The sequence below is a fragment of the Carcharodon carcharias genome, chromosome 12 (genome assembly GCF_017639515.1).
Source record: "Carcharodon carcharias isolate sCarCar2 chromosome 12, sCarCar2.pri, whole genome shotgun sequence".
NCBI lineage: Eukaryota > Metazoa > Chordata > Chondrichthyes > Lamniformes > Lamnidae > Carcharodon > Carcharodon carcharias.
This window is the reverse complement of record NC_054478.1, coordinates 55,040,472-55,184,650: the sequence shown is the minus strand read 5'-3', so window position 1 is coordinate 55,184,650 and position 144,179 is coordinate 55,040,472. Positions and strand designations below refer to the sequence as shown.

At 43.9% G+C, this 144,179-nt stretch overlaps 1 long non-coding RNA gene across 1 annotated transcript; it reads right to left on the bottom strand.

Annotated features, from left to right (window-relative positions):
- Positions 1-38,301: 38,301 nt before the first annotated feature.
- Positions 38,302-141,335, bottom strand: LOC121284652. The gene is made up of 3 exons (XR_005944529.1): positions 141,298-141,335; positions 88,989-89,130; positions 38,302-38,323 (listed from the first exon to the last, which is right to left on the bottom strand). It is a non-coding gene; the product is annotated as an uncharacterized LOC121284652 (long non-coding RNA).
- Between the last annotated feature and the right edge of the window lie 2,844 nt (positions 141,336-144,179).

Here is a 144,179-nt window from a genome sequence, read left to right as displayed (position 1 = left end):
GGTGCTATGTAAATATAATTTATTGTTGCGGTTCCATCACTACAATAAAACTAACTAGATTGATTCTGTAAAGTTTAATGTGCAGCGTCTACTGCAATACAGAAATTCTATTTTATCCTGATGTGAATTTGTAAGTTTTTCAACTCCGTTGTGAACTCTGAAAGCCGTGAAGCTTTGCAGGCCTAAATGGTCCACTAGGGATGGCTTTCTGTGGGGGTTTTCTGCTTGTCTGCCGTAACTCAGACGGAAATATGGTGAAAACCTGGGAAAAGCGGTGTAAATGTAAATTCACTCCATTGCTTTGACATGTAAAAAAATGCTTGTACATTTTCATATATTTCTTCACAGTGTCACAATTTTTCCAGATGAGATGCTTTAATGTTTGTTTTGATTGAGTATCTGTTATTTATTCATAGAATCATAGAATGGCCCAGCACAGTAGGAAGCAATTTGGCCCATTGTCCCTATGCACTTACTTACTACTGTAAAATAGCTGCAGGACCCACAACATCATTTCACAATTATTATCTATTACCTGCTATCAATGTTCTTCTTGAAACATTTCCGTTGTATGTGACAGCCTAGATTAAATTTAATTATATGACTGTCATTTACAAACATTTTAAAATAGTTTTGCAGTCTCTCATTAATAAATCTTATCTTTATTTAAACTGTTACCTTTTATAAATAAAGGGCTGAAATTTCAGCTCCGGAGTCTAGCAGCAGAATTTTCCCGTTGGAGTGTGGGGGTGGGCACGGCACGTCCGTGCGTAAAATGATGCGTTGTGATGTTGGTTGAGCGTCCTGATGTCACTGTGCACCATCGCGATATTTTGTTGGGCGAGCGCACAATGATATCCGCTGTGCGCCCGCCATTCATTAACGGGTCACTTAAGGCCCTTGACTCACAAATTGACGCCGATTTTTCAGCAATCTTGTAGGCGGCTAGGATGCATTTGTATAAACCTCATCCACGGGTGGGGTATGAGGGCTCACTGAGGTCGCGAGTGTGCTCTCTTAAGTACTGATTTTTCAGAGTTTTTGAAACTTGCCTGTGTGATCTGCAATACTTCAAAAGTCATACCAGCTGCTTTGTCTGGACTCTTAACCCTCAGATCAGCACTCTGTAGTGAGGATCTTTTTTGGGCCTGCAGGTTTCTGGAAGCATTCCCATTGCCAAGGAATGGGAGTTGAACTCTCCACTGGAGGCTCCTCCTCTGAGGAAGAACGGAGGGCTAGAAAGGGGAGGAGGCCAGGAGTGCACATTCAGCCTCCAGGGGAGCCACCTTTGGGAGGATAGGTGCAGGCACAAGGGGCACATGGCCAAGAAGTAGACCAAGGCGGAAGGCGTCGCAGACTATCTTTCTGCCAGGGTATACAGGCGGCGAAGCAGCTACCTCAATATGTCTGAGGTACAGTGCCGAAGGAGGCTCCATCTCTCAAGGGAGACAGTCAATTATATCTGTCAGATGATTGGACCTGAGATCTCTGCTAACTATGTGGGTGGACACCCCATGCCAGTGGCTCTGAAGGTCACTGCCCTCCACTTCTATGCCTTTGGCTTCTTCCAGGGGTCGGTGGGTGATCTTTGCGGTGTCTCCCAATCAGCTGTTCACACTTGTGTCAAGCAGGCATGCATTGACCTTCATCCACTACCGTTGGAACCTGGCAAGCCAGACACAGTGAGCCAGAGGCTTCACAGCCATTGCTGGCTTCCCCCGCATCCAGGGTGCAATAGACTGTATACATGTGGCCATCAAAGCACCAGCAGGTGAGTCCGGTCCCTTTGTCAACAGGAAGGGCTTCCACTCCATGAACGTGCAGATAGTGTGTGATCACAGAATACAGATTCTACAAGTCTGTGTCAGATACCCACGATGCCTACATCCTCAGACACTCCCAGATGCAGGGGCTCTTCAGTGTTCCAGCCCGGCTTGATGGATGGTTGCTGGGTGACAAGGGCTATCCCCTCGGAAGGTGGTTCATGATGCTTCTCCGCCATCCAAGAGCAGAGGCTGAGCAGCGGGACAATAGGAGCCACGCCTCCACAAGGGCTGTGGTGGAGAGAAGCATTGGTCTTCTCAAGATGTGCTTCCGATGCCTGGACCGCTCAGGGGCGCACCCTAGTACCCCCCCGATTGTGTGTCACTGATAGTGGTTGCATGCTGCGCTCTCCACAATCTTGCACTGGAAAGGGGGATGCTGTGGATGATGAAGACGTTGATGCAGTGTCTGCAGCTACACACAATAAGTCCAGTAATGAGTCCGAGGATGAGCACACACAGGGAAATGCTGAGGGGGTAGACGCTGACCTGGGCATACTCCAGGGAGGCAGGGAAACCCAGGAGGCGTTAATCCAATGAACCTTCAGTTAGCACACCGCAGGTAGACCTCCAGGATAAGCCTGGGCTGTAGGCTCCATACTCGATACCTAAGTGCCAAATCTTCCAGGTTAGGAACAGTAGCTAAGGGCCATGTTAATAAAGCTGAATGTCCCACAAAGCACTCATAACATTTTTGGAAACCATACACATGCACCGTCAGCCATGGTCACATGTCTGAATTTAAAATCACAGGTAAAGAAACTTAATGAAACAAAATGACAAGGATGTGCTAATTCAAAGCAAATCATAAAGACCTCATCTCGGGCCAACACAAAAGCACCAGTGATAAACGCATGGTGTGCCTAAGGTGCCTTATGTTTACGTTTCCGGGTGCTACGTCTGGGTGATGTCCCATCGCTGGGAGTGGCATCTGAGACAGCCTGCTGACTCTGCTGTCCTGTTAGCCTTGATGACCTTGGCAGTCGTCCTTTGACCTGTGGAGCCTGTGCTGGCCCTGCCTGGGAGGGAGCTGCCAGATCCACAGCTGGCATCTCCTCAGTCGTCACAACCTTACTGGATACTACGGTCACTGGGAGGGTGGAGGTGGGGTGGGGGTGTGGAGTGGGGGCGGGGGGTGGGGGGGGGGCGGGGGGGAGGAGCTGCTGCTGCCCTCATCCAGAGCACACTGAGAGGAGCTCACAGAGATGACAGGCAGCTGCTGCGCTGACATGAGGTTGCTTTGGACCTCCCTGCTCAGTGTGGATGGATAGGCAGCGAGCAGGGAAACCTGGTGCCCACACCATGTCCCACACTGGCACTGACCAGCTGAGATCAATGTTAATGTGAGGGCTTGCTGGTCCAAGCGCATCCCCAGGAAGCCTTGATGGGTCTCCTGGAGGAGCCTCTCCACGAGAGTTGCCACTCTCTCCATGGAGGACGCATGGGGCTCAGACATGTGGCGTATTGCTTTGGCGATCATCCACATAGACTTCACCGCCATGGACACCAAGTCAAGCATAGTCTCATGTATCTCCACCAGATGCTCCCACACACCCAGCTGCATTTCCTGCACCTGTTGTGTCGCGGACGACTCAGGAGGCACATCATCAGGCACCGACTGAGCATGTGCCTGGTCCCCTGCCCTCCTCCAACTGCTGGCACCATGGGCACTCTCTGTCTCTGCCAGCTCCCCCAACAACTGTGAAGTGCCCTCACCGCTGTGCCCTGGGACACTAGCCGATGTTCTAATTCCCACCAAGGTGTTAGTATCTGCGCTGGTGCCTGCCTGGCAGAGATGGTGTGAAACTGGTAGGACTTCAGCACCCTCCTCCCAGCCCTGCTCCGCTGATGCTGAAAGGAAGAACAAGGACATTGGATGGAAACAATGTCAATGTGCACCCCTGTCCCCCGGATCATTATGCACTCATCCTTCCATTAGCAATGGTCAAGCCATGTTGCAAACATCAATCACTGAACGTTCAGCAGTGCTATGGCTGTTGGGAGAACAACAGTGACCTCATTGCTGGGTATACATACCTGCCCGTGGCACCTCAGCCTCACCAACACCAGTGGGCCTGGGTGTTTGGCGCCTCTCCAAATCCAGGGCCTCCTGCTCAAACCGGCTGAATGGCTAACTGCACCTGGCCACCACCATTCCTCAAATGCTCTGCAGCATTCTTCTCCTGAAAATGAGAGAAGAGCATTGATATGTGCAAATTCTACATGGACTCTCTTCGCGCACGGCCCACCCCAACCAGAGTGGGACATATCCAGAGCCTCCTCATCCCGCTGCTGCCGAACACTCAATGTTCCCCACTGCCACCCACGCCCCCCCCCCCCCACCAACCCCATGGCCACATGCTGCTTACATCACATTAGCCACCACATGGTATATCCTTCCATAGTAAGGAGGCGCAAGCACGTGGACCGCAGCAGATGGTTCGTTGCTACGCCACCTTGAAGCTCCCCTCCTAGCATCTTATCACACTGACTTGGATGTGTCCTGGAGTTTAAACACAGCACCCAGGCACAGCTCCTCTAGGTTGTCCCCAAAACAGTAATGTGGGTCTCAGTGTACCACATGCTGCAGGTGCAGAACCCATCTCTTCACCAGGGTGACCTTGGCTTGGGCAATATCTGCTGGCCCACCCAGCGAAGGACACATACCATCAATGATTCAATGCAGTCACTACACTCAGGCTTGGGTGGTAGGAGGCACTCGGAGGGAAAGCCGACCTGCTAGGTTAAGTGACCAATGGCAACATGATACTCACCCTCCCGAGTGCAACAAACCATTGAAGTGCTTGTGACACTGGATCCAGGTGTGCCGCACCATGTCGCGGGAGCTCCCAGGCACATTTGGTCATTTGGGGAGTCCTCCTACCATCCTGGGAAACCAGCCCTTCCTGCCGAGCTGCCACCTCCTCGAGGAGGGCAGCAAGGCAGTCATCGGAAAAACGAGAGGCACACTGGACCCCGCCCTACCCTCTGGCCTGGCCTGCCCCGATGGCCTACCCTCTGGACTTGCGTCACCTCCATTGCCCCTATGCAGAGTCCTTCGCCCAGCCATCGTGAGCAGCGTTTCCAAAGCTGCCAGGCCTTCCTTTATACAGGCCGCTGGGTTGCCACTGGACCTGGTGGGCTGAGCGCGCCCGTTGCCACCTGCCCACTCCGGCTAGGCACGGGAGCCATGAAGTACGCCTTAATTGGCCCACCTGCATAAAATAGCAGCACGGACCCGATCATGAGCGGCAATCAGGTCAGCACCCACCCGCTCCCACTCTGCCCCCCACCGCCATCCATAAAATTCTGCCCTAGATGGGATTAAAGGAGAGTATCCCACTGATTGGCGGGTCGGGTTCACACACCTGATCTTCCACGTGAAAACCTCATTAATTATGCATTGGTGAGCTGCTTTGCCGAAGCACGTGGCAGGGCAGGCACTGATTCGTCTGTCTGCTGTCACCTCATAGGATCAAAGTTTCTGGCGCCATAATTAAATGCCATCTGAACACATACATTACTCTCTGAAGCCCAGTTGTGTGGTTGGAAGTTCCAGAGATGGTCCCAAGGAACAAGAAGAGTGTGCCAAGGCCCTGGGAGGCTTTAATTGGAAGAGTCCGCCAGCACCAGGTGGTCCACAAACCTCATCTCGCTGGCCTCAGAGGTGGTTGTGAAGGAGGTCAGCTCCACAAACAAGCACCAGAGAAATGCCGTCCAATGCAGGAAGAAGATGAATGATCTGCTCCACACCGCCAGGGTAAGTCAACCTTCAGCTCACTCCAAACTCTCAGTCTCACAATGGCATCATTCACTCGAAGCGTCACACAGCTCAGGAATCTCACACAATATTAATGGGGGAGAATATCAACATTGAAAGCCTATTCACCAGCATCTCATCTATCATCCTGCACAAGCAGTATCTTCACCCCTTACTGGGGAGGCCTCAGAACGCACAGCAGTCATGCATGCTTCCCAACCTCTGCCCCATCCCTTCTCGTCACATTCCATCCCTTTGCCTTCATGCAGGCCAAGTTTGCCCATAACAAGAGGGAGAGTTTCTAGACGGGAGGAAGGACAGCCAAAATTCGGGGGCTCTCCAAATGCGAGGATGTTGCCATCGAGTTGGCGGGCATGGACAGAGATCGCTCCTGTGGGGAAGGTGAGATCCGCCTCTCCCAGAAAACCAGTACGGTTGATCCCTGAATAAGTTGATCACATTCTCACATTCACAATGAGTGACTTGCAATATTGTATTTAGCCTGTTCATGAACTAAATCTACCTTGTCTCTCTTACAGGCAGCAACAGGTCCAGACAGACCAGCACAGACAACATAAGCTCCAGGCCCTAGGCCAGCTCAAAGGAAGATGATGAGGATCCACTTGAAGAAGACCCAAAACTGCATTCACCTGCAGCCTGTACCAGTGCAGTGACACACATCCTGGTGGGTCACACATCTAGATTAGGCTTGGGGTCACATTCTGGCGAGTACCTCACTGACAGGTCTCCACAGCAGTCAGAGGCAGTGACAGCCCAGGTCTCTGGCACTCAGAGGACTGCTGCTTAGGAATGAAACCGGACGCACCACCCGCCATCGACCTAGGCACCAGAAATGACATCAGCAAACTCAGCCCTGTCGACCTGCAAAGTCCTTTTTACTAACATCTGGGGGCTAGTGCCAAAATTGGGAGAGCTGTCCCACAGACTAGTCAAGCAACAGCCTGGCATAGTCATACTCACAGAATCATACCTTACTGACAATGTCACCGACACCACCATCACCATCACCATCCCTGGATATGTCCTGCCCCACTGGCAGGATAGACCCAGCAGAGGTGGCGGCACAGTGGTATACAGTCGGGAAGGAGTTGCCTAGGAGTTCTCAACATTGACTCCGGCCCCTATGGAGTCTCATGGCATCAGGTTGAACATGGGCAAGGAAACCTCTTGCTGATTACCATGTACCGCCCTCCTGATGAATCAGTGCTCCTCCATGTTGAACATCACTTGGAGAAGCACTGAGGGTGATAAGGGCACAGAATGTACTCTGGGTGAGGAACTAAATGTCCATCACCAAGAGTGGCTTGGTAGCGCAACTACTGACCAAGCTGGCCAAGTCCTAAAGGACATAGCTGCTAGACTGGGTCTGTGTCAGTGGTGAGGGAACCAACAAGAGGGAAAAACATACTTCACCTCACCCTCACCAACCCACCTGCCACAGATGCATCTGCCCATGCCAGTGTTGGTAGGGGTGACCGCTGCACAGTTGTTGTGGAGACGAAGTCCTGCCTTCATAATGAGGATACCCTCCATCGTGTTGTGTGGCACTACCAAAGTTCTAAATGGTATAGATTTTGAACAGATCTAGCAACTCAAGACTGGGCATCTATGAGGTGCTATGGGCCACCAGCAGCAGCAGAATTGTACTCGAACATAATCTGTAACCTCCTGGCCCGGCATTTCCCTCACTCTACCGATACCATCAAGCCAGGTGATCAACCCTGGTTCAATGAAGAGTGCAGGAGGGCATGCCAGGAGCAGCACCAGGCATACCTAAAAATGAGGTGTCAACCCGGTGAAGATATAACACAGGACTACTTGTGTGCTGAGGAGCATATGCAATAAGTGATATAGACAGAGCTAGGCGATCCCACAATGAACCGATCAGATCTAAGTTCCGCAGTCTTGTCACATCCAGCTGTGAATTATGGTGGGCAATTAAACAACTCATTGGAGGAGGCTCCACAAATATCCCCATTCTTAATGATGGATGAGCCCAGCACATCAGTGCAAAAGATAAGGCTGAAGCATTTGCTGCAGTATTCAGCCAGAAGTGCTGAGTGGGTAATCCATCTTGGCCTCCTCTGGAGGTCCCCAGCATCACAGGTGCCAGTTTTCAGCCAATTCAATTCACTCCACATGATATCAAGAAATGGCTGAAGGCACTGGATATGGGCTATGGGCACTGACAATATTCCAGCAATAGTACTGAAGACTTGTGCTCGAGGACTTGCCGTGCCCCTAGCCAAGCTGTTCCAGTACAGTTACAACACTGGCATCTATCTGGCCATGTGGAAAATTGCCCAGGTATGTCCTGCACACAAATAGCGGGACAAATCCAATCTGACCAATTACTGCCTCATCAGTCTACTCTCAATCTACAGAAAGAGTCATGAACAGAGCTATCAAGTGGCACTTGCTTAGCAATAACCCAGTCACTAATGCCCAGTTTGACCTCATTACAGCCTTTGTTCAAACATGTACAAAAGAGCTGAACTCTAGAGGTGAGGTGAAAGTGACTGCCCTTCACATCAAGGCTGTATTTGACCTAGTGTGGCATCAAGGAGCCCTAGCAAAACTGGAGTAAATGGGAATCAGGGGGAAAACTCTCCACTGGTTAGAGTCATTCCGAGCACAAAGGAAGATGATTGAGCTTGTTGGAGGTCAGTCATCTCAGCTCCAGGACATCATTGCAGGAGTTCCTCAGGGTAGTGTCCTAGGCCCAGCAACCTTCAGCTGCTTCATCAATGATCTTCCTTCCATCATAAGGGCAGAAGTGGGGATGTTCGCTGATGATTGCACAATGGTCAACACCATTCATGACTCCTCAGATACTGAAGCAGTCCATGTCCAAATGCAGCAAGACCTGAACAATATCCAGGCTTGGGCTAACAAGTGGCAAGGAACATTCGCGCCACACAAGTGCCAGGCAATGACCATCTCCAACAAGAGATAATCTAACCATCATCCCATGATGTTCAATAGCATTACCATCACTGAATCCCCCACTATCAACATCCTGGGGGTTACAATTGACCAGAAACTGAACTGAACTAATCACTTAAATACTACAAAGCAGTCTACTTGATTGGCACCACATCAACAAACATTCACTCCCTCCATCACCAACGCACAGTAGCAGCAGTGTGTACCATCTAGAAGATGCATTGCAGGAATTCACCAAGGCTCATAAGACATCACCATCCAAATTCACGATTGCTACCATCTAGAAGGACAAAGGCAGCAGAAAGATGGCAACACCACCACATGGAAGTTCCCCTTCAAGTCACTCACCATTCTGACTTGGAAATATATCGCCGTTCCTTCACTGTCGCTGGGTCAAAGCCCTGGAGCTCCCTCCCTAACAGCACTGTGGGTGTACCTACACCACAGGGACTGCAGCGGTTCAAGAAGGCAGCTCACCACCACCTTCTCAAGGGCAACTAAATGTGGACAATAAATGCTGGCCCAGCCAACAAAGCCCACATCCCATGAATGAATAAAAAACAGTTACCTGCTGAGCCTGAGTCAGATGATGAGCCTGTGGAAATGGCTGCCGCAAACCTGCTAGAGATACAAAGACGAGCAGTGGATCACCAGGCAGAGTTGTGAGAGGCAGTCAACAGACTACAGTGAAGGGTGGAGGTGTCGGTACGCATTCTGTCTGATGTGTGGCTTTGACATGCGAGCGCCTCAAGGTCTCCATGGGAAGGGTGGTGGCTGCCTTGGAGACCTAGGTCCAGCAGGTTCTGCCGGATTTGTGCTCAGACCTGCACTCCATCGCAATAGGATCAGGTGGGATCCATCAGTGGCTAGGCAAGAGAGGAGCTGGGCACCTCGATCTCATTCCCAGTGCCTCTTCTCCTCAAGGTGTCAGGCAGGAACTTCAGGCACTCACTTGGGGAAGGACCATGAGCTGGGTACCTCAGGGTCACCCACCCAGGTGACTCCAGAGTGTCTAGCCGATCCCAATGCCCTATACCTGTGACCCCATCACCTCCAGCTCCACAGGCCGAGGAGGGTGCACCTGCCTCACAGCAGGAGAACCAAAGCAGGCCAGAGTCCTCCAGGCATCGGCATTCCAGAGGATGCCTGTTAAAGTCATCACAGACAACAGGGCATCACAGTCAGCAGCCTGCCTCTATCTCTGTTTCAGATGCCAGGGATGAACCAAGACATAACGGAGGGTTTAGAAAAATTAAGAAATGTTGATCACACTATATGGGCTTGGGTGTTCACTCACTGTATATATAATGCATCTTTGTAAATATCTTTGCTGCTCATGACAATAATCTCATCATTTGAATGTGTTATGCATATGCGTCTATGTGCCCTCCTATTGCGAGGGTGACCCAAGCTCCCACTCCGTGTATGGCTGCCTTTCTGTGCCTCAGATTCATGTGATGTTTCATTGGCTCATGTTCGTTACTCACCCCTTATGTAACGTGAGGGAGATGAGTCCAACTCTTTCCTGAAAGTGTCTGCACTTCGAGTGTGAAACTTTCATTCCTCACAAGACACCATGGAGGTATGCGTGCTCATGTGCCTTGGACTGTAACCAGTAATGGTGTCTCATCAACAATGAGCTGTCATGGTTGTTTGTGTCAAAGCACAAGACTTGCAGCCATGATGGTATCTCCAACCATGTGCACTTCTCTATCACTGCAAGAAGTGTCTCATCCAGGTGGCCACAACAATCAAGTCCAGTGGACGCAGGGTTTGCGCTGGCGTGCTGCCTTCAACTTCACAGAGCGGCTACATGCAGCTTTGGCTGCTGACCTTTCCAAAGAGTAGGGCCTGGTGATGCATGAGGGTTGTGGGTCCAAAGGCTGTATGCAGACATTACTCTCGATGTCAATGCTTGTAAAGGCCTTTCAGGCATTGGCATGGTATTAAGGGACAAGAGATATGTGCTCGATTCCCCTTGCCTGGATTTTACTCCCACTGGAGCCTTGTGACTATCAGTATGTCATGGGCATGTCTTCCGCATTGTGCCACTTTGAGAGCATCATCAGGTGGAAAGTGACCCTCATCAGCCTCTTCATGTTCCTACCCTTCCAGGTCCTCATTGTCTGAGGAGTTCTCTGCCTCCTCCATGTCTCCCTCTGGCAAATGGTCTCCCCTTTGAAGCTTGTGCAGGGCACAACAGATCACAATGATGTGGGACACCCTCTGTGGACAGTATTGCAGAGCCCCATCTGAGCAGTCCAAACATCAGGAGCACATCTTTAGGATGCCAATGGTCAGCTCTATGATGCATCTCATTGAGCTATGCGCGGCGTTGTATCTCTCCTCTGAGGCACTTTAAGGACGATGCATGGGTGTCATGAGCCATCTCTTCAGCCATCTTATCACCCAGCAGCCAACCCTGTAAGTACTGTGGCCCTTTGAATACCTGAGGCACTAGGGAGTGACTCAGGATGTAGGAGTTAGGGTACCTGGTGTAAATGTACATGATGTTCTTCTGATGATCACACACCAGCTGAACACTGAGGGAGTGGAACACTTTCCTGTTAATGAACATCAAGGGCTGCTGCCATGGATCAGCGAGAAATCTGACCTGATAACAGCCCAGCTTGAAAATGGTGAGGGGAAAATCCCAGCTTGTTTTCCTGCTGTTGGAAATCTGATTTTGGCCTCTCTCCGAATTTTCCATTTCCACCCGCCATGAAACCAGCCGCTGGCGGGACCAGAAAATTCTGCCCGAAGTGTTCCTTTAGCTGACTGAAAATCAGTGTTGAATGTAATAATATTCTAGTTCATATCCTTGGTGAGATCCCAGAGTTTTACTAGGTATATTCCCACACAGAGAAAAGACAGGACAACTAAAGCCCAAGCTCCCTGGGTGACGAATGAGTTAGAAAGTAGGCTGACACAGAGAAAGGGTTGTATGACAGATGTCAAATTGATATATCAAGGGAAAATCAGGCTGCACATAAAAGTGCAGAGGACAGGTGAAAGAGGGGACATAGATAGGCTGGTGCATATGACAGATGAAATTCAAAGCCTAAAAGCATGAGATGGTACATTTTGATAGAAAGGACGAGGAGAGGTTATGCAGTTAAAAGGTACAATTTTAAATGGATGCAAGATGAGAGGGACCTGGGTGTATTTCTGCACAAACCTTTGAAGTTGGCAGGACAGGTTGACAAAGAGTTAATAAAGTATATAGGATCCTGGGCTTTATAACTAGAGACACTGGGTGGAATCTTCCCAGATTTGCTCTAAGTGTAGTAGCGGGCAGGAAAAAGGACATTTTACCTGCCGGCAGTAACGGCGGCTTTTCATGAGTATCATCCCAAACCTACCTCATTAATTATGCATTCCCATGAAACATGTCGTTTTGATGGCAGATGGGCTTCCACTTGCATGCCATGCCATTAGCTCGCTGCTTCATCACGCTGGGTATCATATGTAAAGTGTAGCCGCATGTATACCTCTTAGTGCTTCCAGACAAGGACTGCTGCGGAGAAGTCGTGACCCTGAAAGGCAAGAAGACTGAAGCACCCCAGTTTAATGACATGTCCCTCGAGCACCTTTTGGATGCAGTGGAGGCCCGCTGTGATGTCCTCAACCCACGCTCTGGCAGCAGAAGGGGCAGCAACATCACCAATCCAGCATTGGAAGTGGCGACAGTGATGGTCAGCGTCAATTCCCACACAAAAGAGGACAGCCACCCTGTGCTGAAAAAGGATGAATGATCTCCACCATTCTGCCAGCGTAAGTCACTCTTCTCACACTCTCAACTCACACACTCACAAACCTATCACCCATCCACAGGGACTTCACTCACTGCCAGTTCAAGAGACATCACCATTCACTCTGTCAGTCACCCCTTCATTGTCCACATCCCACCTGTGGGACCACCCACCACCCACACATACTCGGCATACTTATCATCTGGCCTGGCAGGCATCCTGCCTACACTCTCTCCATGTCTATTTTCTTTATTCATTCATGAGATGTGGGTGTGGCTGGCTAGGTCAGCATTTATTACCCATCGCTAATTGCCCTTGTTCAGAGGGTTTTTTTAAGAGTCAACCATATTGCTCTGGGTCTGGAGTCACATGTAGGCCAGACCAGGTAAGGATGGCAGATTTCCCTCCCTAAAGGGCATTAGTGAACCAGATAGGTTTATACGGCAATCAGCAATGGTTTCATGGTCATCATCAAACTCTTAATTCCATGTTTTGTATTCAATTCAAATTTCACCATCTGCCGTTGTCCCCAGTCCGCAAAGCATTGGCCTGGGTCTGTGGAATACTAGTCCAATGACATACCACCATGCCACCATCTTCCATTAAGCCACAAACTCCCCCTAAATTCATGCAGGACAAGCTGGTACACAACAAGTGGGAGAGGTCGCAGACTAGTGGAGGAATGCCTGAAATCAAGCTCCTCAATGAATTTGAAAATTGAGCCATCCAATTGGCTGGTGAGGATCTGGGCCATTGCTGTGCTGACGGTGAGGTCGGTGGTGCTCTACCAAGTGAGGATCCAGCAGTGCAACATCCATCAGACAGCCATGCCATGAGTGATGTGTCCTGTTCCACAGGCCACTGCCATGCATTAATTATCTTCCGTTGCACACCTGGGAAACAGCCGACAGAGTCCACGACTCAGGGCTTCCAATCAAGTATCAAAGAAACCTCTGAAGAGAAATCTGAAGGCACCTTAACTGAAGACCCATCACAGTGCTCACCCACACCTGCGCAGAGACACAGACCTCGCTGGGACTTAGCTTTAGAACACCCTCGGGATCACCATCTGGTGAGCACATTGTACTCGCTGATCCACAGCAGATGACGGTAAGGACTTCCCAGGTCTCCAGCACTCGGAGGACTGCTGGAGGCCACGTTGCTGAGTCCGAGTCAGATGACGAGCCTCTGGATTTGGTCATGTCACAGTTGTTGGAGCTGCAAAGGCAAGCTCAGGAACATCAGGAAGGGATGTCCGCTACACTCCTCAGATTGCAAGGCATGATGGGGTAGTCTGTCCCCCTTCAGGCTGAGGTGATAGCTCCGGAACGCCAATGTACCATGGTCAACACTGGTAGGATGACGGCTGCCATGGAGACCTTGGTCCAGGACATCGCTGCTGCACTGCTGCATAGGCTGAACTCCATTGCTGATGCCATTGTTGGACTCCAACGGTGTGTATGCGGGAGGAATATGGGGCAGCTTGATCTCATTCCAGCTACCCTTTCTGCTCAAGGGGTCAGCCATGGGCCTTTGGGCCCCCATAGGAAGAAGGATCAGCAGGTGCACACCCTGGGGGCCATCCATGCAGAAGTGCTGGCCCATCTGAGTCCCCTCTTCCTGTGACACCAACAGCTCCAGCTCCACAGGCCAAGGAAGGTGCCACTGCCACACAGCAGGACTTCAAAAGCAGGCCAGGGCCCTCCAAGACTCAGCCCTCTGGAGCATGCCTGCCAAAGTCATCACAGAGTCAGCAGGCTGCCTCCACCTCCACTGTGGTGTCCAGGGAGCATCAAGACATAAAGGTAGGATTAGGGATGTTAAGAAGATGTAGTTACACAGCCTGGGCATGGGTGTTAAGCACTTGTACATAATGTTCACTATTGTAAATAAACTCCCAAGAATGTCTCCCTGCCCATGGCTTCTTGTTCGGATGAGTAATGTTTGTGTCACTCAGATGTGAAACCTTGGTCCCTGCGCAAGATAAAGGCAGGTGTCTCTGTCCAGGGCCTCTTCCCTGTGCTTTGTGCAGCCTCCAGTCCAAAGTGATGGTCCAGCCTCACACTCCCTGGACACATTACTGGTGCCTACACCTCGATGGTGCCTGTCATTGCTGCCAGAATGTTGTAGGCAAGTATCACATGGCTCCGTCATTTTCTCTGTGCACTCTCTGCACTTTTAAAGTGGGGCTGGCCCCCATCTCTTCAGCATCTGTGACCAGTGATGCTGTGCACCTGAAAGGTTCTGGTGCTGAAGGCTGACAAAGAATCAGGTGCATTTAAAGTTTCACGGCTGCATCTTCATGATATGACCCTGAACACAGAGTGCAAGCGAGCTGCCCTCAGCTAAACAGGGAGCAGACATTCACAGAGGCTATGTGAAGATCTATGGAGTTCCCTCACTGCATGTCATCATCATCCTCCTGGAATTGAGCCACTATTAGGGCCTCTGCTGCACCCCATGACAGCAGCCTTATCACAGAGGGTAAGTGCGCTGCCATAATTCAGGCTGGAGCCAAACATTCACAGATGCTATGTGAGGATCTATGGTGTCTCCTCAGTGCAGGTTGTCACCATCTTCCACAAATCTAGCAGCTATGAGGACCTCCTGAGCGCGGTTGCCTGATTTGGCCAGTATGATGGCTTCATCGCCATCATTGTCGCCTTCAAGGATCTCCCCACCCTCATCCCCATCAGCATCCTCTTCATCAAAGGAGATCTCCAGCTCCTCCATCTTCTCCTCAGCCAGCTCCTGTCCCCATTGCAGCACCAGGTTGTAAAGGGTGCAGCAGGGGATGATGATACGTGACACCCTCTGTGGACTGTATTGCAGGGCTCCACCAGACCGGTCCAGGCACCGGAGTCTCATTTTCAACATCTTGATGGTTTGCTCCAAGTTGCAAGTTGCAGCATGAGCCTCATTATACCTTTGCTCTGCTACGGTCTGAGGCTACTGCACGGGTGTCATCTGCCACGGCCTCTGCAGTTGGCCCTTATTCCAAAGGGGCCATTGCTGTAGCCTCTGTGGACCCTGGAAGACATCTGGGATCAGTGACTGTTTCTGCTCTCTGTACGCCATGAGACACAGAGTTAGGTTGCCAAGCTCCATGATCCTGATATACTCCTCCTGTAAGATGAAAGAGAGACACATGGGTTAGCATGGGTGTTCTAAGGACCTCTCTTGGTTCGTCCTGAAGGCCCCTTAACACAACCCGGAGAGTACTTGGATGACCAGAGTTTAGTGCTCTGCATGGCTGTCTGAAACCACACCATCCTTCGCTCCACTCCACCTGACCGATTGGCAGCAGCATCATCCACTGGACTGTATGTTGTGATCTCAGCTCAGGCACAGGTATTCATCTAACCCACACTGCAAGGCTGCATTGTTAGCTTAAACCATGAAGGAGACTGGTCCAAACTGAAATGATGACTTTGCAAGGGGCTGTGAGCGCCTCCATCAGTAACTGCTCGATGGCCAATTTTAGCAAGGAGATTGTACAACGTGCACCATTGCCCAGCTGTTCTGCAGTCCACTAAAATGCTCATTAGTTTGCAGTCTGTGCCCAAGGCGTGAAAAGCTCTGGAGCACTTGGTGGCACATTCATGCCTCTGCGTTGCTTGGGTGGATAGATAAGCTAGAGGCCCGACTCCAAGCATGTCAATGTGGCCACATCTGAATTGTCTCAGCTGCGGAGGAATGGTTACTTTATACAAGGTTTCCCTAATGCGTGGCCACTTCCCTCCCCCCACCCGCATGTGATTGTGTACTACCATCAACCACAGTGCAGCCCTTATTCCCCCACAACTCTCCTCAACCACAGTGCAGCCCTTATTCCCCCACAACTCTCCTCAACCACAGGGCAGCCCTTGCCCCCCCATCCCCGCCCATGTCACCTCAAGCTTGAAGTCCAACAGGCGACCCTCACGAGGGCTGTAAAATGTTACTGTGCACTCACCTTCGAGTTCCCCTCGATGTGCAGCCCGCCAAGTGGCTGCCTTTTATATGCGGTTGTGAAGTTGCACACCAACGTGCTCAGATGATCCAGCGTGAGGGGATGAGTCTGGTAAGCTGGGCTTATAATGATATGCAGATATATTACAATGAGGTTCCCGACATCCAATGGTGGGAAACGCGGCCCACCAATGACGAGCAGAGGGGATGATTGCAAACTGGTCGAGAAAGTGATTTTTGGTCTTCACTCCATATTGTCCACTCACACGGCTGAATATGCCCGACGCCAGCGGGCATGGAAAATTCCGCCCATTGAGTTCGAAAGGCAGGGAGTTATGCTAATCCTGTATAAAACACTAGTCTGGCCCTCGCTGGAGTATGGTGTCCAATTCTGGACACCAGAATTTTGGAAGTAGATGGCTTTGAAGAGAGTATGGAAGAGGTTTATCAGAATGGTTCCAGAAATGAGGGATTACAGTTATGTGGTTAGACTGGAAAAGCTGGGGTTGTTCTTAGAGCAGCAAAGGTTCAGGGGAGATTTGGTAGAGATGTTTAAAATGAAGGATGTAGATACAGTAAATAATGAGACATTGTTTCCAATGGCTACAGGGTTGAATAACCAGAGGACACAGATTTAAAATGATTGGCAAAAGAACCAGGCGCGACATGAGGAAAGCTTTTGTGTGCAACGAGTGGTTAGGATTGGTAATGCAATGCAGGGCGGCAATACAAATTTAATTGTAGCCTTCAAGGTGGGTAAATGCCTGTAGGAGAAGAAACACTGCGAGGACATGAGGAAAGAGCAGGTGACTGGGACTAACTAGACTGCTCTTCAATAGAACTGGCACAAACATGATGGGCCGAATGGCCTCCTTCTGTTTGTACTATTCTATGATTCTATTTCACGACATAATTAAGTGATGCTACATTAGGAAGTAATTAGGAAGGAAGTTATGATGGACAATGGGTGAAACAAGTGTTAAATGAGTGCCGTGCTAATAATGAACAGCCCTTTGGAGGTCTGGAGTTAACACACAATTTTCGGGCTAATTGATGATTATGAAAGTGCCTGAAGCTGCTGAAACTGATAACTGCAGTTTAGCACTCAGATGCTGATTAGACATTTTCCTGGTGCTGTATAGCCCTTGCCCCCCCATCCCCGCCCATGTCACCTCAAGCTTGAAGTCCAACAGCCCATTTCCACTCAAGATGTGCAGTATTATGGCTGCATGGAAGAGAAGCCAACCTGGAAGGGTGTCTCAAAAGCCTAGGAAGAGGGTGCCAAGGTTTTCCATTGTAACACTGAAGGTCCAGATATAGGTGGAGCGGTGGGAGGGGAATGCCCTCACCCACAGTGGGAAGGTCACAGAGGCAGATAATGAGGCATTAAAAACTGAAAATGCTGGAAATACTCTGCAGGTCTGGCAACATTAGCGGAGAGAGAAACAAAGTTAACATTTCAGGTTGTGATCTTTCATCAGAACTGGGAAAAATTAGAATGTAATAGCTTTTAAGGAGGTGAACTGGTGGGGAGGGGAGTGGACAAAAAAAACAAAAGGAAGGTTGGTGTTAGGGTGGAAGTGGGCAACAGCCACACAGGGTGGAAAGGACACCACCGGTATCACCTGTTTAGGGAGGACAAGGTCGCAGAGGAGACAGATGAGGGCCTCTCAGGGCCAAGCTTCAGAAGAAGGCTAATGTGTGTGACAAATTAATTTCTTTGTTCAATGAGCCTGTTTGAAAGCTTACAGGTTGTGGCTAAGGTCATGGAGAAATCTGCCTCCACCTTGGTCCATGGCTGGATGAATAGCCTGAAATCCATCTTCTCCAGAATGGAGAGGGAAGTCAATCCCTGCTAGCAACCTTGGGAGTTTGACATCAACTGACAACTGAGGTCCCAGCTTTTATTACAGTCACTGCAGCTTGCATGCAATACAAACTGCTGCAAAGAAGCTGTCATGGTGGCCCTGGGCTTCTAGGTTGAGTGGGGCTTGTCGATTTTCTCTAATGGTCAGAGATGTATCCCCAGATCACTGGTTGGGCTGAAAATAGAAGATAGGCATAAAAGGGAATGCATGAGGGTGATTAGTTGTTTATTGTATGGAATGTTGAATGCTTTGACTGATAAAAATTAGCTTGGAATATTTGTTTTGTGGTCACTTTTATTTCAGCATTGTGACAAAGAGGGTACAGTGATGGCCAATAATAAAAGTAAGGTAAGGTGTGGAATTTTATGCTGGCCGAGGGAGTGGTGAAGCGAGGTGGAGTGGGGGAGTGGGATGATGTGGGAGGTGAGCCATCAGATTACCCACATTGGAATCAAAGCCCCCAATTATCCTGGTGTTGAATCGTGACACAACTATGAGAACACTGACTTGTTAGAAGCAAAACTATATTTATCCAAGCATGCTTGGGAGTCGGCTGCTCAGGACACCACACATGGTTCCTAGTCAGTCTAACACCCTGAACAGAGAATCCAGCTCAGTTTATACAGCTCATAACAGGAAATTCATACCACATAAGGTCTGTACATCAGGAAATCACAGTTATGTCATGGTTAGCACGATCAAAGGGCGAATGCAGTAATACAGTTACAGGCAGATGGTACATTTCACAATAAGACAGGAGACAGTTTAACTACAACTATGTTAGATAAAGATTATATAAATTACCATATCAGCAGATTTAATCAGGGCACCATTGTTTCATCTAGCACATAACAGGACGCAGTTATAACCACAAACTTTTCAAAGATACTTCGCATGATTAGTTTACACTGCATGATTAGTTTTCATCATTCCTTACTGCAATATAATCACTTTTAGACCATTTAACTCATTAAACAATTTAGTTGACTAAAGCTCTATTCCATATTCCCCCCTTTTGTCCTTTAAAGGACAATCCTTAGAGTCTGTCATATTCAGACTGTTGGGTATTAGCCTCTAACAAGGCCAAGTCTTTCTTAAGTCGCTTTACTGTCCAAGCAATAATCTTTCTCTTTAAGCCAATTGCTAGGATGATCAAAATGACTATAATCAATGCTTGGTGGATTACTAGTACATGGGAAAATATTCTCAATTCTATATAATCGTGATCTTAATGTATTATCCTTAGTTTTTGGTATATGTAAAACCATTCCTAAAATTATTATTTCCCTCTTTGCATTATTCTTAGCGTGGTGAGGAATGCGAGTTGCTAGGGAGACATCCTTAACATTCTTCAAAGGGGATCCCGTCCATTTCTGTAAAGCCCTTTCTCCTATCCAGTCCAGTACTTGATGGGTTTTAAGCTGTAGTAAATTTTTGTCCACCTGAGTCAGCACCCAAGACAAGGTGCATACAACATCCCTTGTTTCGTTCATTTCCTCACCTTCCTCCTGCTCTATCAGGGCATTTATTGTATTTGTTACTGGCGTCAGGCATTTTAGCCCTTCCTGGATAAGGACAGTTAATTGCTTGCTAGTCTGGGCTGATTCTCCTTGGACATCATATTGTTCCTGAACTATCCGTTTCATATGGGTCTTTAGTTCGTCAATCTCTGTTGGCAATGCACCTATACCTAAGGTATTTACTGTGGCAGTTCCTGCTGCATATCCTATTCCTGCTACCTCTAGAATACCTCTTATTTCACGATGCTTTTGAATGGGGTTTGTGGTCGTGGCACTTACTAATTGCTCCTTTTCAACCTTCAATTTTAATCCTGTTTGGCTAACTTCTCTTAATAGTTTAGTATGCAAGTTCCTTAGTTCATTAGGGCACTATTCTGGCATATTGAGCTTGGTCAGATTTACTACTATCTTTACATGAGTGTACCCTGGTATTATCACTACTCTTTCTCTTTCAAGTATTGCCATCAATCCCGTACTTAGGGGCACTATGTCGGTGTTGTTTCTTAGACACTCCGCGGGCCCCGGGGTAATTACTGTAGTGGCAGCAGGTTCAGTGGTGATCAAAGTATGGCTAACCTTCTCTGGCACGAGTGGCTGTTGGTGCTGGAGTAGTTATATTGCCATAGTAGGTGGTCCACCTCAGTATCTGGTCATTGCAATTCATAACATATCCTTCTCCTAACTGGAGCCCCATTTGGCAGTTTATCTTATATTTATATTCCTCACAGGGTCCGCATGGGTTAGTTTTTAAATTTACAAACTTGCCTGCGCAGTTGTAACACCCTAAGTTCCCTCTAACGCATGTTATTGCTTCTGAATGATCATATACTGCTTTCTCTTGGTGCCTGTTTCCCCTTGTCCAGTCCCCTGGCTCAGAGAGCAGTTTGGCTCTCCTGCCTTTAGGTTACATTTTACTATACAAGCTCCTGCAAACATCAAAACCACAATTTTAGCAAAGCATTGTGGTGCCATTTTCTAGTGTGACAGTTTCTACTTTTTGTATTGTATATTTTGAAGCAGTTAATAGCTTAGTCTCCTGGTTTTAGTACTCTGGATTATTCCTTTCAGAACTGCTTACACTGATACAGGGTTCCGTTCGTCCTTCTGTTGCAGGGGCCTTTTTGCAGTGAGAGGCGTGTATCCATGTTGGTTTCCCTTCAAGCTTTAAAGCCGTATAGGTAGTCAAAGGCACCAGGTAAGGTCCCTCCCAACGGGGTTCCAGACAATTCTTCCGATGGAAGGTCTTTACAAATACGTGGTCCCCTGGCTTGTAGGTATGGTAGACCTCAGCAATTGCTTCCTTCTGCATTTCTTTTACCTGAGAATGAAAACTTTGCAAGGTCTTACTCAGTGCTATGTAGAAAGCTAACATATTTTCACTCATGTCGTGTATGTTCATTTCTTTGATGGTCAGGGGAGCGCTTAAGGGCAATTTTACAGGACGGCCCATTATTATCTCATGGGGAGACAGCCCTGTCACTCTGTTGGGGCTAGATCTCATTAGCATAAGTGCTAGGGGAAGTACTTCTGGCCACTTTAATCCTGTTTCTGTACAGAGTTTTGATATTTTTGTCTTAAGGATGCCATTTTGTCTTTCTACTGCTCCGGCTGATTGCGGGTGGTAAATGCAGGATAAGTGTTGCTTACATTGTAGTCCTTGCTGAAGTAATTCCTGTTCCTATTTTCCCATTGTTTTCGGGGTGGAATCATCTCCCGGTTGTTGGCGCTCAAACATTGTGGGAATCCTCCTTTGAGTAATGACGATCTGCACCTCCGGGTCCGGTAAAACATCGATTCTTCCATAGGGCATCAACCTTGAGTATGTGGGTTTCCGAGTCGAGAGACACTTAACCATCGCACTTAAATCTTTTGTGTAATGGCCGGGACGAACATACAAGGTGCAATGTGGTGCCAATACATCTGCATGATGGAATAGCGGCTTCTTTTTTGCTGGCAATTCAACTTGCAAAGCTATTCCTTCATGGCCCATATAGATGTTTCCTGTTTCCAAAAGAAAGAATGATCCCACTTGTGGGGCTGCAATTAGTGCATAGTCCTGGTCATGGCCTTCCTTATTATAATATGCTGTACAATGTAACTCATAGTGCCATCCCTGACGGCCCGGGGTGAGGGAGGGGAGGTGCTCGGGGCTGAGGGCAATTAAGAACCCAATGTAATTGTTGTCTGCAATTATAACAATTGAAATTATCTCTGTTCTGCCTTCCTCCATACCTCCCTCTTCCTCTTTGCTGGTGCCCACTGTACAGTGGGCACGGAGCAGGTTCAACCGGACCTGCGTACATAAGCATCTTGGTCGTATTTTTTTTTAAGGGTTTCTGCTGCTGATGCTAATTCTGGCGTTGGCAATGTTGCAACACACTCATTACCTCAACCAGGGGTTTGGCTTTCCATCCAATACAAGTTGTACAAAACATATTCTTCATACCGGGTTGCAAACCATTTGCAATAACATTAACTATTGCAGGTCCTCCTTCACCCTCTTTTAGACCTGAACATTCTGAAAACACTTTTCGTACTCGTTTAGCAAAATCACCCATGTCTTCCCTGGTTTCTGCTGTGTAGCATTAATTCTAAACCAGTCTACAACCTGGGGGTAACAGTCCGTTATGGCCATTAAGATTCGATCCCAGAGGCTAGTGAACTGGACCCCTGCGGTAGGTCCTTCTGGTCATTCACTTTTGTCCTTAACCTGTTTCCATTTGTTTGGTCCTAAACATGCGTCCATTAACTTCTCCATATCCTCTTTAGTGGGCTGGTGGCATTTTCACAAAATTTCCATCATCCCCTTAAATCTTCTAAATATCAATTATAATAGGCATCCCACTGGGGTTGTTTTACCTTGCCTCTTTTTGATTCTAGAGCTCCTCTTAAGTGCACTAATTTATCAAGATCCCAAGTGCCTTTCAATGGGAATTGCTCCTTGGGGTCATCTCTGGGGGATCCAATTCTATTTTCTTTTAAATTTACAACTGGGCGGGCCATAATTCTGATGCATATAATAAGCTGGCGTTCACTTAACGGGGACGGGAATATCCCCTTTTTCTGCAGTTGCTCCCATACTGATTCCTACACTGTACCTGTTTCCTTAGTTCAATTGAGATGCCCGGCATTCTCTCTCTTCCCCTTATACCTTCAAACACATTCGCAAACAAGCAGCGGATCCATACTGATTCCTACGCTGTACTGTTTCCTTAGTTCACTTGAGACGCCCGGCGTTCTCTCTCTTTCCCTTGTATCTTCAAATACATTCGCAGACAGGCAGCGGATCACAGACAGGCAGCGGATTCTTTCTTAACGCGCTCAACCTTTACTTATTGGCTTACCTCTCTTGCTTACTACAGACTCTGTCCGTGCTACGGACCCTGTCCATCACAACCTCAGGGACTCGAACACTAGGTAGGTAGCCATGGGATCCCAGATCCCTCCTTTTTTTTTGGTCTCTGACAGTCAGGCTCTGGCAGAGATGTACTGCTCATGTCGAGCACCTGCATGCGTACTGGCAGCGGACAGACTCTGGTAAGTAAAGTCTTACCTTATTCATATACTGGTTGAGTCGTCCATTGCCAGGGCACTACTGTTCAGTCTCGCTTAGGCAGTCACGCTTGCCATCTCGATGGAACCTCATATTTGTTTTGTGGTCACTTTTATTTCAGCATTGTGACAAAGAGGACACTGTGATGGCCAGTAATAAAAGTAAGGTAAGGTGTGGAATTTTATGCTGGCCAAGGGAGTGGTGAAGCGAGGTGGAGTGGGGGAGTGGGATGATGTGGGAGGCGCGCCATCAGATTACCCACGTCGAAAACAAAGCCCCCAATTATCCTGGCAGTGGGGTAGAAGTAGTGTGGCAATGCTGACATCATGAAGGAGGAAGGTAATTTTACTCATTTAGCATATTGCTATCACTCATTAACAGAACTTTTTTGCATTAAATGGTGCCTTTGGCATTAAGTATGAGATGCTCAGGGATCACTGGCCTTCAGTTCCTGGCTGTTTAAAGCTGGCAGTGAGCAGGTGAATCAGTGTATGAGGGAAGCTGCTTTCCACAGCTCGGCAATTTTCTTCAGAAAGAGGAAGGGAGGATGTGGGTCACTGCAGGGATAGACTACGTCACTGTTGGGAGATCAAGTATTATCGTGGGAAGGTCAGAGAAACTGCAGGGAAGTCGAGGGCCATTGTCGGGAAGGACAAGGGTCAGATTTAACAGGCTGAAGAGCTTGGGGGCTGTGAAAGAGGAACTTCAAACACAGCCACTAGGTGCTTTTATAAGGCTAGGGACCCAGTGGAGGACATACCCTTGCCAGAGTATTGATGTAGCTATTGGAGCCACCATGAATCTTAACCACCCAGTGTGCCTGGAACCCTGGGCAGACAAAGAGTGGCGCAGAAAGAGGCTGGAACTGGGTGCGGACGCACAGCTGGCAGGAGGGTATCATCTAGGGATCAGCCTATGGTTGGACTAAAAATGAGGATGGTCAGGAGGGAGCCAACTAGGGGCCAGAAAGATGATGATCATTGTCATGTCCCAGAGTATACAGATATCGCTTCAACTGTCTTCAGAGAGACAATGCTAGCGGAGATTGTGGATGTTTTGGAAGGCTGTCACAGGCCTGTGTGCTCTGCTGTAGGATGACTTGCAGCCCCTGGACTCAGATGAAACCCAATGACCGTGACTTTGAAGGTCACGGTGGCCTTAAACTTCTACACCAGATGCTCCTTCCAGAGTTCCATTGGGAACGTGTGCACATCTCCCAGGTGATTGTTCAGTGCTGTGGAAAGTAATATAAATGTCGTTCAAGAGGGCTGGAGAGTTTGTATGATACATGACCGACCCAGAGAGCCAGGCATAAAAATCTGTGAGCTTTAGGGCTATCGCAGGCTTCCTACAAGTGCACAAGGTTATCAATTGCATTCGGGTGGCAGTCAGGGCTCCCTGAAGCAAGCTTGTGTCATTTATTAACAAGAAGAGTCTCCACTTCATTAATGTTCAATTAGCATGCAACCGCAGGAGACATATCCTCCATGTGTGTGCTCGGTTTCCAGGGAGCTCTCATGACGATTACATTCTGCGCCTCTCTCAGGTACCACGGCTCTTCAAGCTGCCCGCACACCTGCATGGATGGAGCTGAGAGACAAGGGCTATGTTATCAAGACATGGCTGATGACACCGGAGCGGAACCCTCAAACTGCAGCCATGGACCAAAATTATGGATGATTGAGCAGGCGATTGGCTTATTGAAAATGAGGTCCCATTGCCTGGATGGCTCCAGCAGAGCTCTAAAACATATACCTCAGAGGGTCTCTGGGATAATCATTGTCTGCTGCATGTTGCACAACTTTGCGCAGCAGAGGAGGGAGGCCTTGCTGACTACTGACCTGAGGAGACACACTCTTCATCTGAAGAAGAGGAAGGGAGGAAGGAGCAGAGCGGGCAGATCAGCAGGTTGAGGTTCCTGCATCAGATGCAAGAGTAATAGAAAGACATGTGAGGGAGGCCTGTGAATCCTTCATTCACACCAGATTCTAGCAGGGATGATTCCTTTGATAAGCCCTATACATTACCTCATACCCATGGAACTTCTACATTTCCTCCCAGGAGCAACTCACCAATGCCTGTTGACAATCCACACTCCATGCTTGCCACCCCAGCCATGGAGAGGGCAATACTCCACCTTCACCCAGACAGACTTGCAACTTTTTCTATAAATGCTCATACAGCTAACCAGAAGATGACATCAACATCATTCAACACACATGATTAAAAGAAACAAAACTATTTAATCACACTCTGCCATAAACTATCATATAAATGTTGATCACCTGTGTCACTCTCATGTGCCCACGTGTTTTCTTATGCAATTACAGAAGTTGTAAGGTGGTGTGAATACTACATCTGAAGCTGAGGAGGAGGCAGGCTGCTCAGCACAATGCCCTGTTGCCTGAGATGACCTTGGCAGCCGCCCTCTTGTTGCCTGGAACCTGGGGGCACTGTCAAGCTGAGGGTCTCCTGCACAGGTGCAGGTGTATCTGTTGTGGCCATAGCATCTGGTGGAGTTATATTCACCAGCAGAGGTGATGAAGAGTGACTGCTCACCCTTGGAGTGCTTAAGAGTTGTTGATTCAAGTCTGTGCCTTAGGCTCGAGTCTGACTGAATCAATTTTTTTTGATTTGTGACTTCACTTGACTTGGATAAAATTTGACTTGGTGACATTCCTCAGTGAAAAGGAAATGGTATTTTTTAATTCTCGGCATGACACAGTCGATGGTGCGAACCATAATGTATGTAACCCAGCACTGACTTTGTTCTCCTCCTGCCTGATGCCATCCATTGCCACCACTGATTGGCTGCTTTGGAGACTGGGCTACCAGATTTGCAGCAGTGATTGGCCGAGTAAATTCTCAGTCAGGGACGGTCTAAGCAGCAGATTCTCCATTCTCTCCTTTCTCAATAACCTCATGTGAGGAGAGGTCTGTTTGTTGGCATCATTGGAAATACCCGAAGGTGGAGGACATGACTCCAACTCATGAGTTAAATAAAGGGTTTCCACTAAGTTCCTGCCAGCACATGCTGCCCACCCCAAGCCTGAACACAAAAGCTTTCTATGGCCACCACCAACCCAACTCTCCATGGACACCTCTGGCTCTTCTATAGCCATCCCTGACTATTCCATGTCCATACCCAACCTGAACTCTTCCATGGCCACCCCAGCCCTTCCATGGCTGTCCCAACCTGGCCCCTCTGTGGATGCCCCAGCCCTTCCGTGGCCACCCCACCCCCGCCCTTCCATGGCCACCCTACCCCGGTCCTTTTGTGGCCATTCTGACTGAAGCTTTCCATGGCCACATGCCTGAGAAGTGTGGGAACATGGCAGCATAGAGGGACAGGAGAGAGGAACAGGAAAGTAATGTGGAGAGTGAATGAGTGGGGAGACAGACAAGGGAGAACTACAGGAGGGAGAGGGACAGGGTGAAGGGGCATGGGAGAGGTACAGCTAGGGAGCAGAATAGGGGAATAGGACAATAGATAGATACAGGAGAGAGCGACGGGGGAAGGGATGGGGAGGGGGATGGGGGAAGGGGAGAGGGTAAAGAGCATGGAGAGGAACAGTCAGGGAGATGGACAAGGGAATGGGACAGGGGAATGGAACAGGGGAGAGGGACAAAAGAATAAGAGAGGCACTGGAGAAGGGAAGAGTGTTTTTGATTACATTCTTGAATTAAAGAAACTCTCTCACCACTGTGGATATGGCATAATCTTAAAAGGCAACATTAGAGACATGTTTGTAGGAGGCTTGAAGAACAAAAAAATCAAGGCCAAGCTTTTGAGTAAAGGCGATAAGCTGAAGTGGAAAGAGGCCTGTGATAAGGCCACAACCATGGAAATGGCAGAAAGAGATATTTGCAAATTACAAGCAAGTTCTTTTCCCAAGCCAATAGAGGAGGTCCATCAGTTTTCAGTGAGATCCAGGAATGGCAGCCAAGTTCACAGACTCAGAGTCAGAAATTAACATCTTACCATTGCCATGGTACCCACCAACCATTTAAATGCCCCTGTTTCCAGTCAAAGTGCTATGCCTATGGGAAAGTCGGTTCTATCCAGCTGGCATGAAGGATTAGAGGAAACAGTAAAGCTTCAGGTCACAGCCATGCTTGAAAGAGGAAATCTGACAAAGGGAGAGCGTGAGAAACCTCCTATAGTCCAACATCCTCCTCCAACCCAAAGTGAAATTCAGGAAGAAACTGAAAATTGTTATGATATAACAATTTAACCAGGATATTTCTGGGCTGACCAAGTCCCAAAGGGAAACTTGGTTAAGCCATCACCTTTATTTTGCAATTTGTATTTATTACAAGAAGGTATGTATACTGAAGTCAGAAGTAAATATTTCACTACCACTTTTGGAGATTTTAAATATTAAGTTAAAACATTTATTAACAAAAGAAAAGACAACTTAAACACACCAGATTATAGTTACATAGTTAAATTTAGTCTTCTAACATTTCCCAAAATATTTCATCTTAGCTATACTCACAAATAGACATCCTTTTCCAGACAACATTTCACATAGAGTCTTAATCTATTAGAAGTTCAGTAATATTACCACAAGGCACTCACTGTTGCTATAGGGGAGGTATTTCACAAGATTCTCTCTCCCTCTCACTTGACAATGGAAATTCAAGACTTGTGACAAAACCTTGCTTTTTGGAACAAATAAACACTTCTCTGGGGTGGCTAGAGGCTGCTTATTTCACTGGTTTATCCTCGCAAAGCACACTCTTCAAGATCACATAGTCACAACCCATAAGCTTTCAATCTTTCCCTAAATATGTTTGTTTCTCTTTCATCTTTAAATGCATTGGTCTTAATTTTCTTTGGAAGTTACCATTCCCAAAATATAAAAATCCTTAATGCTTCCTTTATGGCCACTACTTTCAGGAAAAATAAACTTAATAACTTTGCTTTATTCATTTATGATCTTTGCCAGTTGTAAAACTTCCTTTTTTCTTTGAAATTTAAAGGCTAAATATTCAACTCCTCATTTATCTCCAAATACAAATTCATATTCATGCTGTATATACTCATATTCTACCTTAACTTGTTCATCTTTACTTTAAAATGCCTGCTTTTACACCTTAACCCATTGATGATTCAAACCTTGCAGTCTGACTGTCTTCCATTTAATTAAATTAATCGCACAGACACCAACATACACAAAGCCACAACAAGCCTGCTTCACAGTGTCACACAGTAATATTGGGAAAAATAATATTTTCTTTACAAAATCAAAAAGAAACCAAAAGTTTGCTGGTTTTATAGAATCCACATGTAGAGCTGGGTCTTTGATTAAGACAAATTAGTCAATGCCACGGTCCCAACCATTAAATGGAATTTGCAATCAAAGTCAAAGCTCAGATTTGACATGGAGATTTTCAGAGAGCAGAGTCAAGCTAATGGAAATAAAAGGAGATAGCAAGACAGAAAGAGAAATAAACCAAATAGGTTAATTGAAAGTATATAGGAAGGAAGAATTAAAAAAAACTTACTCTTTTCATTAGTTCTTGTCAAATGATATTTTCGTTAAAAACATACTGGCGTTAAGTATTTTTTTTAACATGCAAATTGCTCTGGTAGCATCCGTCATAAATGTTTTGGCTGTTTTTACAATAGAAACAAAGAAGCAACTCAACCTGCTAAATTTCGGGTATTCTTGATGTTGATTTAATCATATTGGGCCTTAACTTCCTCATCATTTTCCAGCGCTCCGGTAACGTAGCCTGAACATTGATAGTTGGGACCCCGCAGAAGTCCCAATGCATGCATATGTGCGCTAAAAGTGGAACTTCCAACTTGGGATTTTAACTGCACAGCTGAGTACTCTATGCTGAAGGGCTTCTGTTTAAATTGATGTCACGGTGTTAACTTCACTGAGATGCCCCCAAGATACGCAAGTATTTGTGTGGATTTCTTCACATACTTCCATTCTTTGTCCACCCAAAGTGAAAAGAGGCAGCAGACATTTTGGAGAAATTCTTTAAGTGGGTGAATTTTTTTCATATATGTTTACAAGATGTTGAAAGTAGAAGTAATATGCAGAAAGTATCAGAAGGATAGAAATTTTATTCTTTTTATAACTTTTCCATGAAATCCTGCTGTTTATTCCATTAAAAAGTGCTTTTGTATTTAACAATGTAAGTTTCACTCATAGAAGTGTCTGCAATGAGTTTCAGTTGAAGTTATTTTGTAAAAAATGTTTACGAAGCATTTTACGATGCATACTGCTGTATTCCAGTTTTAAGAGTCCCTTTAATGCAGTGTTGATCCTTAGGAGCCTCTTAAATAGTAAATTTGACATATGTGAAATGAATTCTCCATGCACTGTCACAAGTATATAAATTAGCTGTTTCAAATGCTTTAGAAATGTATAATTCTTAAAAGAAAATATGCAAACCTTCTGTAAGCTGATGCAAACTATCTCTCCGATATTCCAGATTCAGGTATTCCAGAATCCAGTGCAGATTTCAAACTTGATCTGGAGTTATGTTCAACACCTGGTACATCACAGTTGCTGCTCTACTTATTAGAACCACTTTACTTTTGTTGAGGGCTCAACGCAGGTACAAGGACCATGAGCGGAGAGTCAGGCGACATATCCGCTTGCTGAGAAAGTGGATCAATTACCCACCCTAGGGAGTATACCAGCAAAGGACATCATATGAAATGATGTCAGACGAGCCGTGTGTCAGGAGATTACACTTCAGCAAGGAAGCGATGGGCTCCTCTGTGAAATGTTGAAGGAAGACCTGAGGCCAAAATCGAAATGCTGCATTGCCTTAACAGTGGAGTTGAAACTCAACAGCACTGAATTTCTTTGCATCTGGGTCTTTTCAACATGGAATTAGCGGCATGTGCAACAAATTGTAGAATGCTGCGATGGCCCACATGCACCAGGTAACTGAGGCAATTTTTCGTTGGGCTTCAGAATTTATTAGTTTTGACATATCCCCTGTGAGGATGAAGGAGAGATCCCTCGCATTCCACATGATGTGTTGGCATCTGATGTGACCATGGCTGTGAGAGCAAAAAAAGTGCAATTATTTTTTGAAACAAATTAACTGTCTTCTTGATGGTGTGAGCAATCTCAAAGTTAGCAAAGAAACTATATTGTCTTATGAAGATTGGATGGAACTAGTTCATTGTGTCTCCAAGGCAACTGCATCCTTTACAACTCTTATTGTCTGATCAAGATTGGATATAATTGGTTCCAAGTATTTTCACAGCAGCTACAGTTTTGACACCTCAAACTTAGCAGACAGGACAAAGATTTCTGACCTTTCTTAATTTTTAAAGTCACAAGCTAGAATTTTAAGTTTCAGAAATTATAATTTTAATTATAACAATTATAATCATTCAGATATGGCTGAACACATTAAATCATTCAGTTTCTTATGGCACTGATCCACCAGCCTAGGCACAATGCTGTTGACATTAAGAACTGCTACAACCTTTTTTCCAAGCCATGCTCTGAAGTTTTCTCGGAGGCTTAGATTTTCGACGCCCTCGAGTGTGCACGCGCCTTTCTTCCACCTCGTTTAAAAGAATATTCAATTCCTCATCTGTGAAGTGTTCACTCCTCTTCTTCACCACATTATCATGAGTTGCCATCTTCTAAATGCAAAGATATGAGTACTTCTAAGCATGCTGTATTTGTTCATTTAATAACGTTACAGGTTTAAAATAGATAAGATAAAGTAAGTTAACTTAGAAATCTTGACCAAAATTATATTCATTAAAAGAAATTAAATAATTACACTTCAAATGAGTCAATAGCAACAGTATTAACTGTTTAAAAGAAATAACAAAAAAAAGGGTGGGAATTACTTTAAAATTATGAGGAATCCTTGGATCTTCACCTTATCTCTTTAAAACTCTTCTGTCAAATGCTGCCCTCACGGGGTATCCCCTGTTCTGGTTGTGTGATTAGGGATGTGGTTTTGCCAGAGTTGGGGCCTGCGAGGAGTTCTTTGATGGAGGCTGCAAGCACTTCCTGGGATTGGAATGGTGGATATAAATTTGCAGGGCAGGTAAGTACTTATTTTTTTGTTGGTTTTGCAGTGGGCTATCACTTTCCGACGGCAGTAGAAAGTTACAGCCCATTGTATTCTGGGAAATTATGTATGGGTGCCATTTTACATATTAATTTGTAAGTTGATTTTTAAGTTAGCTCAATAATGGCTTCCTGCAGCTGAGCATGTGTTAATCTTGCTGAGTGCAATACACCATGCTGAGTTGACTGTATCTGCACTGGTGGAGAGTGTCGAGGAAAGATGTGATGGTGCACCCTCTGCTACAATGCCCTCCTCTTCAGAGGTCAACCGCAGGGTCATGGATGACGGAGCAGGCCTCCCCTCCAGAATGCAAAGACCTGCATTGGAGAACACAAAGAATCAGGTTCACAGTATTCACAATTCCTCTTTGCATTCCTCTGATGCTTGTCTCCTTTCTTCCCAGTGGTTGACACAAAGCTCAAGCCTCCTCACTCTTTTCTCTCTGCAATCCTGCTTCACCATCTGTGATTGTCCAGCTGCCTTGCTCTCTGACCAGTTCCGCTCCCTCCTGCCCTGCTGATGTGACCAAGTGAAGGTTGAGTACTCCTCCACCCATCTTTACCCATTCTCTGTTGTTGTGGGCCTTTTTCTCCTGCAGATAGAAGGGGGGAATCAGTCTCTGCTCAGTGGACAACTAAACCCCTTATCAGCAGGCATTCCTCTGACACATAATGTGGCCTCCTTTTGTCCATCCAAACTTCCGCTCCCGCATCACTTGTTTAAAGATGAAAACAAGGGCCTTCTACTTCTCACCCTCATGCAACCAAGCAACTAATGCATCGGCTGCTGGGGCTTACAATTCTTTCACTTCCATGCCTGCTCCTTTCCCCACTGACACACCTTGCCTGTTGCCCACACAAGAGCTACATCATTCTAAATGTTCTGTTATACCCTGCCTGGCAGTATGGAGGAGGTTGTTGACCTTCTTTCTACATTGCACCCAACTGTACCTGTAGAGCAAAAGCTGTCAAACGCTGCTTTAATCTATGTCCAGCCTGTTTAGCTTGTTAAACAGGGAGCTAATTGGTAGTGTCAATTATCTATCAATTAACTGAAATTAGTTGGTTCAATTGGTGTTAATTACTATAGCAGCAAGTTAAACTAGCTAGTGACTCATCAGAGGGTCTATATAAGAGCAAGGCTTTTCAAACCACATGATCAGTAAGAGGCGCCCAAGGAGATAGGGGACTATATCTGAGTGAGTTGGAGACCGAGTGAGTGGTGAATTAGGTTCACATGGGAATTCAGTGATCTGATAGCCATTATGGAGCCGTGGCTGCAGGATGACAAGGGTTGGGTGCTGAGTATTGAGGGGTATGTGACATTCAAGAAGAATAGGAAGCTAGGTAAAGGTGGAGGGGTAGCACTGTTAATCAAAGGATGGCATTTGTGCAATGGTTCGAGATTACCTTGATTCAGGAGATCAGGATGTAGAATCGGTTTGGGTGGAGATGAGGAAAAGTAGGGGAAAGAAGTCACTAGTGGGAGTGGTCTACAAGTGCCCTAACAGTAACCATAATGTAGGACAAAGTATACAACAATAAATATTGGGTGCTTGTGGTAAAGGGATAACAATAATCATGGGTGATTTTAATCTACATATAAACTGGAAAAATCAGATTGGCAGCAGTAGCCTGGATGAGAAGTTCATAGAATGCTTTCGAAATAGTTTTTTTAAGAGCAGCACATTCTGAAACAAACCAGAGAGCAGGTTATATTAGACTTGGTATTGTGTAACATAACAGGATTATTTAATGACCTTAGAATAAAGACACCCCTAGGTAGCAGCGACCATAATGATTGAATTTTACATCCAGATTGAAAGGGAGAAGAGTGGGTCTAAGACTAGTATTTTAAACTTAAATAAGGGCAACTATGTGGGTAATGAAGCTGAGCTAGTTGAAGTGAACTGGGATATTAGGCTAGGGGATATATCAATAGAGAAGAAGTGGCAGACATTTATGGGAAAATTTCAGAATACTCAGAATAAATATATTCCTACTATTAAGAAAAATTCTAAGGGGAGGACCCACCATCCGTGGTTAACTAAAGAGATTAAGAAAAGCATTGAGCTTAAGGAAAAAGCATATAACTGTGCAAAGATGAGTGGCGAGTCAGATAATTGGTCAGAGTATAAAGAACGGCAGAGAATGACTAAAAGGTTAATCAGGAGAAAGAAATTGCATGAGAGGAAGCTAGCCCAAAATGTAAAAATGGATAAGAAGAGTTTCTACGGTTATTTAAAATGGAAAAGAGTAAGTAAGGTGAATGTCGGTCCTCTAGGAAGTGAAAATAGGGACTTAATAGTAGATAATAAGGAAATGGCAGATGAAATGAACAAATATTTTGCTTCTGTCTTCACTATAGAGGATGTAAAAAGCATTCCAGCAATAGCTGTAAATCAGGTGGTAGAGGGGAGAGAGGAACTTGGTGAAATTACAATCACTAGGGAAGTGGTACTGAGCAAACTGATGGAGCTGCAGGCTGGCAAGTCTCCCGGTCATGAAGGACTTTATCCTAGGGTCTTGAAAGAGATGGCTAATGAGGTAATAGATGTGTTGGTGTTAATTTTCCAAAATTCGTTAGATTCTGGAAGGTTCCATCTGACTGGAAAGTAGCAAATATAACCCCTCTATTCAAGAAGGGAGAGAGGCAGAAAACAGGAAATTGTCTGTTGTGGGGAAGCTATTAGGATTGATCACTAAGGAGGTTATAGCTGGGCACTTATAAAAACTCAAGATAATCGGGAAGAGAAAGCATAGTTCTGTGAAAGGGAAATCATGTTTAAACAATTTATTGGAGTTTTTTGAAGGAGTAACATGCACTGTGGATAAAGGAGAGCCTGTAGATATACTGTGTTTGGATTTACAGAAGGCATTTAATGAGGTGCCACATTAAAGGTTATTGCAGAAAATAAAAGCTCATGGTGTAGGGGGGGTAACATGTTAGCATGGATAGAAGATCAGCTGGATGGCAGAAAACAGAGTATGCAGATATGGGTCTTTGTCTGATTGGCTGGATGTAATAAGTGGAGTCCTGGAGGGGCCTGTGTTGGTGTCTCAACTTTTTACAATTTACATCAATGACTTAGATGAGGGGAGCGAAGGCATGATCACTAAATTTGCATAAGACACAAAGGTAGGTAGGAAAGTATGCTGTGAAGAAGACATAAGGTGTTTGTAGGCGGAAATAGATAGGTTGAGTGAATGGGCAAAAATCTGGCAGATGGACTATAAAGTGGGGAAATGTGAAGTTGTTCACTTTGGCAGAAAGAATAAAAAAACAGAGTATTACTTAAATGGAACACAGCAGCAGAATACCAATGTGCAGGGAGATCTAGGTGTTCCACTGCATGAGTCATAAAAAGTTAGTATGCAGGTAGAGCATGTAATCAAATAAAAGCAAAAAACTACAGATGCTGGAAATCCAAAACAAAAACAAAAATACCTGGAAAAACTCAGCAGGTCTGGCAGCATCTGCGGAAAGGAGCACAGTTAATGTTTCGAGTCCGAATGACCCTTCAACAGAACTAAGTAAAAATAGAAAAGAAGTGAAATATAAGCTGGTTTAAGCAGGGGTGGGGGTGTGGGTGGTGGTAGAGCTGGATAGAGGGCCAGTGATAGCTGGAGATAACCAAAAGATGTCACAGACAAAAGGACAAAGAGGTGTTGAAGGTGGTGATATTATCTGAGGAACGTGCTAATTAAGGGTAGAAAGCAGGACAAGCAAGTTACAGATAGCCCCAGTGGGGGTGGGGTGGGGTGAAGGAATCAAAAAAGGCTAAAAGGTAGAGATAAAACAATGGATGGAAATACATTTAAAAATAACGGAAATAGGTGGGAAAAGAAAAATCTATATAAATTATTGGAAAAAAAGATGGGGGGGGGGAGTAAATCGGAAAGGGGGTGGGGATGGAGGAGAGAATTCATGATCTAAAATTGTTGAACTCAATATTCGGTCTGGAAGGCTGTAAAGTGCCTAGTCGGAAGATGAGGTGCTGTTCCTCCAATTTGCGTTGAGCTTCACTGGAACAATGCAGCAAGCCAAGGACGGACATGTGGGCATGCGAGCAGGGTGGAGTGTTGATATGGCAAGTGATAGGGAGGTCTGGGTGATGCTTGCGGACAGACCAAAGGTGTTCTGCAAAGCGGTCACCCAGTCTGCATTTGGTCTCTCCAATGTAGAGGAAACCGCATTGGGAGCAACGAATGCAGTAGACTAAATTGAGGGAAGTGCAAGTGAAATGCTGCTTCACTTGAAAGGACCGTTTGGGTCCTTGGACGGTGAGGAGAGGAGAAGTAAAGGGGAAGGTGTTGCACCTTCTGCGGTTGCATGGGAAGCTGCCCCGTGGGAGGGGGTTGAGGTGTAGGGGGTGTTGGAGGAGTGGACCAGAATGTCTCTGAGGGAACAATCCCTGCGGAATGCCGCGGGGGTTGGGGGGGGGGGGTGGTGGTGGGTGAAGGGAAGATGGTATCATGCTGGAGTTGGCGGAAATGGTGGAGGATGATCCTTTGAATGTGGAGGCTGGTGGGGTGATAAGTGAGGACAAGGGGGACCCTATCATGTTTCTGGGAGGGAGAAGAAGGTGGTGGGTGGTGGTGATAGGGTCCCCTTTGTCCTCATGTATCATCCCACCTGCCTCCACATTCAAAGGTTCATCCTCCGCCATTTCGGCCAACTCCAGCATGATGCCACCACCAAACACATCTTCCCTTCACCCTTCCGGCGGCATTCTGCAGGGATCGTTCCCTCCGGGACACCCTGGTCCACTCTTCCATCACCACCTACACCTCAACCCCCTCCCACAGCAGCTTCCCATGCAACCGCAGAAGGTGCAACACCTTCCCCTTTACTTCCCCTCTCCTCACCGTCCAAGGGCCCAAACAGTCCTTTCAAGTGAAGCAGCATTTCACTTGCACTTCCCTCAATTTAGTCTACTGCATTCGTTGCTCCCAATGCAGTTTCCTCTACATTGGAGAGACCAAACGCAGACTGAATGACCGCTTTGCAGAACACCTTCGGTCTGTCCGCAAGCATCACCCAGACCTTCCTGTCGCTTGCCATTTCAACACTCCACCCTACTCTCACGCCCACATGTCCGTCCTCGGCTTGCTGCATTGTTCTAGTGAAGCTCAACGCAAACTGGAGGAACAGCACCTCATCTTCCAACTAGGCACTTTACATCCTTCCGGACTGAATATTGAGTTCAACAATTTTAGATCATGAATTCTCTCCTCCATCCCCACCCCCTTTCTGATTTAACCCCCCCCTTTTTTTTTCCAATAATTTATATAGATTTTTCTTTTCCCACCTATTTCCATTATTTTAAAATGTATTTCCATCCATTGTTTTATCTCTAACTTAGCCTTTTTCAATTCCTTCACCCCACCCCACCCACACTAGGGCTATCTGTACCTTGCTTGTCCTGCTTTCTACCCTTAATTAGTACATTCCTCAGATAATATCACCACCTTCAACACCTCTTTGTCCTTTTGTCTGTGACATCTTTTGGTTATCTCCACCTATCACTGGCCCTCTATCCAGTTTGACACCCCCCCCCCCATCACACACCTTAAACCGGCTTATATTTTACCTCTTTTCTATTTTTATTTAGTTCTGTTGAAGGGTCATTCGGACTCGAAACATTAACTGTGTTCCTCTCCGCTGCCAGACCTGCTGAGCATGTAATCAAGAAGGTTAATGGAATGCTATCCTTTACTATGAGAGGAATTGAACACAAAAGTAAGGATGTTATGCTTCAAGTATACAAGGCATTGGTGAGACAACATCTCAAACTGTGGGCAGTTTAGATCTCCTTATTTAAGAAGGGATGTAAATGCATTGGAGGCAGTTAAGAGGAGGTTTCCTAGACTGATACCTGGAAAGGGCAGGTTGTCTTAATGAGGATAGGTTGGACATGCTGGGCTTGTTTCCACTGGAGTTTGGAAAAGTGAGGGGTGACATAATTGAAGTATATAGGAGATTAGGAGAATATTTTTCTTTCAGAGGCACTTTGGAACTCTCTGCCTCAGAAGGTGGTGGAGGTGGGGGTAATTGAATATTTTTAAGGCAGAGGTAGATAGATTCTTGTTAAGCAAGGGAATGAAAGGTTATCAGTGCTAGATGGGAATGTGGAATTCAAAACACAAACAGGTCAGCTGCGATCTTACTGAACGGTGGATAAGGGTTGAGGGGCCGAATCGCCTACTCCTGCTCCTATTTCGTATATTCATATGTTCTTATGTCCAGGCTTCCTTGGGCAGGCAGGACGGCTTCCTGATGCTGTCAGTGGGGAAGAGCAACCCCTGCTGTTTCTGGGCTGCTTGGAGGAGAACTTGGAGCAAGGCATCACTGAACCATCGGTCTGAACCATCTGACAGGCAGACCCGCCCTGCTCCAGGCCAATCAAAGAACAGAACAAACACTGATGATGCTGGAGGTCTGGAAAATGAGGTTGGGGTCTGAGGAGAAATTTCTTCATTCAAAATGTTGTGAATCTTTGGAATTCTCTACTCTAGAGGGTTGTGTATGCTTCATTGTTGATTTTGTTTAAGACTGAGCTAGACAGATATTTAGTTTCTTAAGGAATTAGGAGATATGGGGAGTGGGTGCAAAAGTGTAGTTGAACGCCAAGATCAGCCACGATTTTTTTGAATGATGGAGCAGGCTCGATGGGTGTATGATCTACTCCTGCTCCTTTCTCTTATGGTCTTGTGTTCTTGTGTACTGTTGCAAAAGAACAGATCGAGACTGGAGATACATTCAGGGCTGGGATTCTTCGCTGCCACTGCAACACTGATGCTGCTGGCTTGTAGTCACAATTATGATTCACTCCGCTGCTTGGAAATGTTCCTCCCTACAATACCCTAGGATATGTGCTACAGGAATTTTATACCTTTAATTCCCTTAGCCTTAGATGTCAATTTTTCTAAGTTGGTAGCTGTCTTGCCTTTCAGCCAGATGTGTATTTAAGTTCCACTTCAAGATGTGAGCATATAACCTAGGCTGAGACACCAGTTAAGTACGAAACGAGCACTGCATTCATAGTGGTGTTGCCTGTGGAGGAGAATGTGAAAACGTTTGTGGTTATTAAAGTTCTCATGATTTTCTCTTTAAAAAAAAACAGGAATTTCTTCTGCCAACATTTGTTAACCAATAACAAGAAAAATGGATTAACTAGTCGTTCTTATCATTTTCATTAAAGGCATTTTATGCTTTTCATAAATTGGCTGTGTTGTTCATTCATAGTGCAAGCAAGTGCCCTTCAAGAATAGCTAATATGGATATGAAGATCTTTAGGGCATTCTGAAAGACATGATAAAATGCTATATAAAATTAGGTTCTTTGCATGTGTTTTAGATCATCTAAATCCATCTCACAGCACTTCTCTAAGCATGCCTTCTGTTACTTTCTGTTCAAATTGAATCATTCATGTTTACCCAAACCCCTGGGAGAGACTGAGAGGGCCTCAGTTTGATGTCTCATCTAAAGAAAAACAACTGCGTTTTTACATTAATGCAAGGAGAATACAGAATACGAAATGGCATGCGAAGTTTATGAAAACAATCAAAATTAGACCTAAAAGGCATAACTGAGCCTGGCTTGGAGCAGAGAAATTGCCTTGAGATTAACATAGCAGACTTTGTAATGTTAAAAAAGATCAGAACAAATAGAATAGAGGAAGGAGAAATCTTGCCTAATAGTAAGAATTTGGCAGTAAATGAGGGAGATATGATGTTGTAGGAGAAACTGTCAGGGGCAATTTGTGCAGAACTCAGGAATAGCAAAGCTGGGATAATCTTTACAGATAGCTGTTATAGATTACCAGGAAACTGTCAGGACCAAGGAATGAGATCACTGTACATTGTAAAATTGTGATAATGGGAAATTTGAATTAAATTGCAATTAAGTGAGCAGAAAATGGGTCACCATTGAAGAGTAAATAAATTCATTCAGGTTGGGAAATAATTTGAGAGATTTTGGTTTGCTGCATACTTGGGCAAGTGTTGCAAACTCAACAGTGGCAGGCCCAGACCATTTTAATGGTCAAGCTTCATTAGCATGTGACTAGTGAGATGCGAATGCCCTGACAGTTTGCCAGTATGGGAGGATGGAAAATAAACAGGACCCAATCAGGATCCTATCAGGCAAGTATTATTATAGTCCCAGGGAGAATAATTTCACCAGCGATGGATTCAGAGGCCTGGACAACCTATAGTAGGCACCTCAAAGCACAGTAGAAGTGCCATCAGTAGTACTTTCACAAGATCCTCCAAATCCAGTGGCAAGAAAGGTGGTCCAACAGCAGTGTGCTCTCCTAAGCCAAGATGTCCAGCATTGAGGAGCTAAAAACTTAACCAGCTCCACTGGGCGGAACATGTAGGGCAGAATTTTCTGGCTGACATGCGGGTGGCGGAGTCCGCATGCCAGCGCTTAAAAAGTCGCGCGCTGATGTCACGCAAGCATCCTGACGTTAGCACGCGGAATCACAATAAGACCATAAGATATAAGACATGGGAGCAGAAATTAGGCCATTCGGCCCATCAAGTCTGCCCTGCCATTCAATCATTGTTGATAAGTTTCTCAACCCATCCTCCCGCGTTCTCCCTGTAACCTTTGATCCCCTTACAAATCAAGAACATATCTATCTTGGTCTTAAATACACTCAATGACCTGACCTCCACAGCCTTCTGTGGCAATGAATTCCATAGATTCTGGCTAAAGAATCATCTCTGTTCTAAAAGGTCTTCCCTTTACTCTGAGGCTGTGCCCTCGGGTCCTAGTCTCTCCTACTAATGGAAACATCTTCCCCACGTCCACTCTATCTAGGCCTTTCAGTATTCTGTAAGTTTCAATCAGATCCCCCCTCATCCCCTCATCCTTCTAAACTCCATCAAGTATAGACCCAGAGTCCTCAAACGTTCCTCATATGTTAAGCCTTTCATTCCTGGGATCATTCTCGTGAACCTCCTCTAGACCCTCTCTAGGGCCAGAACATCCTTCCTGAGATACGGGGCCCAAAATTGCTCACAATATTCTAAATGTAGTCTGACCAGAGCCTTATAAAGCCTCAGCACACATCCCTGCTTTTATATTCTAGTCCTCTCGAAATAAATGCCAACATTGAATTTGCCTTCCTGTCGACTCAACCTGCAAGTTAATCTTAAGGGAATCCTGGACTAGGACTCCCAAGTCCCTTTGCACTCCAGCCCTCTGCATTCTCTCCCCATTTAGAAAATAGTCTATGCCTCTATTCTTCCTACCAAAGTGCATGACCTCACACTTGCCCACGTTGTATTCCATCTGCCACTTCTTTGCCCATTCTCCTAACCTGTCCAAATCCTTCTGCAGCCTCCCCGCCTCCTCAGTACTACCTGTCCCTCCACCTATCTTTGTATCATCTGCAAACTTAGCCAGGATGCCTTCAGTTCCTTCATCTAGATCATTAATGTATAAAGTGAAAAGTTGTGATCCCAACACTGACCCCTGTGGAACTCCACTAGTCACCGGCCATCATCCTGAGAAGGACCCCCTTATCCAAACTCTCTGCCTCCTGCCAGACAGCCAATCTTCTATCCATGCTAGTATCTTGCCTCTAACACCATGGGCTCTTATCTTACTGAGCAGCCTCCTGTGCGGCACCTTGTCAAAGGCCTTCTGGAAGTCCAAGTAGATAACATCCATTGGCTCTCCTTTGTCTAACCTACTCGTTACCTCCTCAAAGAATTCTAACAGATTTTTCAGGCATGACATCCCCTTGTTGAAACCATGCTGACTTTGCCCGATTTTACCATGCACTTCCAAGTATTCTGAAATCTCATCCTTAATAATGGACTCTAAAATCTTACCAACGACCAAGGTCAGGCTAATCGGGCTGTAATTTCCCGTCTTTTGCCTCACTCCCTTCTTAAACAGGGGGGTTACATTAGCGATTTTCCAGTCCTCTGGGACCCTCCCTGACTCGAGTGATTCCTGAAAGATCACCACCAACGCCTCCACTATCTCTTCAGCTATCTCCTTCAGAACTCTGGGGTGCAATCCATCTGGTCCAGGTGATTTATCCACCTTCAGATCTTTCAGTTTTCCCAGTACCTTCTCCTTGGTAATGGCCACCATACTCACTTCTGCCCCCCGACTCTCTTGAACTTTGGGGATGTCATTCGTGCCTTCCACTGTGAAGACTGACGCAAAGTACCTATTCAGTTCCTCCACCATTTCTTTGTTCCCCACTATTACTTCCCCAGCGTCATTTTCCAGCGGCCCAATGTCCACTTTTGCCTCTTTCTTACCCTTTATATATCTAAAAATCTCTTACAATCTTCTTTTATATTATTGGCTAGTTTACCCTTAAATTTAATCTTCTCCCTCCTTATTTCTTTTTTAGTTGTCCTCTGTTGGTCTTTGTAGGCTTCCCAGTCCCCTGGTTTCCCACTGCTCTTCGCCACATTGTATGCTTTCTCTTTAGCTTTTATGCTGGCCCTGACTTCCCTTGTCAGCCATGGTTGCCTCGTCCTCCCTTTAGAAAGCTTCATCTTTCTAGGGATGAATTTTCGCTGTGTCTCCCAAATTACTCCCAGAAACTCCTGCCATTGCTGTTCCACTGTCTTTCCTGTTAGGCTCATCTCGCAGTCAATTCTGGCCAGCTCCTCCCTCATGCCTCTGTAGTTGCCTTTATTCAACTGTAATACCGTTAGATCAGATTCCAGCTTTTTCCTCTCAAATTGCAGGGTAAATTCTATCATATTATGGTCACTTCCTCCTAAGGGTTCCTTCACCTTAAGCTCCCTTATCAAATCTGCCTCATTATACATCACTAAATCTAGAATTGCCTGTTCCCTAGTGGGCTCCACCACAAGCTGCTCCTAAAAGCCATCTCGTAGACATTCCACAAATTCCTTTTCTTGGGATCCACTACCAACCTGATTTTCCCAGTCTACCTGCATATTGAAATCCCCCATGATTACTGTAACCTTGCCTTTCTTACACACCTTTTCTATCTCCTGGTGTATCTTGTGCCCCACATCCTGACTACAGTTTGGAGGCCTGTACATAACTCCTATTATGGTTTTGTTACCTTTGCGGTTCCTCAACTCTACCCACACAGATTCTACATCATCTGACCGTACATCATTTCTTGCTATTGATTTAATTTCATTTCTTACTAACAAAGCAACCCCACCCCCTCTGCCAACCTGCCTATCTTTTTGATAGGATGTATATTCTTGGATATTTAGCTCCCAGTCCTGATCCCCTTGCAGCCATGTCTCCGTGATACCCACCACATCATACCTGCCAATTTCAATCTGCGCCACAAGCTCATTTACCTTATTTTGTATACTGCGTGCATTCAGATACAACACCTTCAGTCCTGTATTTCCTGTCCCCTTTCTCATTGTCGTCCCTTTATCTGACGTGCTTGAAGTTAGATTCCTAGCCCTTTCCAAACACTCTGTCCTATTTTGTGTTCTGGAGAATTTAATAGCCTCTCCTGGGCTCTGCTTTCTTTTCAGTTTTTTCATAATTTTCCATGAAGTTGAATCCACCCCCCCCACCACACGCTAACCAGCTGCTTTGTTTCCCATTAGTCATACGTCTTGGAGTTTTACCCTTCCCTCCCCACCCCACTTTCTAGTTTAAAGTCCTGTTGACCACCCTATTTACCCTTTTCGCTGGAACATTGGTCCCAGATCGGTTCAGGTGGAGACCGTCCCAATGGTACAGATCATTCCTGTTCCAATACTGATGCCAGTGCCCCATGAAATGGAACCTCTCTTTCCCGCACCACTCCTTTAGCCACGTGATTACTTCCCTTATTCGGCAATAGTTTGGTTGGCGGGCTCGCTATGCAGCGGGATGTGTGCCCGCCATTAATTAAATTCCTTGTTAAGGCCATTAACTCTCCAATCGACCAGGATTTTGAGGGGCCCGTGTGAACTTTGGGTTGGGCAGGGGCCCAATGGGCAGGTGAGAAAGTGATTCTTTTACAAATCTCATCCTGTGGCGGGATGAGGTTTGATATCGGGTTTAAAAACTTTTAATAAAGTGTTTGTGTTCCTCACTAACATGTCCCATCTCGTATGACATTTTCACATGAGGGGGATATGTTAATGGTTTTTTAATTTTTCTATTTTAGAGTTTCACAGAGGTTCAGCGCTTTGCAGCACTTTGCCTCAGGGAGATGTGCGCTCTTTCGTGCGCATGCGCAAAAGAGTGCACTCTGGCAGTTGGGGAATGCCCCCTAGCCCCCACAGGAAGCGCACAGCTTCCTGTCGGGCGACACGCTGAGCGGGGCTTAATTGGCCCGCCCACTTAAAATGGCGGTGAGGCCCGTTTCGGCAGCAGTGATTGGCTGCCCGCCCACTGCCGAGTTGGTCGGGCCCGCCTGCCCATCAAGGGAAAAATTCTGCCCGCAGTTTGTTTGCCTGACACCAGGTTCATGACACAACTGCTCGATTCAGAACTCAGTCATGGGCAGGACATTCCCAGGAGGACAAGTGAAATGCTTTAGGGGTGTTCTTAAAGCATTCCTGAAGAGGTAAAACATCCCTGCCGATCAACGACCATCATTGGTATCCCAGGCTTGTGACTGACCAAAATGGAGAATGTTTATTTGGGAAGGCACTGAACACATTGAGGAACTTTGTTGGGAACATGCAGAGGTGAACTTGCACTTTGGATCTATCAGCCATCTCAGAACCCATTGAACTGGAGTGGAAGCAAGTCATCCTTGAACCCAACAGAAAGGAGGAAGAGGAGACATAGAAACATGTAACAGGCCATTCGGCCCTTCGAGCCGGCTCCACCATTCATCATGATCATGGCTGATCATCCAACTCAATAGCCTTCTCCCCTTTTCTCCCCATATCCTTTGATCCCTTTCGCCCCAAGAGCTATATCTAACTTCTTCTTGAAAACATACAATGTTTTGGACTCAACTACTTTCTGTGGTAGCGAATTCCACAGGCTCACCACTCTCTGAGTGATGAAATTTCTCCTCATCTCAGTCCTAAATGGTCTACCCCGTATCCTCAGATTGTGACCCCTGGTTCTGGACTCCCCCACCATTGGGAACAACCTTCCTGCATTTACCCTGTCTAGTCCTGTTAGAATTTTATAGGTTTCTATGAGATCCCTCCTCATTCTTCTGAACTCCAGTGAATATAATCCTAACCGACTCAGTCTCTCCTCAAGCGTCAGTCCAGCCATCCCAGGAATCAGTCTCGTAAATCTGCCACTAGCTTGCTTCCCTTAATGTCCCCATTAGCACATCCTTTAGATAAAATCACCACCGTCAACACCCCTTTGTCCTTTTGTCTACAGCATCTTTGGCAGTCTCTTCTTGGCCTCCACCTATCACTGGCTCTCTATCGAGCTCTCCTGTACCGCCTCCTTCTACCAGCTTATATTTCATCTAATTTCTATATGTCTTAGTTCTGGTGAAGGGTCATACGGATTCGAAACGTCAACTGTATCCCTCTGCACAGTTGCTGTCAGACCTGCTGAATTTTTCCAGGTATTTTTGTTTTTGTCCTGGTAAACCTTCGCTGGACTCCCTCTATAGTAAGAACATCCTTCCTCAGCTAAGGAGAACAAAATTGCACACGGTATTCCAGGTGTGGTCTCACCAAGGCCCTGTATAATTGCAACCAGACATCCCTGTTCCAGTACTCAAATCATCTCATTATGAAGGCCAAATATACCATTTGCCTTCTTTACCGCCTGCTACACCTGCATGCTTACCTTCAGCGACTGGTGTACGAGGACACCCAGGTCTCGTTGTACATTCCCCTCTCTCAATTTTTAGCCATTCAGATAATAATCTGCCTTCCTGATTTTGCTCCCAAAGTGGATAACCTCACATTTATCCACATTATACTGCATCTGCCATGCATTTGCCCACTCACTCAGCTTGTGCAAATCACACTGAAGCATCTCTGCATCCTCCACACAGCTCACCCCCCCACTCAGCTTTATGTCATCTGCAAATTTAGAGATATTCCATTTAGTTCTCTCATCTAAATCATTAATATATATTGTGAATAGCTGGGGTCCCAGCATCGATCCCTGCGGTACCCCACTAGTCACTGCCTGCGATTTGGAAAAAGACTCGTTCATTCCTATTCTGTTTCCTGTCTGCCAACCAGTTTTCTATCCATCTCAATACACTACCCCCAAACCCATGTGCTTTAATTTTATACGTTAATCTCTAATGTGGGACTTTGTCGAAAGCCTTCTGAAAGTCCAAATAAACCACATCCACTGGCTCCCCCTCATCAACTCTACTAGTTACATCCTCAAAATACCAGTAGATTTGTCAAGCATGATTTCCCTTTCGTAAATCCATGCTGACTCTATCTGATTCTGACACTGTTTTCCAAGTGCTCAGCTATTAAATCTTTTATAATGGACTTTAGAATTTTCCCCACTACCGACATCGGGCTGACTGGTCTATAATTCCCTGTTTTCTCTCTACCTCCCTTTTTAAATAGTGGGGTTACATTAGCTACCTCCAACCTGTAGGAACTGTTCCAGAGTCTATAGAATCTCAGAAGATGACCACCAATGCATCCACTATTTCTAGGGCCACTTCCTTAATTCTCTGGAATGTAGATTATTAGGCCCCGGGGATTTATCGGCCTTCAATCCCATCAATTTCCCCAACACTATTTCCCTACTAATACTGATTTCTTTCAGTTCCTCCATCTCACTAAATTCCGTGTTCCCCAACATTTCCGTTATGTTATTTGTGTCCTCCTTTGTGAAAACAGAACCAAAGTATGTATTTATTTGATCAACCATTTCTTTGTTCCCATTATAAATTCCCCTGCTTCTGATATTTGCCTTCACCAATCTTTTTCTCTTCACATACCTATAGAAACTTTTTTTATGCTCCCTGCAAGCTTACTCTCGTACTCTATTTTCCCCTTCTTAATCAATCCCTTGGCCCTCCTTTGCTGAATTCTAAAGTGCTCCCAATCCTCAGGTCTGTTGTTTTTTTCTGGTCAATTTGTATGCCTCTTCCTTGGATCTAATACCATCTCTAATTTCCCTTGTAAGCTATGGTTTGGCCACCTTTCCAGTTTTACTTTTGTGCCAGACAGGAATAAACAATTGTTGCAGTTCACCCATGCGCTCTTTGAATGTTTGCCATTGTCTATCCACTGTTATCCCTTTAAGTAACATTTCCCAATCCAACATAGCCAACTCGTGCCTCATACCAGCGTAGTTTCCTTTATTAAGATTCAGAACCCTCATCTCAGAATCAACTACGTCACTCCCCATCTTGATGAAGAATTCTATCATATTATGGTTGCTCATCCCCAAGAGGCCTCGCACAACTAGATTGCCAATTATTCCTTTCTCATTACACAGTTTACAATGGCCTGTTCTCTCATTAGTTCCTCAAAAAGGAAAGAGATGATCACTAGGGAGAAGAGGACATGGAGCGGGAGGGAAGAAGGCCCAGGATTGTTGTTGAAGGAAAAATATTTTGGCTGTTTTGACACTTTTAAAGAACCAATAGTTGGGCTGCCATTACTTAGAACTCCCATCTATTTAGGGTCAGAGCACTGGATGCCTGAAGCCCACCTGAAGGTTATATTGGGTGAACCTCTTGTAAGTTGTTGTAAAATCTCAGCAGGCTGCCTGAAAATGGGGCAAACTGTGGACAAAAATTGGCTCCAGAAGACTATGGAGGGCATACATTCATGTGTCATATTAGAAGTATCATGCCAAATCAGAAATCATTGGTAATATAGAGAAACGTGCCATGCCAAGTCAAATAATCATATTTTGCTAAGTTTGGCTTACGGTTTCAGGTTGGTATGTCTGCTTTTACTGTACAACAGTATAAAATCAAATATTTACAGTAAGACAAAGTAGCTTTTCAGAATTCCATGCAAAGACTCAGATTTTACGTTTAGTGAAGCAATGGCACTTGCCACTCACCTCAAAGAAAGTTGCCCACAAAGATCCAGCAATCTCTTTGAGGGTTTCATCTTTCCCAGTGTTAATTTGAATCAGGCGCTAAGTTAAAGGAATCTCCAGGTGTCCTACAACAGTGATGTCCTCAGATAGAGTAAATAGCCAATCACATTTAAGAATTCTTACAGACAGCAAACCAGGAAGTAGAAAGCATTAATTACCCTTCACTTGTTTTAGAAATTTTACAGAAAGCAAAATGAATGATTAAGACAAATACATTGAAATATGAACTATTATAAACTAGCTCTTTCAAAAAAATGATACATTAAAAACTTTGAATTCTCAGCAATATGGAAACATTTGAAATTACGCAGATATAAAAAAATATAAAATTTGTTTTCCAGGGACAGCAGGATTCTGCAGTATGATTTGGTACAGCATCTAAAACCTAGTTACACCTCATCAGCAAGGTATAACAATTTTGGGATGGGGTGGGGCTTAACAAAACAAAACATTACATTGTAAAAGAACAAATTGTCAACAGTTCAATGATTTCTAATTAATTGCTGCCCGTGGGGACTTCAACAGTGCACCCTGTGAAGAAAGGTAGAATCATAGCCAGTAACTTCTGGGTTTCAATCTTTAACTGTGCATGTGCAAGTTTCAGAAGTTGCTGTCAGTTTCAGAGGAGTAATACCACAGATAGTGTCACTGTCATTATAACTGCAAGATCTGGGACTATGTGACATTTGTTTTGTATTCAGTTGCAATTTTGGTAAACCCATTATGAAATTTGCTCACCCTGAATGTAGATCATGTTAATAATATTTATTTTACTGGTTGATTCTATAGTTAAACATGTTTTAGAAACAAACTCATCCAGAATATTGCACTGTTTTCTGTCAGTTTCCATTTGTTATCGAAGATGGCTGTTCTTGTGCATTATGCATGTGTTACGCATTCTAATATGGTTGTGGAGCCCGAATAAAGACTTGCATCACTTTCCAAAATGCAACCAACTGATTTTGTTGAGATTGCCTGGTCTTTCTCACTTGCTTTTTGTCCTTAGCTGCCTGTATTCTTTAGCGTTTGAAGGAAACAAGGCCACTACTTGAGATTGCTCTGCAGGTAGGTTATTTCTTGAGCATTTTCTCCCATTCTGTGGTTGATGTGCCACATTTCCTGTGGTTCACCTTCAAGAAGTCCTTGAGTCTTAACCTTGACCTACCTCACAGGCAGCATCCAAGGTTAAGTTGTGAATATATACTTAAGGATTTTATCATCAGTTATTCACACTACACGACCACTCCATTGAACTGGGTTCTGCTAATGACTGCTTCAATTCCAGACATTTCTGTTCTTTGAAGTATCTCAGTGTTGGTCACTTTGTCTTCCTATTTGGTGTATGATGTTCCGAATGCATCTCATGTGGAACCTGTCCAACTGCTAAAGATGTCTGGACTGGGTAGTCCATATCTCACAGGAATTTAGGAGGGTAGGTATTACCACAGCATTGTACACAGCAGGTATTATTGATACTTCGTTTCCTTCACAGTCTCTTGGATAAGTGGGCAAATGCTGAGCTTGCCCTGGCAATTCTATTTGCCATCTTGCTATCAATGCACTCATTTCTGAAGATGTTGCCTCTGAGATAGGTAAAGTTATCTACAGCATTCAGGGTTGTGCCATTGATAGTTATAGTAGGTGGGTTATGGTCAGAATTCAGCAGTGGTTGGTGGAGTATCTCTGTCTTCCTTAAACTGACAATTAGACCATAGTCACCAGCCACCTTTGAAAAACAGATCTTTTGAAGGCCATGCTCATAGTGTGACACGAGGGCACAGTCACCAGCAAACTGCAATTCTTGTATCATCATCCCTGAGGACTGGATGAAGGAAACAATATTAGGGAAAAAATGGCACTAAAGGCTGATAAATCTGATGGTTTTCATTCCAAGTTTTGAAGAAAGTAGATGAGAGGAAATTTCAACTTTCAAATTTCTCTTGATTCAGAATTATCTCTTTAGATCTAAACATTGGTTCTGTGATTCCATTACTTACGAAAGGGGAGTGGGAGAAATTCAGACCCATTAGTCTAACATTGGTAATGGGAAAGTTATTGGAAATTGTAATTAAGGCTAGAGTGACTGAGAACTTAGAAAGGTACAAGCTGATTAGAGAATCAACATGAATTTGTAAATGGTAGGTGTGACAAACTTAATTGACTTTTTTTTGAGGGGAATGTCTATGGATGTTGCTTCTCTGGACTTCCAGAAAGCAAAGTTCCAAATAAACAACCATCAGCTAAGTTAAATACCATTGAATTCAAGACAAATTAGTGACCTGTTTAGGAGGTTGGTTAGGTGGTAAAAAACAGGGATAGGGATAATCGGTGTACACGTAAATTAGTGTTGTGGAAGAATCTATTCAGGGACCTGAACTCTTCATTGTACTTATTAATGATTTAGGTAACACAATAGAGAGTCATGTAGCCAAGTTTGTTGATGACATAAGGACTTGTGGCATAGTAAGTAATTTCAATGGGGAATATTGATCGATTAAACAAATAGGCAAAACAGTGACAGATGGATTTCAACGCAGCCAATGTGAGGGCATCAATTTTCGATCAAAAAAGGATAGATCTGAATACTTCAAATGTTTCAAAATCACAACCAGGAAGGCCCAAATTAATTTAAGGTTCCAAAGAAGCCAATGAAATGCTCACCTTTATAACTAGAGAACTAGAATATAAGGGGAGATACTTCTGCTGCAGCTACCAAAGCCCTAGTAGTTAAACCACATCTGGGGCTGCATTTTACGGGGATCCATATTCCCTGTACCCCCCGACTGAAAAGTTAGTCATGAGACCGCCCACCCAAAAGCAGGCTGCCCTGTAGGCGTTCTATGCTGAGACCAGCATTAATTGTTTCAGGCGGCGATTTCTGCCCCCATCAGGGAGGAAGTCGTGTCTTAAGCAGCTGCCAGCCAATTGTAATTCAGGTGGTGGCCACTGCTGGGACTACAGGCAGTCCCAAATGAATAGAGGGCTGGAGCCTGGATTTCATCATAAGTGGATGGGCCTGGCTGAGAAGCACCAGCGAGAGGGATGAGGGGGTGGGAGGCTGTGCTTGAGAGGCCAAGGGGTAGGTGTAAAAGGAGGAGCATGATCTTGGGGAGATCCTCCCTACAGGGAACCTCCCTACTCTTGCCCAAAAGCACCTGTGAAGTGAAAGCTGCTGGGCCATCTGCCTGGCCTCTTCATCCCCCCGCCCTGGGTAAAATAGCAGCGGAGATGGAATGAGGCCCTTAATGGCCATTAATTGGCCACTTAAGGGCCTCAATAGGCCCAATGGCCAGTCAGCTGCCTGGCATCTTCCCCATCCTTGGTAAAATGGGAGACAGTTCAGATGCTCATGGAAAGGCAGTGGGAAGGGCATGTGCTTTACTTTATAAGCCCTTGTCATCTTCAAATACGCTAGCGTGGGCAGTAAAATCCAGCCCCTTGAGTACCCTGCAGCATGCTGTATTTTGGGTACCAGATCTTAGAAAGGAGATATTGTCCTTGGAAGGAATGCAGCATTTGTCAGAGTTCCCAATGGTTAGATAATGAGGAAACAGTACATGAACTAAGTTTTTATTCCATCGAATATCAAAATTTAAGGAGTGATTTGATTGCAGCTTCTAGGATTTTGAAAGGAAATAAGCTAGATGGAGGGCAACTTTCTCTGCTGGTGGGGAGTCAAACAAAAGGTGACACCATTTCAAAATCAGAGCCAGTCCTTTGAGAACAGCTAACAAATACTTAGATGAAAACAAAATACTGTGGATGATGGAAATCTGAAACAAAAACAAAAATAGCTGGTGGCATCATGCTGTAGTTGGTGGAAATGACAGAGGATTGTCCCCACTTATCACTCCACCAGCCTCCACATTCAAAGGACCATCCCCACCATTTCCGCCAACTCCAGCATGATGCCACCACCAAACACATCTTCCCATCATCCCCCGGCAGCATTCCATAGGGACTATTCCCTCTGGGACACCCTGGTCCACTCCTCCATCACCCCGTACACCTCAACCCCCTCCCATGGCACCTTCCCATGCAACCGCAGAAGGTGTAACACCTGCCCCTTTACTTCCCCCCTCCTCACCGTCCAAGGGCCCAAACGCTCCTTTTAAGTGAAGCAGCACTTCACTTGCACTTCCCTCAATTTAGTCTACTGCACTCGTGGCTCCCAATGCGGTGTCTTCTACATTGGAGAGACCAAACACAGACTGGGTGACCGCTTTGAGGAACACCTTCGGTCTGTCCGCAAGCATCACCCAGACCTCCCTGTCGCTTGCCATTTCAACACTCCACCCTGCTCTCATGCCCACATGTCCGTCCTTGGCCTGGTGCATGTTTCAGTGAAGCTCAACGCAAACTGGAGAAACAGCACCTCATCTTCCAACTAGGCACTTTACAGCCTTCCAGACTGAATATTGAGTTCAACAACTTCAGATCATGAACTCACTCCTCCATCCTCACCCCACTTTCGATCCCATTTTTTCTACTAATTATTTATCTTTTAAAAAAATTTTGCTTTATATATTTTTCTTTTCCCACCTATTTCTATTATTATTTCTAAATTTATTCCCATCCATTGTTTTATCTTCACCTTTTAGCCTATTCCGATCCCTTCCCCCCACCCTACCCCCACTGGGGCCATGTGTCACTTGCTCATCCTGCTTTCTACCCTTAATGGCACCTTTAGCACATCCTTTAGCTAATATCACTACCATCGACACCCCTTTGATCTTTTGCCTATGACACCTTTGGCAATCTCTCCTTTGCCTCCACCTATCACTGACCCTCTATCCAGCTCCATCTGTCCAAACCCCCTTAAACAGCTTGTATTTTACCTCATTTCTATTTCTCTTTAGTTCTGATGAAGAGTCATACGGACTCAAAACGTTACCTGTGTCTTCCACAGATGCTGTCAGACCTGCTGAGTTTTTCCAGCTATTTTTGTTTTTGTTTCAGCTAACAAATACTACCTCATTCAAAAGATAGTTGAAGTGTTGAACTGTCTCCCACAGAAAGCATTAATGTTACCTCAATTAATAATTTAAATCTAAGATCAATAGTATTTTGCTATCCACGTCCATAAGAGGATAAAAGGAGAAAAGGCAAAAGGATTGAAATACAGATCAGCTATGAGCTCATTGAATAGCTAACATTCTTGAGGGGCTAAATGGTCTGTTTCTGTCCCTATCATCCTATGTGTAATCATGTTATAGCTCTTGTCCTTTTGGATGGAACATATCATGGGGTTGGAATGGTGTTGCTTGTCTGGGGTAATTAAAGGTTGGACAACACAATTAATGGCACCACCCTTGACAGCCACTACAGGCAATGCTCTCCACATACAAACAGTCAGCCTACATGATCCTGGAATTTAGGGACCCTGTTCTCCCAATCGTGTACATGATAAACTGATGACTTGTATCATAAGATTTATCCTCATAAGTGGATTCATTGCAGTTTCTAAACCTTCACAGCAGGACTGAGGGAGTCGGGAAGTACAGTTTCAGTGGGAATGAATGATAATGGCTTATTATCTGTTTCAGATGATGACATAACTAAAAACAAAGAAGGATTAGCTTAAAGGAGATTGGCAACTAGATAAAAGGGATGATCAAAATCTAATTCGGTTCCATACAGGTGGAATTTTATGGCCCCTTCGTGGTGGAGGGAGGGCCTTAGAACGGTGATGAGTCATTCAAAACTCCATTGACTTTGGCGGGACTGGAAAATCCTACTGGCGGGAGGGACTGTAAAATCCTGCCCTCTGAATCTGCACTAAAGATAGCAATTTGGGGTTGAGCTGGAAGGGGGAAAATACATACAACTTAATTTAAATATGGCTTTGTTATTGGTGTACACTGTGTAAATTTATATTAGATTTTACTCTACCATAATTGTGTTTGGTATCATTAACATGAAACCACAATATTAAATATGAGTATAGATGATTTACTCATAACGGATTGTCCAGATGACTTATTCAGTAGTTTACTGATGAGCTATATCCAAATTTATCTCTATTTGTCTACCATGGAGACTTGACAGCTACGTTAATGAACTTTGGAGCATTTGTCCTGGTTAAATGGCTTGTTAGCTGCTTGAGATCATCTGCTTGAGCCGTTTAAAAATCACCATGATCTGAATGTCATAATTAGCTGTAATTCTTCATTACCACCTATGAAAACCATTATGTTAGAATACTATATATTTCAAAATGTGGATTTATTGGCATGCTATTTAATTAAGAAAAATGAACAATTCCCCGTTCACTTATTTATGCAGAAGAAAATATAGCCATAATTTTCATCATTATAATTTTCTCTATTTCATACATTGTTTATTAAGCTTCTTTTGACCATTTTAGATATTTTCAATTCTACATATAATGAAGGCGTTTAACATCAACATATGCATGACAATATCATAATGTTTCTTCACTTAATTTAAATTAGCACAGCGCATTTCAACTTAATAAGTATGCAAAGTTTGTGGAGCAGTGAGTTGAATTTTATGAGGAGTGTTGGGACCCAGACATTAGGGTAAAAAAATGGCTTTCAGCAGTGGGACCTGCTCAGCAATTTTACCCCAGGCAATCTCCTATTTGGTGGCCCGTGGGCCTGCCATTCAGTTAAGGCAGGCTGTCCATGATGCGGCTCCAATCAGAGGGCCAGCAGCTCTGAAGCCTCAGCAGTGCCAATGGAAGACATAGCCATTGATGAGGAATGCAGGAGATCTAGGGAAATGGGCCACGTAAGTAAAAAATATAAAATCACTGTGCCAAGTTTTGGAGGGAAAATCCCTCCGGTGAGGTCACTGGGGCTGCGATTGTTGCCTTCCCTGCCCACGGCCCCTTCTTTGGCGTGTGAGACCTTCCCTCTTGGGCTGGTGCTAGGAGGCCATCTCTACATGGCTGGAAGCCTCCCCACGTGGCAGGGCAAAATGCTAACAACAGCACAAAATGGCCCTTAATTTGGCATTTAATTATGTAAATTGGTTGCTCCCCTCCTTAGGGCGGGCAGACCCTCTGAATCTGGTCCTGTCATTGGTAAAATGCACCAACAGCGATGCTGTGTCAGGGAACTGATTCGAACTGGCCCAATACAATTTTACCAGCCCCGCTACCTCCCATCCTGCTCCCAAGGGCCGATAAAACCCTGGCCACTGTATCATTTGACAAGTCACAGCATGTGCTTATCTAAGCCTTAAATTAGCACCTTCATATGGACTCTGGATCATATGGCTTTTCTGTAACTTAAAAAAGGTATTGGTCAAATCAAGCTAAATTATACTGCATAAGCAGCTATACTGCAGAAATGTCATAAATATTAGTGGGATATTAGTATATTTTGTCAGGGACCTTCAGTTGTTGCTTGTTTCCATGTTTTATGTTTGAAAACAATTGGTTCGGAGGAATCTTGGAGTAAATATTTTGAGTAGAACTCACCTGATGTGATATCATCTATTTCTGATCCAATGCCATCATGAATTTGTATAACTGCTTTAGGAAGCAGTTTCATTTTTCTGTTGGAAGTTCGGCTGCAGGAGGTCAAAGTGAAAAATGGTGCAAAAGGGTGGAGTGTCGGGCAGATAAGTAACCTGTCTATTTCTAAAGGTTCACTGATCTGGTTTCTGCTGGATGAGGAGGCTTAAAATTGACCAGAAGAACATAATGATTCATGTCAACAACTTTTCTTTGTTCTTTTTCCTGAAAACAATAATCTGTTTGAAATAAATGGGTTGTGTTGTTGAATGTCACTCAGTGGTAGCATTTTACAATTCTGAACCAGAAGTTTATGGATCTAAGAATCACTTCAGTACTTCAGCAGACTTTTCATTGCAATACTGAGGGAATACTACATGGTACAATGTTTGAATGGCACATCTGCACTCTCGGGTGGACATAAGAGATGCCAATTGCACTATTTCAAGAAAAGCAGGGTGCTGTCCTAGCCAAAACATTTATCCCTCAACCACCACCAATATCTTGTTGTTGTTCGTAGAACATTGGCACCTGCAACTTGACAGTTGTGTTTCTGTAAATTGCAACAGCGACCAAACTTTAAAAGGACATTCATTGGCTGTGGCGCTTTGGGGCACGCTGAAGTAGACCTATATAAAGACATTTTATATTTTTAATTGATACAATGAGGACAAGAATGTCAGACAGACACATTGGCCAGGATTTCCCGGTCGGCAAGCAGGGGACGGGGCCCGCTTGCCGACATGTAAAATGATGGGGGATGACGTCGGGCGGCACTCCCAATGTCACCCTGTACCTTTTCAATTCTCAGGTTGGCGGGCACGCAGCCGAATCAGCTGTGCCCCCGCTGACCTCTCAATGGCCTATTGGGGCCATTGACAAAGTAATTAATGTAATTAGTGGACCTGCCCGTCCAACCTTAAGGCTGGTGGGCAGGGCGGGAACCCTGGTGGGCATTGGAAAAAGCATGAAACCTCACCCACAGGGGGATGAGGTTTCATGTATGTTTATAAATTTTTAATAAAAGTGAAACTGAAAGTGATGGACATGTCTCAACTCATATGACTCTGTCACATGAGGGGACACGTCAGGGAATTTTTTTTTTTTTGGTTTCAATATTTTGTAATGTGTAGCCGATCTCCCTGAAGCAGCACTTACCCTCAGGGAGATGAGTGCGCTCTTTTGTGCGCATGTGGGAAAGAGTGCACTCTCGGCTCAGGGAATCCTCCCCCCACCCCCGCTTGTTCATGGAGCACTTGGTGCTTCCTTGCCGACATCACGCTGGGCAGGCCTTAATTGGCCTGCCCACATAAAATGGCGGCGCACCCCTGATTGGGTGCGCGATCAGAGGGAATGGGGGGAAAATTCTGCCCATTAAGTCTTTGCATACTGATACCACAGTGTTAATTTGGGGCCTTGTTTTGCATACAAAAACAGAATTACCTGGAAAAACTCAGCAGGTCTGGCAGCATCGGCGGAGAAGAAAAGAGTTGACGTTTCGAGTCCTCATGACCCTTCAACAGAACTAGGTGACTTGTTTTGCATAGTCTGGTTAGAGGAAGTAAAATGCTTTGTTAATAAATAGATCTGTAAATATTAATTGATATAAGGTCTACCATTAGTCTCATTAATTATCTCAAATGCTGCATTTTCTGTTTCTTTTTAATTGGCACACATGATATGTCAGTAGATGAAAAATCCCTGTGGAGCTAACTGAAGGTTAGCAGTTCAACACAACATTTGAGATGAATGCTAGGATATGTTAAATATGAATGTCTCTGAAATAGTGGGAGAGTGAACAAACTTTTCCCTTTGCACGTTGCATAATGGTGAGATATAGATCCCAAGCTAAATCTAATAATGAGTCAATTATGCATTTTCTGTAAGAAAATCTGTCATGAAGCCATTGACATTTCTTGGTTTAACCTCACGCTCCCTGCAAGAGTTTCTAAATCTGGATAATTGCTAAAGAGAAGCAATTTGAATTTCTCATTCTCTGCACCTCTTGCTCCGTCACTCTTATTTTTCTGCCTCTCATTCTCTGCCTCCGTTTCAAGTTAAAAGGCTGTAATTCTCAGATATCAGGATCTTACATTAAAATAGAAACCTTTCAGCATAAAGTCGCAACATTTGATGAAGTCCAAGAATGGGCATGGGGATTGCAATGCTCAATTAACCCATGCCAATTGATTCTGATGCAGGCAGCACATAAACTTTGTGTTGTCTCTCATTTAAATGATTGCTGCACACAGCCAGTGTTAAGCATGTTGTTGAGTATCTGCACCTCTGTGGAATTGTTGCAAAATCGTAAGAGGCTCGCAGCTCTTAAAGATAGCTAGCATTGTTTAAAGCTGGTCTGCATATCTAAACGGCAGATGCATTCTAGCTGGAGCAGTTGCTGGAACTAATTGCAGAAGAGAATATGAGCAAGAACACTGAGTGATGGTACAAATAGCAGAGAGCAGGCTCCAAGTCTTTATGATCTTGCACTGGTGGCTTTGATTAGGTGCAAAGGAGAAGCGGTGTCATATATCCATTCAAAGCCAAGAGGCTCTGTGGACAAACTCTCAGAAGGCAGTGGGAACAGATAGCCTTGGCAATCAAAGCCAGGAAATAAGCTCCAAGGAACTGGATATAGTGTTGCAAGAAGTTCACATGAGTGGCCAAGGTAAGTCAGTAGATCTTCAAATGCCACATTCCCACTATCTTCATAAATTGTTCAAGGCACCACACATCCATCACTTAACTAACATTTACAGCCTTGATTCAAACATGGACAAAAGAGCTGAATTCCAGAGGTGAGGTGAGAGTGACAGGCCTTGACATCAAAGCCACATTTGACCGAATGGGGCATCAAGGCACCCGAGCAAAACTGAAATCAATGGGAATCAGGGGGAAAACTCTCCTCTGGTTGGAGTCATACCTAGCACACAGGAAGATGGTTGTGGTTGTTGGAGGTCAATCATCTCAGTTCCAGGATATCACTGCTGGACTTCCTCAGGGTAGTGACCTAGGCCCAACCATCTTCAGTTGCTTCATCAATCACCTGCTTCCATCATAAGGTCAGAAGTGGGAATGTTCACTGATGATTGCACAATGTTCAGCACCATTCACGTCTCCTCAGATACTGAAGTAGTCTGTGTCCAAATGCAGCAAGACCTGGACAATATCCAGGCTTGAGCTGACAAGTGGCAAATAACATTCGCTCCACACAAGTGTCAGGCAATGATTATCTCTAACAAGAGAGAATCTAACCATTGCCTCTTGACATTCAATGATATTACCATCGCTAAGTCTCCCTCTATCAAATCCTGGGGGCTGCCATTGACCAGAAACTGAACTGGACCAGCCATATAAATGCTGTGGCTACAAGAGCAGGTCAGAGGCTAGGAACCCCGCAATGATTAACTTACCTCTTGACTCCCCAGAGCCTGTCCATCATCTACAAGGCACAAGTCAGGAGTATGATAGAATACTCTTCACTTGCTTGGATGAGTGCAGCTCCAACAACACTCAAGAAGCTTGACACCATTCAGGACAAAGCAGCCTGCTTGATTGTCACCCCACCCACAAACATTCATTCCCTCCACCACCGATGAACAGTGGTGGCAGTGTGTACCTTCTACAAGATGCACTGCAGCAACTCACCAAGGCTCGTTAGGCATCATCTTCCAAACTCAGGATCGCTACCACCTAGAAGGACAAGGGCAGCAGATACATGGGAACACCACCACCTGGAAGTTCCCCTCCAAATCACTCACCATCCTGACTTGGAAATATATTGCCATTCCTTCACTGTCACTGGGTCAAAATCCTGGAACTCCCTTCCTAACAGCACTATGGGTGTACCTACACCACATTAACTGTGGCAGTTCAAGAAGGCAGCTAACAATCACATTAAGGGCAATTAGAGATGACCAAAAAAGGCCTGCCTAATCAGCGACACCCACATCCCATGAATGAATAAAAAAAAATCTTTCAATCAGAACTCAACCCTAACATTCCTGTACATCACCTCTGCCTCACTGATGCAAGTCGCAGACCCACATCACTCAGCTAACACACATTACCCATTATTCAACCAATAATTGTCCAAACACATTGCACCACACTTCCTGATACACTTCCCTCTCTTACACTGGGCAAGGTGGCACGAAGCTGGAGGCAATAGGAGATTACCAGTGAGGAACAGGTGTGCCTACATGTCCTTAAACTCATGGAGCAGATGGTGCTCACCATCATTGGAGTGACCATGACTGAGTATAGGTAAGGAACAGGATAGCACAAGTATCAACTCACCAAAGGCTGAGGTCGCACATGGGTTCTGCTGCAGAGGACTTGGATGAGGACTTTGATGTAGGAGTGTACTTCTAAAGGCTGATAGGTATGCACACTGAAATGGGTGGTGCATTGGCAGGCCTGCAAGTAAGCCTGTGGTCAGTGTCAAGGAGCAATGAAGAGTCTGGCACCAGCTTGGTTGGGGGGGTTTGAGCAGAGCTTGCAGCCCATTATACCAGCTTGTAATTTGTTGTCAAATTGATTAGTACATTAGCGCACCCAACTATGCATTAGAAAGGGTACAGAAGAGATTTACGAGGATGTTGCCAGGAGTGGAAATTTGCAGCCATAAGGAAAGATTGGATAGGATAGGGTTGTTCTCCTTGGACTAGAGGAGGTTTAGGGGAGATTTAAGTGAGATGAAGAAAATTGTGAGGAGCCTAGACAGAATGGATAGGAAGGTCCTATTTACTTTGGAAGAGAGGTCAGTGACTAGGGGGCATAGATTTGAAGTAATTGGTAGAAAGATTAAAGGGGAGACGGGGAAACATTTTTCCACCCAGAGGGTTGTAGGGGTCTGGAGGTCACTGCCTGAAAGGGTAGTAGAGACAGAAACCCTCAATTCATTTAAAAGGTGTCTGGATTTGTACCTGAAGTACTGTAAAATGCAATAGCTCGTTTATCAGCCGGCGTAGATACGATGGGCTGAGGAGCCTCTTTCCGTGCTGTAATCTTCCTATGATTCTAAGATTTGATGATTCTATGTGCAGCACCTAATAGCTGACACTCAGCTTCCATTGAATTATAAACTGAAGTCATCCAAAGACTGACTGCTGAAGTGAAAACTCAGCGTGGTCATGAAGTTATGTAAGCTCAGCTTGCTGCCACCAAGCTCTGACTTCTGCCATCATAGCCATGAGTGTGAAAGGAGGCTTGAGGAACTCACAGAAGTCCAACAATCTGTCCTCCAACACATTACTAGGTTTGTTGAGGCACCACCCTGTTTTGGAGTGGCAGTGGTGTCATATTAAATGAGCGTATTATTCTCTCTCAGGATGACAGCAGTTCTTCTCCCACCATTGTCACTCTGCCAGTGCCCTTGCCCAGTTAGCCAGCCCAGACTGCTGCCACCTATGATGAGTGGTGCAGTCTGAAGCTGGATCTTCTGTGACCAGAGCTGCTCGAGGTTATCTGCAAGGTCATCTGCAATCTTCCCCAGTGAAAGTCAGCAGCCTTCCGCCACCCATGCTGCAGCCATTGGGATAACACTGTGAATGAGCATTAGGACAGGCAAAGGCACTAAGGGAATGCACAAGGATGATTAGCTGACATTTGTATGGAATATTGGATGGTTTGATTGATAAAGTTGGTTTGGAATGTTTATTTTTAAGTGACTTTTATTTCAGTGTTATGTCCAAGAGGATGCTGTGATTGTCAGTAACAGAAGGAAAATACGGAGTAGAACCATTATCAAATGGAGAATTGGGGTTCTGTTCAGTTGAATGAGCTGAACGCAGCCCAACCAGAAAGAGGATGTGTCAGTTGCCTTCCCACTACCCCTCTTCCGCCACCTCCTCTTCATCCTGCTCCTCCAGAAGACTCTGATGAATCTTGACACGTGCTCAGGTGAGTATTGGAGGGCTCCTTCAGAATCGGCCAAGAAGTGTTTCTCAAACACACCAATAGTCTACCTGGTGACAGTTGTGCAGTAAATTGCCTTTCATTTAATGCATGCTGTCTATGTATGTGTAGGATGCTCATCGGAGTCATGAGCCAGGTGGTCAGCAGTTATCCCTTGTATCCCCCCTATTGTCACCCTCTGGTTTCTCACGGTGGCTCAAATGTAGATGGTGCAGCAGAATGTCACAGAATGAAGGTACCATGACTGTTGCCAAGTTTCTGGGCATTGACCTGCATGCTTGCACACCAGCCTGGCATGGAGGAAGTGGAATCTTTTCCAGTTATGGTATATTTTAGAGCTGACATGCTGCACCAATAAAGTGACACGTGTGCAATCACTGGCACCCTGCACCATAGGGTAGTCTAAAATTCTAGCAAAGCCACATGCTTGCCTTGATTCTTCTCTCTAGCAAGAGAAAATGAAATATTATCTTTGCATATGGAACCTCCGTGATTTTTCTGAAGCAGCAGTAGATAACAACTGGCAATGTTACAAATATCGCCTGCTTCAGACAGGAAGAAAGATAATGCATAAAAGTTCACGGCCATGATAAGCTTGACAGCCACTGGCACATGTCATCCTCACTCTGCTTGGTACCTGAAGTTTGGACTGCAACATGTAGCAGATTCCTGTGGGCACACCCTTAGTGAAGGGGACAGGTCTAATGCACTATTCTTCTTTGAAGTTGGGATTGGAGGATTACTGCCTGATAATGCTGGGAAGATAAGATCTCCTGCCAAGTTCCCATCTCTCCCTCTTCCTCTTCCCAACTTGAGCAGCGTGGCCTCCTCTATGTTGCCTCTGCTCATTCTTGATCATGCTGTAGGCCAATGGAAATAGTGTTATATTTCAGAGATCCAGGTGGTGCAGAATAAAACTGGAGTCAATCTTTACACACTTTTCTAAGCATTTATTTAGAGACACACATTACAAACATGCACCTCCTAAATCAACCTGCATTGTTTCAGTCTTTTCCTATTCATAGGAGCACAAGCGAATCCCCAGTTAATGGCCACCACCTGCATACAATTTAATATATTTAATATACAATTAGCTGTTTCCTTTCTCTCTTTATATTTAGTTTATGTGTAGAGCCATAATTACAAAACAATTCTTCCCAATGAGCAAGGTGGACATGCATTGCCAGTGACAGTCAAGGTTCTTATCACTGGAGGGCCAGACATCCCCTGGTTCTCTTACTCTGAGGCTGTGTGCTCTTTCCTCCTGCAAGGAGAGGAAGGAAGGAGTTCTGAGTGTTAGCAATGGCTTGTGTGGCTAGGAAGGAAAGGACAACATTTGTGGAGGCTGGCTTTGAAATACGAGTGCAAGAGGGAAATGGAATGAGGGTGTTGGAATGCTGGATGCTCAAATGTGGATGGGAGGTGTTTGGAGAGTGGTGAATGAAGGGAGGTGCAAGGTGTGTTGTCCTGGGAATGCTGTGCAGGAGAATGTTGGAAAAGTCAGAATGTGGGGCTTGGCACATGAAAGTATTATGCCACTCACCTTTCCCACCCTCCTGAAGTCCTGAATCCCCTTGATGCATTATCTCCACATTAGAGAGACCATATTTCTACATCTGCCATGTTGACTACATCAGCCACTTCTAGCCATGTCTGCTTGGTTGGAGAGGTTATGCTCTTCCTCCTGTCTGTAATATAAAGAGTTAACAGATGGGATATGCTAATGTATGATGTAGATGATGGTGTACCATTGACACTAGTTAGTTATGTGTTAGACTCTCAAGAGAGGGGTTGAAATCTTGCCAAGGGGCTACCTCTCTTCTCTGTAACCTCTTTAGATGTAATACTAATAAGCAAGTATTAAACAGATACCAGAGTATGTCTAAATCTAAGAACCAAGTCCCATGCTTAGAGTGCAAGACAGAAGGACCCAATCTCAGAACATAGTGGCAGTGATGGAGACATCAATGTAAAAGACGCATCAGTGTTATCAAAGAAACCACAGAGTGAAAAAACTCTCTTGAAAGCAGCTCGAGAAATCTCGGGGCTAGATGGAGGCACACTGGAGAGAGATAACGATGATGTACCACCGAACAGTCCCTGCCCTTTCCCTGCCTGTTTGACTGCCTCGAGGGCATGCAGATAGGCCAGCGGGTGGTAGTTACAGAAACATCACTTCCTCTAATACTGAGCAATGTCAAGTCCTCAAGAAAAAGAGCCAAAGCATCAAGTTAATTCCTTTCTTTATGCTGTAGGTACAATTGCAGGCAGCATTCTCCTCAGGCAGGGTGTGCAGGAGTCCATTGCAAATTTTGGTTCCATTATTGAAGCCTTTGACACATATTTTAGCCTGAAACAAAACTTAGTAATTGAATGAGCACTTTTTAACTAGTTAGGAAAAACTCAGCAGGTCTGGCAGCGTCGGCGGAGAAGAAAAGAGTTGACGTTTCGAGTCCTCATGACCCTTTGACAGAACTGAAGTTCTGTCGAAGGGTCATGAGGACTCGAAACGTCAACTCTTTTCTTCTCCGCCGATGCTGCCAGACCTGCTGAGTTTTTCCAGGTAATTCTGTTTTTGTTTTGGATTTCCAGCATCCGCAGTTTTTTTGTTTTTAACTTTTTAACTAGTGCTTGCAATGAGCTGGGGAAATTGATTGAATTATTCCTAACTGATCTATATCGCTTATTATTGCTGAAAAAAAAGACTTGTTGAAGTTTTCCAACTTGCACTCATCAGGAAACTTCACAAGAATACTAACGTAATGGACCAACATAATATATTCTTGTGAAGTGTCTTGATGAGTGCAAGACAAAAAGCTTCAACATGTCTCTTTTTCAGCAATACTCAAGTTCTGTACTACCAAACAACTATACATATATTGTCTAGGTGGTTCTTGTTGATATGGGGTCCTGAAGGATGAGCTAATCCATGATTGCATAGTCTTGGGTGTCTCTGACTTTCTGCAGACCAAAGATAATCTTACATTGGATCAAGCAATCCAGTATGTGGGGCAGGCCGAGCTTAGAGAATTTAATCAGGCTATAACTTGTGGTGACTCCACATGACTCTGTGGATTGGGTAGATTCATGGTCAGGAAAAGAAGAAGAGATGATTTCCCAATGATTTTTTTGGGAAATCATGAGTGGCCTCACCCATATTAAAGCCTACCCACCAAACCAACAGAAAGGGTGGGAAACTGCATGCCGGCAGCTATTTGAGATGCTTGCATTGTGACACGAAAACTCAGCATAGGCACCAAGACTGCTCAGCAGGGGGGCACAGAATGCTTCCAGTGTGGCAAAACTGGACATTTTGAGCATTTTTGCAAATCCAGCAATTTTAATTGAAGTCACAGACCAACAAATATTTAGGAAACACATTCCGTTCCAGAAATGGAAAGTCTAGAAAAGGGTGACCCTACAGAGTTCCTAGGGGAAGTAGATAGTGTTAATCAGATATTGATCAGTTACAATCCAAGTTCAAGTCTTCAATAACTCCTTTAACATTGATACTGGAGTGGCTGTTAACTTTTTAGCAGATGACCTTAACTAGCCAGTGACCCTTCATCCATTAGACCGCAAGTTACAAGGTCCAGCTGGCATAGACCTTCCAATTAAAGGCAGGATTATTGCTCCTCTTAACTACAAAGGGTGACAGATTGTTTATTCTCTCTATGTTCTTCATAATCAATGTCCATTCCTATTGACGGTGATGTTGGTGTACTTCTAGGAATCCTAGAAAAACCAGATGATGCTCATCATTTGAACAATTTGCTATCTTTCATGAAACAGTCTTCAACCTTTTACATAGAAGCAATGGAAAGTCAGTCTTCAGAAGCTGAGCAAGTTTACACACTCAGCAGTAAGTTCCTTTCTTTCACAGAGACACCATCCACTAGACCCAGGGCAGACACTGAAGTTATGAACCTCTCAGCTTTTTCACAAAGTAAGGCCAGAGGTGGTGGATAAGGAAGGGATTGTGGCAGACAGTGATCATCCCCAAGAGGACCTGCTGGACCTGAATTGGCTCTGCCTAGAGGGTAATGAGGAAGAATCTCTTGCAGTACTGAGTGATCTCTTGGAGATTGATGTCCCCCAGAGATTGATTCATCTCTCCTGTTGATGGATGCACCTTATGAAGTCTCTGTTGTCTTTTTAGAAGAGGCAACTGTGCTTTAGTGGATGAGCAGCATTCAGATCTTAGTTCCACTGAGTCTACTGATGTATTGCTTACTTTATCTCCACAATCTTTCACAGAGGGATGCTTTGCCTAAGTTGAGGTTAGAATCCATAGAGAATCACACTTCTAAGGGTGAAAGCCAATTGACGCCCAAACTTCGGGCCCAGCTAAAAGTCCTCTCCGGAGCTGGAGGGTAGCACAGAAGTTGTGACAGAATCTTTAGCACTTCTGAAACTGCAGAATCCTGTACAGCAATCTTGTCCCAGAATTGATTGTCTACATGAAATTACTTTCATTACAGAAAGTGGATCGGCTTCCCAAAAAAATCACTGGGAAATCATCTCTTCCTCTTTTCCTGACAGTCTTATAGGAAGTTGCTCATTTTTTTCCTTCATCATCGAAGTTCATTGAAATCTCAGATCTTCAATTTCTTTTCAGTCTTTTATGCAGTTGTGGAGGATATAGCTGTGACACTCTTCACAGGAGTTCAAGATCATTCCTCTTCTGAAGCTTCTTCCTAGAGTCTTACAAGGGACCAATAAGTTCCTCAGAGTGTCCTGGATTCTTCTCTTCTAGTCCCAGAGAGTCCAGAGTGAGATTCTCTTCCGTCTTCTCATTGGGATCAGTTTTTCATTGGAAAGTGTTCATTGTCCTTGCAGTTCAGTCATCCTGAAACCTACACTCTGCTTCCCAGCAATGCTGCTAAAGTGTTGTCCTATTCTGCAGGTGATGTCCTACCAGAGGCAGAAGAAAGCCCTCATGTCTTCCAGCCACCTTCCCTAATGGCCAAGATTACTGTGGGAGATTGAATACCCCAGAACTGTGACTTGGGGAGGCAAAGAATGGGAGTTGAAGTTGAGCAGAATCTGTAGTTGTAAAAAAGGAGTTACAGAAATGTAATGTAAATAGTTAAAGGCATAGTTTCATGTTGTTGTTAAAAAGTAGGATAGCATACTTGGGGGGAGGTGTAGTATTAAGGGTTAATTATTGGGATATGCCAATATATGACATAGATGATGGTGTATCACTGACACACTGTCATGTGCTAGACTCTCTCCCTTGAGAGAGGTTGGAATCGTACCTAGGAACTCTGTACTTACTCTGCAACCTGTTTAGATGTAGTGCTAATAAACAAGTGTTAAGCAGATGCCACAGTATGTCTACAGTCTGTCTAAGAACCAAATCCCATGCCTAGAGTCCGAGGCAGAAGGACCAATTTCAGAACACTGTCCATGGGAAAAATCATCTCCTTGCAGTCCCCCTGCTTCCCGTAGCAAGAATTCCAGTTAAGGCTGAGAGACCAAGGGAATAGTTTTTCCAGGTCTCTTCTCTATTCTTGTTGTTGATATAGCCTCAAAAATTCTGTTGAGCCATTGTAACTTGTGCTGAGATCCCTTTAACTAGGAATCCTTCCTTTGACAAAATCAAAGCTTCATCCTGTCTGCCCTCCCTCTTTAGTTAGGGAACTTAGAGGCAGGATGCTAATGGCATGGCTCAGTTAAAGAGCCTTGGCAAAGCCCGCTCAAGCTGTCAATGGGCTCCTGATCTGCTAATAGTCCCAGCACACCATTTTTGGCAGGGACTAAGTTCAGAGAATTCCGCCCTGAAAATTCATCCAATGTATATGCAATTGGACTGATGCACTGCTTTAATCCAGTGTGTTCTACAACATACAAAAGGAATATTCAGCAATGTATTCATTGTACTGAGCATTTATTTATGATCTCTGTGCATGCATCAATATTATAAGGGGACTCAATTTTATGACATAGAATCATAGAAATTGCAATAGAGGGTATAGCCATTCAGCTTATATTGCATGTGCTGGTACTGGCTCTTCAAGTGAGGCTATTTCCTTTTAAACTAATTTCCTTGCTCTATGCAATAGTAGCAAGTGACTTTCACCACACTGAGTTGTGATTTAAAATTGCAAATCAGTCTGACTCTTAATAGTTCAGGAGTTGCAGGCTGGCAACTGTTAACCTGAACTGTAATTTCCCCATGCAACCCACCCCCAGCCCAATAACCACCACACCCCCATTCACCTAACTATTGTTTGAATTAATATTTTTAGCCCATTGGCTTAAAAGCTTAAGTCTATCGAACTTATAATCATGAAGTAAGTTGTTGCCAAAGTGCTCTCCAAGCCTTAAGAACTTTATTCACCTGAAATAAAGAAACTGTTCAAATTACTTCCAGTCACATCCATGCTCTAGGAGGAATTTTAAGGGTCATTCAGCAGCAGTTTGCCAGCTTTGAAGGGCAGGCAGTCCAGAGTTTTTATGTAGGATAGGATTACATAGGATATACTGCATAAAAACAGGCCATTTGGCCCAACCAGTCCATGCCAGTGTTTATGATCCACTTGAGCTTCCTCTTATCTTTTCTTATCTTTTGTAACCAATATTCTCTTCTCCCTCAAGTGCTTGTCTAGTTTCCCCTTACCTGCATCTATACTATTTGCTTTAATCAATCCCTGTGGTTCTGATTTCTTCATTTTCATCACTTCTTGGGTGAAGAAGTTTCTTCTGAATTCCCTATTGGACTATCTTATATTGATGGCCTCCAGTTATGCCCTTCCCCTCAAGATGAAACCTTCTCTCCGTATCCGCTCTATCAAAACCTTTCATAATTTTAAAGACCTCTATTTGGTCACCCATGAGCTTCTTTTTTCAAGACAAAAGAGAGCCAGGCTGGGAATCCTTCTCTGGAATGAATACCCATGCATTTCTGGTTTCATCCTGGTAAATTTTCACTGCGCTGTCTCAAGTACCTCTTTTTTTTATAACATGGTAAACAGAACTACACATAATATTCTTAAGTGTGGTCTAACAAAGAATTGATATAAGTTTAGCATAACTTCTGTGCTCTTCAATTCTATCCCTCTAGAAATAAAACCTAGTGCTTGATTTGTTTTTTTTATGGTCTTGTTAACTGGTGATGCAACTTTCATTTCACACAGTGACCGGTCAATTAAATCATGGGAGGAAGTTTTGGAAGGATTTCTCGTCTGCTGCTACAGGCCACAGAAAGGTAAGTTTTATGCTTATATTGATGGGTACCCATCAGTGAAATATCTGCAGCAGCCACCCCTCTCAGTCAACAGTTACAATTGCATCAGAGTCTTATCTAAGTAGGACATTGAGTCAGGTGTGAGCCACAGCCCTCAGAAATAGTAATAGCATTAAAATAGTTGCATGATTGGAAATGAGCAATAACTCTTGTTCTGTCTAGTGGATGGAGTTAAAATAAATATGGCCTCTAACACACGCACCAACATTTGATCCTCAGCCAGTACTGTTCACTCAAATGCAACTCTCCTAAGTTTCAGGTGTCCAGGTGCTTTAATTAAAATGAATGGCTCCTGACACTTTGCCCAGCAATGTGGACCTGCTAATCTGTCATCAACTTTTTGTGCTCACCTGAGTTTTTTTTGTCAACCAGTGTGCTTTGCTGGTCTTCCAGTGCAAAGAGTTGTCCCTGACCGAGTGTTGCAGACTGGCACATTCCAAGGTCCAGGACTATGTGCTGAGGGATGCGCTAAAGCTTGGGGCAGACGCTGCAAAGACGCAATGGGGAAAGGTCGCTGTCTAAGACCTTTCAGCCATAGTGCACCGAGGGCTGGGAAAGGGATGGAACCCTAGGGCTGTACGGCTCACAATGAATGTATGCATTGAATACAAATTGTATTATAATTGTACTGAAGCACCTCAGAGTGCGACATGATGTATGTCGATAACTCCAATATCATTGCGCTGTTTGACTGTCTGTAATGACCATATTGAAATGTTCACTGATTTTATTGAAGCACCTCGTGATCCATGTGTAAAAGTTGAATCTGACTGCACTTTTTGTGATGGCAATTTAGAAATGTTTTGTAATGTTCTTCCAGATATTTTATGAATAAAGTATATTTTTTTAAAAAAAGTGTGCTTTTGTCTCACTCTAATTTCCTTGGGATGGATGTCTTTGAGCTGGTGCTTGGAATGGATGATATAAGTGACCTGCTTTTCCTCTTATTGTAACACATCTAGAAAGGAAAAGAGGGGGGGACGTTTTTTTAAGGCACAGAGCTTAGCCAAATGGAAAGATTTCACTGATAATTAATGCAAGGCACATTGCTACAATTAATACAGGCACTTCATAAAATGCATGTTGTTCTTGTAATGCTTTTAAATATAGACATTTCTTGCAAGTATTTTTGGCCTATTTGATTTTCAAATCTCAGGGCAATAACTCAGCAGCTAGGATTTCAAAAATTATCTTGTAAATTTTCAAGTGATTAATTGGTTAAATTCATATTAATTGAAAAATATACTGGTGCTCAAATATAATTAATATTAATAATGGTTTACATGATTCGAGGATGAGCACTGAATATTGAAAATCAGATACTCTATGAATTATACATATAAATGTTTGCATCTTTTTAAAGAGATTTGCCCCTGTTGATTTTCATCTGCACATTCATTATATTGTGTTGCAAAGCACATAGAGATTGGAGCACTTTGTACTTCTTTCTTTCTCGGCATATCCCTGTGGAATTATGTGATTGGAATACATATGTGTATTTAAGATAGAGATTTCTCCCATCTCAGTTTAACAGCGTGGAATTATTTTCATCTGTGGTCTATTCTTCACAATATTTTCCTCTGAATATGCAATTTCACTTACATCAGCTGCTTTCTAACATATATTCATATTGGAGTGAGAAAATAAGGGCCAAAGGAAGACCAAGACAAGCAGCCAAATGGATCAGTTTTCAAACTGTATTTTAATGTCACAACATACCTATTGAGTTGTGCTAGATTTATCTAGGCAGATTTCCCTCTGAGCAGAACCAGGATAGCTGGTTATTGGAAGTCTGACCGAACACTTATTAGTCCTTCTGGTAGCTCTGTTCCATTTGGATGATCTGATCTCATTTGCATCAGTCTGGTGGGATATGGCTAGAAACCAAGTGCCTTCAGGCAGCTCACTGGCTACCAGCTGAAATAATATCAGCCTTTGCAGCTGGCCTTCCTCCTGGTGGGAGGTAGATTTCTAGGTAGGTTGGGAGGGGGAGGTACATGCCAGAGAGGCAGGGGTCCAGGCAGGGTTTGTGGAATATGGGGGAATATTCCTCCCTTTCCCCTTCCCACAATAAAGGAATAGAGCTCACCTTTAGGGTTCTTTTTATTACATTACCACAGTGACTACACTTCAAAAGAACTTAATTGACTTTAAAGCACTTTGGGACATCTGGCAGTCATGAGAGGTGCTGTATAAATGCAAGACATTAGAATTATAGATCCATAGAAAAGCTAAGGCACAGAAAGAGGCCATTCAGCCCAACATGCCTGTGCTGGCCAGAAAAAGATTAAAAAGAAAATAGCCGCTCATTTTAATCTTACTTTCCAGCACCAGGTCCATTGCCTTGCAGGTTACAGCGCTTCAGATGCAAATCTAAGTACCTTTTAAATGAGTTGAGCATTTCAGCCTCACTGATTTAGGTAATGAATTCCAGATGCCCACCAGCCTCTGGGTGAAAAAGTTTTTCCTCATGTCTCCTCTAATCCTTCTACCAATCATCTTAAATCTATTCCCCCTGGTAATTGACCCCTCAGATAGGGGAAACAATTCTTTCCCGTCTACCTTATCTAGGCCCCTCATCATTTTTTATGCCTCAATTAGGTCACCCCTCAGCCTCCTCTGTACTAAGGAAAACAACCTAGTCTATCAAATCTTTCCTCATAGCTGCAATGTTCAAGCCCTGGCAGCACTCATGGTAAATCTCCTCTGTACTCTCTACAGGGCAGTTATGTCCTGTAACATGGTGACCAGAACTGTAAACAAAATTCCAGCTGTGGCCTAACCAGCATTTTATACAGTTCCATCACTGCATCCCTGCTTTTGTATTCAATACCTCCCAATAAAGGAAAGCATTCCATATGTTCTCCTTACCACCTTATCCACCTGTCCTCCACCTTCAGGGACCTGCGGACATGCACTCCAAGGTCTTTCACTTCCTCAACCCCTCTCAATATCCTCCTGTTTATTGAGTATTCCCTTGTTTTGTTTGCCCTCCCCAAATGCATTACCTCACACTTTTACAGATTGAATTCCATTTGCTACTTTTCTGCCCACTCAACCAAACCATTGATATCATCCTGGGGACAACTATCCTCTTCACTAGCAACTACACAGCCAATTTTTGTGTCATCTTCAAATTTCCTAATCATACCTCCCACATTTATGTGCAAATCATTAATATATACAACAGACAGCAAGGGTCCCAACACAGAGCCCTGTGGAACACCACTGGAAGCCGTTTTCCATTCACAAAAACATCCATTAACTATTACCCTTTGTTTCCGGTCAGTGAGGAAACTTTGGATCCAACTTGCTACCTTTCCCTGCATCCCATGGGATCTCACTTTCCTGACCAGTATGCTATGTGGGACTTTGTCAAATGCCTTGCTAAAATCCATGTAGACCACATCCACTGCGCTACCCTAATCAATTGTCCAGTCCCATTGGCATAAGGGACAGAAATTGGTTTCACGCCAGCGTGAAAGCACAGAGTGATCATCTGATGGTGTCCACCATTGTGGAATGTGAATTCCGCTGGAGGTCAGTGTGAAGCCAACTTGCATCCCACTAATGGAGTGCAACTAAAGCCCAACCAGAATCATACCCCTGCCAGATTTACCGTTATGCCAACAGAAAAACACGCCGGCCCAGAACATCAAGGACATATGGCATCAAGGAGCCCTAGCAAATCTGGAGTCAATGGGAATTAGGTATGATTCCAATCAGCTGGTTGGAATCATACCTAGCACAAAGGAAGATGGTTGTGGTTGTTGAAGGTCAGTCATCTCAGCTCCAGGACATCACTGCAAGAGTTCCTCAGGGTAGTGTCCTAGGCCCAACCATCTTCAGATGCTTTATCAATGACCTTCCTTTCATCATAACGTCAGAAGCAGGGATGTTCGCTGATAATTGCACTATGTCCAGCACTATTTGTGACTCCTCAGATACTGAAGCAGTCCATGTCCAAATGCAGCAAGACCTGGACAATATCCAGGTTTTGGGCTGAAAAATGCAAGTAACATTCGCTCCACACAAGTGTCAGGCAATGACCATCTCCAACAAGATAGAATCCAACCATTGGCCCTTGATGTTCAATGGCATTACCATCATTGAATCCTCCACTATCAACATCCAGGGGGTTACCATTGACCAGAAACTGAACTGGAGCAGCCATATAAATACTGTGGCTACAAGAGCAGGTCAGAGGCTAGGAATTGTGCGACAAGTAACTCACCTCCTGACTCCCCAAAGCCTGTCCACCATCTACGAGGCACGTCAGGACTGTGGTGGAATACTCCCCACTTGCCTGAATGAGTGCAGCTCCTACAACACTCAAGAAGCTTGACACCATCCAGGATAAAGCAGCCCACTTGATTGGCACCACATCCACAAACATTCACTCCCTCCACCACCGACCCACAGTAGCAGCAGTGTGTACCTTCTACAAGATGCACTGCAGGAATTCACCAAGGCTCCTTCAATAGCACCTTCCAAACCCATGGCCACTACCACCTAGAAGGACAAGGGTAGCAGATACATGGGAACATCACGACCTGGAAGTTCCCCTCCAAGTCACTCACCATCCTGACTTGGAAATATATCACCGTTTCTTCACTGTCACACTTGTCCAGACATTTGATTTATTCATTCATTCACAGGATGTGGGCTTCGCTGGAACTCAAAATCCTGGAACTCCCTTCCTAACAGAACTGTGGGTGCACCTACAGCACATGGACTGCAGCGGTTCAAGAAGGCAGCTCACCATCACCTTCTCAAGGGCAACTAGGGGTAGGCCAGCCAGCGAAGCCCACATCCTGTGAATGAATGAATAAAAAAAATGTCTGGACAAGTGTGACATGCAGAAGTTGAGAGTAACCATTAGGGCTTTGCTCAGATGACGGATATCCGAGGAGCAGAAAATTCTGGAGCCCTACAGATACCGGACCCTGGAAGAACATGTGCATCACATGCTGGATGGATTCTCATGTTCATGGCTCTGCCGTGAAGCAGCCCACGGAAGGTGGGGGGGGGATCTCCATTGATGTCTCGGGTCTGCTTTGGAACATCACGTTCCTGGCCATGGGCTGCTATGGATGATCAGTGAGGCTGGGGGAGAGGAAGGTCTAGCTATGAGTAGGAGAGGAAGGTGTACCAGGCACGGGAGTGAGGTTAGGAGGTGGGGGGGACATAGGTGTTGGACGGTGGTGGCGAAGATGTCAGGGGGTGAGGTTGGGAGGGGGGAACGTAGGCGGTAGGTGTCAGTGAGGTTGCGTGGGGATGAAGGTGCCGGGGTGGGTGAGGTTGGGAGGGGAGAGGAGAGAGCACAGGGGAGGAGGGTGTAATGGGAAGAATGTGACATGGGGGAGGCAGATGTAAGTATGGAGGAAGGTGTATGGGAGGAAGTTTGGAGTGGGGAGCGAGCTTGGAGGTGGAAGGTGTCCGGGGACAGGAAGGTGTAAGGCAGGGAGGTTGGAGGGGAGAAGGAGTTCAGAGGGGGAAAGTGTCAGGGGTGGTGGGAGGAGGAAGTTTTGGGGGGGTGGTTTCAGGGTGGGGAGATGGGTAAGGGTGGAGGAGAGCGCGAGGGTGGGGGAGTATATCCAGGTGAACGTGCAAGGGAGGGGTCTGTGGAGTCAATGACTGTCCCCTGAAGAGTGAACTGAGGGTTGGCATGGTAGGAAGGAATGGTGAGTATGAGAAGGGGCAGAGGGAGCTGGAAAGGTGGGAGGCTGAGGGTGTGATGTTAACAGTAGAAGGGATGGTGAGGGTGGTTGGTGGGAACTCGATGACAGACATAGACGCTGGTGTGGGAAGGAGGTGGTCAGGGAGGTCAATGTAAATGGTGGAATTCTCACAAAAGTAGGGAATATGAACGTTCACCTGGACATCCTGGAAAGACAAGGGTTTGGGTTGGTAGGTGACGGTGAGGAGGTGGAAGGTGATGCCGGGGGGGGTGTCGGCAGTGATGGGGGATAGGACATGTGTGACTGGAGGTGGAAAAAAGGACAGGGGAGCTGATCAGAAACTCAACGAGTACCATGGTTGTCGAAATCGAAAGCGTGCGGAGCCTTGTGTTGGATGAGCACAAGTACTGCATGGGAGTGTGATCAGTGAGTGGGAGATGCAGGTCAGCTCAGATGGACAACTGAAAGAGAACCCCAGCAGGCAGCATTGAAAATGCTTGGGACAGTGAGATGAGTGTGATGAAGGGAGGCTCCGCGTGTTTGGGAGAATGTTTGCATGAGGCTCCAAAAGGCCCTGCCACACACACTTCTCCCTCCAGAGTCACTCATGGTCTGCCTGCATGCAGCTCTACTGCTAGTGGGGGTGGGGTGCAATGGGAGCACAAGCAATGCCTGTCAATTAAGCTGAAAGATAACATTAAACATCCCTGTGGATGTATTATTTGTAATTGTTGTTTTATAATTGTTGTTTTCTCATTATATTGGTATTCTTGCAAAGTGTCCTGATGAGTACAAGACAAAAAGCCATGACACATCTCTTTTTTCAGCAATACTCAATGGAAAATAAGGAAATGGCTGGTGAATTGTACAGATATTTTGCATCTATCTTCACTGTAGAGGATACAAATAACACCCCAGAACTAACCGTGCACCTAGAGGTCAAAGGGAGGGAGGAACTTAAAACAATTACAATCACCAGAGAAAAAGTGCTTAGAACATTATTAGAACTAAATTTTCCAAATTTCCCTAGATTCTGGAAAAGTTCCATCAGATTGGAAATTGGCAAACGTAACTCCTTTATTCAAGAGAGGGAGACAGAAAGTGAAAAGTTACAATCCAGTTAGCTTAACATCTGTTATAAGGAAATACTGGAATCTATTATTAAACAGGTTATAATGGGGCACTTAGAAAATTCCAATGCAATCAGGCAAAGTCAATGTGGTTTTGTGAAAGGGAAATCATGTTTGACTAATTTATTCAAGTTCTTCGAGGAAGTAACAAGCAATGTGAATAAAGGGGAACCTGTGGATGTGGTGTACTTAGATTTCTAGAAGGCATTTGACAAAGTGCCACATCAAAGATTCTTTCACAAAATAAGAGCTCATAGTGTAGGGGTAACATATTAGCATGGATAGAGTGTTGGTTAACTAATAGCAAACAGTGAGTAGGCATAAATGGGTCATTTTCAGGTTGTCAAGGTGTAATGAGCGGAATGCCACAGGGATCCATGCTGGGGCCTCAAACTTTTACAGTCTTTCTTAATAATTTGGATGAAAGGATTGAATGTATGGATGCTAAATGTGCTGATGTCACAAAGATAGGTAGGAAAGCAAGCTGTGAAGAAACATAAGGTTAAATGAGTGGGCAAAAATTTGGCAGCTGGAATACAATGTGGGAAAATGTGAACTTGTCTGCTTTGGGATATTATTTAAATGGGAAGGGATTGCAGAGCTCTGAGGTACAGAGGGATCTGGCTGTCCTGGTACATGAATCACAAAGTTAGTACGCTGGTATAGCAAGTGATTAGGAAGGGAAATGGAATGTTGGCATTTATTGCAAGGGGAATGGAATATAAAAGTAGGGATGTGTTGCTGGAGTTGTATTGGTAAGGCCACAGCTAAAGTACTGCGTACTGGTCTCCTTATTTAAGAAAGTACATATTTGCATGAGAAGCAGTTTAGAGAAAGTTGCTTGACTGATTCCTGGGATGAGGGGGATTATCCTATGAGGAAAGGTTGGACAGGTTGGGTCTGTATCCATTGGAGTCTAGAATAATGAGAGGTGATCTGAAATATCTAAGCTCCTGAGGGGACTTGACAGGTTGGATGCTGAGAGGATGTTTCCCCTTTTGGGAGAGACTAGAACTAAGGGACATAATTTAAAAATCAGGAACCTCCATTTAAGATGGAGGTGAGGAGAAGTTTCAGGTGGCCATGAGCCTGTGGTACTGTCTTCCCTAGAGAATGGTGGAGGCAAGCTCATTGAATATTTTTAATGCTGAGTTAGATAGATTCTTGATTGACAAAGGGCTCTGTATTGCTGTAGCATGAATTCTACTAATAAGGGCAATAGCACCTATTTTAGGGCTGTACTTCCAAACTCAGCAGAAATTGGGTCATACATATGCTGTGAGTTCTCCATTCTGTTATCTGGGTATGCAGTGGCTTGACCAGTGCTCCTTAAAATTACTTCTTAAGGCTGCCATGGAACCAATAAATGTATTAATTATTGCCTAGCTTAATGTGAGCCAGAAGGAGCAGGAAACTGTGTGGCTCATGCTCACCTTTCTCCAGGGTGCCTCTCTTCCTCAGGATCTAACTGCAGCTGAGCCAACTGATTTTGAGGAGACTTCAACTGGTAAGCTGCATCCATTGGTGTCTGTAACTGGCCAGTTTTATGAAAGTGAGGCCTGAAGGCCCAATGTGGGACAAGCATTTGACCTCAATCTCAGGGATCCAAACACATTTCCCAGATTAGTGCAAAATTGATTTCTCAGCTAAAGCTTTTGAGTTTTTAAGTACAAAGAAACAGAAGAAGTAATTAACTGAGAAACTTCATTGGAAGATCATTGGAACTTGCTTTTGGAATGATACAAATCACAAATATTGCGATTGGGTTTATGATTGTAAAGCTTGTATATTAGCTGTTGTTTTATTATCTCTAACTCCAAGCCTTCAAACAGTTTTTCTTGTAAAGTTAGATACATTTTCCTACTAATTACACCTTCATCATCAATTACTTTTTCCCAGAAGCAATTTTGTTCTGCAAATAATGTACAAATAGAATCTTTTGTAAACAGGATCAAATATCCCACATTGTGTTGCCTTCCAGGTGCCAGGATGAGGGACATCTGAAATTGGCGTGAAAGAATTTTGGAGATAGAAGGGCAGGATCTGGTTGTTGTGGTCCACATTGGGACCAAGCAACATAGGGAAGAGTAGGCAAGTGGTCCTGTTTGAAAGTAATAGGAACTAGGAGCTAACTTAACAGCAGGACATCAAGGGCTATAATTTGTGTATTATTACACATATGTGCATATTGGCACAGGGATAAGTTGATTAGGGAGGTGAACACATAGCTGAAAGAATATTAGCATCAATGGCACATTGGTGTCAGTAATGGGATAGGAAGGAACTGTACTGTTGGGAAGGGCTCCACCTGAACTTGACTGGGACCAAGGTCCTAATGGAGAGGATAAATAGGGTGATCAGAAGGACTTTAAATTAATAATGGGGAAGAGGGCTCAGGCAGAAAAGGCAATATAATACTTTTTTATTATTATTCATTTTATGGCATATGGGCATTGTTGGCTAGGCCAGCATTTATTGTCCATCCCTAATTGCCCTCCGCTCTTATCCCATAAGGGAAGAAAGTAGAGTAACAGTCAGAAATTGTGATTTAGGCACTACAGGTAAAGGAAAAAGTAAGATGCGTAAAGTAATTAAACCAGGAGAGAGAAATAAAAAATAAGTGAGTGAAACATCAGAGACAGATGACAAGTTAGAGTGTATGGCCCAAATAGGTATTTGTTATACAAACACATGGAATATAAGAAAAAATTGAATGAATTGTAGGGACAAATTCACCTTGGAGAGTATGGCATGGTAACCATCACAGAGACATGACTGCAGGAGGGCCAAGACTGGGAATTAAATGTACCAGGTTCTAAAGTTTACAGGAAAGATAGCGAAAATCATAGACCAGAATTTTACGGTCGGCCTGCGGGCGTGCACCTGACACGTACAAGCATAATATGGCGCGTGATGACGTCGGGCGTGCATCCCAACATCATCGCGCACTCGCGTGGTATTTTGTTCGGCGGGCACACGCCAGAGTCGCCCGCCAAAAATTGAAAGGCCTATTAAGGCCATTAACGAGCTAATTAACTTTAAATTTACGCTGCCCATCCAACCTAACGGTTGGCAGGCAGGCGAAAAGGCCAAGTGGCCTTTACATTTTTGGAAATCTCATCCACAAGCTATATTGATTGTTAATTTCAAAACTAAGATTGATAGATTTTTGTTAGCCAAAGATATTAATGGATATGGTACAAAGGTGGATATTTGAAGTTAAGGCACAAATCAGCCAATATCTGACTGAAGGACAGAGTTGGCTCGAGGGGCTAAATGGTTTACTCCTGTTCCTGTGTTCCTATAGGCAGAAAAAGACCAGCTTCTTCATCAAGATTTGCCACACCACAATGGCCAGAGCATTATGACTCCCTAAACAACACCCCTCCCCCCATCTCCCATGTCCCACACATCCACATGATCTCCTGGGACAGACAATATTTCAGAGAAAGAATCCAAGTTTGTAGAATGCCTTCTGCTTCAGTTGAATTTTCTTCTGCACATTCCTTGTCAGCCATAATGCTTTTGTTTTGCCATATGTCCTCCTTCCAATCACTAGAACATACTAGAACAAACATTGTGTTTGAAAATAGTTTTATGTAGAAACATTTGTCTTCAATACTTGATTACCTATCTAGTAGGGCTGCCCAGACAATTTTTGTCAGATCTTCAGATATTTTTGTAAAGTTGGCCTTCTTAAACCACTAAACTGGTCGAATTTGCATTGCAATCTGAGTTTATTTGCTATTGTTAACCATTATTTGGGCAGCATGGTTTTGTCCATTTCTTGGTTATTTGTTAGGTAATTAAAATTATAATCTCAGACACTACTTAGCTATTTTTCTAGAAAAAGTAATTATATTTATAAATACTCAGGTATAACATGTTGTCTTGATAATAATCAAATTCCATATGGAAATAAGCTTCCCTATATTCTTCAAACTCGTCTGCAGTTGGTCACCTGTCATTGGCACTGTGGGGAGGATCTATTTTTCAGCAGTACATGTTAATTTGGCATAATGATGTTGCAGTCCATTACCCTCCATGCAAAAGCAACCACTATATATTACACTAGAAAAATTGTCGATTATAGAAATGGGAAACATAAGGTACTGATGATAATTAAGTAAATGGAAGTAAATTTGTGTATGAAAATATGTTAGATTGTATTATACCTTAAAGTTCTGTCAGAACCAAACTGCATAGAAAACAGAAATAGTTTCACAGATAGCTACTAGGATTGCAATAAGCCTTTATTTCATTGTGCTAGTTTGGAACAGGATGGCACTTATCAACATAAGCCAAGTTTATGCTGGTAACACAGAACTTGTACTGTTAGTGTACTGGCATTGTACTGAAATGAATGGAGAAAGTTATGTTCGGACAAATTATCTACTCTAATCAATGCATCAATCCTGTGAACATGACTAACATGAACAGTTGCTAATCAGCCAGCGAGGTGTATTCCTATGTATATTTTACTTGCTTAGTTCTTGTTTTATTTTAATTTTTAGTTTAAAAAAATCCAACCATCAGACCTGAAAAGCCTTTAATAACAACCTCTCAGGATACTGACACCCAGATGTAACTGGCCTAAGTACCTTGATGGCCTTGAACCACTGACCAACACGGAACTACTAGAAAAGGCATTCACGCATTTTTTTACCACAACTCAAACCATGTATCACTGTTACAGCCATCATTTAGAACAAATCTCTCCTAATGACTACGCTAGCCTCTTTTTTTGATCTTTTGTCTCCTAACCAAGTCCTGGACTTTTATCTTGTGTGTCCAGTGGACACCAGACTGTTTCCTTAGGCCAGCAGGATATATGGCGTCTTCAAGACCCAGAGTTTTGCCAAGACAGAGAGGCTCTCTGGACGAGCCCGGTAATCCTAAATCTCGTTCTTGAACATGGCACTTCCTATTTTCATGGGGACAGGACTGGGGTCGGGCCGGGGTTCATGCATGAGTAGTTTATGGAAGCAGCTAGCCTTTTAAATCTACAGCTGTCTCCATTGAAGTGGGATTTTGGTAGGCTAGGAGTGTGAAACCCAGGGTGTGCAAATTACACCAGGTAAGAGCTGGTCTGAACTTGGTGGACTTTTTTTGCATAGCCAGGGTGTCCCTTTGGAAAGCCAAAGTAACCCTTTGGGAGAGGTAAGGCACCCTTTGGGAGAAGAAAAGCACTCTTTGGGATTGTTAAAAGTAAACATGATTGTATGTAAAAAAAGTGCTTGAACTCATTGAGACTGTTAAAGAACTGTCAAGCTGTCAAAGAACTGTCAAAGGACATTAGCTGAGCTGGCATGGAGAGAGTAAGAGAAAAGGGTGGTGGGTGGGGTCATGGGTTGGTATGACCTGATGCTAAATTGGCATGGGGCCAATAAAGGACTATGGGGATGTGGGGGGCATAGGGGCTATAATGGGTCATGGGGGTGGATAGAAGGGCATGGGTTAGCATGGGGTATGGGGGTCCATGGGGGTGGATAGAGGGGCATGGGTTGGCAATGGGCATATGAGGGGGTATGGGGAGTTGGGTGGGGGCATGGGGTGGCATAGATTGGCATGGATGGGGAAAGGAAGTGTGTAGGGTGTGGGGGGTGGGTGAGAGTTGAAGGGTTGTTCTTTGTTTCAATCTATTTTTTATTTAATTTAGCAAAGTGCTAGAGCATGGAGGCAGGCCTTCCGTGCAGCCCGCCTCTGCACTCATTCCGGGGGCAGCGGACCTGACTCCTAATTAAACCCCACACTGCTCCCGCCTGCTGTTCCCCCTGCCGCCACCCCCCACCCCCACCCCCACCCCACCCCCACCCCCCCAGGGCAAAAATAAGAACTGCATCCTGATATTTTTAAAGGTGGGGTTCACAGAGCCAGGGATTCTCCCATTTCTGTTCACCTGACCCAGGAACAAAATCTGGACCTAAATTTGGGTGAACCAAAATGTTTTACACTTCAAAATTGATCAAACTGAAGCTGTATTGTTCAGTTATGCCAGAAATGCTGCAATCCCATTACTCTTTATTTACTGTCTCCTCAATCTCAACAGTGCATAATCTTAGCATCTGGTTGGCCCTAAGGTGAGTCTCAAACCCCATGTCCTACCCATTATATAAAGTTAGGAAACAGTTATTTTATTAGGGTGAAGTACCAGATAGGATCCCAAAAACGAAGAGAGAAAATAAGAGGTTAAGACATCTTGGACTGCCTCCTTGTGGTCAACGGATAAGCAGCATCAGAGAAGCTGGGCAACTAATTATCTTTTCACCAGGGAACTAGTGGTTGGCGATCTGAGAGAATGAAAGGACAAATATGCTAAATTATTCCCATTCCCCTACCTAAGTAAGTGCATCCATAGAGTATTAAAGTATTCTTCATAGCCAAGTGAAATCAAAACAACATGGAAAATTGGAGCATTCAGTGGAAGTCACACTTCCCTTGGGGTGCAATTTGTGTTATCAGGTTTATTTCAGCATTGCAGGTTGCTATGGAAATCAGGTCTGGTTTAGGACTGCCAGCTGCTATGGGATCCAATGTCCCTGCAACTCACTGCAATTTGCTTGTTAAGTTTATTATGTGATGATTAAATTTAATTTTGAATGGCCTAATGAATTTTGATTCCCATTTGTAGCTGAAAGATTATTTATACATTTGTATATGCTATAAATCAGAATTAATACATTTTTGTGCAACTTTTAAAAAATGCTATCATAGATTAGTTACAAAAATACTTAGGCCCTCTTATTCTTAGCAGAAATATGCAGGTAGTTTTCTGATTTCAGCTATGCAGATTGATGTGCTGAGGGTGGTGTTGGTGGGGCAATCAATGGTCATGTCACCACAGAGCACTTCTGAGTACTCAATGCCTGATCACAGACTAGGACAAGTGAAAATTTTGCCCATCATTTTTATTATTAGTAGTCAGTAGAATGCACATCTTCACCACACTGTGTCATTTCAACGTTAATACCATTACGCAGCTCTTCCTTGGGGCTTTTCCCTGCATGGTTGATGCTCCGTAATTACAAAGCTAAAAAAATAAATCTTTTTATTAAGAGCTTCCATCTCACTGAGAAGGCTTCAGGCCAACAACCTGCTCTGAAAACTGTGCTCACATTTCGACAGCTGTGGCAAATTCCACCACAGTAGCTGAGACAATGTACAACATTGTAAAAAAATTAATAACGTTGCAAATAAAACATCCCACAACATTCTAAAAAAAATTCAATTTGCCCTATCGCCCAATGTTAATGCACCCTTTAAAGGATTCCAGGATCCGGATTCACATCTTTGCCAAAAACTAATCAGTTCTTCCTTGGGCCAAGTTTTATTGAAATCCTTCTATTAATTTTTGAGATGTATTGTTTACAGACCAGCAGACTGACAAACAGGGACGAAAACATTACCTCTGCCTGACTTCAGTGGCAGAGGTAACAACACAGCATTGGGGCTGAAGAGATCTCCAATAATAATAAAAATAATGGCCAAAATCTTTAGCTTGGTGGGCGGGCGTGCCCCTGATCCACTTGAGCATAAAATGACATGCGTTGGCATCAATGAGTAGTTGCAAATATTTCGGTTGGCAGGCACGCGCTAGAGTCAGCAGCGCACCCGCCGACAGTTAAAAGGCCTATTAAGGCCATTAACAAGGTAAAAAAAAAGAAAATTTTTGCTGCCATCCAACCTTACGGTTGGTGGGCAGGCGAAAAGGCGAAGCAGCCTTTGCACTTTTTAGGAAACATCATCCATGGGTGGGATGAGATTTCCTGATGCAAATAAAAATGAAATACAAATTTTAAAACTTAATTAATAACATGTCCCTGTTCATGTGACAGAGTCACATGTGGGGACACATTTTATAACATTTATTATTATTATTATTTTTTGAAACTTCATCTCCCTGAGGCAGATCTGTGCCCCAGAGAGATTTTCAAGCGCTCACTCGCATGCGTGCATGAAGTTTGCGCTCACTCCGCTCGCCTTCCTCCCTCCAAACACAGGCAGCGCTGAGCGCTGTTACTCGCGTTTCACGCCGGGTTGGCCTTAATTGGCCAGCCAGTGTGAAATTGCCTTCTGGCCTCGATTGCAGGTGGCAGTCGGCTTCCTGACTGCCCCTGCTGAGCCTGCCCGACGAGGGCAACATTCTACCCAACAAAAAGGAGTAAAAATTGTGCAAAAAAACAAAAACAATTGCCAGGATTTTAAGGTCCCTCCAGTCCTGCGGGATATTATGGTCCCGCTGAACGGAATGGAGATTTAAATTGCTCACCGCATCCGCTGGGGAAGACACGCAGTGGCTGGGCCATAAAATCCTGGCTAATGAAACAGTTGGACTTCTCTCTCAGTGCCATTGATATATAATTTTATTTACAATATAATTCCCAATATACACTACCAGTGTACATTGGGTTTGCACAGGACTGCATATATTGTGGCAGGTGTATATTTGCAAAATATTTCCTTTTATTTTTTCTACCGTAAATATTGGGCCCGAAATTCAGACAGTTCCATTGACTCACAGGAAGTTAGGTAGGGCACAACATCTGTCACCCAGGATCTCACAGCACTGACTCTGTTATTAATTATGGGCTTAAATACAAAGGGCAAAAAATTGGATTGCTCCCATTTTCAGGGATAAGGGTCACAATTTGCAATTTGTCCATGTCTTTTCCCATTGAAGTAGGCAGTGCATAAACATTTTGCTGCCTTTTCATTTGAATGATTCTACCATTCAGCCCATATGACCCATGCTGCTGGCTAACTGGACGCTCAACAGGGGATCTAACAGTGTGCATGGTTGGCATGTGCTGCAGCTAGCCTGCTCCTCTTAAAGGCAGCCTACCCCTTTTAAATAGGAGCTACACTAATTTTAAGGAAGTTGCTGCTGACTGTCTCTGCAGGAATTGACTATAAGGGGAAGCACAGCAAATGGAACAACATGGGAGAGGAACGGCTCCCAGATTCTTGGATGCAGTGCTGGAAGACTTAGTCCAAGCAATTAACAGGAGGAGAGAAGCCATGTTTCTGTAGGGGGCTCTCAAAGAACATCATTAGAAGGGAGTGAGAGCAGCTGGCCAGGGAGGTCAATTCATGGGGTCTGGCCATGAGGGCCTGGTGACAGTGCATCGAGAAATTCAGAGACCACGTGTGTAGTCAAGGTCGGTGATTGCATATCCACTTAACATCTTCCAGCCACCACACGACCAACCTCTCACATTACTCAATGTGCTACACCCCCATCACTCAGCCATCAGCAGTCTCCAGTACTCAAGCCTAACATTCAGATTTTATACATTACCCTCTCACAACTTCCAATGATGCCAATCTTACACCTACCTCTTGCTGCTTCCTCATACCTCCAGCTATTCAGCTGTGGCAGGCACAGCACCCAATCACAGTACAAAACAATCACTGGCATCTGCCTCTCGCTTGCAGGATGAGGTGGCCCATAACCATAGGAAGCAGAACAGACCTCAGAGGGGGCCAGGCACAGCTGCATAATCTAGGAACACTGATGAAGACAATGGTCTGCATCATGAGGCCAGCTGTGGCAGGGGCTGTTGCACCCAGTGCAGCTGAGGATATTCAGGTTGATGGCATGTTCTTGCTTTTCGGTCATTCTCAAATCCCACCTCGCATTCATCTGGCTATCTTTCATAAAGTGCAAGCTGAAGATGCTGTGACTATGGACCTCCTGCTTTCCACTCAACTCCACTCCCTCACCCCAACCTCCTATTTCTGATTTTCTGTTTTCAGGTGCACAAAAATTTCGACATGGCCTACCAGTGCAGCATCAGAAAGAGGTGCAAGAGCTGCACTGTATCTCTGGCGAAGAAGCACTGTCACTTGACCTGATTCTCGCAGCCACCAGCTCAGATATTTGCAGTGTGCATACCTTAGAGGATAGTCTAGAGTTGGGATCAGCACATGGTGAATCACCTGGCACAAGAGGCCTGCAGCAAGGCTAGGGGGGTAGGACAGTTCATCTATCAGCTCCCTAGAGGGCTAGCTCACAAACAAGTGCTATTTTAATGGACTCAGATAAGGGATTCAATGGGACGGCATACAAGAGAATGCTGATGAACATGCAAATCGAGATGCTTGGTGCATTAGCAGGCCTGCCAGACAGCCTCCTGTCTCTGTCAAGGAGCATTAAAGAATCTGGCTCCAATGTGGCTGAAGGCATCACACTGAGCTCAGAGCCCATCCCTTTCACCATGGAAGTGGGACCAAGTTCATGACAACATTTGTGAACCCAGCTGTGATGCAGGATCTGGAGGCCATTGTCTTACCTTCTATTGCAGCACAGGCACAATGTCAATCAAAGTCTCAGTGCTTCAGGGGAAGCTCAGACAGAGGTCATTAGACCCATGCTTGCTGCCATGCTGGGTCGAATTGCTGCCCTCGTGGCTGCTGGTCTCAGTGCTCAAAGAGGCATGCAGGCTCTCACAATAGTCCAGTGATCTGTTCTCCAGCAGGCCGCACATAAGGCCACTTAATAGATTAAGAGCTCATGGTGTTGGAGGTAGAATATTAGCATGGATAGAGGATTGGCTAACTAATAGAAGACAGAGAGTTGGGATAAGGGGGCATTTTCAGGATGGCAACCTGTAACTAGTGGAGTGCCACAGGGATCAGTGCTGGGGCCACAAATATTTACAATATATATCAATGACTTGGATAAGGGAAGTGAATGTACTATCGCCAAGTTTGCGGATAACACAAAAATAGGTGGGAAGGCAAGTGGTGAGGATGACACAAAGAGTCTACAAAGGGATATAAGCAGATTAAGTGATTGGGCAAAAACTTGGAAGATGGAATACAATGAGGAAAAATGTGAGGTTATGCACTTTGGCAGGAAGAATAGAAGAGCTGAATATTATTTAAATGGAGAAAGACTGCAGAAAGCTGCAGCACAGAGGGATTTGGGAGTTCTTGTGCATTAATATAAGTTCAGCAAGTAATAGGAAAGGCAAATGGAATGTTGGCCTTTATTTCGAAGGGAATGGAATATAAAAATAGGGAAGTCTTGCTAAAACTATACAAGGCACTCGTTAGACCACACCTAGGAAAATGTGAACAGTTTTGGTCCCCTTATATAAGGAAATATGTACTGGCATTGGAGGCAGTCCAGAGAAGGTTCACTAGTTTGATCCCGGGTATGGAGAGATTTTCTTATGAGGAGAGGTTGAGTATGTTGGGGCTGAACATTGGAGTATAGAAGAATGAAAGGCGACCTTATTGAAATGTGTAAGATTCTTAGGGGGTTGTAGAGGCTGGGTCATTAAGTATGTTCAAGGCTGAGATGGACAGATTTTTAATCAGTAAGGAAATCAAGTGTTATGGGGAAAAGGCAGGAAAGTGGAGTTGAGGATTATCAGATCAGCCATGATCTCATTGAATGGCAGAGCAGACCCGATGGGCTGAATGGCCTATTTCTGTTCCTATGCCTTATGGTTTACAGATCATTAGGACTGCTGCGGCACTGTCCTAAGGGAGTGGCAGTGGTTTTATGGTGCACAAACCTGTGCTCCTTATGACTCCATGTTAATACCTCACTGATGAGCAAAATTGTGTAGCATGCAGCGTACTTGAATGATGCACAGGACTTTCACAGGCCAGGATTGCAGAATAATCATTTGACCGGTCAAAGCATCTGAAGCATTACTCCAAGATTTGTATGGTGTGCTGAATTATGATTCTATTGGTTGCATATCCCTGGTTAGATATGAGGCTCAGCTAGAACCCACAATGCCTGAATACAAAAGTATCCTTGGCTGATCTTGCAATCTTCATTGCAAATAATGAGTCACCAGATGATGAAGACATTATGATTGCTGATGGGTTAGTGGACATTGACATGCATCGTTCTATGCCCATGGTTTTACATAAAGTATATTTTGATAGAACTCCCATGTAGTGTATCCCCAGGGTGCTAATCCTGCCAACTTTCTTCAAGTCTTGCTCACTCCATTTAGCACTACCCTGGCAGACTCTGCCAGCAATCACTGCCCTTCTGCATTTCCCTGCAGAATGTCCATTCATTGGAGGAAAACCATTTGCCCTCTAGGAGCAACTTGTAGAAGATTCCATTAACATTCTGGCTTTGATGAACACCTTTCTTATTATTAGTTGACAGCTTTCTCCTTACTGAAGCCTTCCTGCCTGGTTATATATTCCGCCACTTGCCTCACCCAAACTGCCACTGTGGTGGCGTGGCGCTTAGTATCCCTCCTACTCCTCTGGTATCTTTACCTTCTTTGAGCCTCTCATCTTGTTTAACCTTCCCACCTCTTCTTTATTATGCTTACTTTCCATCACTCACCCAATTCCATCCTGCATTTCTCACTGAGCTTTCCTTCCTGCTATAGAGTGTACATTGAGTAAATCCTCATTCTTGGTCATTTCAATGTTCAGTTCAATTCATCTTTCCCTCTCTACTCTGATTTCAATGCCATCCTGTTTTCCCTTAACCATCCCTCCACATAAACTCTCCTACTCATATCACAGCTTTCCCCTTGACCTTACCATCTTACGTAACCTTTCTCTCTCCATGGTATCGATCGCAGACAAGGCCATCTCTGACCACTTTCTTGTTTGTACCTCTTACCATACATACACTGCTATTGCTTTCCAAACCTGTTATTTCTGTACCCACCGAGTAAAATCTCTCCCGTAGGTCATTTAAAATTGCTTTTTCTAAATTCTGATTCCTACAGCATGGCCCTTATCTTCATTCCATTAAGTCTAGGGGATGCACACTTGGCATATAAGGAACACAATAGGTTTAGCCACCCATCACCAGATGTTTGCATTGCACTGGTCCTCACCCTCTTCTGCCAAAAAACTCTCACTACCTCAGGACCACTCTGTCTCCAACAGCCATCGGCTTTTACGTTTGAAACCATCTATTCAGCTGTCTCTCCAACTTACTTTGGCTCCTGGACCCTAACACTTCCAATTTAAAACTCTCATTCTTGTGTTTAAATCCTTTCAAAATCTCATCCCTCGCTATGTCTGTAATTACATCCAAGAGCTCAGAGCTCTGTCAGCTCTGGCCACTTGTGTACCCCAGCTGGGATTTCCTTCCTAAACCTCTCTGCCACTTCAAGTCTCTCTCCTCTTTTAACACCTGATTTAAAACCAATCACTTTGACCAAGCTTTTTGCCACACTCCTAATATCTCCTTCTTTAGCTCCACTTTCATTTTTCCCCTTTATGTCTCTATGAGGTGCATTGGGATGTTTTTTCTACATTAAAGGTGCCAAGTAAGTTGTGGTTGGTTTACATCTGTTACAGTTCATCTAGCATAGGAATTTTAAACTGGTACTCAAAGGGCCAAATGTGTTCGTTAAAATTGAGGAAATCCAGCCATGTGAAATGATGTCACAGCAGTGGTTGTCCATGGGAATCATTTTGGAAATCATTTAGCTGTCTCTTGTAAAAATAGTACCTCAATCACCCAGAGGTGATTCACCTGCAGATTGATCACTGATATTGCCAGATAAAGAAAAGTGAGTTCAGTTGCATAATTTGCTGCTGTTCTGGGCACATCTTTCATGATGCATGAGAGCAGTGAAGCTGCATTGCCAGCCCCAGAAGTGCTGGGTGCTTGTTGTAAACCATACACTTTCTCGCATGGGTGAATGGAATCAGGCAAAGCAGAAAGGCAAAGGTCAAGGAGACATGGATCCTTGGGGGCATTGGTGCCAAAGATGTCATTGGTGACACTGGGTGGTCATGGTAGCAATTTCTTTCTTTTTAAGTATGATATAACCACATATTGAGCATCTATTCTAATTGGACCATGCAGCTGGTGAACTGTTCAGGCACTTGATTCACTTTCTGTGTTGACTGCCTTATTTTCTTTAAAGTCAGAGCCTTATGAGGCTAACATACAGCTTATGCGCAACCTCCCTGTCCCTTTTGTGCTCACTAACCATTTTCTGGCATTTTGTTGGCATTTGCTGCCAGTGTCAATTTTTAGGGGAACCAAAGTTTAATATGATTCAACATATTTGATGCCTGATACAATATTACCTGTAGTGTTCATCTGTTCAGTATTTGATTATGTGTGTCTCTTGATTGCTCGCTGCATATAATTAGTTCAGTTTAGGTGTGGTCACTTAGAAAAAGAAACTAAACTAAGGCAAGTTGCTGTTAGCCTGAGAGAACAGACATTTTAAAGCATTGAATAACACTCCTGTTACACATGTAGAAGTTTATGTATCATCTCTGCATATCTCCAAGGCTTAAAAGACAACATTACCAGCCCACTGATGTACGCATCTATGGAGTTAGGCTGACACATGTGCGTGTTGTCCTCTGTAAGAGCCTGGAAGGATCCTGATGTGTAGAAATTAATGGCTGTGGTCATCCTCATTGGCAGTGCTGTATTCTGAGGACAGGTCCTGTTCAAACATAATACATATCTCTGTCACAGCATTTCTACTAAAGCCCTTTTTCTATCCTCTTCTTCCTCCAAGAACAAAAACACACAGGGGCTAGGATTTTATAGCCCCTCCCACCTGGTGGGATATTCCGGTCCCGCTGAACTGAACGGAGATTTAAATGGCTCACCGCATCCGCTGGAGGTTGACATGCTGCGGAGGGGCCGTAGAATCCTAGCCAGGGTTTCATACAAGAACCCAATATTTGCTCTTTTAAAGTAAGAGCAAAAAAAAGCATAATCTGTACAGTGGCTGCTAGCAACATTTCTGTTGGGAAAACAAATAGAAAACAGTGTGCACTAAATTACAACAATGAAATGTATTGATAAAGCTTCTTTAACATGATAAAATGTCCCAAGGTGATTCAGCATTTCCTGGTCCCAACCCCATAGGGGTTAGAGGTGTGCTGGTAGAGGAATTCTTCGGGAGGTGGCCAATAAAGAGACCGCCTCCAAATTCATCATCCAATTAGGGAGTTTGGCAGAAATATTTAAAATGTCCTTAGCCACAGGTGAGGTGCCGGAAGATTGGAGGGTAGCTCATGTTGTTCCGTTGTTAAAAAAAGGCTCCAAAAGTAAATCAGATAATTACAGGCCAGTGAGCCTGATGTCAGTAGTAGGTAAATTATTGGAAGGTGTTCTGAGAGATCGGATATATAATTATTTGGACAGCCAAAGGCTGATTAAGGATAGTCAGCATGGCTTTATGCGTGGTAGTTCGTGTTTTGCGAGGAGGTTACCAAGAAAATAGATGAAGGAAAATCTGTGGATGTTGTCTACATGGACTTTAGTAAGGCCTTTGACAAGGTCCCACATGGGAGGTTGGTTCAGAAGGTTCAGACACTTGGTATCCATGGAGAGGTTGTAAACTGGATTCGAAATTGGCTGTGTGGGAGAAGACAGAGAGTGGTAGTGGATGATTGCTTCTCAGATTGGAGGTCTGTGACTAATGGTGTGCCTCAGGGATCTGTGCTGGGACCATTGTTGTTTGTTGCCTATATCAATGACTTGGATGATAATGTGGTGAATTGGATCAGCAAGTTTGCTGATGACACTAAGATTGGAGGCATTGTGGACAGCAAGGAAGGCTTTCAAAGCTTGCAGAGAGATCTGGACCAATTGGAAAAATGGGCCAGAAAATGGCAGATGGAATTTAATGCGGAAAAGTGTGAGGTGTTACATTTTGGAAGGTCAAACCAAGGTAGGACATACACAGTAAATGGTAGGGCACTGAGGAGTGCAGAGGAACAAAGGGATCTGGGAGTTCAGATTTTTAATTCCCTGAAAGTGGCGTCACAGGTAGACAAGGTTGTAAAGAAAGCTTTTGGCATACTGGCCTTCATAAATCAAAGTATTGAGTATAGGAGTTGGGATGTTATGGTGAGGTTGTATAGGACATTGGTGAGGCCAACTTTGGAGTATTGTGTGCAGTTCTGGTCGCCTAACTACAGAAAGGATATCAATAAGATTGAGAGAGTGCAGAAAAGATTTACTAGGATGTTGCCGGGTCTTAAGGAGTTGAGTTACAGGGAAAGATTAAATAGGTTAGGACTTTATTCCTTGGAGCATAAAAGAATGAGGGGAGATTTGATAGAAGTTTACAAAATTATGAGGGGTATAGACAGAGTAAATGCGAGTAGGCTTTTTCCACTTAGATTAGGAGAGATAAACATTAGAGGACATGGCTTTAGGGTGAAAGGGGAAAGGTTTAGGGGGAACATTAGGGTGAATTTCTTCGCTCAGAAAGTGGTGAAAGTGTGGAACGAGCTACCATCTGACGTGGTAAATGCGGGCTCACTCTTAAGTTTTAAGAATAAATTGGATAGATATAAGGATGGGAGGGGTCTGGAGGGTTATGGACTAGGTGCAGGTCAATGGGACTAGAGGAATAATATTTCGGCACAGACTAGAAGGGCCAAATGGCCTGTTTTCTGTGCTGTAGTGTTCTATGGTTCTATGGATGGGTTCTTGAGGCGGAGAGGACCAATCAGAGGGCCGCAGCACTTGATGGGCAACAGCCCCATCAGGAGTTGTGATCACTGTTCAACAGGCAGGGGAGCGCATGGGCGCTGCAAAATAGAGGCATTCTCAGAAGCCAGTCTTAGATTTGGAAATATGGAAGGCCCACAGCCCTTCATGCCATCATTGTGAAGCAGAAATCTCTCCACAGGAACGGTTATGGCCGGGGTTTGTCTTTTGCAAGTGGTTTAAGAGATGAGGGATCAGTGGTCTTCCAACCTCCCGCTGGGAGGCTGCTTCCCAGTTGCTGCCGGCCAACCAGGGGGACTGAGCCAACACCATAGAATATTGGTTTACACTTTGCCTAAGTGGGTCCTTCAATGGCCCTAATTGGTTACCCAGTGAGTAGCCGCTGCCACTTAGAACCTGCATTCAGCAAGTGGGTGGAGGGAAGACTCCAGGGAGACGCACGATGCGCAATTTCACAATTTTCTCCTGGTACCGACTCCAAAACCACCCCCACTGGTCAGGGAAGATTCCACCCACTGTCACTTGATCTGACATTCACAGCCATCAACTCAGATACAGGCACTGCGCGTACTTTACAGGGTAATTAGAGGCAGGATCTTCATGTGGTGAATCACTGAGTGGCCTGCAGCCAGGAGTGGGGGAAAGGATACTGCAAGCACCGACTCATTAGGGGGAAAGGTTACACATGCATTCTGCTGAGGACTTTGATGAGGCGATGTATAGATAAAGGCTGGTGGGTATGCAGAAAGAAATGCTCGGTACTTTGACAGGTCTGCCAGGCAACCTATTGTCACTGTACGGGAGAATGGAGGAGTTGGGCAACTTCAGCTTGGTACAGGGTTGTTCACATGCATGGAGCCCATCTTTTCCATCATGGAAGTGGCAGCCAACTCCATAACACCATGATCTGACCATGCTGCAGCTTCTGATGGCTGATGTATCAGCTTCCATTGCAGCATAAGTAGAAGCCACGCAACAACTGAGTGCTGTGGAAGCCCAGACTGAGGACATAGCAGGCGAATCGGCCAATGATTGGTCTTGTTCTGAATAACAGTATTCATTGGCCAGGTAATAGGAAGTGCCAGATTCCCCACTCCCTCCTTGCCTACCTCTTGGACTTCTGTTTGGACCTTGTTGTTGTCGTGTGCTGCTTTCTTAATCTTCACTTTTCTTTCTTCAGACCTGGCTAGAAGGTGCAGGGGCACAAGATAAGAGGGAAAGTGCCTGTGCCTCACCTCTCCAGCCCTGCCGATCCTCTCTGGCCACTACACTTCATATTAATATAGAGTTCCTTGCACCACATCATCATGTGTAGTATGTGAAAAATTCTTTCAGCGTTGTCTCATCAATGTCCTGAGGCAGGTTCCCGACCAATAACTGATGATGGTCTGGTTATTGGATTGCTTCTGTACCCCCGGTTCATTTTCACTGTGACCTGACCTGGTGCCCCATGGTGGCACACTCTGCTGTTCTCTAATTTAATGATCTGTATCTCTTGTTTTGTCTCCAGTTTGGGCAGTGGTACCAGGACTTTGACAGAATGAGGTGTAATTCCAGTGGTGGGGACAATGCCACTAGTGGGCAGATTCTTACTTGTTACTGAAGCCCAGGAGAACATCCTGGGATCCTTGACTACAATGGATGCTGGATCAGCAGGTGGAGGGGTGGACATTTTGCCACAGGATCCCCAGCAACTTTAACCCCCAAAACAGGTTCTGGCTTTATTTCTTCTACAGGTGGCTCTAGTTCTGGTTCTGATTCTAAGGGTTCAATTCCTATGTTCCCTCCCAATCTCAGTTCTCCCTCAATGGTGAGTGCAAGTGCGAGTGTGTGGGATAGAGTGAGAGAGATAGTGAGTGAGTGATTGAGAGAGAGAATGAATGAAAGAGTGAGAGAGTGACAGGGTGACAGAGAGAGTGAATGTGTTAGAGAGAGTGAGACAGTGACTGCCTGAGTGAGAGACTGACAGAATGAGAGAGTGACGAGCGAGCGAGAGTGACAGAGTGAGAGAGAGTGACAGATTGAGAATGACTGAGTGAGAGAATGAATAAGTCACAAAGAGAGTGAGAGAGAGTGACAGAGTGTGTGACAGAGTGTGTCTGTGAGTAAGAGTGTGTGAAAACTCTGAGACCGGGAGTGAACCAGACACACATACACACACCCTCCCCCTCCTCCTCCCTCTCCAAAACCTATTCACAAACAGGGTGGGGAGAGGAGAAAACCCATGCAGAAAGGCACCCACTCTGACCCCAACTTTTATATGAATTCCACCGAGGCCAGCTTGTAGTATGGCCAGAGGGAAATGCAAGGTCAGTGTTACTTAAACCCCACTCCTTAGCTCAGCTCCTGCTCCCCTTCCCCTTCACTGGTGACCAGGACTTGGGGCCTAGTCCATCTTTCTCCAGCTCTGCTTCTTAAACAAAAAAACAAAAAAGGTTTTGTTAACTCTGTTGCTTGGCACTTTTTAATGGTCACTTTTATTAATTGCTGACTTTTTAAAATGATCAATTTATTGTTTTGGCATTGTTTATTTTGTCTCAGCTAATTGCTTACACCTCATTCACACCTTAGCATTGTTTTTGAAATTCATGTTTAATGCTGTGACAAACCAGATCTCAGGAAGCTGCTGCTGGGGTTCTTGCTGAATGGGAATAAAAGGCTCACCATGAAGTTCAATTGCTTTTTGGATGGCTGGATATTCTTGCTCCAATAAACAGGTAGTGTTGGGAATGCTTAGCACATCTGGCAGCATCTGTGCAGAGAGAAACAGAGGTCAGTGACCCTTCTCAGAACTAGTGTAGATTGTGGACCTGAAGCATTGACTCTGGTTCTCTCACCACAGAAGCTCCCTGGCCTGCTGAGTATTTCTAGCACTTTCTGTTTATATTTCAGATTTCCAGCCCCACTGTGACTAATTCTCAATTTTGGGCACCCGAAGGATGTGAGGAGGATAGCTAAAGGGGAGTTGGGGGGCGGGGGGTGGGGGTGGGAATAAGGGGCCCAGAAACAGGAGAAGCACCAGGGCCCATGATTTTTCTTCTTAGCCTTGTTTCTACCAGTCATGCTACAGCATTGGGGTAGCACCGCATAGGAGCACTGGGACAGCAAAGGCACCTGTAAGACAGGCACGAAGGAAAGGCAAAAGGCTGACTAATTAAGTATTGTCTGGATTGAATGTGTCGTTGAATAATGTTGGTACAGAGTGGTTGTTTTGTGGTGGTTTTTAGGCTTGAGGCCAAGAGGATGCTGCAAGGGTCCATCACAGAGGGATGGTAAGGTGTGGAACAGTTGAACAACGGGGATCTGGGATTTCATTCATGGGAACAAAAGTCTGATGATTGGCACATGGACAGTCTGTATGGGACATGGATGTTCACGTTCATGGCAACAGTCCATGTCCAAATGCAGCAAGACCTGGACAACATCCAGGCTTGGATTGACAAGTGGCAATTAACATTCGTGCCACATGAATGTCAGGCAATGATCATCTCCAACAAGAGAGAATCTAACCACTGCCCCTCAATGTTTAATGGCATTACAATCACTGAATCCCCCACTATCAACATCCTGGGGGTTGTCATCAACCAGAAACTGAGCTGAACTGGCCATATAAATCCCATGGCTACAAGAGCAGGTCAGAGGCTAGGAATCTTGCGATGAGTAACTCACCACCTGACTCCCCAAAGCCTGTCCACCATCTACAAGGCACAAGTCAAGAGTATGATGGAATACTCCCTACTTGCCTGGATGAGTGCAGCTCCCACAACACTCAAGAACACTTGACACCATCCAGGACAAAGCAGCCAGCTTGATTGGCACCACATCCACAAACATTCACTCCCTCCATCACCGATACACAGTAGCAGCAGCGTGTACCATCTACAAGATGCACTGCAGGAATTCACCAAGGCTCCTTTGACAGCATCTTCCAAACTCATGGCCACTACCATCCAGAAGGACAAGGGCTGCAGATAGATGGGAACACCATCACCTGGAAGTTCCCCTCAAAGTCACTCACTATCCTGACTTGGAAATATATTGCTGTTCCTTCACTGTTGCTGGGTCAAAATCCTGGAACTCCCTTCCTAACAGCACTGTGGGTGTACCTACACTACATGGACTGCAGCGGTCGGAGAAAATGGCTTACCATCACTATCTCAATGGCAACTATGGATGGGCAATAAATGCTGCCCCAGCCAGCGAAGCCCACATCCCGTGAATGAATTTTTAAAAAGTGGATGTGCCAGCTGCCTCCTTCATTTCCTCATTTTCTCTTTTCTTTCTCCTTCTCCTCTTCCTGAGGTGCTTACCGAATGCATGTGGCAAGGACTGCACCCCTCATCATGGCCAAGTTATGGGGAATACAGCAGACCTTCATGAATCAGAACATCCATTCCAGCCAGTACTAGAGAGCTCCTGCAGTATGCTAGTGGTCTCCTCAATGATGTTCCTCATTGCCACATGGCTCTCTTCATGTGAATGCTGGCTATGGGTGTCAGGGTTACAGACTTATCAGTCTGATTTAGACTAGGTAGTCCTTGTTGCCTCTGGCTGATGTGGTGGCTGGAAGACTGATGGAGCAATGGGCTGGTGTTGCATACTGTTGCTAGGTAGTGGACATTCACCATGATGAGTTGGACATGGTCACACATCAACTACATGTTGCTTGAGCGGTACACTTTGTGGTTTCGATACATCTCACTATTGAGGTGTGGCACCTGCAAAACCACATGAGTGCAATCGATGGTTTCCTGCACCAAGGGAAACCAAATCCATGTGCCTGCTTCTCCTGCTTCTCTCTGTTTAGAGACAAGACAATGAAATCCCCTGTCCTGGTGTACAGAGCCTCAGTGACCTGCTGGATGCGGCAGTGAATGGCAAACACACAGATGTTTGCCATGTTCCAGCCCAGAAGGGTTCACTGTCAAAGTCTCAGGGCCACGATCACCTTCATGACCATTGGTAAACTGTTTTTATCCTGCTCTGTAGTTGCAGATCTGGTTCCAAGAGGTGGCAGTTTTCTCTGACCACCTCCTTGGTCAGCAGACTTTAATAGCCAGAAGGGAAAAACAGTTCAGACCAGTAATCTTATTTCCCAGCTTTTGCTGGTGTTCCATTTTAAGGTATACAAGACCAGTTCGGGCCAGTATTCTTATTTCCCAGTTTTTACTGTTTTTTGCCTTCTGGGTAGTTTTTCTGAACTCCTTCAACAGCCAGTAATTTCACAAACTCAGCAAGAACAAATAGGTAGTAAAAATAATTGACGCCTAATTTGGATGCAGATCCCTTTAAATCATACTGGTGAGGTAGGAGGGGGTGTTCCTCATGCTCTAAACACATGCTCAGCTATGTGTGTTTAAGAGAGTGCAATAGATTGAGTGGTGAGGTCAAAAATGGCAGATCAGGCATCAAGTCAGTGCTAGATGCTGACCGATGTCATATTTTGCCATTTTACATACTTCTGGCACAGGTACATACTGCCTGTGCCTGAACAACATAGTATTCAGCACAGGAGACAACAGAAGTAGACAAGGGTAGCATGGACACCATTTTTCACCTAAGCTCACACCTCAGCACGAAAACTACTGAAATTTGTGGCTTGTAACTTAATCTAAAAGGGGAAAAATATTTGAAAATGAGCAAAATAATAGTATTGGGGGAGAGGATGTGGGAAATGGACCAGGGCCTGAATAATCCCATCCTGTGCTGTTGTTTATGATTCTATGAAACTCTCTTTTATAGAGTCATAGAATCATAGAGGTTTACAGCACAGAAAAAGGCCCTTTGGCCCAGTGAGTCTGCACCGGTCAAACAAGTACCTAACTATTCTAATCCCATTTTCCAGTACTAGACCCATAGCCTTGTATGCCACGGAATTGCTAGTGCACATCCAAATACTTCTTAAATGTTATGAAGGTTTCTGCTTCTACCACCCTTTCAGGCAGTGAGTTCCAGATTCCCACCACCCTCTGGGTGAAAAGATTCTTCCTCACATCACCTCTCAACCTCCTGCCCCTTACATTAAATCTATGTTATTGATCCTTCCACCAAGGGGATAAGTTCCTTCCTGTCTACCCTCTCTATGCACCCTCATAATTTTATACACCTCAGTCATGCCTCCCCTCAATCTCTTCAGCTCCAGGAAAAATAACCCCAGTCTATCCAAACTCTCCTCATTACTAAACCTCTCTAGCCCAGGCAACATCCTGGTAAATCTCCTCTGCACTCTCAACAGTGCAATCGCATTCTTCCTAATGCGGATTCCAGAACTGCATGCAATACTCTAGCTGTGGCCTAACCAGCGTTTTATACATTTGTTGAGACTGAGCCCAGGGAGTGGTTTAAAAGTAAGAACAGAAAGTGCTGGAAGTGCTCAGCAGGTTAGGCAACATCTGTGGAGAGGGAGAAACAAAGTTAAGGTTTCAGGTCGATGAGCTTTCATCAAGGTCATTGAACTGAAACATTGGCCTGGATCTTCTGAGCAGCAGCAATAATCATCAAATTGCCGCTACAATTGAAAATTCTCCTGACTCAACACTGCTGCGTATTTCTACCTGAATCTTGCAAACCTGGCTTCCACAGAAATGTGCAGCACTGCATCCATTGAATTGAAGTAGAATCAGAGGAAGACAGGATATGACTTCTTTTTATGGCACTAGCTACTGCATGGTAAGTTTAAAGGTCTGGTTTGAATATCAGTGAATGAATAAAAGTGATTGAATGTTAGTGGATGGTGTGAATGAGCGAATAAGTAGGTGGATGATGTATGTAAGCGGTAGGTGCGTGAGGTGGTAGGTGGATAAGGTGGTAGGTGGGTGAGGTGACAGGTGGGTAAGGTGGCAGATGGGTGAGTGATTGGGGGACCTGGGGGTGGTAGTTGGGTTGGGTCTGGAGGGGTAGTCAGGTCGGGTTGGAGTGTAGTCAGGTCGGGGGGGGGGGTGGGTGGTGAATAGTTGGGTTGTATCAGGGGTATAGTTGGGTGGTCATGGGGATAGTCAGGTGGTTGGGGCTAGTTGCTCAGGTCGGGGGTAGTCGAGTGGTTGCGAAGGTAGTTAGGTTGGGGGGTGTTATTGGGTCAGGCTGGGGGTTGGGGAGATGTCAGGTCGGGACAGAAGGATTAGTCAGGTGGTCAAGGAAGGTGATTGGGGGTTTGGACCTGGAGCTACCCAGATGTTAAACTATGTTTTTTTCTGTATATATATATTTCCTGACTACCCAGATAAGTACCTTGTCAGAGACATTCGTGGAGGGTCCCGGGGAGTAAGGGAATTGCCAATCAGAGGTTGAAACTTCCTGGGCAATTCCCACTTGGGCAGCAAGTCAGGACTTCCACAGGGTCCTGACATGCACCTTCAGTTCTACGTCTCTGATGATCCGGAGATCGGAAGATTTGGGTATTTAACTGTTTCTATCTGCATACAGGCTACTTAACCAGCTGAATATTTCCAGCACTTTCTGTTTTTATTTCAGATTTTCAGCATCTGTAGTATTTTGATTTTGCTGCAGTGGTTTAGAGATATTGGTGCTGAGTTGCAGTTAAGAAGTGCTCCAAACACTGAACCTGCTGCCTTTTGTGCAATATCTCAGTTTGGTCCAGGTCAGTCTGTACAGACTGCTTTTAATGTGTGAACTCTAAGCTCATAAAACAAAAACAGAATTACCTGGAAAAACTGAGCAGGTCTGGCAGCATCGGCGGAGAAGAAAAGAGTTGACGTTTCGAGTCCTCATGACCCTTCAACAGAACTGAGTGAATATTAGGAGAGGGGTGAAATATAAGGTGGTTTAAGATGGGGGGTGGGGGGTGGGGGGAGAAAAGTGGGGGGTGGGGGGTTGGTGTGGTTGTAGGGACAAGCAAGCAGTGATAGGAGCAGATAATCAAAAGATGTCACAGACAAAAGAACAAAGAGGTGTTGAAGGTGGTGATATTATCTAAATGAATATGCTAATTAAGAATGGATGGCAGGGCACTCAAGGTACAGCTCTAGTGGTGGTGGGGTGGAAAGACTAGCAGGGCATAAAAGATTTAAAAATAATGGAAATAGGTGGGAGAAGAAAAATCTATATAAATTATTGTAAAAAACAAAAGGAAGGGGGAAGAAATGGAAAGGGGGTGGGGATAGAGGAGGGAGTTCAAGATCTAAAGTTGTTGAATTCAATATTCAGTCCGGAAGGCTGTAAATGCCTAGTCAGAAGATGAGGTGCTGTTCCTCCAGTTTGCTTTGGGCTTCATGTCAGCTTATGTCAGCTCTGATTGAAGTCCCAGTAGAGTCGACATCTCAACATAGACCAGAGTTCAAAACAGAGACCAAGGAAATAAAATATTAGTCACAAAAGAGCTAGGAACTATGAGAATTTACATCTGGGGTGCCGCAGTTAATAGCTGCACTGCAGTCATGTGCCGAGTAACAATATATAGGTGTACCAGCCATATGAAGAGCAGCAAGAAATACAATAAGTTCCAGCATTTTGAGTCTTAAGCATGATTATTTCAAACTTATGTGAGCCATAACACATAACACATATTAAAAGAGGCAACAACCGAGGAGCTTGAACCCACCTTGTGCAGTGCAGAAGATTTCTGGCTATGGTTTCAGACTGAATGTCAATGGTTTATAGGATTACGACTCGTTTTTCTCAGGGCATTACACTTAATACCAGTTACATATTGAGTTTTTGTATTACTGTTGGTTTTCAGAGGAATCTTCGTGTTACCAGTTATTAGTTATCAGTATAATTCCAGTGAGTTACAATCAAAGTTTCTCCCGCTCTTGGGACAGGATTTTCCCCTCGTTGGGTGGCCGGGCCCGGGAACAGACAAGAGACAGGCCGCCACCCACAACCGGGCTCTGACTGCGATTTCATGCTGGCTGGCCAACTAGTGGCCAGCCAGCGTGAAATGTGCACTAAGAGCCTCAGCACTGCCGGGGTGGGGGTGGGAGGAGTGCGAGTGCTGAAGCCTACTCATGCACAGGGGAGCAGGCACTGAAAGCTCCCTGAAGGCACAGAGCTGCCTCAGGGGGCTGAAGAATTTTAAGTACAAAAATAAACATTTTACACATGATATAAACATGCCTCCGTATGTGACTGAGTCACGTGAAGAAGGATATGTAAAAAATTATGTTAAAACTTTTTTTTTTTAGTAACCGCTGCAAATCTCATCCCACCTGTGAATGAGGTTTTCTTAAAAAATGCAAAGGCCGCCTGGCCTATTCGACTGCCTGCCAACTGAACAGTTGAGCGGGCAGCAAAAAATACAAATTAATGAATGGCTTAAGGGCCTTAATAGGCCTCTTAATTGTCGGTGGCTGCCGCCTCTCATGTGTGCCTACTGACCAAAATATTGTGAGGGTGTGCGATGACACTGGGACACTCACCGGACGTCATCGCGCACTATTTCACTCCCATTTAGGTTAGGTACGCACCTGCCCATGGGATTAAAAATTCTGCCCCTGGCCTCCCCTCTGCAAATCGCTCTCCCACCTTTGATTTCTCCTTGTCCCCAGCCTCAGTTTATTCTCAGCCTGCTCCAAGATTCTTAGCATTTCTCACACAATTGTTTGGCTGGTGCAGACCTCCAAGCAAAGAAATTGAACTACAGGGCACCCAACCTTTATGAGGTAACACTTTTGTAGAAGTCATGTGATCAGAAAATGTCACGTGATCAAACCTCTAGAAATACCTCCAAACAGAGTTGGTAAATCTAGTGGGGAGCTGCTGATCTATGTATATACTTCAAAGGTAACTTTGCTGTGCAGTTGCTGATGCAACCTGGTAAAATATTGTGTTATTGTGTGGTACAGATATTTAAAAAATGACAATGGAGGAATGTCTAAGTGTACAAAATATTGATTGTTTTTCCTACCTGGTCTTTTTGAAGCTCTATTTTATAAAAGTTGTCTTTTTTCAATCAAAATTGCCATCTCTCCTCCAAAGACTACAATCTAGCAGAGCAGCCCAATTTAGATATTAATTCATATTCTTTTGGGTTACATCAAAAAGATATGCAGTGCAGCTTACAGGACCAAGGGAATCTACCATGAGGTGTACCATCAACACATAAATAACTGTTTCAAAAATCTCCACAAAACTATAACAAGATTTGACAGCCACCTGGGGAGGTCTGCTCAGAAGCAATGCAGATGGCAATCTTTTGAAAAATTTCTCCCATTATGAAAGATATAAACAGGCATTTTTAAACGGTAGACTGTAGGCTATTGATTTTGCATTATAGCCTCAGCTAGTTACTGTTATCAAGCTGTATGGAAACTTCTTAGGGGAAAAAACATTCTCTGTGCCTTGAAGAGTGGAATGTGTAGTAATTCTCTGTGTTAGCATGACTGGAATATTCTCAAATTTTTGCACTTCTAGAGTTGCTCTTGGGAGTAAACAGTATAATATATGTTAATTCACAGATCTAGTGCTAGCAGGTATTTCACCTCTCAAAACATAGTTAACAGGGAACTTGTAAATCCAGTCAAGCTTCCCTTTAAACATGTTACTCATGTAAAAGGTGGTATTAGTGAATTGGGGGAGCTGGCAAAGGTCAAACATGGAGCGACACAGGAAATATTGCAATGAGCAACTCAGCTGCTGCAGTCTACACAATATGGCATTAAAGCATCAGCAAGTCTCACTTTGATGGATCTCTTGAAGGAAGAAGTGCAGCAGAGCAAAGCCAGTTAGATCATAAATCATGAAGCAGAATCACCGGGACTTACAGTAATGCAGGTACATTGTTATAATTCAGAAATCCAAGTAGTGAAGGAAAGAACCTTTACACAGCTTTACACATTTTTATAAGCATTTATTTACAGAGATGCCATTACAAATAGGCACCTCTTCACCCAACAACCACTGTTTCAGACTGTTTCCATTTATAGAGGCACAAATGAATCTCCAGTTAGTGTCAACAACCTGCATCCAATTGAGTACAATATATAACTAATAAACATGACTATAAAGGCATTGAACTTTACTTTCTTACATGCCTTGTGTGAGGAGTGCAGTAATTGTAAAATAGACCTTTCATGCTGTTATGGGGATCATGTGACTGTACAGATGACTCAGCCCTAAGCATGGGTAATCTTAGGGGTGGAACTTTCTAGCCTTGGACTTGGTGCAAGCACACAGCTTCATCAGGAGTCTGTAAATAAAGTTTACTGTTTCTTACAAGAAACCTGCCCTGCACTCCAAGTTTATTACAAGGAGGTTGCACCACAACTAGGAAGCCTTAGCTGTAGTTGTTATCTTCTAGATTCAGTCAAGGAATACCATTATCCATTTGGTAGAAGTGCTGGTAAAAGTCACAGTGGCAGAAGGAGGATAATTTTAACCTAACTCACCTTGTGGGGAACTGACAGGGTCAGATCAGGCTCCCATTTTACATTCTGCCTGATCAGCCAGTCCCTAGCTGGGTGAGTTAAGCTAAAATTATCCCCAACCCCATGATTTTTATTTGCCTAAATTCAGAGAACACTATCTACCAAAGAGATGTGGGGACCTAATTGAATGGCAAAATCATGTAAAAACTATTCAAAAGCATATCACATGAACAATCCATTGTGTAAGTAAGGTGGGATGCCATTACTTTTGGTGTCATAATACGTTTATACAACTTGCAAAGCCAACTGGATCAAAGATGTAACCAACATTTTTGCTTGTGTTATGTGGGTTTCACATAATCAAACCAATATATTATTCATAGAATCACACAATTGTTAAGGTGTGGAAGGAGGCCATTTGGCCCATCGTGTCTGCACTGGCTCTCTGAGCATTTTAACTTAGTGCCCATAATGAAGCTATTAATGTATATAATGTTATTGGAATTTTTTTTAAAATAGAGGGTTAGTCTGTATGTGTGTGTTAATTGGATTAAAGCCAACTAGTTTGTATGCTTTGATGCATGGTATTTTTGAGATGTAAACAGAGGTAGAGAGTATGTTTGCCTTTTGTTGAATAGAGCATTCAAGAAGGGGAGTGAAATCTTGCACCTAGCTGGGAGCATCAAGCAATGTTTATATTACTAATAAAATTGGTGATATGAAAGGCGTTTTATTGTTAGAAGAGGTGAAGTTCAAAACGCCTGGTGATACAATGAGAATTTGCATTCAAAGGGCAGGGTAGGTATAACCTGTGAGGAGTTTGTGTGTGAAAGGCAGAGGCATGTGAGGTCAAAGCCTGGAAGCCTACAACTGTCTGCAAAGGAACCAAATTGAAAGGAAGCACATTTTGAAAATGTAAGGTGAATCTGCTTTGTCTGGTTCTGCTTAAAATCTATGTGTTGTTGTTGTCTAGGTGGAGATTAATTTGGGAATTTGTTAAAAAGTAATGATAATAGTAATTTGTAGCCATGTGTATGTGTTTAATACCTTGTAAATTGATAAATGTCTAATTTAGTTTGATACAAAAACCTCTCGAGAACTGGTGGTCTTATTCCTGAATTTAGAACTTCAACTCAAAGCATACCAATTGAAAAGATGTTATGACAGTTGTTTAAAGTTTCTCTCTGGGATTTTAAATAACTCAGCATTTAAAAACTGCTGTGTCATAACAGTGCTAATCTCCTACCCTTTCTCCATAACCCTGCATATTGTTTATATTTAAATAGTCATCCAATGCCCTCTTGAATGCTTCAATTGAACCTTCCTCCACCACACTCCCAGGCAGTGCATTCCAAACTCTAACTACTCACTGTGTGAAAAAGATTTTTCTTACCTCGCATTTGCTTCTTTTGCAAAACACTTTAAAACTTTGCCCTCTGGTTCTCAATCCATTTGTGAGCGGGAACAGTTTTCCCTAACTACTCTGTGCAGACCCATCATGATTTTGAAAACTTATATCAAGTCTCCTCTTAGCCTTCTCCTCTCCAAGGAAAACAGTCCTAACTTCTCCAATCTTTCCTCATAACTGAAGTGTCTCATCCCTGGAACCATTCTAGTAAACCTCTCCTGCACTCTCCAATACCATCAAAACTGGTGCTCAGAACTGTACACAATACTCTAGCTGAGGTCTAACCAATGTATTATATAGGTTAATCATAACCTCCCTGCTCTTGTACTCTATGCCCCTATTAATGAAGCCTAGAATGGGGATGAGGTGTGGGGAGAGGACGGTGGTGGGAAAAAGATTGAAAATAGGATAGAAGTGGCAATAAAATGATGAATAACAACGTAAATATATAGAAATAAAAATAAGTGGATAAAAAATAAAAATGAAAATGAATTTTGAAAAAAGAAGATAAAAAAAGTGGGTGAGGATGATGAGAGAGTTCATGGTCTGAAGTTGTTGAACTCAAAGTTAAGTCCAGAAGGCCTAATCGGAAGATGAGGTGCTGTTCCTCCAGTTGGCGTTGGGCTTCACTGGAACAATGCAGCAGGCTAAGGATGGACATGTGGGCATTAGAGCAAGGTGGGGTGCTGAAATGGCAAGCGATAGGAAGATCTGGATCATGCTTGAGGACAGACCGAAGGTGTTCCGCAAAGCGGTCACCTAGTCTGCGTTTGTTCTCTCCAATGTAGAGAAGATTGCATTGGGAGCAGCGAATGCAGTATACCAAATTGAAGGAGATTGCTTTACCTGAAAGGAGTGTTGTCCCCTCCTCCCACCCTACCCACAAGCCCAACTGTCACTTGTTTATGTTGTTCTTTCTAGAGTGCTTACCCTTGTCTTGGTATATTAACATTCTGCTTTCTGACCTTAATGCTGCCATCAGCACCTCCTCTAGCCAGTACCATTTTGTCCTTTTGTTGATGACATCTCTGGCAATCTCTCCTTTGCCTCCACCTATCACTGGCCTTCTATCCAGCTTCACCTGCTCCACCCCCCCTTAAACAGTATAAATTTCATCACAACTTTACTCCTCTTTAGTTCTGAAGAAGAGTCATACGGACTCGAAACATTAACAGTTTTTTTTTACTCTCCGCAGATGCTGTTAGATATGCTGAGTTTTTCTGGCATTTTCTGTTTTTTTTTCTAGATTTCCAGCATCCGCTGTATTTTGCTTTTATCTTAGTTGTAAATATTGATGTTCAGAGAGACTTGGGTCTGCTCATACAAGGAACTCAGAAAGTTAACATGTGGGTACAGCAAGGGGTTTGGAGTACAGAAATAAAGAAGTCTTTCTACAATTGTACAGGGCTTTGGTGCGACTATTCACGGGGCAGAACTTTTAGCTGAGCACGCAGGCGTGTGCCCGACACACTCAAGTGTAAAATTACACGCGATGATGTCGGGCGAGCATCCCAATGTCATCGCACACCCGCGCGATATTTCAGTTGGTGGGCGCGCATGGGAGTTGGCAGTGGGCCCGCCGACAATTAACGGGACTATTAAGGCCATTAAAGTAATAATTAGATGGAAATTTTTTGTTGCCCGTCTAACCTTGCCATCGGCGGGCAGCTGAATCGACCAGGCGGCCTTTGGATTTTTTATGAAACCTCATCCATAGGCGGGATGAGGTTTCCAACAGGAACAAAAAATACCATAAAAATGTTCGAATCTCATTTATAACTTGTCCCTGGTCATGTGGTGGAGCCACATGAGGGGACATGTTTTTAACATTTTAAAATTCTTTATTTGTGTTTTTAAAAATCTTCAGCTCTCTGAGGCAGCTCTGTGCCTTTAGGGAGCTTTCAGTGCGTGCACCCACATGCATGCGCAAACTTCCATGCATGCCCTGCTCCTGCCCACACCCAGGCAGCGATCAGCGTTGCAGCATATGAATCACACTGGCCATTAATTGGCCAGTCAGCGTGAAATTGAGGTTGGGGCCCAATCACAGGCGGTGTTCGGCTTCAGGACCACTCACGGGCCCACCCGCCTGATGAGGTAAAATTCCTGCCCCTGGCGTACCGTGTGTGGTTTTGGTCTCCATATTTAAGGAAGGATTTACTTTCACTGGAGGCAGTACAATGGAGGTTCACTAGATTGATCCGTGAGATGCGAGGGTTGTCCTATGACGAGAGTTTGAGTAAATTGGGTCTATATTGTCTGCAGTTCAGCGGATGAGAGATGATCTCATTGAAACATACAAGACTCTGAAGGGGCTTCACAGGGTAGACACTGAGAAGTTATTTCTCCTGGCTGGGGCATCTAGAACATGGGGGCACAGTCTCTGGATAAGGGATCAATCATTTAGGACTGAAGTGAGGAGATATTTTTTCACTCAAAGGGTTGTGAATCCTTCTACCTCAGAGAGTTGTGGATGCTCCACCATTGACTACATTTAAGGTTGGGATAAACAGAGTTTTGGTCCTCAGGCAATTAAGGGATGTGTGGAGAATGTGGGAAAGTGGAGTTGAAGCCCAAGTTCATCCATGATTGTTTTGAATGGCAGAGCAGACTTGCCAAGCCGTATGGTCTACTCATACTCTTATCTCTTGAGTTCTTCTGTACTATTGTGCAGACCTGAAACATTGGGTGGAATTTTATGCCAGCGGGATTTTACAGTCCCGTTGAGGTCAATGGATTTTTGAAAGGCTCACTGCATTTTCCACTGTGCTGGGGCCATAAAATTGTACCCACTGGCCAGAATTTTCCCATCCTGCAGGTTTTGTGGCGGGTGGGAGCGGAGAATGTAGCGGCAGGCAAAAAGTCACAAACCCACCAGCATAAAAACAAGTCACAATTCTCCCAATGATGTGTTCATCGTGGATCGGTTATCCTGCCAACTAGTGGTATGAATGCCATTTGCATTCATTAGCATGTTTTGTGCACTCATTGAATCAGCTGCTCGCTGGAATCTTGCCAAGCCTTCCAATCTTCTATCATGCCAGCTGAAAATTATATTGGCCTCAATTCCGTTTGAAAAAGGGGTGGTGTGCACAAATCAGGCCTCAGTTTGCTAGTAACTTTCAGGTGAGTGGAACATACCTGCCATAGCGCTACGCCAGTCTTCTTGTGATGAACACCACTCTGTTGGAGCTGTAGGGTTGGACTGCTCCTTCTCTTTGCTTTCATCGTCTCGAGGAACACCACTGTGCTGTTGTACCCAAGCAGGCCTCCACTCACAGAGACTAGCACTTCAACTGAGGGTGGGCCATGAGGCAAGGGACGGATTGACGAACACAAAGGGGGCAATGGGGAGGCTGTGGAATGGCAGTGAGAGGGAAGGGCGAACATTATGGGGACATTTCTAGGGTCACCCTCTAACCTCTTGTTGCCATAGGAATGAGCAGGAATCTGCTTAGAAAGAAAATAATAAATACTTCCTTGTAATGAAAGTCACTTAAAGCCAATGGCTTCATTAGCACTATTAAAGGGCAACTCAGAGCTCAGTGGCTACACATCACAGTCACTGCATCTCAAGTGTAAGACATAGGAATGTAGGATTTGGGAATGCAGGCAATAGGAAAGGAGGCACAGGTGTATCATATAAGGCATTCCATCAATGAAGGCCTGTTACGTGTTCACCAGATATAACACTCCTAATGGGCCAAAGGGCATCCACTATTAACCACATCAGAGATTGGAGCACAGAGCTGGGTTGAGTCACTCATCTCACTTAAACTTTAGCATCCCACGCAGGGCTCAAGATGTAACATCTGCGATGCCATCTTGGTAACCTCGATGTGTGTGCTCATGTCTCAGGGACAAGGCAGCATCAGCCACCATACAAGTAGGGTAGGAAAAACTATGGACCTGTACAGCCTCCAAATGTGTCATATTTTGAGCTTTGCTTTCTTGCCCCTTGAATCATTAACGTCTTCAATGTTTCCTTTCAGAGAGAAGGAAATCCAGGGCTCAATGCTGCCTTTGTCAAGGTCCTAATGCAAAGGAGGAGGTGTAAGGATGAGAGGCGACTCTGTGTGCAGCTCCAAGCAGAGCCACAACATGAACAGTAGGGTCAGGAGGAGAGACCCAGACAACTGGGGTGACTTGCCAGACCTTGGGTTTATTGTCCGAGAGTCTCCTATTTACAAATGAGCAAGAAGCAATGCTGTACACGTCTGCACTTGTCCTGAGTTCTGGTACATCACATATGCCACATTCTTCATGAAGACCTGATGCCACGTGGAGTTGGAGGGTATCCCCTGCCAATGGCTTTGAAGGTGACCACTGCAATCAATTTTTTGGCCTCTGATTCTTTCCAAGGATCAACAGGGGACCTGTGCAGCATCTCTCAGTCTACAACACATTGATGTATAAAGGAGGTCACAGATTCTCTTTACAGGAAGGCCCGTCATTATGTCAGGTTTGCTCTAGATGAAGATAGCCAGGCTACGAGATTCACTGACTTTGCTGCCATCTCAGGCTCCCTAGAGTGTAGGGTGCAATAAACTGCACCCATGTGGCTATATAGGCTACATGGCAGCAGCCCCTAATGTTTATAAACCTCAAGGGCTATCATTCCATCAACGTACAACTGGTGTGTGATTACTGGAAGCACATACTGCACATTTGTGCATGGTACCCTGGGAGATGCCATGACTTGTACATCCTGAGTCACTCCCAGGTTTTCGAGGGCCATTACATCTGCAGGGATGGCTGCTTGGGGATAAAATGTACCCACCAAAATGCTGGCAGATGACACCAGTGCGTTGCCCTCAGAGTCGTTCAGAGGAAAGGTACAACGCTGCTCACAGCTCCACACGTTCCCTTATAGAGCAGACCATAGGGCTTCTGCTTGGACTGCTCGGGTGGCTCACTCCAAACACTCCCAACAGGGTTTCCAGCATCATTGCAGTGTGTTGCACCCTTCACAGTCTGGCTATGCAAAGAGGTGACCTCCTGCCAGAGGATGATCTGGAGAAGGATGGGAGCTCATTGGAGGATGAAGATCTGGAGGCCCAAGAACCTCAGGCGGCTGCAGAGGGTCAGTATGAGCGCGATCAGACCTTAGAGGAAGGAAGACATAGGAGACGTGCCCATGATGCGTTAATTGCTGACAGGTTCCAGGAAAAGTAAAATCAAGTGAGGGAGTGTGGCCACATCTCTCCTAGCCCTCAATGCCATTTACTTTAATCTCAGGGGATACCTATCCACTTTCAGTGAGACTGAGTCCCACATTCACATTTGCCTCATGAATCGCCAAGCCATAATCTTTGCTTTGGTCTATGGGGCCCTGTGATGAGCACAATCTGGAACTGAGAGTCTAGTTAGGAACAAGAGCGAAGACTTGAAGACTTTGCCACCATCTAATGATGCAAACACTGCTGCGACTGGCATGTGGACATGCCTAGGGATCTCCTCCTCCCGTGTATGTCTTTTTTTCTGCCACCAGCATTGAGGAGACACCAATGCCACAAGAATATCAATACTGATGAGCTTCCCTCACTCAATGATGTTTTTTGAGGAAGAAAGGTTAGAAATGCTTACATCACACACTTACAATAAAGATTTAAACACATCTCCCTGACATCACACAAGGGGTGCAGATAGTAGTTCAACTGAGGTTGACATCACAGGAATATGAACCTCACAGTGGGACACTGTCGCTGTTGTGGGAGGATGGCTAAACGTCGAAATAAGAGGATTCCAAAGTACAAAATCACAACTTCTGCAGTTGACAGGAACATTCATATAACCATCAAATATATTAACAAAAGTGCAATTTATTTACATGTCTAGCACACCGGCGACCCAAAAGTGGCATTAATTTTTCTTAACTTTCCTAATTCTAGCGCTACACCTGGGTGCAGCACTGACATCTGCAGCAGAGGTGGAGGCAGCCTTCTGACTGCTATGTTCTGATGTCTGTGATGACCTTGATGGACGTCCTCTGGTGGCCCACAGCCTGGAGAGCCCTGGGGCCTGATAAAGGTCACCTGCTCAGGGGCAGAAGCGCCCTCAGCTGCCTGAGAGGCTGGAGTGGATGCAATCACAGACAGAGGGGGCTGTGAGTGGCTGCACACCCTTGGAGTGTCCTAAGAGGAGGCCCCCGGAGTGTCTGGCTGACGCTCATCCTCCCTGTGAGTGCCGGAGGGCCCCACCCTGACTCCTGCAGGAGATGGTGCACCTGGAGGGAGGTCAAGGTGCCCATCCTGCCTACATCCTGATTGTGCCCACCAGGGTGTGTGGCTATGGAGTGCAGGGCTGAGTGCACCATGACCATGTCTGAAACATGACATCAAATGGAATGCGGATGGACTCCTCCATCATTCGCTCTAATCTGCTGAGTGACTGTCGAATCTCTGCCTGATGTTCCGCTGCCTGTTGTTGGATCTCCAGCGTAGATTTTGCGGCCTCTTCCAGAGGCTCATCATCCGACTTGGACCAAGCAGGTGGCTGGTCTCTAGCAGCCTCTAAGTGCCTCTGACTGATCCGGAGATGTGTCAGTGAGGTGTTCCCCAGAAAGTGAGGCCAAGCTTAATCTACATCTGTGTCCCACCAACGTGTGCATCTCTGAGCTGATGGAGGGTGTGTGTGAGCATTGTGACGTTTCCTCTGGAGTTTCCTCCTCGGACGAAGTCTGGGGGCTCGCACTGGTGGTGCTGGACTGGCTTGGGGGCCTTGATCAGCTGGTGCCTAGAAAATAGAGTTTCAGCTAATGAGCAAGAGCTAGATAAAACTGCACATGACCCATTCTGAATATCAGGATTTGATGAAGTGACGGAACTGTGATTCATACTGGGTTGGTGGGAAAGGCCAATTTCCCCCCCTTCCCAACACAAGTGATCCTTGCCAGCTTGGTTGCAGCCTCCTCAAACTCAGTGAGAGCAATGATGTTGGCTGTCCCTCCCCTCCCTGTGATCTCTCGTGCATGTTATGCACCAGCTTGGCCTGTATGAAAAAGAAACAAAGGCACGTGATGAGAACGGATGGAGCAGAGGTTGGGTGAGATACATGTTCCCTGTGTGTGGTGAGCCCTCCCCAGAAGGATCAGAGGATGGAACGTGAGCAACATGATAGATGGGATGCTGGTGATGTGAAGGTCTTGGTGAGAGAACAAGTGTTGATATGTGATCCCCACGAATGGTTGTGTGAGACCCCTGAAGAGAATAGCCATTCGAGTACATGGTGCCATGATGAGAGTTTGATATTGGAGGGTTTGAAGGATGACTTACCTTGGCGGAATGGATGAGATCATTCATCCTCTTCCTGCACTGGGTGGCACTTCAGGCACAGGTGTCAGCCACGCTGACCTGCTCTGTGATGGTCTCCCAGGTTAGAGAGGTGCAGCTGCTGTGCTTCCAGCAGCCATCCCTGGGATACAGCACTTTCCTATGCGCTAGCAACCCTTTAATCAAGGCCTGGAGGGCTTAGTGCGTGAAGTGGGGTGCTGCCTTCCTGTTCAGGCTCTTGGCCTTCCTCTTCTGGCTGTCAGACATCTCTGGTGGGCTGTAGGGAGTGAGATTGTGTGTTGGGCTAGCATTTAAATATGGCGCCTGGTCCTTCGAACCTGCCAGCTGACAGCAGGCAGATGAACCAGCTCCTGACCTGTCAAATCATTTGGACCAGTATGTGCCTCTGCACAATTAATGAGGCTCCAAGTGCAGAATCAGGTGTGAGTTGCCACCATTACGGACAGCGGGCTGGCCGCTACCAAAACTGCCTGCCAGCGCACTTAGTTCCATTATGGGAAAATTCTGCCCACTACCTCTGCTTCTCTCTCCACAGATGGTGCAAGACTTGATGGGTGTTTCCAGCATTTTCTTATTTTTATTTTGGATTTTCAGCATCCGCATAGTTCGCTTTTCTGTGGATTTATCAAGTCTAAGAAATTAATTGATTTTTTTTTGAGGAAGCAACTAAATGGAATGTTTATGGATGTAATTTATATGGATTTCCAGAAGGCACTCGGTAGGGTTCCATGTAGGAGACTATAAGCTAAAATTAAAGCTCATAGAATTGAAGGCAAATATTGACCTTGTTAGATGATTGGTTAGGTGGTAGAAGACAGAGCATAGAGATAATCAGAATGTAGTTGCATTGGAAGGAAGTGGCTAGCATTAACTCTCAAGGATTTGTGCAGGGTGCTCAACTGTTCACTAAATTTATCAATATGATAGAAAACCATACATCCAAAAATTGAAAACAAAGATTGGTGGGATAGTAAGTAGCATAGATGATAAAAAGCTAGGAGCTATGGAATTTTAAAGACTTTTCCTTATTCTTTCATGGGATGTGGGTATCGCTGGCAAATCCTGCATTTGTTGCTCCTCTCTAATTGCCCTTGAACTTTACATTTCAGAGAGAAACTAAGAGTCAACCATTGTTGTGGGTCTGGAGTCACAAGTAGGCCTGACCAAGTAGGGGTAGCAGTTTTCCTTTCCTGAAGGACATTAGTGAACCAGATGGGTCTTTATCATAATTGATGATAGTTTCTTGGTCACCATTACTGAGACTAGCTTTATATTTCAGATTTATTAATTGAATTTAAAGTGGGAGATGAACCCATGTCCCTAGAGCATTAGCCTGGGGTTCTGGATTACTAGTCCAGTGACATTACCCCTCCACCACCAACTCCCCACTATTAGGGCTCATTAACACTGATCACTAAAATGTAGTTGTTAGGTACAAAAATTAATCAGAAAGACCAATGGAATGTTGGCCTTTGTAACTAGGTGGCTGGAATATAAAGGGGGTGAACATTTGCTACAGCTATACAAAGCCCTGGTTAGATTACACCTGGATTACTGTGTGCAGCATTGGCACCACATCCAAGAAATGATATTAAGGTCTTAGAAGGAATGCAGCGCTAAAAATTCAAAATTAACCTTATTGTTATATGCTTAACAAAGCAAACAATCATATCAATAAATAATATTTGTTATGTAAGTAAGTGTGTTCTGCATAAAAGGATGAAAAATGTCCTCTAAACACAGACCTTTCAAATAGCCAACATATTTGGTATATGTAGTACAGCAGTGAAATATATGAATAATAATCATAAAAGAAAGAAAAGTAATCTTAATGAAGATATTAAATAATAAAATAGGAAAAAAAACACATGGGAAGCTGAAAGCATTCTATTCCAAAAAAACTTCGACCTTTAAGTTAATAGATATCGCGGCTCCAAGAGTAGATCCTGTTACACTGAAATAAATTATTAAAATATTTCTATTGCAAAGTATTTTTTATTAGTTTTTAACATATAAACTTATTTTTCTGAGTTGTAGACAGCTGAGAAGTGTTTCCAAATAAATAGGTGTTATAGTGAACAGGATAGGACTGGCCTTGATTCCTCTTATTATGGCTCCATTTAGTAGCTTGGCTGAGAACTAATAAAACTTAACCAATATGAGAAATAAGAGACTGAGGCTTAAGTCTCAGGAGGGTCATTTTCTGGGTACACACTGCTGATGTGTGAGACTCTCCACCACCAATATGTTCTCATAAAATTAGCTTCTAATTACAACTATGCTGCAAGGTAGCCAGAATTTCCTGAGAAGCTTAAAACGTTATTTCATCAAGGACTATGAGATGTTCTCTAAAACTGAGTACTACAATTGTACTTTAGCATGCAGCTAACATGCTTAAAGATTTTGATAAGGCCAAACAAATGAGGAACCTCTCCAAGTGCTTACTGAAATTGTAACTTGACCTATTGGTGCAGTGAGCGCATAGTGATAACATTGCATTTTTCTCAGTTGTTTATTACGAAAATTAACAAAAAAGGTAATCAGAAAGTTAAGCAGGAAAAAAAGCATGGCCTGAATTTCATACTCCCCCTCCAGCAGATTTTTAGGCAGGGAGGGGAGTATGAAATAGGGTGAATGGGCTTCAGCTGGGATCCCGCTCACCCTGACCTCTCAGTGATTTTGTGCGCATTCTTGGTCTAGATAGAACGGAGGCGACATGACAGTAGGCAGAGCCTGCTGCTGTAGGAGAAAGTGATAGGAAAGTGAGAGACCAAAACAGTGTCCTTCCTTCCTATGGGCCCAGGACATCCCTCCCCTTCTGGACCTTTTCTACCGGTACCTCCAGTGTCACATCTGAGAACTTGCAGGCCCTCTCTCTCAATCCCTGAGCTACCCTCTAATTTGTTGCTGTGTGTCAGCCAGAACATTCCACAGCTTCAGTGGAAGTGGATATGAGGAGGCCACTTACACTGTTCCATTAAAATTGTATCTAATCAGCATTTGAGTGAAAAACCTGAGAGGTAGAGATTTGTTTCAGGTTTTGGCACAAAATGGGTAATATTGGATTGTCCATACATTATACAGAGGATATGATATCTGGTTCTGAATTTTTACACCAAGGTGTTTGTTTAGCAGCTGCAGGCAAGATCTAATTATGGTAATCAATAATTAATATCAATTGTATATTAATTGTATTTAATTGAATGTGCATGGCGGGCAGGGACTGAGAATTGACTTTTACTCCTATAAATAGACATTGACTTAAATGATGGTTGTTGGGTTAGGAGGCACATGTTTGGAATGTGTATCTCTTAAATAAATGCTTATAAAAATGTATAAAGATTTTCTCCAGTTCTATCCTTCACAAACTAGATTTCTGTGATGTAGCATAGTGGGAAAGATTGGTTGCCTAAAGGTGCAGGTTTGAAACTACAGAAAATTTTTCAGGCAGAAAACTAAAATCCTAGTAGCTATTGTGGAAAATGGCAGAAAATAAGTGTAAATTGGTGAGTATCTGGTAAGTGGGTAAGTTCTATTCTGTCCCTAAGGTTTAAAATAATATACCATTTGGTGGTAAAGTTAACAAAACATATAAGAAAGCAACATAAATAAGTGATTAGTATAAATAAATAATTATTTAAAACACTTTAAGGGTGGTAAGACATGTGATGTGTCAAGGCTGCAGCATATGGGAACTCCTGGATAACATTGTGATTTAGCGCAAACATGTCTGCAGTAAGTGTTTGTGGCTTGAGGAACTTTGGCTCAGAGCCATTGATCTGGAAGCTGAGCTGCAGACTCTGCAATACAAGGACAGGAGCGTGTGACTGTGAATGGAGCAGATAAGTGGACCCAGAGGGCAGGACCATAAGACCATAAGGCATAAGAGCAGAAGTAGGCCATTTGGCCCATTGAGTCTGCTTCACCATTCAATGAGATCCTGGCTATTCTGATGTTCCTCAACTCCACTTTCCTGCCTTTTTCCAATAACCCTTGATTCTCTTACTGATTAAAAATCTGTCTATCTAAGCCTTGAATATACTTAATTACCCAGCCTCTACAGCTGCTGTGGTGAACAATTCCACAGATTCACTACCCTCTGAGAGAAGAAATTCCTCCTCATCTCTGTCATCAATGGGTGACCCCTTACTCTAAGATTATGCCCTCTGGTCCTAGACTCTCCCACAAGGGGAAACAACCTCTCAGCATCTACCCTGTCAAGCCCCATAGGAATGTTATATGTTTCAATAAGTTCGCCTCTCATTCTTCTAAACTCCAATGAGTACAGGCCCAACCTACTCAGCCTCTGCTCATAAGAAAATCCCTTCATACCCGGGATCAACCTAGTGAACCTTCTTTGGACTGCCTCCAATGGCAGTATATCTTTTCTTAGATAAGGGAACCAAAACTGTTCATAGTATTCTAGGTGTGGTATAACTAGTGCCTTGGATAGTTTTAGCAAGACTTCCCTATTTTTATATTGCATTCTGTTTGAAAGAAAGGCCAACGTTCTATTTGCCTTCCCTATTACCTACTGAACTTGTATGTTAGCTTTTTGTGATTCATGCATGAGGACTCACAAATTCCTCTGTGCTGCAGCATTCTGCAGTCTTTCTCCATTTAAATAATATTCAGCTCCTCTATTCTTCCTGCCAAAATGCATAATCTCACATTTTCCAACATTATATTCCATCTGCCAGGATTTTTTTCACATTCACTTAACCTGTCTGTATCCCTCTGTAGACTCTTTGTGTCATCCTCATCACTTGCCTTCCCACCTATTTTTTTGTCATCTGCAAACCTGGTGATAGTACATTCACTTCCCTCATCCAAGTCACTAATATATATTGTAAATAATTATGGCCCCAGCACTGATCCCTATGGCACTCCATTAATGTCATGAAGCTATTAATGTATATAATATTATTGGAAAAAAGTTTTCTTACAAAATAAAGGTTTAGCCTGTGACTGTGTCTTAATTGGATTATAGCCAGCTAGCCTGGGTGCTTTGATGTGTTTTGAGATGTAAGAGAATAGAGTGCATTTGCATTTTCTCAATAGAGCATTCAAGAAGGCGAGTGAATTCTAGCACCTAGCTAGCGGATGCCAAGCAATATGTTTATATTACTAATAAAATTGGTACTATGAAAGGAGTTTTATTGCTAGAAGAGGCTGGTGATACAATGAGAATTTATATTCATTGAGCTATGCCAGGTATAAGGATAGCAGTTTTCTGTGTGCGGGGCAGAGGCAATGTAAGATCAAAATAGCTGTAAGCTTACAACTGTCTCCACAGGAACCAAAGTGAAAGGAACCTCATTCTGAATTTGTAAGGTGAAAACACTTTGCCTGGTGTCTGTTTAAGTCTATGGCTTGCTATTGCCTTAATGGAGATTAGTTTGGGAATTTGTTAAAATTTGTGATAGTAATAATTTATAGCCATGTGTATTTACTTAACTTGTGTAAAATCATAAAATGCTTCATTTAGTTTAATATAAAACCTCTCGAGAACTGGTGGTCTGATTCCTGAATTCAGGGTTGCATCTCAAACATACCAATTAAAAATATAGGTTATGACTGTTGTTTAAAATTTCTCTCTGGGATTTTTAAATAACTCAGCTTTATTGAAAGGCTGTCTCATAACAATTAGTCACAGATTGCTATCCTGAAAATGCCCCCCCTTATCCCAACTCTCTATCTTCTATTAGTTAGCCAATCCTCTATCCATGCTAATATACTACCCCCAACACCATGGGCTCTTATCTTATTACGTAGCCTTACCTGTGGTACCATATCGAATGCCTTTTGGAAATCCAAATATATTACTTCTACTGGTTCCCCTTTATTTATCCTGTTTGTTACCTCTTCAAAGAATTCTAATAAATTTGTCAGGCATGATTTCCTTTTCATGAAGTCATGCTGACTCTGCTTGAATGTATTATGCATTTCTAAATCCTCTGCTATTACATCTTTTATAATAGACGCTTTTTTTGTCTCCCTCCCTTTTTGAATAAGGGTGTTACATTGGCAGTTTTCCAATCCTCTGGGACTTTTCCAGAATCTAAGGATTCTTGGAAGATTACTATCAGTGCATCCATTATCTCTGTAACCACTTCCTAGGATGCAACTCATCAGGTCCAGGGGACTTATCGGCCTTTAGCCCCATTAGGTTCCCTAGTACATTTTCTCTTGTTATAGTTATTGTATTTATCCACCCCTCCCCCTCCCCACCCCACTTTTGCCTCTTGATTATTTAGTATTTTGGGAATGTTATTAGTGTCTTCTACCATGAAGGCTGATGCAAAGTATTTATTCAACTCCTCTGCCAGTTCAGGGGTTTGAATCTCTGCAATTGTCCAACAGGTCTGAGGTTCTCTCAGCTTGTGTGAATGAGAGTGGGGGCTGCAGTGTGGATGAGAAAACTGGCCATGGCACCATGGTACAGGAAGCCAGTCAAGTGGTGGGAGCAAAAAGGAATGTAGTGGTAATAGGGTACAGTATAGTTAGGGGGATTGACACTGTTCTCTGCAGCAAAGAGCCAGAGTCCAAATGGTTTTGTGGCTTGGCCAGTGCCAGGGTTCGGCACATCTGCTCAGGGCTGGAGAAGTACTTCCAGTGGGAAGATCCACTGGTTGTGGTCCATGTATGTACCAAGGGCATAGGCAGGATGAGGAAGCAGGCTCTGCATAGTCAGTATGATGAGCTAGGCGCCAAATTAAGCAGAACCTCAAAGGTAATAATTTCTGGCTTATTACCTGAGCCATGTGCAAATTGGCATAGGACAGATAAGATTAGAGAAATGAATGTGTGGCTCAAAGGCTGGTGTGGGAGAAGTGGGTTCCAGTTTGTGGGGCACTGGCACCGGTATTGGGGAAAGTGGGATCTGTACCATTGGGACAGTCTACACCTGAATCGTGCTGGGACTGGTGTTCTCATGAGCTACCTAACTAGGGAAATAGGGAGGGTTTTAAACTGAATAGTGGGGGCAAGGGATCAAATTTGGGAAGGTGTGGTAAACCAAGGAATAGAAACAAGGCAATAGAAGCAGGTATTAATATGGGAAATGATAAACAGACTGTGGCAGGAAGGGACAGCGAGTACAAATCTAAGAGTAAATCAGCAGATAAGGCTAAATGCTACAAAAATAATAAAAGGACAAAACTAAAGGCTGTGTCTAAACACCAGTAGCATTTGAAACAAAACAGATAAACTGATAGTGCAAATAGAAATAAGTAAGTACAATCTGATAGCCATTACAAAGACATGGCTAAAGGATGACATAGATTGGAACCTGAATATTGAAGGGCATATGACACTTAGGAAGGACAGGAAGTTAGGAAAAGGTGGAGGGGTGGCTCTATTAATTAATGAGGGGGATGACCTAAGTTCAGGAAACCAGGATGTAGAAACAGTTTGGGTTGAGATAAAGGCATTGTTTTATCTCCACCTTATAGCCTATTTCGATCCCTTCCCCCCACCCCACCCCCACTAGGGCCATCAGTCACTTGCTTGTCCTGCTTTCTACCCTTAATGTCACCATTAGCACATTCTTTAGCTAATATCACCACCGTCAACACCCCTTTGTCCTTTTGTTTATGACATCTTTGGCAATCTCTTCCTTGCCTCCACCTATCACTGGTCCTCTATCCAGCTCCACCTGTCCCCCCGCCCCCTCAAACAGCTTATATTTCACCTCATTTCTATTTCTCTTTAGTTCTGATGAAGAGCCATACGGATTCGAAACATTAACTATATTCCTCTCTGCAGATGCTGTCAGACCTGCTGAGTTTTTCCAGCTATTTTTGTTTTTGTTTCAGGTTTCCAGCATCCGCAATGTTTTGCTTTTATATTAAGGCAACAATTCACTTGTGGGAGTGGTGTACAGGCCCCCTAATTGTAACTACATATTAGTTGGAGTATAAAAAAAAGAGATAATGAGAGCTTGCCAGGAAGGTACAGCAATAATCATAGGGGATTTTAATCTACATATAGATTGGAAAAATCAGATGGCAAAGGTAGCCTAGATGAAGAGTTCATAGAATGTTTTTGGGATAGTTTCTCAGAACAGCACATTCTAGAGCCAATCAGAGAGCAGGCTATGCTAGATCTAGTATTGTGCATTGAGATAGGATTAATTAATGACCTCCTAGTGAAGGCACCCCTGGGTAGCAGCTATCACAATATTATTGCACTTTACATTCACTTTGAGGGAGAAATGAATGCGCGCAAGACTAGTATTTTAAACTTAAATAAGGGCAATTATGTGGCCATGAGAGCAGAGCTATCTAAAGTGAACTGGCAAATGAGGTTAAGGGATATGTCAATATAAGTACAGTGGCAGACATTTAAAGGGATATTTCAGAATACACAGAATATACACATTTCAATGAGAAAGAAAATTCCCAGGGGAGGACCCACCATCCATGGTTAACTAAAAAAAGCTAAAGACAATATCAAACTTAAAGAAAAAGCATATAATTACACAAAGATTGGTGGCAGGCCAGAAGATTGGAAAGAATATAAAAAACAGCAAAGAATGACAAGAAGATAAATAAGGAGGGGGAAATTTGAGTATGAGAGGAAGCTAGCTAGTAACATAAAGATGGGCAGTAAGAGTTTCTATAGGTATTTAAATTTAAAAAGTGCTAACAAAGTGAGTGTTGGTCCTATAGAGAGTGTGTCTGAGGAATTAATACTGGAAAGTAGGGAGATGACGGGTGAATTAAACAGGTATTTTGCTTTGGTCTTCGCTATAGAGGACACAAGTAACATCCTGGACATAGTTGTAAATCAGGAAATGCCAGGGAGGGAGGAACGTGTGATTGATTAGCTAACAGGAAGCAGAGAGTTAGCATAAATGGGTCTTTTTCTGGTTGGTAGGATGTGATGAGTGGTGTGCCACAGGGAGCAGTGCTGGGCCCTGAACTTTTTACAATTTATATAAATGAGTTGGATGAAGGAATGGTTGCTAAATTTGCTGACGACGCAAAGGTAGGTAGGAAACTAAATGGTGAAGAGGACGTAAGGAGGCTACAAAGTGACATAGATAGGTTAAGTGAGTGAGCAAAGATCTAGCAAATTGAGTATTTTGTGGGCAAATGTGAAATCATTCATTTTGGCAGGAAGAATAAAAAAGAAGCTTAGTGTCTAAATGGTGAGAGATTACAGAGCTCTGAGATTCAGAGGGATCTGGGTGTTCTTATGCACGAATCACAAAAGGTTAATACGCAGATACAGCAGATAATTAGCTAAGCTAATAGGATGTTATCATTTATTCTGAGGAGAACTGATTACAAAAGTAGTGAGCCTATGCTTCAGTTGTACAGGGCAATGGTGAGACCACATCTAGAGTATTGTGTACAGTACTGGTCTCCTTATTTAAAGAAAGATGCAAATGCATTAGAAGCAGTTCAGAGGTTTACTAGACTAATACTAGGAATGGGCAGTAAGATAAAAGCAAAATACTGTGGATACTGGAAATCAGAAATAAAAACAGAAAATGCTAGAAAAACTCAGCAGGCCTGACAGTATCTGTGGAGAGAGAAGTAGTGCTCTGAAGAAGGGTCATACAGACTTGAAACGTTAACTCTGCTTCTCTCTCCACAGATGCTGTCAGACCTGCTTGAGTTTTTCCAGCATTTTCTGTTTTTATTCCAGCAATGGGCAGGTTGTCTTTTGAGGAAAAGCTGCACAGGTTAGGCTTGTATCCACTGAAATTTAGAAGAGTAATAGGTGACTTAACTGAAACCTTTAAGATCCTGAGGGGTCTTGACAGGGTGGATGTGGAGAGGATGTTTCCTCTTGTGGGAGAATCTAGAACTAGGGGTCACTGTTTAAATAGAAGGGGTCGCTCATTTAAGACAGATGAGGAGAATTTTTTTTTTCTCTCAGTGGGTTGTGAGTCTTTGGAACCCTCTTCCTCAAAAGGCGGTGGAACAGAGCCTTTGAATATTTTTAAGGCAGAGCTAGACAGATTCTTGATTAACATGGGGTGAAAGGTTATCGGGATTAGGCAGGAATGTAGGGTTGAGGTTACATTCAGATCAGCCATGATCTTATTGATTGGCAGAGCAGACTCGAGGGGCTGAATGGCCTGCTCCTGCTCCTAATTCATATGTTCTCAGAGTCTGAACCATATAACCAGCAGAAGAAAATAAAGTGGATATGTGGCCATGCTCAAAATTCCGCATAGGTTTAGGTTGCGTATTTGAATGTTATCCTAATTGCACGCATATCTGGGCACAAGTACACAGCAAACTCCAGGCCACAGTGGACTCTTTGGACACTTAAACAAACAAAAACAATTAAACTACACAAATTTCAGGAAATAAGAAGTACTCTACTGGGGAAGGTAGTCAATAAAAATTGAGTAGATGTCCTCTATTCTTCCGAAAGGTTTTGTCTTCCTCAGTTCCATTTTGTGTTCCTCCTGTTTCTCATATTAACCCAAATCACCCTTTATTTTGCACTTATTATTATGAGCTGCCTTCAGCTTCAAGAAGAGATGAAGGAATAAAAAAGATAGATTTGAATTTGCATATTTCTTTATTGTATCTCAACGGCATCTCAAGTTGAATGAATTAAATTGATCTGTAGGCATTACAAGGCTTTGGTAACCAAGGCCAGAATTTTACGTTGATTGGATGAGCATGTGCCCAATCTGAATGCATATGAAATTGCGCAAAATAACGTCAGGCGTGCATCCTGATGTCATCATGCACATGAGCAATATTGAGGTCGGCAGGCGCATGCAGGAGTCGGAGCCATGCCCACCAACAATTTAAGAGCCGATTCAGGCCATTAAAAACCCTATTGTATGAAAAGATATCTGGGGACTGATGTTTTTTTGAGTTCTGCCGTCAAGCGCTTGCATGTGTTGCATTGACACAGTTTGGTTCATTTTTTTTTCTTGTCATTTAATCTGTCAGGTCTGCAGCTCCCTGAGGCAGCTCCACAGCAGCTGTCTGCCTTCAGGGAGTGTGCTAGAAGCACCCACCAGCACGACACAGGTGAGAAGTGACTAAAGCATTCTGGGAGAAGTCACCGCAGCCACTGCGACTCAGGAGGGAATGGAGGAGGACCCACTGTCAAAGAACAGAATAGCCCCAAACATTACATTGCTGTAGTGTTTCCATCCTTCCCTCCTCTTCAAACCTAAAAAAAGAGAGGAAGAGGCAGTGCCTTCAGGAGTGTATCAGACCTGCGAGGAACACTTTTCTGAAAGTGGATTATAAAGAAAAAGCAGCTGATTGGTGAGTAAATCCTGGGAGCAGATTCGGAGGGAGGAGCACCGGAGCAGTGATTATAAATCTAGCTTACCTTGGGGATTCGCGGCCTTGGCCACAGGGAGCAGACGCAGAGGGAGGAGCACCAGAGCGGTGACCTTGGGGCACAGAGTAACTGAAGCCAAAATGGAAAAAGTGACATCACAGGAAAGCTGTGACCTGACTGGTTGGTAGGAAATCTGCACCAAATTTGAAAAAAAAACACTGCAAAGCTAATTAATAAATTAATTAACTAAGTCGAGTTGGCTGGGCAGGTGATGTGCTGTAGCTGTATGATGTGGGAGCTGGCAGATCCCATTGTGAGCCACAGTGACCACATCTGCAGCAAGTGTTGGTTGCTGGAGGAACTCCGGCTCAGAGTTGATGAGCTGAAGTCTGAGCTCCGGATGCTGCGGCACATCCGGGAGGGGGAGAGTTACCTGGACGCTTTGTTTCAGGAGGCGGTCACACCTGGTAGATTAAGTACCTCAAGTTCGGTCAGTGGTCAGGGTCAGCAGGGTGTGACTGCAAGTGAGGCAGGTACAGGGTTCCTGTGTTCAGGAACAGAGGAGCCTCAGCTTTTGACTTTGTCCAACAGGTACGAGGTACTTACTCCCTGTGTGGATGAGGAACAGGGCTGTAGGGAGGATGAGCCAGCTGACCATGGCACCATGGCACAGGAGGCCATTCAAGAGGGGGGAGCAAAAAGACAAGTGGTAGTTGTAGGGGATTTGATAATTAGGGGAATTGATAGCATCCTTTGTAAGAAGGATTGAGAATCCCGCACGGTATGTTGCCTGCCCGGTTCCAGGGTGAGGGACATCTCTGACCGGCTTGAAAGGATATTGGAGATGGAGGGTGAGGATCCAGTTGTTGTGGTCTACATCGGGACAAATAACATAGGTAAGATTAGGAAAGAGGACCTGTTTGGGGATTATCTGGAACTAGGAACTAAATTAAAGAACAGGTCCTCAAGGGTTATAATCTCCGGATTACTACCCGAGTCACATGCAAATTGGCATAGAGAGGCGAGAATAAAGGAAGTAAACACGTGGCTAAAGAAGTGGTGAGGGAAAGAGGGGTTCCATTTCGCGGGGCACTGCCATCAGTATTGGAACAGGAGGGATCTGTACCGTTGGGATGGTCTCCACCTGAACCGATCTGGGACCAATGTTCCAGTGAAAAGGAATAGGGTGGTCAAGAGGACTTTAGACTAGAAAGTGGGGGGGGGGAGGGAAGGGTAAAACTCCAAGAAGTATGACTAATGGGAAACAAAAAAACAGGTTAGCGTGTGGGGGGTGGATTCAACTTCATGGAAAATTATGAAAAAACTGAAAAGAAAGGAGAGCCCAGGAGAGGCTATTAAAGTCCCCAGAACACAAAATAGGACAGAGTGTTTGGAAAGGGCTAGGAATCTAACTTCAAGCACATCAGATAAAGGGACAACAATGAGAAAGGGGATGGGAAATACAGGACTGAAGGTGTTATATCTGAATGCACGCAGTATACAAAATAAGGTAAATGAGTTGTGGTGCAGATTAAAATTGGCAGGTATGATGTGGTGGGCATCACGGAGACATGGCTGCAAGGGGATCAGGACTGGGAGCTAAATGTCCAAGGATATTACATCCTATCGAAAAGATAGGCAGGTTGGCAGAGGGGGTGGGGTTGCTTTGTTAGTAAGAAATGAAATTAAATCAATAGCAAGAAATGATGTGGGGTCAGATGATGTAGAATCTGTGTGGGTAGAGTTGAGGAACCGCAAAGGTAAAAAAACCATAATGGGAGTTATGTACAGACCTCCGAACAGTAGTCAGGATGTGGGGCGCAAGATACATCAGGGGATAGAAAAGGTTTGTAAGAGAGGCAAGGTTACAGTGAACATGGGGAATTTCAAAATGCAGGTAGACTGGGAAAATCAGGTTGGTAGTGGATCCCAAGAAAATGAATTTGTGGAATGTCTACGAGATGGCTTTTTGGAGCAGCTTGTGATGGAGCCCACTAGGGAACAGGCAATTCTAGATTTAGTGATGTGTAATGAGGCAGATTTGATAAGGGAGCTTAAGGTGAAGGAACCCTTAGGAGGAAGTGACCATAATATGATAGAATTTATCCTGCAATTTGAGAGGAAAAAGCTGGAATCGGATGTAACGGTATTACAGTTGAATAAAGGCAACTACAGAGGCATGAGGGAGGAGCTGGCCAGAACTGACTGGAAGATGAGCCTAACAGGAAAGACAGTGAAACAGCAATGGTAGGAGTTTTTGGGAGTAAATTGAGAGACACAGCAAAAATTCATCCCTAGGAAGAAGAAGCATACTAAAGCGAGGACGAGGCAACCATGGCTGACAAAGGAAGTCAGGGACAGCATAAAAGCTAAAGAGAAAGCATACAATGTGGCGAAGAGCAGTGGGAAACTAGGGGATTGGAAAGCCTTCAAAGACCAACAGAGGACAACTAAAAAAGAAATAAGGAGGGAGAAGATTAAATATGAGGGTAAACTAGCCAGTAATATAAAAGAAGATTGCAAGAGTTTTTTTAGATATATAAAGGGTAAGAGAGAGGCAAAAGCAGACATTGGGCCACTGGAAAATGACACTGGGGAAGTAGTAATGGGGAACAAAGAAATGGTGGAGGAACTGAATAGGTACTTTGTGTCAGTCTTCACAGTGGAAGACACGAGTAACATCCCCAAAGTTCAAGAGAGTCGGGGGGCAGAGGTGAGTATGGTGGCCATTACCAAGGAGAAGGTACTAGGAAAACTGAAAGGTCTGAAAGTGGATAAATCACCTGGACCAGATGGATTATACCCCAGAGTTCTGAAGGAGATAGCTGAAGAGATAGTGGAGGCATTAGTGGTGATCTTTCAGGAATCACTTGAGTCAGGGAGGGTCCCAGAGGACTGGAAAATCGCTAATGTAACCCCCCTGTTTAAGAAGGGAGTGAGGCAAAAGACGGGAAATTACAGCCCGATTAGCCTGACCTCAGTCGTTGGTAAGATTTTAGAGTCCATTATTAAGGATGAGATTTCAGAATACTTGGAAGTGCATGGTAAAATCGAGCAAAGTCAGCATGGTTTCATCAAAGGGAGGTCATGCCTGACAAATCTGTTAGAATTCTTTGAGGAGGTAACGAGTAGGTTAGACAAAGGAGAGCCAATGGATGTTATCTACTTGGACTTCCAGAAGGCCTTTGACAAGGTGCCGCACAGGAGGCTGCTCAGTAAGATAAGAGCCCATGGTGTTAGAGGCAAGGTACTAGCATCGATAGAAGATTGGCTGTCTGGCAGGAGGCAGAGAGTGGGGATAAGGGGGTCCTTCTTAGGATGGAGGCCGGTGACTAGTGGAGTTCCGCAGGGGTCAGTGTTGGGATCACAACTTTTCACTTTATACAGTAATGATCTAGATGAAGGAACTGAGGGCATCCTGGCTAAGTTTGCAGATGATACAAAGATAGGTGGAGGGACAAGTAGTATTGAGGAGGCGGGGAGGCTGCAAAAGGATTTGGACAGGTTAGGAGAATGGGCAAAGAAGTGGCAGATGGAATACAACATGGGGAAGTGTGAGGTCATGCACTTTGGTAGGAAGAATAGAGGCATAGACTATTTCCTAAATGGGGAGAGAATTCAGAAATCTTGAGTACAAAGGGAATTGGGAATCCTAGTCCAGGATTCTCTTAAGGTTAACTTACAGGTTGAGTCAGTAGTTAGGAAGGCAAATGCATTGTTGGTATTTATTTCGAGTGGACTAGAATATAAAAGCAGGGATGTGCTACTGAGGCTTTATAAGGCTCTGGTCAGACCACTTTTAGAATATTGTGAGTAATTTTGGGCCCCGTATCTCAGGAAGGATGTTCGGGCCGTGGAGAGGGTCCAAAGGAGGTTCACAAGAACAATCCCAGGAATGAATGGCTTAACGTATGAGGAACGTTTGAGGACTCTGGGTCTATACTCAATGGAGTTTAGAAGTATGAGGGGGGATCTGATTGAAACTTAGAGAATACTGAAAGGCCTGGATAGAGTGGATGTGGGGAAGATGTTTCCATTAGTAGGAGAGACTAGGACCTGAGGGCACAGCCTCAGAGTAAAGGGAAGACCTTTTAGAACAGAGATGAGGAGAAACTTCTTTAGCCAGAGAGTGGTGAGTCTATGGAATTCATTGCCACAGAAGGCTGTGGAGGCCAAGTCATTGAGTGTATTTAGGACCGAGATAGATAGGTTCTTGATTGGTAAGGGATCAAAGGTTACGGGGAGAAGATGGGAGAATGGGGTTGAGAAATTTATCAGCCATAATTGAATGGTGGAGCAGACTCGATGGGCAGAATAGCCTAATTTCTGCTCCTGTGTCTTATGGTCTTATGGTTTTCCCTCTTCCCGCCCTCCTTGGCAGTGCTGAAGCTTTTTCAGCACACATTTCACGCTGGCTGGCCGTTAATTGGTCAGTGTGAAATTGTCTTCGGGGGGCTGATAGCACATGGATGCACATTTCGTGTCCGGTTCTATAGCCCGCTGACTTGGTGCTCATGCCTAGCATGAAATTCAGGCCCAAATCAAACTGTACTTATCCAATGAGGCATAATTATAGATAGCAAATGCTAATTTTTTTCCTGTAACAAATTACTACAGCCACAAAATTTGAGTGCTCGCTGCAACTGGGATGCACAATAAACATGATTAAAATGGCTTTGTTTTCCTGATTTTTTTTTTGTTTCTGAACTGAGACAAAGTGCTGGATTTTCAACTTTGATGCAGAAATTGGGAGTTGGGAGATTTCCCAATGCCATGGTCCCACCTCCTACCCAGCAGTGGCTGCTGACGCTATTTTTATCCAGCAGAGGTGGAGACAACCTGGAGTTGGGCCTGCCAAACCCCATCACAGACCCAATGTGGAGGCAAATTTGGGATAATGCCAAGGCAACCAGGTTAAAAGGCCCACCTCCATCCACAAAGACATACCCCCAGTTCTGGAGATGTGTGTAAGCCCCACCCCAACCATCATTTCCCACCCCTTCACCCCCAATATCCCCCAAAGTGTCTCATCTGCCAAAATACCTCCATGCCCATACCCCTTGCTCCACATGACCTTCATACCCCCTAGCCCACTCACCTAGTATGCACTATAAGAAAAAAATCACAAGCTCTATAATAACATTTGGATGCCTTTATAAAGCTAATAAATCTGTCAAATAAACCAGGTCACATTTCCCTTGACAGCTGTGTCCAGGAACTCTGCTGAGATGAACCCATTAAAAGGTTAGAAGGCAGTTGTTAGGAGTAACAACCTGGCAATCACATTATTTAATGGTCACTTACCTTTTCAAAACAAAGCACAATGTTCAATCACAGTAGTGGAAACATATTTAAATCATGCTGAAACATTTCATTATGACATGTAAAACAGGCATTGCCTTTTGTACTTAGCTCTCATATGGTTCTTGCTTCAAACCGTTGTTCATGGTTCATGACACATCTGCTCGTATGATTCACATTGCCTCCCAAAGCCTGTTCTTCTCCATCAAATTTGCGGAAGATGGGAAATTCCCACTTCCTTAATGCTGCCGGCAACATCAGGACATCAGCGTGTGGGCTCCAGACCTGCCCCTTTATCATGTTCAGATGAAGTTTGCCACTGCTTGGAATGGGAGTGGGAAATCTGGACTCGGATCCTGCTGGCCATTTTTAAAGCTTGACTGTGTACTTTGGCCCTGTGTCAGAAAGGAAAATCTGGCCCAAATTGTGGCTAGAATTCTTGTTTACTATCTGTACCTCTTAATAATAATTGTTCCAAGTACGCAATATGGTTCTTATATTGGGTTGCAGTTTGATCACTCATCATGCAGCAGATAATACTTGCATCATTCAGCTCCATAGCTCCATCCTTCACTGCATAATGTTCCCCATTCACCTTATGAAAGGTTTCCACTTGGCCTCACCTTCCACTATTAACTCTTCGAAGGAATAAATCAATACTTGCCATGAAGTACAACACACATGTGGACAATTGTTAGAGCATTAAATTTAAATAAAATAAGTACTTTTTTTTAACATTTTATTGTTGCCCTAGGTGTAGATTAGACAGCTTTACTTTATGACTTTGTTTTTAAAAGAATCTAGAAATTACTGTTAGTGATAAAAGTGGATGAATATTTAATTCATTTTTTGACAGTTCTCTGACCACTATTTGAGCAAAGATGCAACCTATTTATTTTTTATATAGGTTAATGCCTCCACTAACATGTCCTCATCATTCATTTCATCTTCTAAGAAGTTCCATGGCTTCAAGTCAAACAAGGGGATAGATTACCACCCACCACTGATGAATTAGTGTTATTCTATGTTGAAGACTCCATGGAGAAAGTGTTGAAGAGAAAAAAAGACACAGATAGTGCTTTGGCTGAAGGATTTCAAACTCCAACACTAAGAGTGAATCAGTAGTGCAATACTGACTGAGCACATTCTCCCAGACTGGACAAATGTCGGGTGGTAAGAGGGCCAAAACAAAGAATTAATCTGCCTGTTCACCTCCTCACCACCTATCTCTCAAATGGATTTGTCCACACTAGTATTTGCATGGTCCTTGATGTTAAGGAAATGGAGATAGTTTAAGAAAGTTATATTTGTATTTGTGGGCGTTAGGGATAAGTTTTAGCTTTAAAGTTTAATTTTGATTTGTATTTCTGTATGTTAAGAAAGGTCAAATGGAGTTTTAGTTTTACTTTAAAAGGCTACTTGCATTTCTACTGAGAAGTTTACGACCACTATAAAGTAAAAGTAAATATGCAAGAGCAGAAAGAATAGTGCTGTTGCCTAGCAACAGGGGGGCCAGATAGGCAGCTTCCTCCCATAGACATACACAGAATTAAAGAAACAGCAGATAAAAGCAAAATACTGTGGATGCTGGAAATTTAGAACAAAAACAAAAATACCTGGAAAAGCTCAGCAGGCCTGACAGCATCCATGGAGAGGGATACAGTTAACGTTTCGAGTCTGAATGACTCTTCATCAGAACTAAGGAAAAATAGAGAAGAGGTGAAAAATAAGCTGGTTTAATGGGGGGTGAGACAGGTAGAGCTGAATAGAGGGCCAGTGATATGTGGAGATTGCCAAAACATGTCATAGACAAAAGGACAGAGGTGTTGACGGTGGTGATATTAGCTAAGAATTGTGCTAATGGGGACATTAAAGGTAGAAAGCAGGATGAGCAAGGGACAGAGAGCCCTAGTGGGGGTGGGGTGGGGGGGATTGAAATTGGCTAAAAGGTAGAGATAAAACCTGCTGCAATGTTCCAGTGAAGCTCAATGCAAACTGGAGGAACAGCACCTCATCTTCCAACTAGATACTTTACAGCCTTCCGGACTGAATATTGAGTTCAACTCTCTCTTCCATCCCCACCCCCTTTCCGATCCCCCTTTTTCCAATAATTTATATAGATTTTTCTTTTCCCACCTACTTCCATTATTTTTAAATGTATTTCCATCCATTGTTTTATCTCTACCTTTTAGCCTATTTCGATCCCCCACCCACACCACCGCCCCCACCCCCCTCACCACCCCCACCAAGATTACTTCAATAGTAACTTCCAGTCCTACAATCTTTTCCACTGAGAAAGACAAAAGCAAATCTTTGATGGGAGCATCTTTACTTCCAAGTTCCCCACAAAGTTGCACACCACAAAATTTCCCAGTACTTGTGTACCAAATGGCACAAGTGGGAACGATCACAGCAGCTGAAATGTGTCCCTTTGTATCTGTCAGAAATGATGTCCACTATCCCTTGACCATCATTTTGTCAGTGGCTATCAGCCACCACATGATTACAAGATCTATTTTCCTCCATGCATTTCATGATGGATTTGTAGTTCTTGCTGAAGCTGTCATTTGTCTAGCCCTCCTGAACAATTTTTTCACACTATCCATTGTCATTCATCATAGTCCAGACCTGACTGCTTGACTGACTGTTGTATCAATGTCCAACAGCAAGACCAAAAAGTCTTATTAACATTACTTCTACAAATTGACTGCAGTGTTTTGCTGCATTTTAAAAGTGACTACAATTCAAAAGTACTTTGGCTGTGAAGCACTTTGAGACATCCAAAGGTATATCATTTTTTCACAATATTCAAAAAAATGAGACAAATTTTTAAAAAATACCTCCCAAATAATGCCATTTATTAATTGTCCAATTTCCAGGCTCCAGCTGGTCCTCTTTTCACCTTGGGAGCAATCCAGGAGGCTGACAATTCCAGTGGTAGCCTGGGAATGCTCAGGGCTCTTGGAAAGAAACTTTTAACTACACATTAACGTCCATACAAAAGGTTTAATTCACAGCCCTTCCATTGCACTCATGTCAGAGTTATAACAGGAGTGCACCAAAAGGACTGCGAGGTTTTGTTCCAGTTATCTTATTTATTGACCTGAATGACAAAGAATGACTGAAAATGGCATGATAAAATTATTTGAGCGATGTGATTGTTCAGTTTGGTGGTACTTTTTGTTTGCGAATGGTGGCTTTGAAAAATTTGAGGAACTTGAGAGTTCATTTCATATTGGTTATTTGTTCCCCATTGGGATTTTTCTGACTTTTTATTTGTTCACATTTACCTAAATATTTGATAGGTAACTTAACAGATAAGATGTTCTTTGAACCAAACATGATTTTCTGCCCAAAGCATTACTAGATTAATTTCACTCTTGAGAAAAATCATATAATCACTCCTCGACATTAACACTGCAAAATAAACCAAACTAACAGTTTGTTCATCTAGTACCTGTCATTAATGTTACCTGGCATGCCATAACTCGATTTCAGAATCCCATAGCACCTGTCACTGTCATAACATCTGACATGACATGACTTTAACATGTCACAACTTTGACATGTCACTTACTCTGACTTACCGCAACACTAACATATCACTACAATGTAAGAATTCTATGGGCTTGTCATATCATATGACACAGCCATTTATCAATATAAAACTGTTTCCAGATAACGTTCTGGCATTTCTTCATTTGACACTTTCTTTTAAACTCTGATTTTCCTGTAAATTTCCTTGTGTCCCATATACAACTGGCAACATATTTTTCTCTTGTTTTTCTTCTCTTCTCCATTTGCTTCCCTATCATGTTGGTTTTCTGCTTTTGTTTCTTAGATTTCGATTTTCTACAGTTTATGGGATATTTTGAAGCAGCAAAGCAGACTGAGTAGTGATTTGGTAGAGTTGTACAAGATTATGCCAGGTAGTCAAAGAAAACCTGTTCCCATTAGTTGATGGCACAAGGACTAGGGGGAACACAGATTTAAAGTTTTGGGCAAGAGATTCAAGAGAGGTGTTAAGAACTTTTTTTTTACATAACAAGTGGTAATGGCCTGCAACTTGCTGCCAATGAGATTGGTGGAAACAGAGGTGATGAATGATTTCAAAAGGAAATTGGGTGGGTGTTTGAGGGAAATAGTCTTTCAGGGCTATGGTGATAAGAGTGGGGGAATAGAACTGATTGGATTGCTCTACAGGGAGTCAGCTTGGACTTGATGGACCAAATGGCCTCCTTCTGTGCCATTATGTCTCCATGATTTTATGAAAGGGGGTAGCTGTGGGATGTGTGATAGCATAAAGCAGGAAAATTGGCTGGTAGAAACAAAATGCTCATCTCTCCATCTCTTGTACTGTGATGATTGCTAAAACCCTAATCCTGGGCGCCATCAAACATCTTCCAAAATGCAGTTGTCACTTTAACATTGATCAGCTTTTTACTAATGTTGCGATGATGGGCATCTTCTACAGAGCAAAGACACTGCCGGGAGTCCACCCTGCATGTGTAACTGATTGTGAACCAGGAAAATGGAATGGGTTCATGAATGGGCAGAAATTCCACTTTGAAGGCATTCCAGTGAGAAGAGAAGAAATGCTTGTTCTATATATGCTCTGCTCTGTCAGCCCAAATGAGAAATCTGTGTAAGAGACACCTACTTAGCTTAAAGTTATACTAAACTATAGACTTTAGATCTTTCCTCCCTACAGCCTCATACATCCATTGAACAGAAGTGAAGTAGAATTGCAGTGTTAAATGAGATTTGCAGAATACTTATGTGGTACATTGAATCTCCTGTAAACCTATCGTTAATGTGTGCATTTATAGCTTTTCAGAGTTAAAGCAAAACAGAACTGAATTTTACATGTCACATTGTGTGCAATTTTTGACTCTCCCCTTCTATATGTTATATGCATCACTCAGTGGACAGTCCATCTGTGTTAGTGCTGCCAAAATTGCAACTAAGATTCTCAGCAAAATGCTCAAATTTAAATCTATTTAAAATAATTAAATGATAAACTGCCTGAGACAGCAGTCAGAACAAATATCTTATAACATTGACCCTGGCAGTAACTGTGAATACAAAAAAAAACTAGATAAACTGTACAAGAAACCCTTGGTCATCAGAGATTTCCAAGCACATAAAGCATGGTACAGTACAACTACTCGAGCAAATGTTTTTGCATTAAACTTCAGAATACAAGACACAGGTTGTCAGATGATGATCCCGCTTGTGAGACTATTGAATGGACACTAGTGAGGCGTATGAAGCTTTATTATTGGTGTTCTTGACAGGTACCTTGGATTTATATAAAATGTTGAGATGTAGCTGTAGCATTTAGTGTCTTGCAAACAGAATAAAAATCTATTGCACTTCCAGCAATTTTTGTAGCAATGCTAAAAGTGTCAAATTCTACTCCTTTGGGAGAGTCAACCACATCTTTCTGCTATTGGAGAAGATGGATTCAAACAAGCATCAGGCTATTATCACCTCCAATGCCTCCTATGGTGTTAAATGGGGCTGAGCCTTGAGCAATAGGTGGGTTTTCTCTGTAGTTTACCCAAATGGATCTACATTGTTCAATTAATGGGGAGATAGATTCTGAAGTTGCAGACTGCGACAGGTAGAATTGAACTCTCTGGGTATCCTTTACTTTTATCGTAATTTCTAGCCATCTTTCCCAGCTGTCATATCAGACCTAACTACTAAATGATGCCTTCTTCTGACTGGGAGCATTGGAACCTGGAATCACCCTTACTGTTGATCCATACACTTCAGAATTCTGCATACATCTGACTACAGTGGCTAATTCACAACTTGTATTTAAAGTGGAAACATTAGCTTCTCTAAAAAGGTTATTGTTGAACACAATTTAGTTTCTAATGAGTTGCACAAGGTCATTGAAAAGGCATAATGCAATGTGGAGCCAAACAGAAATCCCAAGGTTCACCTATTTAGGCACTGGAATAGGAATATAACCATCCATTTCTTTGATACAATGTTAGCATCCTCGTAAGTAAGTCAAACATGTAGTTCAGCAGGCTATTAGATATGGCACAAAGGGACAGCTTGTGACAGAAACTGGACTTTGTACCCATCCAAAGAATTTGCTGTTTTTCTATTTTTTGGGATGAATATAGAAATTCGTTTGATTTTTGGTCCATAAGGATAACACCATCAAAGTCAATCTAACTGATCTGAAGCCAGATTGATAAACTAGAGAGCTGGTTATTGGACATACTGGAAGGCTTTAATGCAATAAATTCCTACCTTTAAGAACATGGCAATTCACTGCACTGGAGCACCTTATATCAAAGGCCCTAGGTAAAGTGAGAGAATCTCTTGTGTCTGCTTACACTGCTTTTAGTCCTTGAATACCTAATTTCCCTTTCCTTCCTTTTTGACATTGTTGCCCTGTAAGATTAGATTGGATTTTAACTTGTAAACTGACAAAAATGAATATATTATAAAGCCATTTGAAACAGCAAAGCAACAATGTCAGTTGTTACCTGAGGACTCTTTTAGTCAAGTAATAATACTTGTAACCTGTCATTCCAATTTTTAAGAAAAATATTAATTGTATAAGAATTACATAACTTGCTACAAAGACAAATAATTCTCATGACAAAATTTCCATTGCAATTACGGTTTGTATTTGGTTATGTATCACATAATGCAATATTTTACGGTAGGAAATAAAATCATATAGTGATAATTGCATTTAAATCACATTTTAAATATAACAAAAGAACAAATAATTTATCTATTACAAAGTAAGCCAAAGGCTTTCATAATAAAATACTAAATTAATCTTAAATTATAAATACTAAATTATTTGCTATAATAATTAACATTAAGAATGTTTGTCACCACAATTGGACAACCAGATATGACTGCAGCATATGAGTATTGTATGACAGTTTATCTTTTAGTGATAGAAATATCAATTTTAATATAAACAAGCAAACAAATTAGATTACTTTGTTTATTAAGAATATATATTTTTATAGTAAGAATCCAAAACTGAGAAGACATTGCACTAGGATTCACTGAAAGTAACGGTGTCTGAATGACCAATGCTGTTATTAATGTGTAAAACTGTAACAACTTGTGGTGTGAAGAAAAATGTTATGAACTGCAAATTTCTAGACAAGTTGCTAAATTAACACCACTCTGTCCTTAGCTACACAAAAACAGTGTATCATCCTTAACCTCCATTGAGTGTTATGAAATTGTGCCATTTGCACTCAATAAACTCACCACAGAAGGTCGAATCCAGAAATTAATAGCTTAGTACCCTTTCAGCAAAGTGATAATAATCAATTGTTAAAGACTGCCAAGTAAACTCTCTGGCCTAATGTGCACTTGTGTGGAATCTTATTTCTTCAGGTAATGAACTCTTGTTGGATATTTTAAAAGGAAAAATTTAAAAATTTTAATTTTTAAATTTCTTTTTTTTTGCTTTCTATTACTCCAATCTTTCTTTCCCTCTTTTCAATTCACTTTCTGTTTCTGATACAACACTGAATTCACCCAATGTAATTCAGCCTCTGTTTCAGTCCTTCCTCTTTTTATTCTCAATGCTTAAATCTCATTAATTAAGGAGGTACATTGTTGGTCCTATCATTCACCAAGGTTCCAGGTGCCCTGTTTTGCTCACTGCGCTGTTATCAGCTCCCACTTTCAGTGACTTACAGGGCAAAAATATCTGAGCTGAAGGGTGCAAGGAAAGGCATAACAATTTGGTATGGTGCAAGATGCCCTGCCACAGCAAGTCTGGCTCAATCTTCATGTATTCATTCTAAATAGCTGAGTACTAATTTGTGAATATCAACATACCATACCCTGATAATCCTTCACTTGTTTTGGACCTGAAAAACCTGGGACCCCTTATGGTTCTGAGAGGAAACAAATATAAATGCATATTTTGAAAATTATTTTTTTTTTATAATTTGTACTTTTGAATAGTCTTCTAACTATTCAGCTGCCATTCCAGGTTTCTTTTCAATCCTCCATCTCCTTTGTTTCTTTTCTGACCTTGCAATTCTCCAGAACCCACATCTCCTTTTTCTCCAGGAGTACATGAAAAAAAAGGGAACTATTTTTATTTAATTTTGTTTTGTATTGTATGATAAGAGAATCCCTCTCCTCAACTACACATGCAAATTGCATCTCATTTCATGCAAGTGATGACATGCTGGGCACACCCCCATTGTCATCAGCAGCCCTCCAGTAATTCACCAAGTAGCTATTCATGAGCTGTGAGCTTAAACAGGAGCTTAGAGTTTGCACTATCCTTTGCAAATTAGACCTACAAAGTTGGATTCAAATGAAACTCACTCTTTGCCCCATTGTGGAATGTTTAATCTAAAAGAGTGAGTGAGTTTAGGAGCAAGCCGACATTTAAAAAGGCTGAAATTGATAGCAGAACCTGCCATCTTACGTTTTTAACTGCAGTGCAGTCAGCTGTGTTTGAAAGACTCATTGGAAGAAGTGAGTTGCCAATTAAATATGTTGAGGAAATTTTCAACTTTAACTGTGAGTCTGCAAGTTTCCCAGACTTCTTACAACTCAACAGTGAAAGCAAAGCAAGAGAACTTTGGGTTAAGTGTTTGTCATTGTTGCCTCTCTCCAATGTGCCTCCTCCTTCTGTCAATTTATTACAAGATGCTATCAAGCTGATGTATTTTTTGTATTGATATCTGCACTGCTGCCACCATGTTCTAATATAGCCCTTCTATCTGTGGATTCTATGCGTGGTACTTGGTTAGTAGATAGATTGCAGTCATACTCTAGTATCTGCTTAACACTTGTTTATTAGTAATAATCCTAAACAAGTTACAGAGAAGGCATGCTGCACCTATACATTGTGCTCCAACCTCTCTGTAGAGAAAGCGAGAGAGAGATCGTGTGTCTACCACATGACTAACCGACGTCAGTGGTACATTATCATCTATGTCATACATTAGCATATCCCATTTGTTAACCCTTTATTCTACAGAGAAGATCCAAGGTATAAGCATGAGTGTACAAGTATGCAATGGAGTAGATTAGCACACTACTTGAGGTTGTTGAAGTGGAGTTGGTGTTGTTTCACCAAGGGCATTTAATTGAAAATGGATAAAAGCTCAAGTTATAAGCAGGGTCTTAAAAAGTAGGGTAGAAAGTGGAAAAGCAGGGGGATTTTGAAGAGAACACCAGAGAGTGGAACCTAGAAAGCTGGAGGTACAGATTGTCAATGATTCTCAAACAGAATGAACAAAGGTATCAGTGAACTCAATGGCTAGGAAAAAGTTAAGTACAAAATAAAGGCAATTTTATCATATTAATTCCCAATGCGGATAATGCGGATATAACTATTTAATCTGGTGGTGATTTTTTATTTAAGGTTTTGATAGTCTGGAATAAAAGTGAGAATTTTTATTTTGTTAATTTTAATACCCTTTTAGCCTCAATGTTAACAGGGATGTGGGAAGGGTGTGAAGCGTTATATTCTAGAAAGCCAATTGGTGAAGATTGGAACTGGAGCCATCCTTTGCACAGATTTATAAGCATCCAATCAACTTACAGGCCTGCCATGCAGGAAACCGGAGATTGTAAACCAGAGACCTATTATTTCAGTCTGTAACTGGAAAAGTACATGACCTTTATCAGTATTGAATCTTTGTGTGTGTGAATGTGTGTGTGAGAATGAATGTTTGATGTTGTGTTTAATTCGGGTAAGTCTGTAAGAATAAATAACCATTGTTATTTTTATCCTCACAAAAGCTTGCTGCTGACTTGTTTTAATGGGATCCACACCCCAAGGATAAGAAAACACACACAACTCTTTCCAAACAAAACATACTGATCATGGGAAATAAGAGAACCCACAAATTCTATCTGTGACATAAATATCTCTTAGACCAACAATCACCGTTTTAGTGTGTTTTTATTTATAGGGGCTCAAATGAATCCCCAGTTAATGCAATTAAGCACAATTAATATACAATTAACAGATTCCTTTCTTTCTATTTAAATAAAAGGATAGATTTTATGGGCTGAATTTTCCATTTGTTGGGTGGCTGGCCTGACCCAATCGCGGGCAGGCGCAGAGCCGATCACTGCCAGCGATCAGGACGGCACCACCATTTTACATGGGCGGGCCAATTAAGGCCCGCCCAGCATGATGTCCGCCAGGAAGCGCTATGCGCTCCCTGTGTGGGCGGGCGGGAATCCCTAAAATCAAGAGTGTGCACTTTCGCGCATGTGCATGAAAGAGCGCACTCATCTCCCTGAGGCTAAGAGCAGCCTCAGGGAGTTCGCCTTGACTTTTAAAAATATTAAAAAGAGAAGAAAAATCCCTTACATGTCCCTTCATATGACAATGTCACATGAGTTGGGACATGTTCATAATTTCCATAACAACTTCATTACGATTTTTAAAACCCTACATGAAACCTCATCCCGCCACTGGATGAGGTTTCATGTTTTTTCTAGTTGCTGCCAGGGCTCCTGGCCGACCTGCCAACCTTAAGGTTAGACGGGCAGGTCCTTTAATTGGTTAAATGATCCTGTTAATGGTCTCAATTGGCCATTGACAGGTCGGCGGGCCCGCAGCTGATTTTGCCCACCTTCCTGAAAATTTAAATGGGGCGGGATGACATTGGTGGTTCCACCCGATGTCATCCCGCGTCATTTTACATGTCAGCGAGCGGGCTCTGCCCCCCCCCCCCCCCCCACACTCGCTGATGGCAAAATTCGGCCCTATATGCCCAACCAAAATTTCAAAACAAATTAAAAACATCCATATTCTCTGCAAAGCATTACATTGCGAGACACCTCTCCTCTAGGGACCTGAGCAATTTCCTCATACATGCATTTTTCTTTGTAAAGTAGATGGTCAATGACTTGCATCCAACCATTTAACTTTAGAAATTTCCTTTCTCCCCAGAATTTGTTTCAAAGCCATCAAGGTTAATCCATTACCTTTTCTCACTCAGACTTTTCATAGAATGTACACTATTTCACAGTGAATGATTATCTACATGACATTCAATAGAGTACTTTCTTTAGTATGCCCCTTGTACAGAATGTCACATAAAGTAATTGACAAATCAAATCCCATACCCACCGCCTCAACAAGAGCTAGTGTTTCTGCAGGCGATATACATGTTAACAGCCATTTTTATTTTCTTAGCTTCCTAAGCTAAAGGACAATATTTCCTATTCTCAACCATAAGAAATATTATGAAACCAACTGGACTAGAATACCCATCAGAAAGGTCAGCATGTGAGGCATTGCTGAAAATAAGTATCTTCATGTTCTTTGAGCCACCTAAAGATGGTAACTTAAATATACATTTATCCAGATATAATTTTCTTAATATTTTATTTGCCCTTCAATTTTAGGTTGTTTCATCATAGTGCTTAATTCCAATACTTCAGAACTAGTATCTGATATAGTATGAGTACCCAACCAGTTCAACTAACCAATCAACCCCTGGAAATGGTCCTGCTATTAAGGTGGTGGGCGCATTGGTCTAAAGAATAAGTTAATTATCCCTAAGTTACAATATTTTTAATTCTGTAAATAGGAGCCAGTTTCTCTACTATTTCCAGTACTTGTCCAATGTTGATAAGTGTAAGTAGTTCCCTGGTGTCAAGTCCAAATTGCAATTGCATTACAAAACAAGTGTCATGGTTAAAAAGCAAAATACTGTGATTGCGGAAAATCTAAAAAAAACATACAAAATTCTGTGAATACACAGCATAAAGAGGTGGTGTAGTAATGGTATAAATCAGAGACCCAGGGTAATAGTCTGGGTTTAATTCCCACTATGGCAGGTGGTGAAATTAAAATTCAATAAAAATCTAATTATGACCATGACATCATTGCTGATTGTTGTAAAAACCCATATGATTCACTAATGTAAAAGCAAAATATTGTGCTTGCTGGAAATCTGAAATAAAAACAGGAATTTTGGAAAAACTCAGCTGGTCTGGCAGCATTTGTGTAGAGAGAAACAGAGTTAATACTGCATGACTTACTTGATCTTTTCATTGAGAACTGTCAGAATGACATCAACCACCTTAATCTCTCTGCTCCTCTCACCTACTCCAATCTCCTTCTGAACTTGCTGCATTCCATTCCCTCAGGTCAAACCCTGACTTTGTTATCAAACCTGCCAACAAGGGTGGTGCTGTTGTTGTCTGGCAAAAGACCTCGACTTTGCAGAGGCTGAGCACCAACTCTCAGACACTTCTTCCTACCTTACCCTGGACCATGACCCGACAATTGAACATCAAGATATTGTTTCCAGGACTGTCACTGACCTCATCTCCTCTAGAGATCTTCCCTCCACAACTTCCAACCTCATAGCCTCCCAACTCTGCACAGCCTGCTTCTACCTCCTTCCCAAAATCCACAAATAGGACTGTCCCGATAGACCCATCATATCAACCTGTTCCTACCCCTTGGAACAGCTCTGAAGGAGAGTCATATGGATTCAAAACATTAACTCTGTTTCTCTCTCCACAGATGCTGCCAGGCCTGCTGAATTTTTCCAGCATTTTGTGTTTTTATTTGGATCACTAATGTCCTTTAAGGAAGGGAAAATCTGCTGTCCTTATCTGGTCTGATCTATAGGTGACTCCAGATCCGCAGCAATGTGTCCTCTAAGATGGACTAGTGAGCTGCGCAGTTCTCAAGGGCAATTAGGGATGGGCAACAAATGCTGGCCTAGTCAGCGACACCCCCATTCCATGAATGAATGTAAAAAAAAATCAATCAGAGCCTGAGGAGAGCAGGCATGTTTACATTTTGGGTGTGGACAATCATTCAAAACTGAAAAATTAGAGGTGACAAATGTATTAATGCTAACAGCACGATACCTGGAAGAAAACAAACATGGACAGAAAGCATTACTGGAATAATGTCTTAAGTGTTGCAGGTTGTTTAGCAGCTGATGGTCTCACCCATCTGAATATACCGACCTAGTCATTATTCGTTTTCATTGTCTAGCAATTAGTCCCAAAATTGATCTATAGTTTAAAGGAATGGAAAGACTTACTTCCCTTTTTGTACATCAAGATATTTAAGGCTGTCTTCAAATGCTTGTCCATTCTGACATTTACCTCTGTACACATTTGTTGCTAGCTCATTTAACTGTAAAAGCCTTTTCCTGGAATACAGTATGGGCAGATAAGCACACTAGCCAGACCAAGAAATCAACTATTAACCTATCTCCTTCCAGTGTCCGTGTTTTTCATGACAGAAAAGATTAATTTACACAGATCAAATTACTTCAAAATCAACCGTTACAAGGACAAGTTTTTAAATATCAAAGGGCAAATTTATGGTTGAGGTCAGAAAGTTCTTCGCACAAGAATTGACCAATATAATTTCCTTTTGTAAAGTTATCCTTTTCTCCATGTGGGCCATTCAACCCAGAATGACACATGGATCCTAAAATATTAGACATGTTAAAAATTTTATTTTCAGTTTAAGAAAATATTCACTTCTGATTTTTACAAAATAAATTATTCATAGGCTCAAAACTTACCACCCCGCTTTTGGTCCCCCTTGCTTCCAATTAAGCCAACTGGTCCTGATGGTCTAGTGTCTCCTGGTCTGCCTCCCTCAACTTTTACTCTATTTACATCTAAATATGGTTTCAAAACAAAAGATGAAAAAATTAATATCAGTACAATGAAGGGAAGTATGGATCTAAGGGGAAGATTCTTTCTGTGATACAGGTATAGCATAACTAGCTTATATATATTAGGTTAACAATTTCATAAGGCATAAAATAAATCCGCACTATCAAATGCTAAAATATGGACCACAAATGGATGTAATTTAATAGAAGGTTTAGGAAGAATTATTTTTTACTATTACTGAGACTTTGGGGTGATTGGACAGCAGCTCTGTAATCCCAACAGCACCAGAAGACAGTAGTGGCCATTGCACGGATAACAAGCAGTCCCAAGGATAAAGTGAAGATGGATACTGGACACAGGTAAGTCCAAGGATTTCGGGCAGAAATGGTTGGGAGATCTTAGTGAAACTGGGGTGTCATGTTAGAGAAACATAGAGGAGTAGGTCGTTCGAGCCTGCTTCGCTATTCAATATGATCATGCCTGATCCTCTATCTCAACGCCATACTCCCGCTCTCTTTCCATATTCCTTGATGCCTTTAAAGTCCAGAAATTTATCTATTTCCTTTTTAAATATATTCAGTGACTTGGCTTCCACAGCCTTCCGTGTTAGAGAATTCCACAGGTTCACCACCCTCTGAGCGAAGAAGTTTCTCCTTATCTCCATCCTAAATGGCCTACGCCAAATCCTGAGATTGTGACCCCTTGTTCTAGACCCCCCAGCCAGAGGAAATATCATCCCTGCCAGAATGTCTGTCCATCCCTGTCAGAATTTTATATGTTTCAATTAGGTCTCCTCTCGTTCTTCAAAACTCCAATGAATGCAGGCCTGGTCGACTCAATCTCTCCTCATGTAACAATCTTGCCATCCCAGGAATCAGGTGAACATTTGTTGCACTGCCTCTATGGCAAATATATCCTTTCTTAGCTAAGAAGACCAAAGCTGCACACAATACTCCAGTTGTGGTCTCACCAGGAAGCTGGGGAGGGAGGGAGGGACAAAGGGGGGTGCACCCAATGGGTACAGGGTGCCCTGAAAGGAGGTAGCCCCCCTTTTCCTACCTGCCAACTGTCTGTGCAGTGATAGCTGCTAGGCCATTAGCCATTCCCCTGGCTTTCCCCCCCAGACTGAAAAATTGCGGCGGAGGCAAAATAAGGCCCTTAAGTGGCAGCTAATCAATAATTAACGATGGATAAGAAAAATTTAATTATCACAAAAATCTGAATCTGATTAAGTATATGTTAAAAGCTATCACTGTGCATATAAAATAATCAAAGAGGTAATAAAGCCATAAAAAGCATATAAATCAAACCAATGTTCCTTAAAATTTCTGACGATCCTGAGAATTGAAGCCCCCTTTACATAGATTATTACACCACTTACCCCACTCCGGAATTCAGACCCCAGGATTTTTCCTATGGCGGGCGGGCTGGGTGGGATCGGGCAGGGACGGGCGTGGAGCCGGTCGCCACCTGCAATCAGCTCTGTGCTGCCATTTTACAAGGGCGGGACAATTAAGGCGCACCCAGTGTAATATGAGGCCGGTAGCACCCAGCGTTACCTGTGCGGGCGGAGGGGAGGAGGGAGAGTCGGGGCCAGCACTCTTTCGCTCATGTGCATGATGAAGCATAGCAATCTCCCTGAGGTACAGAGCTGCCTCAGGGAGATTCAATGGATATTAAAGTAATTAAAGTATTGAATTAAAATTTATTTAAACTTGTCCCCTCACACGGCTGTGCCACATAAGTGGGGACATGTTTTTATATCTATGGGGAGAATTTTCTCCCTGCCGAGTGGGTTGGGCAGGAACAGGCGTGGGCGGGCATGCAGCCGATTGCCACCCACGATCTGCTGCGCGCCACCATTTTACGTGGGCGGGCCCATTAAGACCCACCCAGCGTGATGCACATCCAGAAGCACTGTGTGCTCCCTGTGTGGGTGGAGGGAGTAGGCTAAGTCGGGGCCTGTGCTCTTGCGCATGCACGCGAGAGAGCGCAGAAATCTCCCTGAGGTACTGAGCTGCCTCAGGGCGATTAGTTTGACTTGTAAAAATTTTAATAAAGAAAAAAAATTTAAGACATGTCCCCTCATGGTCCAATGGCGACCCAGCGGCCTGTTTTAAAATGTTGCTGCAGCCTTTCCAAGACTGCGAATCATGGACAGTGGAAGAGCTTCCCAGAGTCCTGCTGATGAGCAGGCCAGGCAGGAGGAGAGGGCAGGGGGGCACTGTGCCCTTTGTTTTCCCAATGAGTACCTTGCTGCCCTCCTTGAGAAGTTGGCAGCGCAGTGGGAGGTCCTTGTACCCCAGGATGGGAGGAAGAGGCCCCTCCAACATGGCCAAACATGACTGGGAGGAGGTGGCGGAGGTGGTGAGCTCCCACGATGTGGTGCGGCGTACCTGGGTCCAGTGTCGCAAGTGCTTCAACGACCTGTTGCACTCAGGAAGGGTGAGGACAATGTTGGCACATTGGTCACTTAACCCAGCAGGTAGGCTTTCGCCCCTTGGTGCCCCCACCCCCCACCCCCACCCCCCCCAACCCCCACCCCGCAAGTCTGAGTGTAGTGACTGCATTGAATCATTGACGGTATGTGTCCTTCGCTGAGTGGGCCAGCAGATATTGCTCATGCCAAGGTCACCATGAGAGGGTGGTGAAGAGATGGGTTCTGCCCTCGCAGCATGTGTTACATTGAGACCCACATTACTGTTTTGGGGGCAAACTGGCGGGGCTGCACATACGCGCAGTGCTGGAACTCCAGGACATGTCAAAGTCAGGGTGATGACATGCT